This window comes from Balearica regulorum, chromosome 2 (assembly GCF_011004875.1).
Source record: "Balearica regulorum gibbericeps isolate bBalReg1 chromosome 2, bBalReg1.pri, whole genome shotgun sequence".
Lineage (NCBI taxonomy): Eukaryota > Metazoa > Chordata > Aves > Gruiformes > Gruidae > Balearica > Balearica regulorum.
The window spans coordinates 161,993,836-162,116,678 of NC_046185.1; the positions used below are offsets into that span (position 1 = coordinate 161,993,836).

Sequence of the window (122,843 nt, forward strand, 5' to 3'; positions counted from 1 at the left end):
CATGCACACATAGTTTCATGAGAAGTAGAGTTTATGATTACATCTTTAGTCTTACGTTATCCTCAGACCCAAATGCTTCAACCCAGATTTCCTTACTGTCCACATTATTCGTACTTTGGTTTCTTCTACTCTTTGCAGGATAGAGAAAATTGGTCCTCCCATCAAAGAAGCACAGGCAGAAGGGGGAAAGACTCCTACCATGGAGGGGACACATCTACCTTTGGTCAAGGCCTAGTTCTATGGCCATGGATGATGCTCACAACCATGATCAAGGGCATCTCAAATGGGGCCCATGTGGTGCTCCCCAGCCTGGGTTTGTGATGTCTAAGGGAATGGTTGAAGTGATGCTGCCAGTTTCACCCCAGTGGCGATGCTTATTTGTGTCTCTCTACCACAGTGGCAAGAGTGAACTTGAGCCTGAAACTGAACCATTCTGTGACGTTTGAGGAAAGCATGTAATAAACACAATTTGTTATGGAGTGACTGATAGGCACACAGCACGGCTGCCTCCACTGCCAGAGGAAAGCAGGTTTAAAAAAAAAAAAATCCTCGCAGACAAAATATGAAGCAAGGCTTTACTCAGCTCAGTATGAGTTCTGTAATATTAAGAGTTGTATTTATTATTTCCTTAAGCTGCAGTAACACAACTACAATAGCATACATGCCATGACTTATTCTGTAAATTGATCATATTGGAAGAAGTCCACTACACTGTGGCATATCTGTGGATCATGCAGTGGCTATGTATGTTTGTGGTATATCAGTCCCCAAATATAAAAATAAATAAATAAATAAAAAATCAGCAGCCATTTGTTTAACAGATTTATAATAAGAGTATCAATTAGGAGTAGACTAAGGGTAAATTTTAGCTCCTTTCCCTTTGGCAATTTATCTTAACACTGACATTCTTTTCCTGTTTTCCAGCAGGTCTGTTGGTGCTGGGGCTTTTCTTTGCTTCTTGCATGAGGGACAATGGCAGCAGATGTTATCTATCACTGCTGTGAATGTGTCCTCAGGTACTGTGGGACCTACTTTGCAGTAGGGTGGTCCTTGATCAAACAGATCCAAAACCTTTCACAGCTTTTGTCTCTGCACATGTAAATATTAAACAAAACTGAACATAGCAGAGCCAAAGGCTACGATTTAGCAGCTACCAATAAAGTGATCACGCCTAACTATGGTTAACTGATTGTGGTCAACAAACTTTTTTTAATAGGGAGGCTGCCTCAGCTGACATGTATTTACAATATCAGCTTCTTTGAACATTTTAAAATACTCTTAATAATGTTGTCACTGATGAACTATTTAATGTCTGGAGACTGCTGATTACCTGTAATTTCTCCAATCTCAACCATGAGATTGCCACTACTGGCTCTTGTGACACTGTCATATGATGGAGGAAAGGATGCTGAGGACAAAGTTTCAGACTTGTCAGGACTCCTACCATAGTTTTCACCCATCATAGATGCAATAAGTCCTTCCTTTTCTGGAGCAGCATCTCCAAGGGTGTCAATACTGCAAGTTCTGCGATGGTACAGGTAAGAAGCCTGCTTTACGGAGCGCATGAGCAAATGACTCCTGTAGGCACGCTGGATGACAGTGGCAGAAGCTTCCTCTTGTCTGTGTCTGAGTGTAGTAGAGATTGGCTCGTAGGATTTTTTTGATGGATTGGCAGCCATGAATTTCTCCTCCATTTGTACTTTTAGAGCATCCAGCTCCCCAGAATCTCCTAACACTCGTTTGGTAAAAGCAAACAAGATATCCAAGCAGTGGATCCTGTCTCCACTGACCATAGGCAGGTCCATTGCTATGAGTTCAACTTTGTTTGGTTTTGGTACACGTAAAGGTTCAGCCAGAGCATCTGCAAAGTCTGAAAGTGCAGAGAAAGTTATAAACTGAGTTGCCTCAGGATCAAACTTTTCCCAGATTTCATAAAAGATGTCAAAGTCATCTTCCCCTAAAGGCTCAGTACTTTCTTCAGTAGCAACATTGAAGTTCTCCAGAATAACAGCTATATACATATTCACAACAATAAGAAATGATATAATGATGTAACTTACAAAATAAATAATACCTATGGCAGGTTTACCACATTCACCTATAGTGCCATTTATGTTTGGATCACAGTATGGTGGCCCAGTGTTTAAAATAGGACTGAGAAGACCATCCCAGCCAGCTGATGTGGTGATTTGGAAGAGACAGAGCATGCTGTTGGCAAAGGTTTGGAAGTTGAACATATCGTCAATGCCATCTTCCATCTTCACATAGGCAAAGTTAGCCATGCCAAAAATAGCATAAATGAACATAACCAGAAAAAGCAAGAGGCCAATGTTGAACAGAGCGGGTAGGGACATCATTAATGCAAAAAGCAGAGTTCGAATTCCTTTGGCAGCCCGGATCAGTCTCAGTATTCGTCCAATTCGAGCCAAACGAATGACCCTGAAGAGAGTAGGTGGTAAGAAATTTTCAAATGCTTTACCGATGCCAGAAAGCAGTAAGGCTAAAATGGAAAAGATAAAAACTGATTAGACTGTCACATTTCTGCTTAACTAGTAAGTTGGATGAAATGATAGTATCTGTACAGTTGAAAAATATCTGAAGCGTGTGTGCTAAGACCCTAGCAGAACAACCTTTAAAGAAGTTAGAGTTCAAAAAAATAGCTGTAGAAATCAGCAATTATGAACTACATTCTTCAGCCACCAGAAGATAATACCTATTGCACTAAGGATGGCAAGCACCTTTCTATGCACAACTTCAAATATCCCTACCAGTTAACACTCATTGACTGCTGGTTGTCTTTGACACTGGTTGCACGAATACATCAGCAGGTGCAGCTTACCTTCTAAATTGGACTTCAAATACTGACACTAAAAAGCTAAACTAAGAAAACAAGAAATTATATCAATGTCATGGTCATCATGTAGATAACATAGTCAAGATATGTATAAGCAAACCCAGTGATGAACATAGAAGTTGTGTATGCCACTCTACAATGGCTTTTAGTTATTCAGGGACGTAGGTACATATGGATGTTATTTTATCTTTAGTTTGCATGAAAAAATGACAGATCTAGTAGCACTAGAAGAGGTTTGGCTTTTCTAGCTTCAGATGTTTTCGATACATTTTTCTGGATTGCTGCTCCAGGAACTTGATTTCTCAAGGAAGAGCCATATTACTGGAATCTAAATTGCCCAAAACATAAGTTATGCGAAAGAAATAAAATATTTTTCATCCCCTAAATGTCTTCTGCTATTTTGGCAGTACTGGCCTTTGGAATACTTAAATTGGCAGAAAGAGCTCTTTACCCCATTCTTCCATTGCAATCCCTTCAAATAAAAGCCAATACATTTGTGGTGTTCTTTTCTATCCTGTTACACAGTGTGAACTCTTATTTTCAATCATCAGCTATGCCTGAGTTTCCAGCAACTGAATTCTATATTCTATAATCTAATTCCAGTCTTCATATTCTCTTTATATTTTAAAACCCAGTAATTTTTATCTGATTGAAGATTTCTTAGTAGCACTAAATCTGTAACAATGGAAATTATCACATAATGTGGTACTAGTAGGATGGGTTATTCATTCTGTCTTTCAGACTAGGAAAAAACAACATAAAGAACTATTATGAAAGATTTTACATAACACAGCTGGTTTTGATTTTTAACACTTTTAAAAAATACTTTTATTCAAAGAAAATAGATTTTTTTAAAAAAATCTTATTTCATATTATGTTAATATGATCATGATGGGTTTTTTAGTTCTTTTTCCTCAAGACTTTACAGTATTATGATTTCCATTTCAACATCCATTTACAGTTGATAAGTTTTAACTATTTTTTTCTGAAAAGAATAATAATTGGTTTAATAAAGAATGTGCCAAACCAATTTTACTTACCCATGAGTGACATGATCACAACGACTAAATCAAATATGTTCCAGGCATTTGAGAAATAGTACTGCCTCAGAGCCACCAATTTCAGTACACATTCTGCAGTAAAGATGGCAACGAAGAGTATATTGAATTTGTTAAGGATGTTAGTCTTTGTTTCACTTTGCTCATAGGTTTCCACCATCATGGTGACCATGTTAAGGCAGATGGCAATCATGATGACAACATCAAAAGCTTGGCGTGTTACAATGTCAAAAAGGAACCCTTGGTATCTGTTCTAGAGGAAAAAAAAGTACATCTGGCATGAGTTACGAAAGAAGGGAGTACTCATCTGTACATGTTTCCAACAGGTCCAATTTTTATGTTGCAAAGTCACTCAACTAGAGTGAAGTCAGAGAAATTTGAGAAAGGCAGAATATAAAAATGACATTAAAGATCCCTTCCCATCCTGAAGTTTAATCAGTTCCAGGGTGAATGTAAAACCCAACAATACTTAGGCAGAGAACTTAAAAAAATATTTAACCTGTAAAATCTTCCAGTGCAACTTTTTGGTAAGTTATTGACTTTAGAGCACTGTCTGAGTATCAATATAAAGACAGTATAAATAATTTATATATAATATTTAAACATAAGCATTTTTCAGTGAATTAAATCACATTTTTGCAATGCATTTTCTCTTTGAAAAATTCAGAGTCTTACCAGTGGTCTTGGAATGGGTTTTTGAGGTTTCTTGGATCCCAACTTTTTCATTGCATTGTAATATTTTTTCTGTTCTTCTGTCATAAAGATATCTTCCCCACCTAAGTATATAAAGAAATGTCACTGTTATTTGGTGAGGAAGCAGCATTATTGTAGTTACAAAGTCTAAAATGCTGGAAACTAAAATTCCTTCCCTTTCACATCTAGCCCTTTTCATAATTTGTAACTGTCAAAAAAAACCAGAGTGGCATAAACCATCCATTCACAGACCAGAAGTTCTCAAGTGAAACCCTGCTAGCTCAGAAAGCATGAAAATAAAGGACTTACTCAAAACCTTGATAGGAACAACTCTTTCCCTGGTTTCCCACATCCTGTTCTGGTTAAATATCCAAAAATACTCATCAGAGCATCTCTCCCAGACCATTTTCTAAGTAATGTCTCACGCTGTGCTCAGTGCCAAAAAAAGGGGCAAAATTTTAAGAGGCTGCAGAGAAGATGTCTCTGCCCTTGAAATGCTGGGAATGAGTTAGGTGTTCAGGTGACAGGGGAAAACAAAGGAGGAAGAACCTCACCCTAGGTGTTACTTTCGCTAACTTAATTACTAATCCTCTTGTAAATGCCAATAAAAGTTTTAGATTCTATGTATAGCAAGGTCCATCTGGATTATTGGCTGTTTGTTAAGGGATGAGGCCCCTACTCAAGGGAAAGTAGGAGACCTTAACGGATACCGATTATACGTTCTCTAAAGTCAGCATCGCTCAAGACATATTTGGGAGGACAACCAATATACTTATCTTTTTCTTTTGTTGGTTGAAGTTGTCAATAATAACACCAACAAAGAGATTCAGGGTAAAGAAAGATCCGAAGATGATGAAGTTCACGAAGTAGAGATACATAAACAGACTGTGCTCCATTTGCGGCTGCTCGTTTTTCTGAAGGAATGAGAAGCAATGTGAAAAATGACCAATAATAACATGGGTTTAATCCAGGATAATCTTCATATTACAGATCCTCTCACAAATTGATTCCAGGAGGAACTAAGATTTACAGCCTTACTGCTAATTCTGACAAAATTGATATAGTTTAACACTACTAATAGTGCATAACACAAAATATTATATGTATACAATACTTTTGGAAGAGGCATGAAATGATGGAAGAAAATAACATTCATATGGCGACTACTAGATGCTTCAAAATTCTATGACCTCATAGGGGCATTATTGCTCAGAAGCTGACTACTATCTCTTCTGAAATTAAACACAAACCTTACAAAATGATACACCACGCACACCACCTGAGAGATAACTAACCAGAAAACACAGCTCAAAATAATAGCACTACAAAGTGTTTATACTACGACAACTTGTTAACTTGATTTCTTTTACAATGTTTATTTAGGTAGTTTCTGACTAGATCATTGCAGAACAGGGTAATTTAATTCATACTGATATTGAATATATTTGTACTGAAAAACTTGTAGAGCACAACTTAGTCTTTGACTAATGGTGAATGAGTTTTATTTTAAATTTCTTTTTTGCACACAAGCTGATTATTGTGGCTTAGGTTTTTGTTTTTGCTGGTTTTTTTTTTTTTTCTTTTCAAGCCTGACTATAAAATCCTACCATTTGCAATTGATTGAGGCCCTACTAAAGTCAATAGAAACAGTTACTGAATTGGACATTCTTGACATGATTTCTTGACATGATCTTCACAAAATCAAGCAAACTATTTAGAAGTCTAATTCCAAGGTCTTGCCACTAGAATCTTGGCCTAGAAATGTTTTTTAATTCTTAGGAAAAAAAAAAAATCTTCTATGGCTATTATGGATAAAAATAAAACCAGAACAAAAAATTTTGTAAATTAAAACACACACACCACCCCCCATTTTTATATATGGTTACTTTTAAAATGATTTGATTCCTTTGAAGTCATGATGAAATTAAGATAGCCTCTTAATTTGAAATTCTTTGCCTCCAAAGACATAAAACTTTGTTCTATAAAACATTGGATGATACTTCTGATAAGACAGCAAATGCTACTGTCAATAAAAACAGCCCGTAAAATAGTACTAGTGATGGCTGACAGCATATTTTATATGGTTGCTCATCCACAATAGCTCTATTCTTGATAAGTTTGGTTTTATGTTTTAATTAGGACTTTAAACTATGTCACTGTAAAACATTCAGGTTTACCCAAAGTTTGAGTTTCATAAAAGATGCATGAGGGTAGGTGTATCCATGTGAGTGGGAACTCTGAACTCCCCTGGTGGACATCTAGTTATTAGTAGAGTCAGTGTAGTATAAAGAGGTGCTCAGCTGAATAATATAGATACCCAGGGTGAGCTGAAACACTCCCTAGATCCCTCTGAGCATATTGACTAGATCTCCATTAATGATACAAGGCACTTGGGGGTGACCTCCTGTGAAGACCTTACAGTATAGGTAACTGCATTTAGGTGAGTGGATATGGAGTTGAATCCCACTCCCCATTCCAACAGATTATGATACCACAAGTTATTCACAGATGAAATGTTTACATCAGCTGATAAAAATAATTACTGGAAAGATTTAGCACAAACAGCAGATATAAAAGTGCAAAAATCATAATGCTTTTGTAGAAAGCAGCAGCACTAACAATATAGTTTGAATATAGTGACTGACCTCTCGTGAATCTACTGCTGCATACATGATGTCCATCCAACCTTTAAACGTTGCCTAGAATGCGAGATTACAGAAAACGTGTTGAACTTTCAGGGGAAGTGTCTTCACACCATTTGCAAAATCCAGATGACACTGACTGGAGTGAGAGCCTGTGGTCACGCACATAGCACCAAGTTCTGACTTTAGGGAAACTTGCCCCTGCTGTATGTGTGGCATTCTCAGCCCTATCAGGATGTGAAAGTTTTGCTAGGGTGGGACAGAACACGTTGTTCTGGGGTGCTGACAGGGCAAACCTTCACCAGCATGGTCTACTGAAGGCCTTACAACTCCCATGGCTGGAAAAAATCTGTATTACAGAAGATTACTTCAGTATTTGCTCCAGTTTTCCTTGAGATTGACTTCAGCTCTCAGAGTCATGAATCTGCTGGAGGCTGAAACAGCACTTGTCCAGCAGATGCTTACTTTTTCACCTGGAAAAGCACACTTGGATCTCATTTGTCCCCCTATTTCCCTTTTTTGTGTACCAACAGCATTGGTGTTTGAACAGCCAGCTACAAGGGAAGAGCAGGCTGTGTGATACCACTCTTTTCCATCACCCACAGAGATGAGTTTGGAGTTGACAGGAAGTCAAGTCCATTTAACATGGTGCTGGCTAGTGAAGGCAAGCAGCACTTACCACCTGAAGAAGAGCCAGGTAGCCAGAACCAACGTTATCAAAGTTGACTTTAACATTGACCCAGAATATTTTTCCTGTGGTATTATACATTCTACAGTCTGTTATGTCATCAATCGAATCATCTAATTCTGAATCTTCTTCTGTCAGATTGACACACTTTGCAAACTTCCCAGCAAAGAGGTTCACTCCCATAATGCTAAAGATGAGCCAGAAGATGAGGCAGACGAGCAAAACATTCATGATGGAAGGGATGGCTCCCACGAGGGCGTTGACCACCACCTTGGGTGAAATGGGAAGGAAAAATTACACTTAAACAAAGATGCGTTTAAGTATCTGCTCAGTGCAATAAGCAGTCACTTAGTCATCTCAGCAAACAGAAACCTAATGTTTTCTGTGTCAATACTAGTCACAGCTGGCATGGGTACCTTGAACAAAGATTCAAAGGTCCGTATTATCTCTTAGGCTTTCAAAGGAATAGTTGACACTTTTGGTCTGCTGTAAGCCACTAGCACGTAATTATACTACAGCATGACTCCATCCTCTTTTGATGACTATCCCTTGGTATTGGAGTGGGGGATGTTTTGCTTGTCTGTTTTTTTTAAACTTTTATAACATAATTTCTGAAATATTCATCCATAAGCAACTAGTGCAGAGGACTGTAGTACTAAGACTGTAGAAAGTAGTTTTTAAAAGGATCAGTCTTAACTCTCTACTAGTATTTTGCTAGCTCTATTATTTTTAGTGGACTATGATTGTATTTGGGGTCTATAACCATGATCTAGGTACTTTTTCTGTGCTAGGTGTTGTACAATCACAGAAAATGTCTGTGCAGGCTTTAAGTGCATGTTGAGACATAACAGATCACTTCATAAAATGGGGCAGTGTAAGGAAATGATGAGAATATATCTTTGAGTTCCACAGTGAAGGCAGTGAACTCAGCAGTCAGGTAGCAAAGAACTTGATGGACTAGAAGAAAAATCAAAAAAGTTTGTGAAGGTTATTGGAGACCATGTCACACACATTCTGTATAGCAAGGCAGAAAGTATGATGGTACCTGTTTCAAAATTGACTCTAGACATGGAAATTTTGCATTATATTAATTAACAGAATGCATCAATTTCTCTCTGCCTTCACAGTGACAAGATTGCAACCAGAGAGCTTTCATCCTCACTTCCAGAAGATATCTAAAGCAACCTGTATCTCAGCTGCACTGAGACTGCGTTCCCATGTAAACGTGTGACAGTGATGCCATATGTCTTTCTGTCATCCATTTTCACGTGCCAGAGTATATTGCACAGACCAGACTTTTGCCCAAATACCACTGTGGTTATCGTACCGTTTCACACTGCAGTGTACGGGCATGTTTTGCGTATAGCTGAGGGAGCCTTTCTCTGCATTTGCACAATGGTAGATTTGTAATTATTCACATCCAGAAGTGTCACATTGTTCCAGGTGCTTCTTTGATAGAAAAAGGCAGCAAATATTCTGCAGACAAACACTCCTGCTTTTTGAAAGAATAAGTCTATTTGGAACAATCATTTGAGCTAAGTACCTCTTGACAGTCTAAAGTTTTTGTAAATCAATCCAGTAAAAACTGGCAGAACAGAGGTGACTCTTTCCTCTGAATTAGCTTGCCATTAGACTGAGAATTGTACTCACAGTTTTCATTCTCTGTTTTGTTTTTGCCTAGCTCAGTAAGACAGGAACACAAAAAAGACTGAGCAGCGATGGAACAAAGTTCTGCCTAGTGTAGTTTTAGCTTCAACAGTACTTAAGATCGATCACTTGAGCAAGGTCTATAAGGAGCAACAAAGTACAGAGGAGCACCACAAAGATGCCTTTTAAAAATTCACTTTCCAGGTCCTAAACTAAACTTGGTGTAGACATGTAAACTTCATAAAGACACAGTCATGAGTTATGAACCTGTTACGTGCTTATTAGTACTGACAGGCTTTAATGTGTATTCAGTCTTACCCTCATCCCCTCAAAACGTGACAATGCTCTTAAGGGTCTCAGAGCTCGGAGAGTCCTAAGAGATTTCATGGGGCCAAATGAACTGCCGAAGAGATTTATTAAAGAGACCTGAATGGGAAGACAGAAGAAAATATTAGCAGTGTCCTGATGTCTAGTTCCTTTATTCCTATTAAAAAAAAAAATTAAAAAAAAAAAAATCTCCCCATATTTTCCGTGCCCAGAGTGCAATATTCTGATATCCTGAAACCATCATTAATGGAGGTAAGAGTACTCTCTTAACTTTGCATCCAGAAAATTATTGGTGATTCTGCTACTACATCCTGTGTCAGGAGCTGCGTAGAAACACCAAAGGCAGAACTTACATCTACAATAAAGAAGTCCAGCCAGCACCAGGCATTGGTGAAATACTTCTTGAAGCCATAAGCCACCCATTTCAGGAGCATCTCCAGAACAAAGATGAAAGTGAACATTTTGTCAAGAAACGCCAACATAATTTTAATGCTTCTTCTCTCATTTATATGGATGTCTTCAAATGCCTGAAATTATAATATATAGACAAATGGCAAAAGTCAGAGATAAGCTTTATAAAATGAAAGTCTAGCATCATTAAGATCCCTTTGTCATTCAGTATGTGTTTTATACAGATCTAAACCCCATCTTTTATTTAAATCTATGTTATCTGATAAAATTGTGATTTTCCCAGTCCCTTAATTTTCTTTTTCTCTATCTAGTACACTCCCATGGACACATGCATCATGCACACTGGGAACCTAGGAGGAAAGTATAAACTTCTTAAAATGAATTTCTAAAAATATACTTTCAAGAGAACCAAGCATTATTTTCTTCCAGTATTAAGAGTAACTTATTTGTTGTAATGACATAAAAAATATTCAAAACTGTGAAATAACTTCCAGAGAAAGACAGAAAAATCCAGTATACATCCAGAATAGAAACAGCTTCTGAGAATATATTTTTAGTATTGTTCACTTTCTCTCATAATTTGTAACAATATGAATAATAAATTTGCAGTAATTGCAATAGAGAATAAATGACTGCTATGTGAAGCCTCTTCTTTTTTTCTCCTGATGAGTTCAAATATATTCTCTGTGTTTTCTGCTAAAAAATTCCCAAAACTTGCACCCAGAGAAATTAAAGCTAAAAATGGTTCTAAATGAATATATGAAATTGCGCTGCACTAACCAGAGCTCCACTGCTCAGAAGGATCATGAATATAATAAATGATTCAAACCAGGAGTGTTCAACAATCTGGTAGCAGGTTTTTCTCAGATTCCACCATGTTTCTCCTCCAAACTTTATGGCACTACCCACATAACAGTGAAGGTATCGAACACAACCTGAAAGCGAGAGACAGCAATGAATGCATGGAATGAATGTACATGCACGTGAAGCCTTCCTCAAGAAACTTCTTGCAGCAGGGGAAGGTCCACAGTCACATTAACTGCCTCATTGTTGGGTGGGCTTTTTTCATGTTTTGCCATGAGGAAAAAAAAAAAAAGGAATATCTAATATTGTTTGCCTCATAACTCCTATGTAAGTACACATAAAGTAGGTGGAGTCCCTTAGGACAACTTTCCATTGTCTCAAGATATTTCTGAGACACTGGACATGCTCTCACCAACCTGCTGTTTGGGCACACAAAAACTGCAGGGCCATGGGAAGAGCCTTGCTGTTACAAAAGCCTTTCTCAGTTTCTGTGAATGGTTTGGAAAGCAGAGACGAGATTCCCCGGAACAAAAAGGTTTGGAGACAGAGAAGGTAAACAGTTGTCTTCAATATTGCAGCATTGTATCCTGCCTTGCAAGGTCTATTCATTTATTTATTTGCTTCTGAATGTATGGAGTAACTGATTTTATATCATATAACCTGCAAGAATATGTCATATTCTAGCTGACAAACAGGCTCCATAAAAGGAGACATCTCCTTTCAAGCTCATCAAATTCCTTCTTTTAACAGGCAATGACACCAGGGTCACCTAACGTTTCCTAACCACTCCATTACAAAATCCTGGGTTTGATTACGTATTAATTTTGCCAAGAATTAACTCTCTTTGGCTAACATTTTCCTCGCTGCGTGCTCTAGGCTAATTCGTGTTTTCATTATGGTGAAAAATGTCAGTCAGAAGGCTTCTGTCATTTCCAAGCAGGAAAAAAAAATATATATGTGAGACACATATATATGGTATCTTATACACATATGACATAGTATTGTACATATAACTCATTATATATCATAGAATATAATGTATTGAAAAAATTCTGATCATCTTTCTTTCAATAATCCCAGTTTCCCCAGTAACATACATTTGGGATTTGAGATGGGGCAGGGAATGGCACTTGCAGAAGATACGGACTTTTTTTTTTTGTGGAGAAATCTGTGCTAGGTACAGATTTGCTGCACCTTCAGTTGAGTTCCCTACTGGTTTGGCCACAGCAGACACTCTTCAGCCTGGGACTGCAGAGCACAAAACAAGACATTTCATGTTTCTTCCCTGGAGCAGGGCAAAAGAAAAAAAATTTAAAAATCTCTTTATTTCTTTTGTTGTAACAGCTGTACAGGCAAAAAATTCCATTGATATAGTAGGGTTTAAAAAAAAAAAAAAACAAAAAAACAAAAAAAACAAACCAAAACACCACAAATGCTGTAGCTCAGAAGCTCAGAAAGAAATCTGACATCTGTATTATTAATGCAATACTTGTGGTTTTTTTCTGGAGAAAGCAAATTGCAGTGTAGGTACATTGGATCTCTCTCAGGATTTATGATGTTTAACATAATAGTAAATATATGTATTATCACTGTACTGAGAATACTTTGCATTCAGGTACAACACCCCTCTAGCAGCGAATAATTTCTGCATACTTCACTGTTATTTATTCAATCCTACACTATGCATTAGATGTTTCATTGACCCAAAAAGGGCACAGGAGAAAAAAAAAGAGGCCAGCTCTACAGAAGAGGGCAATGAGGGGATGGGAGTAATTACAGCCAGATTTGATTTATCCGTGCTCTCATCAGATGAAACATCCAGGAAGTGGTGCTGGGAAGGTGGTAACGAGAGCAAGGCTTTGCCTTTGGGAGCGGAGGAGAAAAGCAAACTCAGAGAGCTGTGGGACCTACTGCTGGGCTCCATGTATTTGCAAGGCTGGAGAAGTCCCTCCTGATCATTTTATGGTACAGGAAAGCCTGAATGGGCAAAAAACAACTGAATCAAAGAAAACTTGGGGAATGGGTGGAAATGGTGGTGGTCAGCCAGGCTAACTGGGTGAGCAAAGAGCAAGTTGGAGCACCAGGAAGAATTTTGCCACAGTTATTTGCTTAGTATAACACACTTGAAAGAAATGAGCCTATAAACTGACTTGATGTAGTTTGTTCTCTCACAATTAATACTGCAAGTGCAGTGATTAACCCTGGCTGTCAGTAGGGACACTTGTTTGAGAAACATCTCAAGAGCTATTTCTTTGCATCGTATGAAAACCACATGCTGTTACACATGTTAGGGTAGCAAGAATTCATAGAAGTACTCAACATATCCCATAACAACTTGTAAAACTAGATGTTGCATGATGATTTGAGAAGGGATTCCCAGATTATCACTCTATAGAAATTCAACTTCATCCTAGCAGCTTCTCTCTACTAATTTCTGTTGCCGAGTATTAACAAATCTGATGTGTCAAGTGCCTTGTTCCAGTGACCGTTGTCAGGTGAGATCCGATCACATACGCTTCTTTTATGCTAATACCCAAAAGTGACTTTGGTGCTCTCCAATACAGTGAAATTCATCTCACTTCACTATAGTAGTCTCATCTTTTGGGGTTGGGTCAATGCCATTGCCCAGGTCCCAGTTAGAAGCAATTGGCTTCAAAGGAAAGGGGGTTTGTTTTTCAGGTACCACAATCTCTCTGTTGACTAGAGGGGGACAATGATTTGGACTATTTATCCAATTTCCAGATAACTAAAATTACCTTAGAATAATCTCACCCTTTTGGCTCAGCATCACTAGACAAACAAGTCTGGTTTTGAAGACTGGTCTTCTCACTTCCTGGTAACAAAACCATGAGAGCCTTACCTTCTGGAAAACATTTTTCTGGAGTCTTGAAGTCTTCAGCAAACTCTGGAATCTGCCTCAAAAGATCTTCAGGGTTTGTCAAATCCACTGTGCTGCCTTCAGAAGAGCTGACGCTGTCAAACTACAGAGCAAAATAAGATCAGGTATTGATTCTTTCTACATTCAGCTCCAAATGAGTAAGTTCATCCATCAACAAATAATATTCAAAATTAAAACTTGGCTATGTACTAATGTTTCGTGTAGTGTTGGTAATGGAACAAACTTTGTGATTTTAAAAGTGTATGAGCTCATAAGTACCAACAGGTACATTCAAATAGGGGTCAAATCTATCTAATTACAGTATCTATCTACAGAAACCAGATTTCACTGCCCTGGTAAGCTGGTAAATTGAAGAGCTCTTAACTTGCTTATCAGTACATGTAGTCCTCAAAGTGGGATAAACTGCTTGGGTTAAAAGCATGAAACCACAGGAAAATGCATTCAAAGAGGAGAACCAGGTAAATATATCTGGTATAGTATCAGGAACTGAAACATCCATTACAGTATTTATGAAGTAGAAATTGGAATCGTTTCATACATCCTTCAGTAACTAAGCTTTTACCTATCCCATCACACCCTATATAATGGATGATGAGTTAGCAGTTTATTACAAGTTGCTTAATCTATGTTTTTTTCTTTTATGTTTGTGTAGTGCTGTGTTACTTTTTTAATTTCTTCTTTATTCAAAATTATTCTAAAAATATTTTTAGTTAATAACTACTATCTTAATGTCATAGTGCGAAACTCATTTAAAGTATTATATTGCTTGAAACTGAGATACTTAGGACACAGGCAGACTTGCTGGATTTTCCTACTTTTACTTGGAAGCATATCTTTTTTTTAATGCCTTTTTTCCCCTCCTCTCCTTTTTTGGTGGACTCGTACCTCAATAAATGGAAAGTAGCAGAGAAAAGTTTATAAACTATTTATTTAAATCAAATTATTGTGTAGTTTTTCCACTTCTAAACACTCCTTTTCCTATACGTAAATTTTTCTTAAAAATCAGTACCTAGAAACCCAGCCCAGCTTCAGTTTCATTCACACAACTCTGGCTCCATCATTAACCAGCCAGACCGGCCACCCCAAGCTCAGAGCTGCTGCTGCCACTAAACTCCACCCCAGCAAGTCTTTGAACAGAAACTTACCTGAGCTTGACCAGTATTGGAAAGTCAATACAGCCATAGAAAAAACCTTTGTTACCTCTTTTTGGTCTGGTGTTGATGGTTCAACCTTCCTATCCTTTCCTAGGTAAAGCACACTGAATTCTTCAGAGGACAATCCGGATCCTTTACTCCAGCTTCCTGAGTTTCTCCCTCTTTCTCCCCTTTGCCTCAGGTGATTTTCATCCTGAAAATAATCTGTGGATTAGAGGGGGGTTTCTTTTCCCTTTTTGTGGGGTGGACAAGTTGGAAGAGAAAGAAAGATAAGATATACATTTCATTTAAAGTAGGGCTCTCCAGGCAAAAGTCGTAAGACCATTTTGAGTCTCTGATTTTACTTAAGGGTAAAGAAAATTTTTCCCAGTGGACTTGCAGCAAACGAAAGAATTAGTACTGTAGTGAACTAGCCAAAAGTTAAGTGAGAATTTTTGTATGGGGATTAAAACAGAAACGTAAAGTGAGAAATCTTGAAATAGGAACGGCAGCTTTTATGGTTAAAATAGAACTGAAAAATTCAGAGGACACAAAGAAATATGATAATATATGCTATCATATAAGAAATATGCCCTTACTAGAGCCATTCTGTACTTAATCCTTCTAACTTCTAATAATTACTACATACGACATATAGCAAGGACAAATACAAAAAATGGCTCCGAGCTATAAATTCATATTATGTTGATAATGTTCTTAATGCAGAACACACTTTCTCCTCTGTCATGTAAATAATGCCAAAATAGTTGGCATTATTTGCATAAATTTTTACGTAAACATTCCAAGTTCACCAAGGACTTCCACAATTACCTATGGGCTATGTAATTACCTGTGCGTAACACAATGTGTCAGCTAGGAATTCCTGCAGCAAATCCAACAATTTATGGTCAGTCTTTTAAGACCGTGAAAGACTCTTGATTTCTAAAAGGCTCCAAGTGATAATTTACCCTCACTCTAAACATTCATATTTTTGTTTCTAGTTCAAAATTTAGTAAATCTCTGGAAATGGAGCAACATACGCCACTATGTTCTGCTAGAGACAGTCTTCTACCATAAATGCATCCATCTAAATATATATATATCTATACATGGACACTCTAGTGTTCCAACACAAATAAAGAAATGTATTACCTGTTTGCTGTATTCTGTGTCTGTAAATGTGCTCAGCTTATCATCATCTTCAAAACCCTCACTTGTATTCTCTGCCTCAGCAATAGGGACACAAACAAACACATTGGGATTGGTAATAAAATCGTCAAGACCTGAGCATTTGTCCCCATACTTTTCAGCCCATTCATTACTGCAATTCTCTTTACAATTCCTTATTTCTTCACGCTTGAACCCAAGCGGGTTCTGTGCAGTCAATTTGATTTTCTTCTTCTGTGCTTTCTTTATATGCTTGAGCTTCCCACAACAGGTATCCCATGTAACGCTCTTCACAAAGTGAAATCCCTTGTGAATCCGAGCAAAGGCAATCCGAAGGTTGTTCATCTCTCCATCATCCTCTGCTGTCTGGAGACAGTCGGTACTGAAGGAATTCAGCAGTAGTGCAATGAAAAGGTTGAGAACCTGAAAGTCATTGAAACAATAAGAAAATTAAAAGTCAGAAGAGTAGCATTCAGAAATCTAAATTGTAACTTTGAAGAGCACAGATATTGTCAAAGTTCAGACTTACTGAGCAAACCAAAACAAGGTAATAATGAAATTAACATGACTGATGAATTAAACTTCTCTCTCTCTCTAAAATTCCAAAGTTCCCATGACTCTCTTCCCCAAAAAAAGTTATTTTAAAACATAGCTAAAACAGATCTGTGCATGCCAAATACATTATTTGGCAAAAACATCTTTTCAAAGTTTATAGTAATAGCAAAGGCTATGGTCATGGCTTGTCGGCTTAATAATATCTCTTCCTTCTTCAAACTAGAATTAAAGCAAGCCTCTGTGGACCTGCTTCCAAAATCCAGTGTGAGATCAGATTCAGGCCCAGCAATTCCATCAAATCTGAAACACTGTCACAAAAAAAAAAATCAAAACAAAAAGAAGCTTGAAGTGAGGTTTTCTCCCCTCTTTTGAGTACATTTAAATAGAAGAACTTATAAACCCCACGTTTGGGGTTTTTTGGGTTTGTTTTTTTTTTTTTTTAGGGAAAGGAAAAACTAATTTTTTTCCCTAATGTTTCAGTTTGGGATGCGAACTATGTTCTTAATTTTTATAGTGTCAGAAATAGACAGATAGTACCCCTGAGTCATCCAGAGAACAGTCAGTGGAGAACACTAGCCCTCCAGAGACCAGTTCATCCCATCTGTCTTGGTTATTGACCTCAGGCTGGAATAAGTCTCACTCTCAGATCCATCTCTGTTTCCTTTGATAATAAGAAAGCCTAAACAAGGAGCGTAGGCTAAGCACTTATTGTTTGACAGTTAACATCATGTGACGTGAAAACTACTCTCAGCATTTCATCACCTAAGTCAATCATTGTGGTGTAGAACAGGCAGGACTTCAAACCAGGGTATTTGGGAGTGAGCCACAGAACAGATATTTCCCATAAAGGACTGACGAAATTTAGTTCTTTCCAGTGATTTCTTAAATTAAGGGAAGATTGGTATGTAAATGGTAGGAATGACATGAGAAACAAAGCTATTAAGAAGTTTTTTATGAATTGGGCAGAAATGATCGAACAGAACTGGGAAGTCAGGTGCGCAAGGTTGTGTAGGATATGCCATAGCAGGATCCAGCTCTTGGATGTAAACTTAGAGATGATTAAAGAAAATCCTGATTTTAGTGATAAGAGTGTAGATTCTGCCATTTGCTGATAAAGAATTAAATACATGAGATCTTAAAAAACCCACAGATTCTGATTTACAGAGGGATTTAAGCACTTAGCTCCATTAATTCAAGCAGGTAAGCCATTAGCCTTACTGATTATTTACATCCAAATCCCAAGATGTGCAGAAACATGGTCACCTGTCTTACATTGACTGCAAAGATATTCCTCATCACGCTGCCACATGAGAAGGTCAAGTGATGCTATGTGCATAGCACACAAAATGGGAAAATATGGACAGCGGCTCAAAGGTAAGAGGAAAAGAAGTTTTTGCAGACTATAACACACAGAGGTTGCTTTCACTTGCATTTTGGGAAACTACCTTTTTTGGCAAAATGGCAATTCAGTAGATTCTACCATTCACAGGATAAAGAGAAGAAAATATTGGAAAACTCACCACTAAATTTCCTATCACCATGACTAGCAGAAAGACAAGAAGGCACAGTGGTCGTTCAGCGACCACCATGCAGTCCCACATGGTCTCGATCCATTCTCCACACAGAATTCGGAAAATGACGAGGAATGAGTGGAAAAAGTCCATCATATGCCAGCGTGGCTTGCCGTTTTTGTTTATTTTATGGCTGTTCTCCCCATAGCTTCTCCCAAAAAGTTGCACCCCTACTATAGCAAAAATGAAAACGATGATTGCCAGGACGAGGGTCAGATTACTCAGTGCACCCAGGGAGTTACCAATGATTTTAATTAGAGTGTTTAAAGTTGGCCAGGACTTTGCCAGTTTGAAGACCCTCAGCTGTGTAGAAACATAAACCATAGTGTTAGACATCGATAGCGATAAATCATCTTTGCACCATTCAAATTCTGCAAAAACTATTTTACAGATATTCTGAACTATGTAATATTTGTGGCACTGTGACACTAATACTTTTTAAAAAGTATTTATACATTTCTTTTTTTTTTTTTCCCCCCTCCCTTTATCTAGGCAATACTGCAAATCTAAAATAAATGCCTCATAAAGGACCAGGCTGACACGAGTCCCTGGGAAGTGTTTTTGGCCCACACAGGCAGGTATCCATACAATGCACCTGATGCAGACTGTGGTGCTTAACCTACGCATAACACAAAGGACCAAAGTTGGAAGACGAGCTGATGTATTACTACAAAAGGAGTTTATCTTTTGGTAAAGCAATATAAATTGGTCCACAGTATATGATATGAATACCTTAACATCATTTCACATCTATTTTTAAGCATTGGGTTTTTTCTTGTATTTGTATTTCTGTGCTAGTTTTTAATTTTTGACACCAGTTTTATAATATATCTAGTCTGGAATATTTTTTCTTCTGAACATTTCTTAGTATATTCGAAAGAAATATGTATGTCATTAAACTCTGACTCTAACATCACAAGAAGTTTAAGAGTGTATTTCTTATCCCCAATGCCAAGAGGAGGGGGAAAAAATTTAAAACAAAAACGAAAAAAACCCAAACCAATCATTTCTTGCATCCTAATTGCAGACAATTGAGGTGTTCTCTAGTATATGTTGAACATAATATTTTATACAAGTGAGTAAGCGTGAGGCATTACCAGTCTGAAGGATCGTAAAACTGACAGAGTTCCTCCTTTTCGCCTTTCTTTCTTGGTTTTGTGTTTGGGTAAACTCAGTTCAATTAAACTCAATGTCACAATTATACTGTCAAAAATATTCCAGTGCTGCTGAAAGTAATAATAGGGATCTAGAGCGATGATTTTTAAGATCATTTCTGCAGTGAAGATTCCTGTAAAAACCTGTAACAAAGACACAGTAGCATCAGCCTAAAAGGAGCCATGATTTTTTCTTGTCTTTAGATCAAATTTCGACAAATAACATTCATGGACAGATCAACAAAACCCATTTTTTATGAACTTCTAATGCACTTTCAGTTAAAATGGAAGGATTGTTTTCTGCCTTCTCAGGAGTGTGTTAGAAGCGTATCAGTAAAATCTGGGAATTGTCTATACTAGAAATTTAGAGTTTATGAACACCGAGTTTGCTAATATTTAATTTTTACAGTTAATCTTTATGTCTCAGGTGAAAACACCCATCAATCACTCCTTGGAACAAAATGTCACATAGTTGAGAATTTTCTTACCAAGTTGCCTACATTAAGCATCGATTTAAAATTATCTGACATATTATTGTGCTCCAGTGCCATGAACAAAGTGTTCATCACAATGCAAAGAGTGATGGTGAGATCAATAAAAGGATCCTTTATGAAAGCAGCCACTTTTTTCTTGATTCTCAACCAAAGCGGAGAACAGTCCCAAATTAGATACTTTAAAGCAAAATCATTCAGGCATGGCGGGCATCTCCGCTGGGATTCTTCAAGTTCTAAATGCAAAAGAAAACCCCATTATAATTAGTTATCACTGAGCAAGATGGTGAAATAATAACTTCAATTACTCAAAAGACCAGAGAAGAAAAAAAGAACCCTCACATCTCACACAGAGCACCAAAGCTTCACTGCACTTTCTACCATTCATGCAGTCCCTACACCAACTAAAGAAGGTGAAGATAAAATTCAGAGAAAATTGGATTCAAAATTTATTCTTGTGAACTTACTTCAAAAGCTTTTGGATCAGGTTTTATTTGTCTTAGACTCGGACTTGTACTAAATACAGATGTTTATGATGCAGAGGCGGCACCGCAGCCTCTCACACTAGAAGCTCTTTATAGTCAATACAGCAGCTGAGACACTTCTCACCTTATCCTTAGGTAGATGTCTAGGACACTGGCTATATCACACCCAATATTTCTTTGTCTCCTGTGACTCTTAAGGAAGTCTAGAGAGTTGAGGGAGTCAAGTCTAGAGAATCAAGGGCAGCCACAGGCACTTTGATTGTAATAAAGGCAAATCCAAACCACAGCGCCTGAAATTTGGCCTCAGGCCACTTCTACTGGAGAGGTCATGCCTACCATTTCCCAGCTGATGCAAGTTGCCACACCTCTCCATTTTCTATAAGTAAACACAGGATAGAAGGTTTTCTGGCTTTGCCATTTTCATCCTGTTGGTCAAATATAAATCTCATAGCCTTTTGTTGTGGTTTAATGCCAGCTGGTATCTAAGCACCACGCAGCTGCTCACTCACTCACCCCAAGTGGGATGGGGAGGAGAATGGGAAAAAAACCACCTCATGGGTTGAGATAAAGACAGTCTAAATGGGGTAACAAAGGAAGATAATAATAATATATATAACAAGTGATGCACAAATGCAATTGCTCACAACCTGCAGAACCACCCTCACCCTCCTCCCCGCAATGCCCAGTCTGTTTCCGAGCAGCGATCCCCCCTCCTGGCTCGCTTCCCCAGTTCTATCTGGAGCACGACGTTCTATGGCCGGGAATATCCCTCTGGCCAGCCTGGGTCAGCTGTCCTGGCTGTGCTCTCCAGCTCCTTGTGCCCCTGGCAGGGCGTGGGAAGCTGAAAAGTTCTTGGCTTAGTGTAGACACTACAACTGCCTGGCAACAACTACAAACATCAGTGTGTTATCAACATTATTCTTATACTAATTCCAAAACACAGCACTGTACTGGCTACTAGAAAAAAACTAACTCTATCTTCACTGAAACCAGGACACCTTTCTTTCTTCATCATCAATATTAACGTGTCCTCCAAAATACTTCTGACTCTGCTGAAGTCCTATGCAAATTCATCAACAAACCAGAGCTTACTTCAAGCTAAATAAAAGCACAGTAGGAATTAGTAGTAATCTGGTTTTCAGGGACCTGAAATTTTTTCAAATATGAGATAAACTGAGCTGATGGGGGCAGGGGGGAAGTCTTCCTCATTCTGTTCTCCTGGTCCAGAAAACAACTAAACAATTTGGGCTGCAGTTTTTCAGAAATTGCAACAAAACTATTAGTCAGTATTATAGCAATCAGTGATAAAATCCCCCAAAATTCACATCGAAAGGGAAGTTAAAGGAATAAAATAGTGAGGTTAAGTATTCAAAACCCAAAAATTGCTACAAGTGATTTTGCTTGCATAAACTTATTGAGATTCTGCATGCCTATATCTCTGCCAGTGACACATCACCAGTCACAGGGTCAGGAGGAGAAGACAGTATCCCAGTCCTGCACCTCAAATGGTAGAGAAACCCCTTCCACCCACTCTCACTCCAGTCCCCTTCACTGTCTTTCCTACAAAACAAGATCTTATGACAGGCAAAGGATGCATTCTAGTACGTAAAGACTGCGTGATAATGCTTTTTTTTTTTTTTTTTTTTTTTAACAGAGTCAAGTTAATGAAGAAATTCCTAACTACACAGCTACAAATCTCTGTTAACATTAAAGAAATATATTGACATTTTGGTCTTGCATGCTAGCATTACGCTAGGATTGAAATAACCATAATGAGGAACCACTTACCCTCCAAGACACTGGTAATTATGCTGACTGCACTTGCTGCCCTTTGTCTCTGAAGGGCCTCGTTAAAGTACTCCACTGACAGATGAGGAGGCAAATGCATCATGCCGCTCTCATCATTTACAGCTGGCTGCTTAAAGAAGTAAACATGATTAGGGAGATACACAGGAACAAAATGAAGTAGGATGCAATGATGGGTAACTATGAAAGTTAATAGGAACAATGACACGCAGCCAAATAAATGGACCTTTTTACAAGATGTAATAGGTGTTGAGAACGAAGGTCCTACTCTTCAGTAATAACGCTGCAGTAAATGGATCCTGCGAGCGTGTAATAGCAACAGGGCAAGCACAAGCCTTGGAAATAAGTGTATGAGGGGAAATAGGCCTAGGAAATATTCCAGACACTAGTGGACAAGGAAAGAGACGAGAGATAAACTGGTAGAAAAGCATCCCTACCCCCTTGGGGAACTTACAGACAAAGCTTCTGCATGGTGCTAAAGGGGCTGTGAAGGAGAAAGAAATTACAGTTACTACTCAAAATGATCCCCCCCGGATAGGGCATGGGATAAAAAGACTCTTTGGTGACTTGTAATTCCAGCATTAGGAGCTTTCAAAAGTATGTTAGTACAAGTTGTGCAGAGCAGAAAAATAGAGTTTGTAACAGGAATGCTGTAGCAATGAACTCTAGTTTTCTGGAACTCATCAGAGTATTAAAAATCACTTTCTGCTGACAACTTAGAAACTCCCCACATCGGTATACCTCATTTCACATCACTGTTTGCCATTTCACTGAAACTCTTAAGACCATAAGTACCTGCCACTTATGGAGAAACCATCATAGGAAGTACATACTTAAAATAATATCTTTTACTTACCACGTCACCTTTTCCTGGGTCTTCCATCACCGGTGGAAGCATGACTCCTTCAGAGGACACTGGATCTAGACTGTGCACCCTGCTGCTTCCTCCTCCCATCACCGAAATCACCCCATTGCAGTCATCCGCGTTAGCCCACTTGCTGCTCTGCACGCAGTTTGGGGTAGCGGGGTGAGAGCTGTGGCTTATTTGACTTTGCATGCTGGAGCGTCTTCCCATCTGCATGACCGACAGTGACTGACACTGAATTTCGTGTTCCCTGGCACTGTGTGTCTCCTCATCGCCAAAATCCATTCTGGAATCAAGTTCCAAAGCAGGTATTTGGAAATTGAACACACTCCCGTGGCTAAGTCTGCGTTTTGCCTGATTTGCGTTGGGACCATACACCAGGCCAAGGAAAGACTGAAAGCCCAGGAAAAGGAATAAAGAGAGAATGGCATAATAACATAGAGAAAATGTTGGGAATCAATAAATTTAAAGTTTCATAACATTTCCTACAAATGACTGCAAGTCTGAATTTGATTTAGATTTTTCAGGAAGGATTGTGCTTAGATTTTAAAAGGCAGATAATAAAATCCTATCAGCCGTAGCAGCTATTTTTGTGATAAGCTTTATATTTTAAGTAAGAAATTTTTAACAGAGAATGATGGCACAAAAATTAAATTCTGATAGTCATTCACTTTTTTCTACTTCTCAATGTTATAGAAAATGTATTTTAACTGTTCTTGTAACTTTCCTTCCATCCTTCATTTATTTCCTTTTCAAATTAATTTTTACATAGATTTCTTCCTTATCCCAAAAGGCTTTTTATTTTAAAGACTTAAGAGTGATCAGTGTTTGTGATTTGGTTTGTGCTTTCAAGCAATTTCTTTTAGTATTAGAATTAGAAAAGCTGTAAGGATCTCAGATTCAGACAATAGATTACCAACTTTCGTTGACTGTCTGTGGACTGTGACTTGGGGAAATGTTCTTCTTCATTATCTTCTATCCCCAAGGACTTATTTCTCTTTTTCCTATTGCTTCTTTCTTTGATTTCTTTGGTAGACAGAGAAGAGGCTTCAAAGGAGCTAATTGACAGGATATCAATTCCTTTAATAGCCAACGACTGAAATTAAAACAAAGACACCGATGAAATTTTTGCTGGGTACTTTGAATATAAGCAGAAAGAAAAAACTTCTGTGCTCTGTATTATTTCCTCTCAACAATTTGTGTTTCACAAAACTCGTTAAAATCTTCCAAGATGTGATAACTCTAAAAGAAAGAGAATTTCCCCAACATATGGAGCACTGAACAATTTGCTATTTGCAGTATGTTACGTGATCGCATATATTGGGCCTGCCAGGGGCAAAATAATCACATTGTAGCTCCTATTCCTCCACATGGCAGATTTGCTTACAATAAAAATACTCAGTTTGAAAATAATGCTGTAGAATATAACCTTTTCCCCAAATAAATGCTCAAAGAATATTCAAATTTTGTCTTTTTGTTGGGGATCCACACCGCGGCTGACCTCCCTTCCCATATTGAATTTAGGACAATATTTTCAAAAAACAGGAGTGTTTTCTTCCAGAATCCTCTAAGCTATTTAAGTTACCAAGACTTTTCATTCAACTACTACAGGTTTTAGTTTAGATGTTGATGCAGTTGATCAACAGAATTACTGTATATTTCTCTGCTCACCAGTCCACAAGGATAAAATAGGAGAAAAAAATAAAAAATGCCTACATTTTCTTTTGGAAACTGCTAGCTGATTGAATTTTACATTTCCCAGATTTTCAAATACTGTTCTTCTTACAGTAACAGCAGCCTTTAATGCTCATTCTCCACAGCAAAAGTCATTGTTTCATGGGAAAAAATACACAGCTGAACAAGGACTGACTCCTGTATCTCTAGGAATCACTACTTTCAATAAGTTATCACTTGCTCCTCTTCCCATGAGTGACTACTACATACAGATGTCTACAGGGAATGATGCATTTTCCTATGTGACTGACAACAGAGCACTGCGACTAGTGCTTGCAAGGAAATAATTTACGTACCTCCTGCTCCTTCTGTAATAATTCCATGGCTTCCCGAAATTTCCTTTCCTTTGCCTCTGTTTCAGCAATGGTGGCCTTGTTCTGGTCTTCATATGCCATTGTTACTACAGCCAGAATCAAGTTGACTAGATAAAATGAGCCCAGAAAGATGACCAGCATGAAGAAGAGTATATACACCTTCCCAGAAGCCCTGAGGGTCTGTAAGTAACACACCCCAGAGATAAAAATTACCATATAAAATACCAAATAGGCTTTCAATGTGTGTCTGAAATTCTTTAGAAGCATTCAGCTTCCTAGACACAATGTTTTAGGAAGCTTAAATGGAAATATACCTTCCTTGGCCCCTCTTCCCCTTCCTTCTCCCTCTTCCTATACCGTCACCTATGAATCACTGATTGTATACCTCATGAGGACGACTGAGGAGTCATTGTTATATTTTTGAAGGACAATACAGGACCCTTTTAGTACTTTTTTTTAAGTCCCTAAACCAGCAGGGTGATAGGACTATTGCTGGGAAGCACTTCAGCATCCCCTTTCAAGGGGTCACAGCTTGCTGGAAGGGAGAAAGGAGGATGTAGGCTTGATGGCTTGTGGCTATTGCTTTTATTTGCGGTTTCTTGTTCACTCTACACATTTTCTGCTTCACCTATTGCTCTCCCTGGAAGACCAGTTCTGAATTATGCACAAAGATGGTACCTGCTGGTACAGACGCTCCCACAAGTCCTGGGTCATCAGGCGGAATAAGGAAAGAAAAGCCCAGCCAAACGTATCAAAACTAGTGAAACCATAATCAGGATTTGGCCCAATTCTCAAGCACACATAGTCTGGAGGACAGATCCTAGAAGTAATAATAAAAAGTAGAGCTCTTTTAACCATGCAGATTTCAAGGAAAACTTCAGTGTATGTGAGATTGTTATTGCTCAGTCACGCTGATGTCATGCTCAACATATTGAGAGTTCTGATTATAATTCAGCTCTGCATTTCATTAGATTGCAAACCAATTTTCTACTCCAGGTAGCATTGGCTGGAAAGTGGGATGGAAAGAGCAGCATTCCAACAACAAAGGAAGTAGAGAGACTGGAATAGACCCCCAGCCCAGGAAAACTCCCTCATCAGCAGTCCTCATCCCCTGAGCCTCACTGCAAAGCAGCCACATCTCCCTCCTTGCCCAAACCTGCACTCCAAAATCCATGTTTTGTTTCCCCGGTTTAACACTCACAAGCCTTTACAGAGAGGGCAGTGTCTGTCCTGCGCTATATCTGAGATCCTTCATGTTTTCAGTTCTCTTGTACATCCGTGGGGAAGAGAAAGACAGCACTTGAAGGAACTGAGACCTGACCAAGTAAGCCAATTGCAGGTTCATGCTTCATTCTCTAAAGGTATTAAATTGTCTGGCTGTTTACTGTATGTTTGTTTTCTATGTTCCTGTCTCTGCATTCCAGGAAAGCCTGGAATTTCTGCTTTCATCCCTATGACTGAACAGATACAGAAGCAGTGAGGCAGGGAAAACTTCCAAACAAGAAATATTGATAAGTGCACTTACCCAGCACCAGGACCACAGAGCAAAATATCTGAGGTGCCCCCTTTCTTAGCAAAGTGTGCTATAAAAAAGGGGAAAAAATATTAAAAACAAACCACTTTCTAGCCTGAATCCTCTATCCTTCAACATGAGTAGTGATGAGTAATCAGTGACCTGTGAGTGTATATGCACACACATACAAGTTGCTGTGTAGCAAATATGAAACGAGCACTAAAGTGAGAGAGACGGGTTTCCCACGCTCACAGTGACTGCACCAGATTGCAAGATGCCCTGTCCTCATTTATAAACATGCATGTGTGTACGCAGAAATTTCAGTCTTTAAAACAGAAATTTTTAAACATGCTATCACTTTGGCCACATCTGCATAAAGCAAAGAATTGGAGGGCACAAGCTCAAGCACAGTCCCTGGTTTTGTAATTGTTAGCACAAACTCTGGCACAGTTTTGGCTCATAGCAATTAGCCCTTTCCAGGACAGCGTACAAACAGCATTTGGGGTTTTGAGGAGGAAAAAAAGAGTATTTGGCGGTGTGGATATAGACCATGCCATATTGTTGCTCTGCTGAGCCAGATAGTAGGTCCTAACCCTGCTTAGTTGAGAAATGCAGATTTCTCCATTAGGGTGCTGGAGCTGTGCCCTTTTTCACCTCTTCCCTTATTTCTCTTACCATGAGTTACTCTGATGCCTGAGCTAGCAGCAGACTGAAAGTAATAGCTTTAGTGCTAATAGCTATTAGCTCCATTAAGATGTGGGTTTATTATCACAGATGCAAAGGAGGTCTCATGTCTTCCTGGTGCTTCTCAAACTTCAGCTGTGCTCATCAGGTAAGTCAGCATGATTCGGAGCCAGCAGGAATCTTTAGTATCTGCTGTACTGTACCATGTAAATACACCATAAAGGAATGAGTCACTATCTGGGCTACTTTCCACCCAAATTTTGTTTAGCTCCGCTCCTGCCAACTGACAAAATGTTTTTTTAAGATGATTCAGTGACTGAGCTTCAGAGAATCATAATAACATGTAGTTAAGTTGTGGTCAACAGCTTGATGTCCAAGCGAAGAAGGGTGATGAGTGGTGTTCCTCAGGGGCCGGTACTGGGACTGGTGTTGTTTAACATCTTTGTCGCTGACATGGACAAGTGGGATCGAGTGCACCCTCAGCAAGTTTGCCGACAGCACCAAGCTGTGTGGTGTGGTCAACGTGCTGGAGGGAAGGGATGCCATCCAGAGGGACCTTGACAGGCTGGAGAGGTGGGCCCATGCAAACTGCATTAAAAGTTCAACAAGGCCAAGTGCAAGGTCCTGCATGTGAGTCGGTGTAACTACAAGCACAACTACAGGCTGGGTGGAGAATGGATGGATAGCAGCCCTGAGAGAAGAACTTGGGGGTGTTGGTGGACAAGAAGCTCAACATGAGCCAGCAGTGTGCACTTGCCCAGAAAGCCAACTGTGTCCTGGGCTGCATCAAAAGAAGCATCAAGGGACGTGAAGTCTTCCCCTCTACTCTGCTCTGGTGAGACCCCACCTGCAGTACTGCATCCAGCTCTGGGGTCCCCAGTACAAGACAGACATGGAGCTGTTGGAGCAAATCCAGAGGAGGCCATGAAGATGATCTGAGGGCTGGAGCACCTCTGCTATGAGGACAGGCTGAGAGAGTTGGGGGTTGTTCAGCCTGGAGAAGAGAAGGCTCTGGGGAGACCTTATAGCACCTTCCAGTACCTAAAGGGGCCTACAGGAAAGCTGGAGAGGGGCTGTTTACAAGGGCATGGAGTGACAGGACAAGGGGGAATGGCTTTAAACTAAAAGGCAGGAGATTTACATTAGATATAAGGAAAAAATTCTTCCCTGTGAGGGTGGTGAGGCACTGGAAGAGGTTGCCCAGAGAGGTTGTGGCTGCCCCATCCCTGGAAGTATTCAAGGCCAGGCTGGATGGGGCTTTGGGCAACATGGTCTAGTGGAGGGTGCCCCTGCCCATGGCAGGGGGTTGGAACTAGATGATCTTTGAGGTCCCTTCCAACACAAACTAGTCTGTGATTCTGTGATTCTACAGTTCTCCATGTTGGAGATGGGAACTTCCCACAAAATCAGGACCAAAGCAGCCCATAAAAAAAATACAAAAAAATAATTTAATAAAAAACTGGGTATATAGTGCTACAAGTCCTAAATCCTGTAGGAAAGTAATCTATTTTTCGTTAAAGCTGTCTAGGCCCTCCTATTCCTTTTGCCATCATCGCAAATCACCCTGCACACAAGATACATGGCATAGGATGTGAACAAGATAAAGCTTATGAAGCAACACAGATTTTTAATTTCTTGAGCCCTACTTTCTCTAGGCCATTGCCTTTATCCAGCTGCAATGTTCTGCATTTAAAAAAAAAACCAACAAACAAACAAACAAAAAAACCAAAACCCCAAAACCCCCCAAAACCAATAAATCCCAAACCATAGATATTTTTCTTTCCTGTTTCTTCAGCACAGAAAATTAGGATTTTTTAGCCAAAGTTTGTCACATCCATGGTCTCTCGTGTACTACTCTAGTCACTGCCTGGTTTCTTTTGAAGTTTGCTTTCAGTTATGATTTTTACAACATTCCGTATATGTAAATGACTTTGTTCTTATGTGTGGTTTTTTGGTAGGTGCAGGAGTTTCTTGCAAAAAGTTTTTCCTCAAAAATCTTTTATACAAAGACTTTCTCCCTCTGGACTGTGAAGCTATTAAAGAAATCCTGTCTGAACAAATCTTCCACACGGAGTGGATACGAGCAGCAATCCTGTGTGGCTTTTTCATGTATTTCAACATTTCCCCTGGGAGAATGCTTTTCTCCTGTATAACTGCTGCTATGTCTGAACTCACTGGTGGAGGATTTCTTCAGCGATGAAGCTTTCTTCGTGTTTCTGGCATAGACATTGTTCACTTTCAGTGTATTTTTTTCATGTATATTGAGGCTTTTCCTTTGGCACAAGGCTTTTCCTTTCTGAATCGCATCTTGCATTTGCTGTTGCTATAAGAATGCTTTGGTGCATTTTCAGATCTCTGCTCTATGCTTCCATCATGAGCTTCAGTCAAGACATATATATGAAAGATATATATTTTATGTATCTTTTATAAGACATAAAATAAGATACATATCATGTGAAGAAGAAACCAACTTCGACTTTTAAACAAATTCTTCTATTTCAAGCTGAAGCGTAATTCACTGGGCAGCAAAATGAAGATGTACAGACTCTTCAGCATGTACTAAAAAGTAAACTTTGGGGAATTACAGCAGAGAATGAGCTAATGCGTATTTCAGTTATTGTCGTATCATTCTGGGAAACAGAGCTGGACGTTACTGGAAAATTTGGGAGTGCTGTTTCTTATAATGAAGGGAAAGGGTGCATTCCTGGATGCCTGCAAGCTGCTCTGGCAATCTGAAAGCCATTACCCGGTAGTTACTCATCAAAATATGTCATCAAAACATCAATATCATTTACAGTAGTGGTTACACATGCATGCCTAGGTGTCTATACTATCATCTAAAAAAGAATTAAGGAGGAAAGTTACCTGTATCATTAGCAAACATTTCATAGGATTCCCATGTTTTGTTAAGGAAATAAGGTATTCTGTTGAACACTGTAGAGTTCCTGATACACTTTTGTCTTAGATTGCCCTTAAAAAGCTGGAGGCCTATGAGGGCAAAGACACTCAGGCAGAAAACGGTCAGGATCATCACATTGGCAAGTTTCTTAACAGATTGGATAAGTGCCCCTACAATGATCTTGAGTCCTAGGAAGACAATATACAAAGAAAAAAAAGAATGAAAAACTGATACTTTAACTGAGCCAAAACAATCTATAGCAACCAAAGTACCAAAATTACTGGACAATATGTAGCAAATATGTTTGCAATGCAAATATAGTTTGGATGAGAGAGTAATTAATATGAGAACAATATTTTTTTTTTTTCCTCATTTGATTGACCCTGCAATTTGCAGATGTTCCTTTAATCCCTGTAAGATATTTAGGCAAGGATGAGGAACCAGAGATAATCTGGTTTTTCTTATCCGGAAAGAGTAATATGCGTAATTCAAATGAAATTTCCAACACTGACAATCTGTGATGAATCTGGAAACACTGGAAACAATAATGAATATGATGAAAAAGACCAGAAAGAGAAGATGGGGGCAACGTACTGGTTCTTAATTTGTATTTAGTCATGAGAAAAAAAAATTGGCTGACTTTATAACTAAGGGAAAAGTGAAAAAGAAAGGGTTTTCCCAGGGATGATGTAAGATCATTAACAATAAAGTCCATTCAGTCACCGGAGGTGTTTCTGTTGAACCGTAACACATAGACCAGCTAGAAGAACATTTGTAAACCTGGCATAATAAAGTGTTAACAAAATCTTTAAAAGCATAATGAAACTAAATTAAATACACAATTTTTTCTAACACTTGATTTATTCTGGTTGGGCCAGGTGGACTGAAACACTATTTGTGTCCACAAATTCAGCTATGTCTGCAACCAATGAAAGATATAGAGGGGAAAAAAGGAAAAAAAGAAAAGGAAAAGAAAAAGCAAAGGCAAAAGCCAACATTTTGATTGGAGTAAAGAATCAGTTTTAAGTAGCAGAAAATATTCAGCAAATAGAGTTTCTTACCTGGGACTACTGAAATGGTTTTTAAAGCTCTCAGAACCCTGAAAGTCCGAAGGACTGACACGCTGCCCAAGTTACTAAATGCTCCCACATACCTGTAAAGTCAGGATGTGATGTCAAGTGGTTGAATGGAGTAAACAGGGCAATTATTTTACTGTGGTCATTCTTAACTGTCAACTTCCGAGCATATTTTAAGTCTTAATAAATGACATATCAAGGATTTGTTGGCAGACTTATAAAATAGAAACCCATTTCTTGATTATTAGAGTTTCCTTATGAGGTAGTTCTTGGCTTGTGCACAGCTGCTTTTGTGTCAACATCTTAAAATATCACTTATTTAAAATATAAACAAAGATAACACTCAAAATTATTAATTTCAGGCTGGAACACTGATACTGAACCCGTTTGATTCTATCTATCTCCCTTCTGTGACTGCATCTGACCAGTATAAAGTCTTTCTAATTACTGCAAACTGAAGCTCAAATTATGATTTTTGGAGATAAAGAGCCCAAATTTAATCCAGTATCCTGGCGTGTATACACATCACTCTCTTTTTTCAAACTTACACTACCATTCACAGGATGAATATGTCTGTATTTGCCAGCCCTGCTATTACATTTCACTGATAGAAATGCATCCGTTTACGTACACTCCCCACAGACTATATCTTCCCCTGCTCAGCTCTATTCCCTCCTTGAAAGACTCATACATGGTTGTCATACAGTGAGTGACAAAACAAGGGGAAGAGTCAATGTCCTAGGTAGTTTCAGATGCAATTAGGACCCAGAGGGGTTTTTTGTACTGCAGACAGCCTTTTGCAGCACAGCGACAAGAACTTCAAATACAGCGCTCGAGCACAGGTAATCCGTATTTTATATGTTCCCGCTTACGCCATAACGATAACGCTGAAATCCAACCAGTTCCAGGGATCTCGAAGGAAAGTGAATTCGTTTAGACAGAATCCTCTTGCCAATATTTTTATCAATGATTCAAAAGTGTAAATGCCAGTGAAAGTAAATCTAAGGAAGGGAGAAAAGTGCCAAAGGAATACAGCAATATTAGCAATTAACGGAAGAGACAGAATCTCTCTATTTACTGCCTAGGCCAACAAACCAAGCCAACGCTGCAGAGAAGCAATGCAAAGATTGCCATTCATTTCAGTGTATTCTGTCAGTATCTGACTCATATGGAGTCTGAAATAGTATTTAACTGCAATCTGAGCATGGGTATTAACGTGGACGCCTGTGACATGGGTTTTTGGCATTCAACAATTTTTTTCAAGCTCTTTCACGTGAGTCCTCATAATTTAAGAAACACAAAACTCCCAGCTACTTGCTAAAATAAAGATCAAAATTTGTTTCTGCCGCTGGTTTCAAGTGGCCAAGTGAATGTGTGATATCCTGTGTATTATTTACTTTGAGTATGCAGCATCCATTTCTGTGCAAAATGTTTAAAACACTTAAAGAATTACAAGAGTACAGGATTTTCAATTTAAGATGGCAATTATTCTTATTAATGGAAAATTATCAGTAAAAGCTCTTCTGACATATTGAGTGCACTTATCATTTCAGCAAGAGAGCGATCTCCCTGCAGAATTCAAAAGGCATTCATTTGGTAGTCAGCAAATGCACTAAGAAATTATATGGCTGTATCGCTTCCCTTTTCATTTGGAAAGCAGTATTCTGCAATTATTATTGAAATGCATTTGAACAGTAGTTTTGATGCCAACAGCAGATACAACTCTTATCTAACCTTTATGCCCTCATAATTAGGGAAGTATCCCAGCATCTTCTGGAGATATATGTATATTAATACCATGCAGAGTCTTGTTCCTGCTTGCATGAGGATTTGTCATACCCAACTGTTTCAGTGTCATGTAACATGAGATAGTCAGAAACAATTTTAGAGCTATTTTTAAAGCCAAGTATTTTGGAATCTTTTCCTCTGCATTAAGCGTTAGAATTATCAGGGTTCGTATTCTAACATTTTTATGCCAAACTGAAAAGTGAGAGCTGAAAAATTCTTTAAAATAAAAACCCCACAAAACATGGGATTATCCAGCTTAAATGTGACTACAAAGGCATGGATTTATTGTGATTTAACATTGCAAGTGTTGGCAGCACTAAAGATAAGAGCTTTACTTTCTAGCAGCGTCCTGCAGGCCAGGAGCTTCTGACAGAACATTTTATTACAGCAAAACTCAGCATTTCAATATCATTAAAAAGAATTTTAAAAGACAGCAGCTCTTGATGTGCTTCATCAACATCAGCAGCAATGGGAAATGCATCTGGATAAAGAGCAAATAATTACTGAGTAACTTCAGAAAGTGGGATAACACACTAGAGCAGTAGGACAGACATGAAACTAGTTCAACAGCGGAATTTAATCTACACTTATTGTCTCCTATAACACCACAATTATTGTAGATATTGAGTTTAAAGACAAAAATACTCCCTCAAAGCAAAAAAAAAAAGTTACAAAGTCCTAGCACAAGCAACTTTCTTTCTAAATGCCCCATAAACTGTCTTGAGTGAAGGCTGCAAGACAAGTCTCAATAATTCAATATAACTACAGAATTAAAAAACCATACGTACCCACAGATACTTACTCAATATACCTGTTCCACAAAGGAGATGAAGAATTCTTAGAGGACTCAGTCAGAGCCATGAATACACAATTAGTTATAATAGTGCACATGATAAACAAAGTGAATAACGTAAGTCATGGGAGTGAAGGCAAAGAATATGATATTGATTCAGAAATACAACTAGATTTTCTATCAGTCATAGTTGTAGTATCTGGGTTTGCATTTAAAGCACATGTAAGAACAGCATGCACATCTATTTGGTGATATTGAGTCATATTAGATGACAACACACTAATGTTGTAATTCATGCCATCTGGACTTCTATACGGGCTAGAGATCTGCTGCTCCCAGAATTGCAAACTTGATAAAAAGATCCTCAACCACTCAAAGCATGGGAGGAAGGATGGATTTTTAGTTTCATTTTATAGCATAAAAGTTAAAAACTTGCCCATGGTCATATAGATGAAGCCCAAACCTGACTCTGAATTGGCAGAGCTGCGCTCTTCTGAAGGGACAGTGTGAAGTCTCCCAGGATACTTGCGGGTGTCTCAAAGGACTCTAGATGCCCATGTTTAGCCACCTCTTGGGGCTGCCCAGCTGCTCTCTGGGACCTACTGACTACAGGGTATGAAGGAAAACTTGGGCATCTAGCTCGTGTGTAGACACCTAAGCTCAAGCACCTGGCCCTGGAGCTGAATCTCATGCCTTGTGTCATACCACATGTTTTAGCAATCCAGTAGGTAGATGTGCATGGGAAAGACATCTAACCTTTCCATCATTCACCCTCTCCATCCCCACAAAAACTCTGGCTTTAGCTCTAGGCATGGTCAAACTGTCACAAACCCAGGAGCTGGACCAGTAGTGTTGAAATGCCAATATCAGCCAAATTGTTGCCCAGGGAAAGCCTCAGATGAGAAGCATCCCTCCTCCCGGGATGTCTGCTACGACAACATCTTCAGACCCATTGCAGCTAACTCAGCACCACGCACCCAGGAGATGGCTGGAAACCTAAAATCCGCCCAGGGATACCGCAGACTCTGCACTTGGCCTGATTCAGCCGCAAGTGACAGTCTTATTGCTCTGGTTTCATTCCTCAGTGCCAAACCGGAGCAATAGACTAGTGATTCCTGTTCCCTAAATTTGATGTATGAGGTGGGATCGATATTACCTTTATATTCCAAAAGCATTGCCTGCAATGGCATCCCTGAAAATTTTCACTTTCATATCCCAAACATATTTTTTTTGATCTGATTTCCTAAAAAAACTAAGTTTGCATAATTTTTCTTTCTGTGTGTTTTCATATGCGTGCTTGTCTGTCTCAGCCTTTTTTTTTTTTTTTTTTTTTTGTTAAAATTGGCCAATGGTTGATCAGCTTTGGCACATGAGTTCAATTTAATTCCTACAGTTTGGGTAAACAGAAGATGAGAAAGAAGATAGAGACCTTATTAGTCTTCTCACTGAGAAAGTCTTCAGCATTAGATGCTTGTTTATGAGACACCAGATAATTGATCATTCGCAAAATAAATCTGTAGAAAATCAGGCTTCAATACCCCCAGTAGTCACAAAACTATTTATTTCTAACTAGCACGAGAGCACCAAGACAATAATAATTTCTAAGTTGATTCATAATTAGAAGTCATCTGGAGTGAGGAAAAGATTGGATTCATTCAACAGTCTAAAATATAAAAGCACAGGATTACATAGGTTTTTGTTATAAAAGAGAGCAAATGGAGTCAACGAAAGGATATGAATGTACTAAAACTTTAATTGCTGTTCTTCGGATTGGATGGAAAGGACTGAAGATCCATAAGGCACGTGTAGCAGTAAATCTGAAGATTGTTTTCTGTTTGTTTAGCACTATGAAAATCTTTAAAAAAAATAAAGAAACATGAAGTAAAGTTTTCAGAAAGTTGAACAGAGAACATGTTTTTGTACTGTATCCTCTTGTATCACTGATGAGCAAGAACTTGATTTTAACTTTAGTCTGTTTGTTTAAATGGGAAGACTCTTTGTAATACTTTACTATCCTTTCATCATAAATTGATGAAAGAGTTAATACCCATTAATTGTCAAGCTGCAAATAATCCTCAGTATGAACTTCTTTTTTAAACCTCAGGACTTGCAAAGAGTTGTGCACAGAACTGATCTTGCTTATGACTATTATCTCCAAACAAATTTAACCTCTCATTGAGTCATGATATACAGACGTGGAGGGAAGAATTGCAGCCTTCTTCACTACTTTCTATTGTTGATAGTGATCCTCTAGCTCTAAGACTGTAGAAATTAGCTCAAAGTATTAACCATTTCTCAAGCAATAAGCATAATTTCCAATGGATTAGTTCCCATTTCTCTGTTCTTTATTGAAAATCATATTCTTCAATACTTCTGACTAAAAGATAGAGCTTGAATAAGTAGGTTTTAAGCATTCATTAGTAAATGTTTTAAAATAATTTTTACACTTAGATGATAATTTATTATACATGTAAGCGAAGCATAAGCATTGAGACAGAGAGGTACACAGTGTTTCGTGGAATTTAGGAAAATTTATAAAATTATTATTTCTTGTAGATCTGACTCAAAACCCCCTTTTCTTCCTTTAACCATTTTATTTCTTCTGCTTCCATTCTGATTCAAATGTTAATCAAATTCATATTATTTAATTCCTATAATTCAAAATTAAGCTCTTGTTAAGAAGATTACAGCATTTCATTCAGCTGTGCCAACCGCCTGCATTATTATAACCTAGAAAGGGATGGTAGTTTTTCCAAAGGGATGTAAGCAAAATTGTTAGATAGATCATTCACATAAACACTTCTTAGCAACACAATAAAACAAATTAAAATCCCAGCATCTTGGTTGGCTCTAACCTTACGATCTTTGTAGTACGGATCGAGATCCTCCAGTGGTTCCCCAATGAGCTCTGGAGGGGGATTTCCATAGAGAGCTGGTAACTTCTGGAAAGCCTTTAGGTCAAGCTGAGGACGTGGTTTCTCCTCAGGTTTCTGGTCTATAGTATTTCTTCGGCAATTCCTCTTGGCAGCAATTCTCTTTTCGATAGCAGCCAAGGATTCATAAGTGAACTTACGGAAGTTGTTGGTACCAAGTAGTAAGAACTCAGCCATTGTTCATTCTTCTTTTCCTGTCACTAATTCTGTCCAAATAATAGAAACAAGTAGAGAGGAAGTCAAGTAACTCCAAAACGGGTAAGTTATGAAAATTAAACAATTCATTAACTCATTGCCCATGCATGGCTAATAACATAACATTTCTGAGCCATCACCTTCTAAAAAAAAAAAAAAAAAAAAGATCAATATCTTTGCCTGTTCCGTATTTTTTTTAAAGTATGTGTATCTGATAGGATGTGGATAGACCTTTATAAACTTAAGAGTGTATTTAGAGCACCTCATTTAAGACACTTGTTATCTTAAATGCCCTTGCGCTATTGTTCAGAAAAAAACTAAGCTACTGGGTTAACCCCGTATTTGGAAATGGGACAGTAAAAACCATCCCACTGCAACAACATCAAATATGTGGTAGCTGTGTCTGCAACAGAAGGACCAAGTATTAAATTAACTAGTGCAGATGTAACTACTCAGACAGATAACGCATCCTGGTGGTGTCAGCACAGGAACAAGCAGTGTCCAAGCATCAGAAGATTGAACTCATGACCCATACAGTCAGTTCCGACTGACATGGTGGACAAAAATGCATGATCTGACAAGTATCAAGCAGAAAGGTTATATTTTATGCCTGTTTGTCAGAATTAGAAAAGTGAGATTATACTAGAAAAATACTTTACATTATTTAGTGGAGAATCATTGTCAGGTATTGGATAGGATCCATTCAGCTAAATGCTACCTGAGTCCATACTTCGGCAGTACAGTGAATCCAACCTTCTACCTTAACACTGTGAAAAGTTTCAAAGCGAGTCCATGAAATGCACATATATTGACAGTGAAAAAAATGAAAATGGTACACAGAGTTAGATGATCCAGACCTGCATCCTTGTTCTAAACTCACTCAAAAGCTCTATAAGGAAATTTCTCTATAGTATTTTCTTTGATTATGACCTCTAGGAAGACACTGTTGATTCAGTACCAAGTCACAGAGTTACTGAGCCACTGCAGACTGTGAAACGATCCCATCTGGTCAAGGGCTTTACCCAGGATGGATCACTGCTGAGTCTGCATGGAAGAAGATCACATTAGAGGCACGCAGACACATCTTTCCATCCAGAAGCTGCCACCACCAGTTCATGTGTCCTTCAAAACTGATTCCATAACCAGCAGTCAGAGCTTAATCTTGGAAAGTTTAAGCTGTTCTTGCTGAACAACTGTCAGATGACTAGCTTTTGCACCTTTCCTTTCCAGACACTATATGCAACATCCCATGAAAACACAAAGTCTGAATCAAGAGGCTTTGTTTGACTGAAAATAATTTTACCACCTGTGTGCTGACTCCCTGTATCTTTCCCCGCCATGTAACGCCATTTCATTTCTCCCCAGATACAACAGGAATTCAGTTGTCCTCACATTGCTGAACTGTAGGAAACCATTGCTGTGAGAACAACAGCTGGAGGCCAGTGACAAACTAACTGCAGTGAAATTTTTTCATTCTTGCAGTCTGCCTGCCTCTCCCATTAAATAAGTACACAAAATTATAAATATGAAAAGTAACCCTCGCTTCTGGCACAAAATAGCAACATTTCTGGAGGAGAAATAGGAAATTCAGGCAAGAATACTCATTATTTTATGTTTTTTCAAGATCAAGCTAACAATGTGGGAGCTGTGTGTAGCTGTGCGTAGGGGGCCTACGGGAAAGCTGGAGAGGGACTGTTTGTCAGGGAGTGCAGTGACGGGACAAGGGGTAATGGGTTTAAGCTGAAAGAGGGTCGATTTAGATTAGATGTTAGAAGGAAATTCTTTACTGTTAGATTGGTGAGGCACTGGAACAGATTGCCCAGAGAAGCTGTGGCTGCCCCATCTCTGGAAGTGTTCAAGGCCAGGTTGGATGGGGCTTTGGGCAACCTGGTCTAGTGGAGGGTGTCCCTGGCCATGGCAGGGGGTTGGAACTGGATGGTCTTTAAGGTCACTTCCAACCCAAACCATTCTATAATTCTATGATTCTATGATTATAGCAAAAATGTGAACGATAACATCCACTCCCAAGTTTTCAAGTTTTCAGCTAGCCGAAGTGGCATTTGTTTTGTTGATGCTCAGAGTAATTTAGATGTTGTGGTATCAGTAATGAGAGATGTGAATGATGCATGAAATGACACAATTTCTGTGCAATGCACGGAGGGAATACAATAATTACTTTATTCTGCTTTGTGCCAAATCATCCAAACATACCCATCCCTTCACACAGCACTTCCATAAAAGTCTACCTGATCTCAAAAATTCACCATTAAAATTCTGGGTTTGTTGCAAATTTCTTTGTGGTTTTCTCTTCTGTCTTCCCTGAAAACATCTTTAAAATCCAAGAGAAGAAACTTTGATTGTCACACCATTCTCCCTCAAGACTATTAGAAGGCAGAGCAAAATCTAGGAAGACAAGATGTTGCTGGCTAAAGCCAAGGATAGGGAAATAGAAGGAAGCATGAGGGCACGTAGAGTCTACAGTTCCTTCGCCAAAGCTGGACACCAGGCAGAGGAGTATTTCCTGGTGGTTTTATAAATTGCTCCTCAGGTGAACAAGCATTAAGGAAAGGAAATAAAGTCTTTTGCTTGCTGCCTCACACGTCAGTAGCAAAATTTCCATTGATAGCCGCTGTGAGCCATGGAGAAGAAGGCTAAACTACACTTTTCATTCATGGGCAATTCTGAACTACTCAGCCTAGTCCTGAATAAAATCTGATGATTAGTAAAAATGGAGTAATCCAGAAAAAACGGTCCTGATTCATTCAAGCATCTTTAAATATATCCCCAAAATAACTTCTGTTACTCATTACCTCAGGGAGGATAGCATACAAAGTACAGCTGAGATGTACTTAGTTTTTTATATGACCAGGGCTAGATTTAGCAATTTGACCAAAAGAAGTAATAAGTGTTAATGCAAAACCATTTTTGCCCTTGATGTCACAGAAGCTACAAAGTACCCTTTTGGCCTTTTCTCAAGAATTGAAATACCTACAGAATAGGTACATTTAATACCTACATTTACTATCTCTCTAAAATGAAAAGTTTTCTTATCCTTTGATTGACTGAAAACCAGAGAATGCTGAATGAAATCAATACGATTGAAGACTAATAATAAGAAAACTAAAAAAGGCATTTATGATTTGTCCTTTTAGCTGTCAAACATATTTTCTATGAATTATTTCTCAAATACCAAAATGTGTAGCTAGATACCTGCTGAAGTAAGGCTGCTTTCTTCAAAATGTGTTTTCCTCTTTAGGAATATTCATTGTGACAGACTAGGAAACAAGGTTATTGTCAAAGAGGTTTTCTCTGCTTTTCTTGCTATTAAATCCTCGTTTAATGAATAAAAGTTGTTCTCAATTATTTGATTTTCTGGCTTCATGATCTATTAGGGAAAGAGGTGAAAACATGTTGACAGTTACTGTGATCAGCATGACCAAGGTAATTAGTGTGATCAGAGTAGCCAAGATTACCTTATTACTTTTTTTTATTATTATTGTAGCTTGGATTATTGCAATTCTTGTGTGTTAAAACTGTCCCTTTGGTTTAAAAAGGCTTCATAACATGCACAGAAATTATCTCTTAAGTAACTAGAATAACAGTTGTTTGAAGACTGCAGGTGAAAAGCCTTGTCCTATTGGAACAACTGAAATGTTATTATTGTCTTCAGTGTAGCTGATTTTTGTACACTTTTGCATCTTATTCGGTGATACCATCCAATGCCTGAAGGTGCAAATTTAGGGAGTGTAGGCTGATCCAGCTGTTTGTATCTCCAGTAATAATTTCAGGAGCTAAGAACATCAATATGGACCTCGGAAAGACATGCCAACTGCACCACCCAAAGTTACTGTGGTAGAGTTGGGCTGTGCTGCATCTTTCTACATCTGAATTTCCAGCAGATAAGACAAATCTTTCTAGAAATGAATAAGGAAAGATTTGATTAACAGCAGTTCAAAGTTTCTGTAGAACTTTTCCATTCTATCCTCAAAAACTTTTCTGTATTTTGAGGCAGGTGATTTAATCAAACAAACTGAAAATATCTTAATGATCTTTAAAACATGTATGAAAATAAATTTTGTATATTAACAGATGTAATTTTTTTTTTTATCATAGAATAATTCAGGTTGGAAGGGAACTCAGGAGGTCTCTAGTTTAACCTACTCCTCAAAATGGGTCTGTCATGAGCTAAGGCCTTTATCCAGGCAAATCTCCAAGGACAGAGACTGCACAACCTCTTTGAGCAACTTTTTTCCAATAGTTGACTGTCTCAATCTGTTTGGATCCCTTATTTCAATTTATGCCCCTTGCCTCTTGTCTTCCCACCATGCACCACTGTCGTATTAAAAAATAAATAAAATACTGCACTAATTTGAAGGGTAAAAGGCAACCCCTCCCAAAATGCCTCTATATAAGGAAAACAAAGATTATACCTACTTTAGCCTATTTAGTCTACCTATTTATAGCAGCCTACAAGAAACATCTCACAGATCTGGATAACACAATCCAGTGTAGCTTCATTCAGAATGCCAAGGGAGACAATGATCAACATATTTCCTCATTAGTTTCTCACCTTTAAAACATCACTCACCATCCTTTAAATATTCCAAGTTCTACCCCAAAATTTGTTTACCTTCCCTAGACAACCTGGCCAAGAGCTCCAGTCCTCTGAGTCTCCCAGCACGGCATCTGAATGAAAGGAGATGCAACAGGTGATCTAGCTCCCCTATACCTTCTTTGCAATCAACAAAACTGAGAACACAGACCAGCTAATAAGTAAATATATATATTAAGGCACATGAAGAGTGCCGTAAAATGCAACTGATTTTTTTCTTTGCCTATAAAAGAAAACTTAGCGTGAGATAAATCCCACTCTTTCAATCTGAGATTTACAGTTTACAGTTCCCAGCACTGGGGAATGGAGGTAGCAAACAGTGTGGAGATTCACAAAACGATTTACAAAGAACTGATAAAGCCTGTTAGCCTTCATCCAGAAAGCCTCTTTGAGTGGCATTGACCTCACTTCACTGCAGACATCTCAGAGTCAGACAGCTACATCTCCACCAGCTCTCCATCTGACTGCTGAGACACCTTTTCACATTCCTTTCAGGATGAAATGAATCGCATCTCAGTGCCAGTTGACTACAATTGATGACCTGAGATGTCTCAAGCAAGATGAGATAAATTCAACACTTTGCAGCCATTAGGCCTACTCTGCTTGCTGACTCAACTAATGGAAAACTGCTAAACTTCCAAAGATTAGTAATTCTACAGTTGGTGGTATGAGTGGGCAAACATCAGTAGTCACCAGCAGACTATGAACACATAAAAATTCTAGGATTGCCTTATACTACATTGCTTCCTTAATGACTACTTACAGGACCAGCCTTCTTGGCAATTAGTGAAGCGTTAAGTCACATTTTGTTTTGCATAGTAAGAGCGGACTAATTTCCAGCTACTTTGCTATCATAAATAATTTAAATCTGTGCAGAGATCACTTTTTGAAAGTGCTTGAGCAGTCAATTGACAAGATGTCAAACGGCCAGTTGCAAGCACTGAGGAAGTTAAGAAACTCTGTGGCAGCACAGGAATCTGAGAGAAAAGAGCTGAAAAACTTTTAATGACCACAAACTAGTCCAATGCTGTAGGAGGTAGGACAAGTTAGATACAATCAGCATAGTTATTAGCATAAGCCCATGAACTTTAACTGGTAGCTTTGGTGTGTCAAAGGAGATAGCCAAACCATGGAAACAACCTGTTGGTCATCGAGAAGTGCAAAAGTGTTCAGAAGCGGCCAGAAGTGCCAACAGCAAATCCAACAATGACAGTGCAGTCTGAACTGAGTAATCATCAAGAGATTCCCCATCTATCCCTGTAACTAAGGAAAGTGGGAATAACCTGAGGACAGAGGCTGATGGGAAACTCCATGGCCCTATACCAGGACTCAGGACCATCTCTCCAACCTCTGAGGAACCCAGGGAGTGGAGAAGACCTCAGGGGACCCCACAGCCCAGGACATGGCATGGCTGGAGCTGTGGTACAGGAAAGTCATGTAACTCATAAAATTGCATATATCTGTGATGAAAGTGTGTTGGTATCCAAGTCCGTTTACACTTCACACTGTGGTCTTATATGGTGACAATTACATAGAGACCTGAGATAAAAAATCTCCTTCCTATGCTGCTACCAAGAAGATTGACCAGTTGCTGGACACAGATGACAGGGCAATACAGCTCAGGTGTGGAGTTTAAAAAAAAAAAAGAGAAGAGACAGTATCTCTAACTTGAATACTACGTGTACTTAGAAACCCTGAGTGAAAAGGAATATGTCTTGATTCAGAAGTCCCATACCAAGAAATACCAGCCAGTCTGGGGGCAGATTTAAGAAGCATGGCAACAGAGTGTGAGCTTCTCATTTTTCAGCCCTGTGAAGTGAGGAAGAGGAGGAGGAATAGGAGAAAGAGGAAGGGAAATGGAGATTTTATGGATATTCAACCTTTGCAGCAAGCAGGAGGAATCTGAATTCTCTTCACCCTTAAGGAATGGCAACTAAGATCTCACTACCCCAGTTTGCAAGAGGCTGAGGACACGTATGTAACAGATGCTGCAATTGTAGTCAGATGGCATTAGTAATGGTAACTTGGTTTTTTGCATTTGAGATTTAGGGCTCTAAAGACCAGACCACCAATATGTCAGATTTTTTTTTCTTGCCATGTGTAAGCAGTGTTTCAAATGCACTTAATGTGATTAATGGTTCTATAAACTTTTATGTCATATTAATATGACTTGATTACAACAAACGAAAGCTATAGAAACTCAGTGAAACACATGGATTGGATTTTGGACTGTTACTGTTAACAGAAAGTACTAAATGCACTAACAGTATCACAGATTTGGTATTTTGTAGTTCTGAAGATTGGTTTCATCATGTACATTTTGATACAGAAAGGTCTCAGCAGCTGAATACATGTTTTGGAGGACAAAACTTTACATACAATGTAAGAGAAATATTTTCCCCAAGATCATAACAAAAGTCAAATGGTCCATGAAATAAAACCTGGGAAAAAAAACAACACCAAAACAACAACAAAAAACTCCCCCAACCAACCAAACAACCCAAACCCCTCCTGTTAATAAAATACAGTGAGAAAACTTTTAACATGTACATTAAACAAAAAAACAAACGAGCAAACAAACAAAAAAACAAAAACCAAACTTATCTTGAGTATACAACCTAAATTTTAACTTTGATTGCCAGAAGTTTGGTGATTCCACAAGTTGTATGAAATTTTCAAATTATGTGGTCTTTTGTCTGCCACAGCTTCCTACTTAGAAACATTTTTCTAAATAAATTAAAATGTGTCTCATCAGAATTCAGTTCTGAACAACCCATTTGCTTTAGGTATGTCATTTAATAATGTAATTTAATAACGAAGTACCAAATGTCATTATTAGGTTCCTCACTTTTCATGATTAACTTCACCATTTGCCCTTTTCATCCTACAGAAAGAAAACCAAATTTCGAACAACTTTTCTCCATTGATATGGAAAATAGTCTCAGATTGAGTCACATAATTACAAAGAAAATCAAAATGTAGTACAACAAACAATCAAAACCTATGAAACATAGTAAAGGAACAGTGCCAGTACCATGCGAAGAACCTCCAGAGCACCTAGTTCTGTTAGGTCTCTGTACTGGTTACCTCCACAGTTTACCATCCTTATCCTAATAAAACACATTTGTATAACATACACCTCTATTCCACTTCAAATCATTTCTCTAGAGGTTTACCTGCTGTCTCTGTGGTGAATCGAGTGCAGATATGCCAATCCTAGCAGGTAAAGCTATTGCAGCTGCTTCGACTGCAAACCTGAAATATTTACTCTCTTTTGCTTCACCAAAGCAGAAACCTGTTTCTGTGAGTTTTAAAAGACTGTCTTCTTTTCTATTGCCAGTTCACCCCCAAACAGCCAGTTTTGTGTTCTCCTCTTGATTGCATCATTTGTTAATTTACTTTCCCACCAATATTTGCTTATTAGTGTTTCTGCCCCACAGTTTATCTTGATAAAAGCATTCACCAAACACAGTTCAACATATTCCACAAATAAAACAGATTTAATTAAGCTTATGTTTACAAAAAAAAAAAAAATCCATTTAAAAGAAGAGCTATTCTTCTTAAGTCTCAAAAAATAAATGTTATTCTGTATCAGAACAATATTATTGAGCATAAACCTATGTAAGAGAGAGTAATGTTATAAAATTTAAGGTTATTGAATTTTTTATGTTTTTGAAATAAAAATTATAGCTAAAGAATCTGAATTTTGTATATAAAATATACATCTCTGCCATTCTTGTGCATGGAAGAAAAATATCCTTGTATACCTCTTCACTCTTCTATGTGTTATTTTTCACCCTGGTGAGCTTATTTTAGAAAAATAACAAGTCAAAAACATAGAGGAAACTCCTGTGCAAGCATATTACACTGGAGAGAATAAATATTCACTCACTCTCCCCACTTTCATTTTTTTTATATACCACTCACCTACAAAAAAAAGTTTCTGCTCAAGTTCTTTAATGTCTTTTAGGCAAATAAAAGGTCACTGAATCCTATAGAAGACGTTCCCACAAACCACTTCTTTCCTAAGAAGAGAAAGTGCAGTAAACCACAGGACTTACATTCTTTTCCATCCCCTCTAAGTGAAGGTTCGAGGAGTCACGTCTTTCTATGCAAGAGAAATGTATCTCAGCCCAGTTACCTCCCAAGAAATAGTTGGAAAAACCTCCTCACTGCCTTTATCATCTCTATTTCCCCTTTCAGCAATCCCTCACCACTCTGGCAACACTCTTCCTTCAGGGACTGTGTTATTTGTACATGGGGGGTGTTGAGGGAGGCGTCTCTTTAGCCATCAAAGTAGATGATGTGATTATACCAGGTCTCGTGGGGAAGGCTGTAACCTCAGTAAGCAAAGCTGGGGAGGCTCCAAGCTGAGCATTTCTTTAAGATATTGTTCCATCCCTGCCTTTCTGAGTGTCTTTCACAGAAAATCAGGAGCGAAGCAAAACAAAGTGGATGGGAAACGTGGGGGCAAATGTGTTTGTCAGCCTCACAGTGAGAGCTCGGTACTATGACAGTTTGGGGTTTTTTTTTTTAATAGAAGGCATTGGCCTTTATATTTCATTAGGATATTTCAGTTTCAGTTCTTTCCTTTAGTAAATTCAGAAAATGTATAATGCAGAATCTATAAATTCTATTGAAAGACTATGATTGAAGCTGGTTAGAAGGCAGAAAACTGATGATTGTTACCTCTGTGCATCTGTGTGGTTATGCATACGTATGTATGCCAGTGCTTATATATGGCTCAGATTAATTATATATACATGATGATATATACAAGGAGTAGGTGAGGAACATGGAAGAGTTCACTCACTCCTGAAACCTGGAACTCCTCCAAGGCTGAAGCCACTGTTGGACAGGACAGGAGAGAGACCTCATCTTAGCAGCCATGTCTTCACTACTAGAAAAATGGCACAGCTGATCTTCTCTGGCCCTGAAATTAAATGGCACAGTAAACTTCTGTCCTTAAAACTAAATTTTCTGATGCTCCAAAACCAGGGAGGGATAACAGGAGTCCTCATCTTCAAGGAGAGACTTGCAGTTTTAGTGGATCCTGTCTTTCCTGCGGGAGAATCAAATTTTCTCTTACTGAGAGTACTCATTTCTCCATCCAAAGGAGCCTGAGTGTGGTGTTTCTGAATTAGGCAAGCTGCTGAACTTTTTAAGGCAGAAGGAAGATGTCTTCTTTGCATTAAGCATTGGCTATACGAGAAAAAATTTAAATCATCAGACACTAAAGAGAGAGCTTAAGGCTGATGCATTCAATCCAGATTATACTTTTAGGATATAGAATCATAGAATCACAGAATGGTTTGGGTTGGAAGGGACCTTAAAGATCATCTAGTCCCAACCCCCCTGCTGCGGGCAGGGACACCCTCCACTAGACCACGTGTCACATCTGAGATTCCATCTAGTTAAAATGGGATGAATCAAGGGAAGGAAAGCCAACTGATCCCTGGATGGAATACGAGATGGTACCTCTGCAGAATGTGAATGCGTTCAAAATGTGAGCCCTGTTTTGGTTACGATGATCTGGGTGAGGGATCCCTCCCTATACTAAATAAAATCAGGATCAATAAAACAATCTTTTTTACCCCATCTGTATTTTGTTTCTGGCAGCTTTGGTTGAAGGAAATTTGAGGAAATTAGTCCTGCAATATACTGAGACAAACGCTGTTTTATTACCTGTTGGATTTGGGCTGGTTCCCAATCTCCTTCTGTCTTTAAAGTTACCTGCTTTCAAAGTATGTAGGTCTCTGAGAAATTGCATAAACAAGTCATGATGGTACACCAGGTCCCTAACTTTGATGTGTTGGTGGAACATTGCCATCTTTGGGCAAAAGCTTTGGTTCATTAGGCTCTAAATTTAATGAGAGTTTTGCTGTAGGAAGTTAAACTATGTCTTGGATGCTTTGGAAAGGTCTCTTCACAGTAGGTTTAACTTCATGTGAAAGAAAACATTTGTAATGATCAGGAAGACTATTCACAAATGAAATTAGGAAATCTCCTGTCAGGTTAAAACAGATAAAAGATTTATTAACCCATCTGACTTCACAATTGTCACCACTATCACACTTCAAAGTAACGTGACTTACAGAAAATACCATGTTCAGATCAGGCACATGAATCTCAGACTTCACGACAAAAAATCAATTCATATTATCTCTTGTTCCCTGTAAGCTATCTGTTTGGTTTTTTGTGTCTTATACAGCTTTAAAACCATCTTACATTAATGTTATGAAATTTGAGCTCTTTGAAGCTTAACTTAGGTATCTGTGAAGATGGGTAAAGTTCATCTCCTTGTGTAAATATCCGCACCTTCTATTCATATGGAAGGAATAGGCAAGTAATAAAGGTAGATTTTAAAAGATATTTATGCCCTCAAAGAAACATGGATGCCCAACAGGTTTGCCAGTATCTGAATGTCATTGCAATCAATGTGACTTAAGCTTCAAAACATTTTAAAGATTACCACTATAAAGTGTCGCTAACATCAGTTACGTAGATAGCTTTCATATCCACCTCCAGTGCTATTTTACTTGCATTTCACCCAAAGTTATAGATGAAAAGCAGATTTGAAACACCAGCTAGTCTTGGCTTCCTACCTGTTAGCTATTCTCCTTGGCTTTGGGGAAGATAACCTGCAGTTTCTAGATGCAAGAAGGAATTATTGTCATCTATGGGTGAAGAAAGCAGGAATGCCATCCCACGTTTCTCTCAGACTTTCCTGGGTCCTTGCACTGACCTTGGGATGGGTAAGATACTTGTCAGCTCTGGCCCAGACTGACTCAGAGATAAATTCAGCTCGCAGTAATTAAAAATATCCCAGGGTATTTTCAAAGGGCACTTTCTTTGGCAGGTTGCATTCAAGGTATATTCCTCGTGTGTACTGAGATATCCAAGCCCATTGAGTTGGCAAAGAGGTAACCAAATCACTTCTAGCACTCAACCAGTTTTACCCCAATGATTGCTTAAGGGGAGCAGGTGTCTCACATCTTCTGTGCTGTGAAGTGGCTTTGGGTCACAACTCCCTGTGTAGCCTGCAAAGGGCAGCAAATGCATGAAATGTGCAGGAATGTTGAATTGCAGTAGCCAAACAAAACACATGTTTGGTTAAAGGTGAGAGAAGCTGCTGTCTAGGCTCCGTTGACTGTGCTGATGAAATCTCCCCTGAGTATAAACAGCATTTTAGTTGTCTTCCACCTCCTTTTGAATGCGTGGGGAGAAAACAGAGATTTTTCTGCCGGATAGGGAAGGGTGAGGCACCTTTGGCAGTGACTTTCCTGCCCTGTGCAAACTAAAATCGTCATTTTGCACATTGTACTCACAGCAAGGCTCTTTGAGTCCCCTCTCCTCCATCAGTAGGAAAAGTGAAGAACCTCCAACCTCAGCAAATTTAAGTCAATGAGAGCTGCTGGGGGGAAGTCCTGGGAGCACTGGGCTGCATCACAAGAAGTGTGACCAGCAGGTCGAGGGAGGTGATCCTGCCCCTCTACTCGGCTCTTGTGAGACCCCACCTGCAGTACTGCGTCCAGCTCTGGGGGGCCCAGTACAGGAGAGACATCGAGCTGTTGGAGAGAGTCCAGAGGAGGCCACGAAGCTGATCAGAGGGATGGAGCACCTCTGCTATGAGGACAGGCTGAGAGAGTTGGGATTGTTCAGCCTGGAGAAAAGGCGGCTCTGGGGAGATCTAATTGTGGCCTTCCAGTACCTGAAGGGGCCTACAGGAAAGCTGGAGAGGGACTGTTTATCAGGGAGTGTAGTGACAGGACAAGGGGTAATGGGTTTAAGCTGAAGGAGGGTCGATTTAGATTAGATATTGGGAAGAAATTCTTCCCTGTTAGAGTGGTGAGGCACTGGAAGAGGTTGCCCAGAGAGGCTGTGGATGCCCCATCCCTGGCAGTGTTCAAGGCCAGGCTGGATGGGGCTTTGGGCAACCTGGTCTAGTGGAGGGTGTCCCTGCCCATGGCAGGGGGGTTGGAACCAGACGGTCTTTGAGGTCCCTTCCAACCCAAACCATTCTGCAATTCTACGATTCTATGAAACCTCAAGCTAAAAGAAATTTGAAAAAGTAAAAATGTAAATGCTGCTGTGACAAAATCTCAACCTTGTTAAATGAAGAAGAGCCAAAAAGCATCCCCCATTTGTAAAGAAAACATATGGAAATAGTCTATAAAAACCCCAAGGTGTTTAGAGGGAAAATGTGTAGAGGTGTTTAAAAAGCTGAGCAATATCTACATTTCCAAATGATACAGAAATGGCTTAATGCAAGTGGGCAAATATTTGATGTTAATGGATATTTGAACTCAAGAAAAATTAATACTTAAGGACAAGTGAAACATATTCATGTGATCTATGTTTGCTATTAGAAAAAAAGAATATTCATTAAATGTAAAGTAGTTTAATCTACAATAAAGCTGAACAGTCAGCTTAAAGTGAGATTCAAATTGCCCTTCAGTTTTACCCTCCACAGCACAGCAATAACTTTAGGGTATGGAACAGTTACTTAAAAATAGTACAAAATAATTTAATTTCTCAGTTCTTTCAAAAATAAAAAACACCAAGTTATTTCTGTATGTTTCCTGACAATGTTGTAATTGGTATGTGTGTACATACCTATCTGTTGTGATAAATTATGCTATTTTATAGCAATTTAAGAAATAATGAATAGAAGGTAGATTGTCAAATATTATATATTATGTGCAGCTATCAGTCAGTATCTGTCCAGGATTTTACATAGATTTCATTGCTCTAATAACAGGGACACAGCAAATGCAATGGAAGCTTTAATTGGGAGTAAGCAGATGAGTTGCACTAGTGCAAATGTTTTTGCATATATTTCTGGAATCTCACAACATCACCAGATTTAGTAAAGCTTAATTTCTGGTCCTTTCTGAGAAGTTAGATATGATTTGGAAATCTTAACCGTAAATTCCTTTCGCATTTCACTATCATCTTCTTTTAAGGATGCAGTGTGGATTTTCCTTTTGTAACTGATCCTAGTTTTTCATTCCAGAAAGATGCATCAATCAGAACCATTTCAACTGCACAATGGGAGAGAAAGGAGATGAAAACCAAATAGAACGTGTTAATACCTAATGTGTAAAGCTGACCTGAATTGTTCATCTGGGAAAGGAAAAATATCAGTGTTGTGATAGCCTTTCTTCACGGTTGCTAACAATATTTTCATGTTAAAATTCTTTGACAGATTTCAGATATGCACTGCAGAATTGTATAGTCATTAATCAAAAGAAACTTTACATACTCTGAGCAGCATACCTATAGCTAAAATAATAAATTATAGCTTTTTGGTTGCAAATATTGTGATTTCTATTGCCAACACAGACTGGAAAAAAATTGATTTTGCAACTTCTGTGTATGCACTATCTCAGTATTACAATTTCAGTTAATTTAGAATTGCTTAACTGATATGATTTTAAACAGATAAATTAAGGACCGTATCACCCATTGTGTGCTTTCTCTTTCCCAGAAAGAATTCACCATGATGAGATTTACGTCATAAAATTTCCATTTTTTGAGGATGTATTGTTGATTTCATTCTGTCAGTGAAATTATGGTATGGAAACTAACCTCCAAAATGCACTACTGTCAGTCAGCTCAGGAGCTATGTTCATCTGTACAATGTTCCTGTGACTACAAAACTAGAACTTCTTCAGTGTTGGAGTTTTTTTGAGGGTTTGGGGGTTTTTTAATAGCACTTTTATAGTACAATGGAGACTGAGATCTTCTGGTCCAGAGGGGAAGCCCTCATAAATTGCTGTTTATGGGATGAATATTAACATATGTGGGATTCGCAGCCCAGTCTGAAACCAAGGAAATGATGCTGCAGAGAGCTGTTAGTGATTTATGCTGGCCTTTCACTGCACAGAGATTAGAATAGCTTTTATAATATATTACATTGCTGCTTTATTTTAAAAGAATAGCCGAAGCCATTTTCTGATTCACATAATAGTGAAGCCTAAATGGTATAAAGTAGTTAATTGGCATCTTTGTCAAAATAAAGACCTAGTATAAAGGAATCTCATTTCCTTTTATCAGAGAATGAAATTATATATATAAAAAAAAAAATCATAGCGATGTAAAATTCAGACTCTTTTGAATGGATAATTGGTATTACAGAGTAACAGGAAATTGCTTTCTTTGTATGTATTAAAATCATTCTGTTACATACAGTAATCTTCAGCTTTCTAAATGGTCCAATGCACATTTCAATCAGGAAAATTTGCTTATCATCTACTCAAATGGAAAAATATGGATTGCTCTTTTCTTTCTCCTCAGTGGTCTATCAAAATAATACTAAGAGAATTAGGGTAGTGAAGTAAATCAAGTTAGAAAATTAATAATCTTAATACTATTTCATCCAGCAGCATTAAGCATATCTAGAGATTTCCCTAGCTGTATCAACCACTGGATATTTACTCTTTGAGAAACTTTTTTTATCTATTATATTTCTATTTTTTACGAAGAAACAAACCACAAAAACCTGGTTATCTGATGTAAATCAGAGGAAACTTTAGTTAGTTGAAGATAGTAGGCCCTGGAATGAAGGTCCAGGCTGGTAAGAATAAACTGTAGCCTTCAGGAGCAGCCAATTTTAAGAACTTACACACAGAGTACAAGTGGATTAGCTTTTTAATATGTAATAAGATGATTGACTAAAGCATCTGTTTGGCAGAGGATGATGATTTAGAGACTGTATTATTCATCAGACTGCAATAGCTGAAAAAAATGAGTGTCAAATACTGTTTAGAAAATGAGGTCCTCCTCTGTGTGCAAAATGGTTGTACGAGAAGATCTAAGCTGAGCAATCCCCAACAGCTCGTTATGCCAGCTCTGCACTTGGAACTACATCTGTCACTCTCTTCTCCTTATCTGGACCGGAGGAGGTGGTCACTGCCAGCTGTCTTCAACAGTTTTCTGCAGGAAATTTCACCGTTTCCTTTGTAATCATGATAACTTAATTCTACATGTCTCTATGAAGTCTTTCTTTAGCATCCCTGCCTTTTATTTTGTGGTTCCCCTTCTGATGACAGACAAGAGCCTTGCTGGCTCTTGTGGTCTGTGGTAGAAGAGAACTAAGCATAAAGATTTTTTCCAATTTTTTAACTTTTTCAGTTGATTTTTAAACAACTTATGTAACAGAAGGAGTGTGAGAAGAGGCAAATGTCATGGTCAAGGCATCGGGTCATTACCACAAGGCTTTCCAACCTGGTATCTTAAGACAGAGGAAGGGGCCAGACTCTTCTCAATGGTGCCCAGTGACAGGACAAGAGGCAACGTGCACCAGCTGGAACACAGGAGAAGTTCCAGCTGAACATGAGGAAAAAATTATTCACCTTGAGGGTGACCGAGCACTGGGACAGGCTGCCCAGAGAGGTTGTGGAGTCTCCTTCTCCGAAGATATTCAAAACCCAGCTGGATGCAATCCTGTGCAACCTGCTGTAGGTGATCCTGCTTTAGCAGGGGGGTTGGACTAGATGATCTCCAGAGGTCCCTTCAAACCCATATCATTCTGTGATTCTGTGATTCTGTGATTCTGTGATTCTGTGACAGCTGAAGAGCCCTAATCCTTCTGATTTGAATGGAGCATGTTCATTCCAGGTGCGATGTCTAAATCCTCAGATTGCCAGCCAAATACCTGCTCTTCTGCATGATCTACCTTTAAATCTGGGAACAGCAGCAGAAATTATTTGGGGAAGGAAGAGAAGTTTTGTATACAAGGAGCCACACTAATCATAGGATAAATATATGGGTATTTGCAAATTGAGAAATTGTGGTGTTCTTTGAGCCAAAAAGTAACTTAATTCAATGATAATAAAAATAATTAATTACCTTCTTAAATATATGGGAAAGTTCTCTTTCATTAAATTACTTTTTAAAATTATGCTCATGTGGAAATTAATATCTTTTAAATATCAGGTATCAAGAACTTTCTTTAAAGAACAACAGGAAATGACTAGTACAAATATACAGTGAAACCGTTTGGTCATTTACACAAAGGAATCTTCCTCCAGCTCTTTAATGGACTAATGCATGCTGAATTGTAATGGGGCTAATTTGCTCAACACCTACTTAAGGAGAAGACGCTAGGGTGCTGATTTTTCCCCTCTCTTGGATCTGAAAAAGCAATATATTGCCTGCATGAAAGCATCTGTGACACTTTGATAGATACAATGAGCTGCAGCCAATGCATAATTGGGTGATGCTAAGAGAAGTGTCTGAAATTGCCTCTCAGAAGACATGCTTTAAAAGTCTATCAAATTCAACAAACAGAATGGAAAAAAATCTAGGATTTGTTTCATCACTCATCTCGCCCTCGTCTCTTAAAGCTAAAACTAGGACTGTGAATTTGTGGAAACAGGAACATGCAATTGGAAGGTCAAAGGGATTGCCTCCTGCTATTGAAATTTATCATGTTCTAAGCATCTGTGCTTTGCCAGCCACAAGTATTTTTGTGTCAAAATAATATAAAGGCCAGAGCCAGTAATAATCTAAAATAAAATCAATGTCTCACCTGTGGTAGTGTTGTGGTTTTACCCCAGCGGGCAACTAAGCCCCACGCAGCCGCTCACTCACTTCCCCCCAGCTGGGATGGGGGAGAGAATCAGAAGGGTAAAAGTGAGAAAACTCGTGGGTTGAGATAAAGACAGTTTAATAAGTAAAGCAAAAGCCGCACACACAAGCAAAGCAAAGCAAGGAATTCATTCGCCACTTCCCATGGCAGGCAGGTGTTCAGCCATCTCCAGGACAGCAGGGCTCCATCACATGTAACAGTGACCTGGGAAGACAAACACCATCACTCCAAATGTGTCCTCCTCCTTCCTCCTCCTTCCCCCAGCTTTATATGCTGAGCATGACATCATATGGTGTGGGATATCCCTTTGGTCACTGGGGTCAGCTGTCCCGGCTGTGTCCCCTCCCAACTCCTTGTGCACCCCCAGCTACTGGCTGGTGGGGTGGGGTGAGAAGCAGAAAAGCCCTTGGCTCTGTGTAAGCACTGCTCAGCAGGAACGAAACCATCCCTGGGTTATCAACACTGGCTGCAGCACAAATCCAAACCACAGCCCCATGCTAGCTACTGGGAAGGAAATTCACTCTATCCCAGCCAAATCCAGCACAGTTAGTCACCCAAATATTTCTTGCAAAATGTGAGCTTCATTGTCCTCCAAAAGAGAAAATTCAAGCAATTTGTCTACTGCAGTTGGCACTTGTTGTAACGTAACATAAACACACAAATGTATTTGCACATATAAATGCATACATTTGGGTTGGGGGGGGGGGTTTCCCAAGTAAATCAAATCTCCTGTATCTGGGGCCACATTTTTATGTTATTTTATAAGCACTTTCATTCATATTTATTTACAAGAATGCAAATGTTTCCTAGGTAGCAGACACAAAACACATATAGCACAAGGTATTTAGAGGCTGGCTTAATTCTCATATCTTAACCATAACTTTTTTATCATGCAGTTTCTTGCAACACACAGAATATAAAGAAATTAAAGTCGGAAAAAAAAATGGTGGGAAGAGAAAAGGCAAGAAGGAAAAAGAAGGAAGTGCTTGCATTCATCTACAAATTTCATACAGCATCTTATTCAGTTACTGAAACTGGATTCAGTTTCTATTTTCAGTGAGGGAGGTTGACTTTTGACATGAAGGATCTTTTCCTTTGCAAACAGAACCATCAGTTCATAATACCAGAATTGGTGCATCAAGCAGGAATTACTTTTTAAGGTAGCAAAACCTAACATTTTCCACACAAAAAAAAAAGGCTTTATAGAAACCATTACTTTGGTACATTAAAAGCTTTTCTTTGTGAGGTGTTTGGCCCATAAACATTCTTTGGCTTAAAATTAAAGAAAAAGCTAAAGGGATAATGGTTTTAGCTGGGTTCGATTACATCCAAAAATCTTAAAATTATTGGGATTCATGGGAAGGTGCATCATGCTTCCACTCTTCACTTACAACAGTGGGCAACCGTAGGACTGTCTTTGTTTATTAATTGGGGCACTTATGCCACACAGCATCCAACTGCTACGTGTTTGGGAAGGGCAGACCTTCTTATAAGATTTCTGGGGATTTATTTCTCTTCCTGGAGTCTGAGGCCTGCCAGAGACTTTTCTCTCTACTGTGGTAAAGGTCTTGGGAATTCAGCTTTGCATTTCGTAGGGAGGGGACCAGCAAAAGGCCAGCAGCGTTATAAAACCAGCTCTTAAACATCATAGAAAGATGGAATAAGACAAAAGCCCTACAAGAAGGATGGAATGACATCTGGTTATGTAGAGAAGCAGGTTTACTAAATCACCTTCAGAAAGCCAGAAAGTATTTCGTGAGGAAATGGCTTATTACTCCACAGACATTTACAGTGATCCTCTTTGCTTAAATCTGTGAAATATGGGCACTGTTTAAGCAGTGGCCACAAAACCAGATTTGAACAATTGCATTTTCCAGTGAGAAATGGCTGGTTGGACAGTGGCACTGTTATAACATGAGTGGGACAATGATGTGGCACTTGGAAATGAAAGCCTCTGCCAATCAAGCCCATTGTTTTCTCCTTTACTACAGCTGGATGTAGTATTCAAATCCACTAATCATCATCATCAAACCAGCAAATATGGAGATAGAGTTCACTTCTTATCTATTATTCATGACATGCTATGAAACATTATGAAGTTAATTTAATTGCGCTGCAATTAAAATACCTGTTTCTGTATACATAGATAAACATACAAAATTTATAACCTTAAATGAAGATGGCTGTTGTCACTGTCTCTATAATCATTAAGATGAGCGAATAGGTTCTAAAATCGTAATTTTTTCATTGCCCCATCTTTAACAAATGGAAAAGCCTTTCGCTAAATGTTTGCTCATTTATATTCTTGAATCTGGATAATTGCAGGAATAACAGCCATGCCTGGTTGGCAGAGTCCAATACTCTCGGACCAGATTCTTTCAGATATTCCACACATGGAAGGTGGGATGTTTAATATCAAATTTACTTATTTGAAGATATTTGATGTTACACGGGATTTTTGATTTAGCAGAGTGATACATAATATGCTGAAATCACAATACAAATGTAAGGTTACACTTAGCAACATGTAGCATTTGCAATATACAGTTCAATCACACCACAATGTGATCTCCATTACCCTCTCTGTAACATGCTCACGGTCATGATGCTGGGCGTCCCCAATCACCAGGAAGAAGTGGGCTGAAGTAGCTCAAGCCCGTGGCGCGCTCTGAAATTCTTTCGTTAGTTGTTCAGTTTTCACACCCTCCGTTGGGCTGGACCACATATACACTCCCCCTCATGCTATTCTCACTAACTTAAAGAGATGTTCCCTTTTAATGAACTCAGGCCGAAATATTTACACCATCAGAGAGATATTTATCTAAAAGAAAGGCCATCCTCCAGTCCCCTCTGCATTGAGATAAGTTGGCTTTCTTGGCAACAGCTTGTGGTCACACTCTATGTTATTCCCTGAGCTTCTTGGGCATATCGCTTCTGCCCTTCTCCTCTGAGCCTTCCTCCATTGTAGGGTTTTATTGGGCAGTCATACTGGAAGAAAATACCTTTGCCCCTGACTGAAAATGAAGTAAATGTAGAAAACTGAGTTGAGCAATATCAGTTTAACAAACAACAAGATTCTCTTTCAGCAGCCACGTATATCTATGCACGTCACCATGGACATAATGAAACGATACAACAACGAAACAAAATAACTCTGAGGTAAACTTTGATTTTGAAAAGCAATTTCTATTTTATTTGAGATGGTATTCAGCTGAAGTAGAATATCAGTTTAAGCATTTTAAGCATTGCCCTCAATCTGTTCAGAACTCCGGCAGCTCTGCATTAAGGTAATGACTATTATCAAAATCAGCTTGGCCTGACTTGCCTCAGCTCTGTGGAACCATGAAGCAGATAACTGCAACAGATTTGCCCAAACAGCTATGTTTTCCTGAGGGGCTGCCAAAACATCTCTATTGCTCTTTCAAAAGTCTCTACAGATCAATAAAACCACTTACTAAGTTGATGCCTTCACATATTTTCTCTGGAATTGGCAGGGCAAAGAGTCGAAACTTGTGCCACCACATTTAGCCCTGAAAACACTCAATACCTTTATCCAACTATTTATAATGGATGGGGGTACTGAAGAAAGTCTCAGAAAGAAATCTGACACGATGTTGTAGAAGTTACAGAGGACTCATCATTTGGTTCCCAGGGTGGACAGATAAGAAATCTCTTGTTAATTTGCACTAATTTGTCACCCTATCATACAGAGAGACTAGAACTGCATATCCAAAATAATACTGATTGGTATAGACTCAGACTGACCGATAATACAAATGGTTGTTGATTAATGTAAGTCCTGTTTAGCTGTAATATTTCAGTTTGAAAAGTGTGTGGCCACAGAGTAATTTAGACCGGAAGGGACCTCTTGAACTTCGACTAACCCAACTCAAGGCAGATCCACCTTCACAGGTAGATTCAAGTTTGGAGCTAGATCAGGCTGGTTGATGTCTTGTCCAGATAAGTTCTGAATTTCTCCAAGAACAGAGATGCCACAACATCTCTTGGTGATTTGTTCCAAGGTTTATCCACCCTCACTGCGGATTTTTTTCCTGACGTCTACTCAGAATTTTCCTTGTTGGAACTTGTGCCTGCTGACTCCTATCTGTATCACTGTGTACATCTCAGTTTGGCTTTCACTTCTCTACACCCACCCATTGGGTAGTTGAATTCAAAAGTAAGATCCACACTTTCACCTTTTCTTCTTAAGACTGAACAAACCAATCTTTCAGCTTTTCCTCATATGTCACGTGCTCCAACATCTTGATGGACCTCCACTGGACTTGCTCCAATATGTACTGTTTTGAGGAGCCCAAAACTGGATAATACTTCAGTTGCATTAATTTGCAACAGACGTGGAATTTGATTCTTAATCATTTATGACTACCATTTAGTAGTAGAGCACTAGAAAGCTGTGGTTGAAGTAGTAAAACCTGAGATAAACTGGGACAGTATATGCCCATTCAAAGCAAAACTTAGACTATTTTGTTGCCAGATTGAGGATGAAGTAGGAATTTTCCTTCAGTTCAAAGTATCAGAAATATTGGACATTTTGCCTTCCCATGTAGATTGAATCAAACAATTTGCTGGGAACTGCTTATGCATTTCTTAGGAATATAGACCTCTAAGATACTGGTGGAGTCTTTTATTTATGATACAGTTTTCACTTCTGGAACCAAAAACCTTCTGTTTGTTATGTGGGTAGGGAAAGCACAGTGGATGCTCTTTTTCACCTTCCTAGATTTAGCAGGCAATATGTGCTTGCCAGCAATTCCTGCAGTGTGTATTCAACATACCAGATAGTCCTCTCTCATCCAAAGTTCATCTCTTCTCCTTATCTATTTCCATCGCCTTTTCCTGAACTACTATTTCATGTTCAAGGTTTCTTTTGTACCAGCTGCTTCCAAACAACCAACCTGACTTTTTAGTTGTACCATTTCTTTTTCTTCTAATCTCTTATTTCAGGCTATCCTCCTCTTTCTAGAAATTGATAACACGTAGGGATACCAAAGAGGAAAGATTGTTACACAGTTATTCGGGTAGTCATCACAATCTGTGGCGTTTTCTTACATTTATCTTGCATCTGTGATGAGATATGGTGGCAAGTGAGCTGGCTAATGGGATTACTGATACTCCATACTTAATTTCCTGTTATTTTTCTGTATCACTCTTAGTGTTGATGAAATGCAAACTGGGCAATGACTTTTTATAATGCCACTAAAAAATATTAATAACTATGAAATTGTGAATTCAGCAACTGTGAATTAAGCTAGTAAAACTGAAAAGAGTTATCCAAACTTAGGGATAACTGAAGAAACCATCCAGTTCATTCAGATATGAGAAGAAAGGAAAAGGGAGAGTTGGCAGAAAGTTGGATAGTTCTTCCTTCCACACCATTATCTACACATAAAGAGCCAAGTTAGTTAGCATGCACATAAGTTTTGGCTGGCACAGGCGGTCTTTGCATGGGCTTCCACCACAGACTTAGCAGTCTGGTAACAGTAAGACTGGTAAACAGTAAGAAGAAAGAAGGCTCACTGGAGTGAAACCTACCCAAAACACGGTGATCCTACCTGCCAGGACAGCAACATGATTGCTGAATTAGATCTCAGTAACTGTATATCTGCTCAGTTCTCCAAGGCATCTCCAAGGCGGGAGGGGACTGATAGCTGGAATGAAAGTTACTGATCAGCAGATGCTCTGGGATGGGATCTGGGGTGTTCATGCTGAAGGCAGTCCACGTTCTGAGGAGCAGAAGAAATGGGCAGCTCCATGTGTGCCAGGCCCATGTGACTGTTCACCTCTCTGAAGCAGCTGGCAGAACCTTTTCTTGGCAGGTGAGACCTCAGAAAATAAGCCTGTAAAGTCTGCTGAAGCAAGCTGAAGTCAGACTTGCTATTAGCTGGAGGTACTTAACAATAGTATTTAAACACAATTCCTCCATCTTTGTAACTTTTTTCATAAATATTGAAAAAATTGTTCTACTCAGTTTCAGCATGACAGACCTCTTATCCATCATTTCTAGTAATAATCCTGACCTCTGCCTAAAGCTGCTGCAGTCATTGAGTGTGCTATTCACTCTAAATAAGAGCTGGAAAAGCATATTTTGGCATGTCTTTTTGCATAACATAAGTTGCAGGGATTTCCTCAACTTGAGACAGAATGTTTACCTCACTGATGGCTGTCCTGGTTTTGGCTGAGATACAGTTAATTTTCTTTCTAGTAGCCGGTATAGCGCTGTGTTTTGGATTTAGGATGAGGATAATGTTGATAACACACTGATGTTTTCAGTTGTTACCAGGCAGTTGTAGTGCCTACACTAAGTCTTTTCAGCTTCCCACGCCCTGCCAGGGGCACAAGGAGCTGGAGAGCACAGCCAGGACAGCTGACCCAGGCTGGCCAGAGGGATATTCCCGGCCATAGAACGTCATGCTCCAGATAGAACTGGGGAAGCGAGCCAGGAGGGGGAATCGCTGCTCGGAAACAGACTGGGCATTGGGGTATTTTTTCTTCTGTGTGTGGTGAGCAATTACATTTGTGCATCTCTTGTATTATTATTATTATGATTATTCCTCTGTTAGCCTATTAAACTGTCTTTATTCCAACCCATGAGTTCTTTTTTCCACAATCCTCTCCATCGCACTGCGGGGGAGCGAACGAGCAGCTGCATGGTGCTTAGTTACCCGCTGGGGTTAAACCACGGCATTGACTTTGGAAAGTGACATCACAGAGGACACACTTGTCAAGCACAACAACCTTTGGTAGGTTCAGGGAAAAGATGTCTTGATGAGATGCTCTTTCTGGTACATTTCAAATGACTTAATTCTTTGAGTCCTGAAGTAACACTAGGGATACCACAAACATTGCAAGGTTAGCAGCAACTGACAGCTCCAAGAGTTTCCACAAAACCTTTATGGAGCCTGTTCTCATGGATACAGGGCTATCACAAAAGTAGGAGAAAATTCTTAATCATCGGTGGTCAGTTGCTAACTATTTCTGCACAGGAAAATGATAAATGGAAATGTAAAATGGAGTTCTGCACCATCACTAAGGAGGCAATGTTGCTACGTATTCTAGAGCTGGCCCTCAGGAATTCACTGGTAGCTTTACATGCATGGTGTTTCCTAACCAAGGGATCCAATAATCCTTTGGTTTTGCTGTTCTCTGATTTAAGTGTCAGACTTCATAAACAGAACGGAATGTTCTTTCACTGTGTTCCAAGGATGCCTGACCACCTCTTAGGAACTTCACGTATGTTCAGGCAGTTTTAGTGAAACTCTACGTTGCCTCAGCAGCTGAATTGGCTTTTGTGCAATTCTAGCATGAAGAAGCTGCCACAGCTGGATATCACCATTCTCTTTTCATCCCTACAATAGTGTGCTAAGGCCACTTTAATGCTTAAGCAACACTAAAAATTTGTTCAGACTTTTAAATTTGCACTGTGGTGAATTCAGGTGCTTTTGTATGTTTCTGAGGTAAAATAATCACTAAGGATGCATTTATGTCAGGTGTGATTCTGTCCAAAATTGCTGCCCATACAATGGAAATAAAGTGTTCAACTTTGAAGTTTTTCTAATTCTGGAGCAGGGCACAGCACCTGCTGTTGCACTCAAACAAAATAATTTTAAATTGTAAAGATCAGACTAATTAAAAAAAAAAAAAAAAGGCATTTTGTTATATATTACTAGTATTTAAAATTCTCTCATATGGCTTTTGCAGTCCTTCCTTTTTTTCCAAAACATAAGAACAAAGTACTCTTACTTTTTTCCTAACAAACTTTTCTTGCTACAGTGCTATAGAGTTATTCTTAAAACTACCCTCCTGGAAGCACACAGGAGAATGTTGGTGGGGTTTTTTTTTCAGGAGGCAGTACTTCACAATCCCTAAGGTCTGTCTGTCATATGGAGAAACCAGAACAGTCAGCGAGAAAGCACCTACTGAGAACTGTGGCTAGCTTGAGAGCCCAGGACAGAAAAAAAAGTTGTGACATTATTTTCTATAGTTATTTACAATTAAATACCCCCACGTTGAAGTGTAGGAGTTCGACATCTGTCTTACTTAAGACTGGCTATATTCTAAAATGTAGTAAATGCTGCCATCTAATGGTACCTGATCGTTGAACCAAAGCTCACACCAAATAGAATCAATAGTTTCACCTCAAAAGCATCACTACGCACACAAGCAATCCAAGCTGGACAGGAGGTCGTCTCAAGCAGATCCATCAAGTCGCTCTGAATCCCGCTGCCCAGCGCTGCTGACACCAAGTGCAAATTTCTGAGTTATCCTGACATTATTCTTCTTGGTCAACTGTTTTCTGAACAGAAGCTGGTTCTGGAAGTAATAAAGCCAGTTCTAATCTGAACTCTAACTCTCCGCTTTCATGTGCCTTTATTTGTCCTACAAATTACTTAGACTGGACTATATCTGTCATATTTTAATAGTATTTAAAAAGGGAAATGACAATAAAAATTAAGTCATTACCTTATTGTTCCTGCTATTCTTGGCCTGAAAATGCTAAATCTTTTCTGATTCCCTGTAAAAAGTAAAACATTTTCAGTTTTCTTGAGCCAATAGGTAGCTATTTTGGGAAAACTGTATTACTGTGGTTCTGATTATGTCTTGTAATAAACTGAAACTGAAGATAGCACAAAACAGACAAAAATGCATTGAGCATCTGAATTCTTTATTGAAGAATCTAAAATAGTCCTATTTCATTAGCATTTCTGAGGCCACCATGACACTTCACTTGGCCAGCCTAAACTGCAAAAAAGCAGTAAAAGTAATATTAATACACATTGTCGATACATGGATTTTTTTTCAGAACCAATTAAATAAATACTTCCTCTAACCTTAATAAATGTTGTCTCATAAGATATACCATGAACTCCTTTTCAGATTACTAAGTAATACTTTCTATTACATTTGGAAGAAGTATAATGATTAAATTTTATGTACAATAATTCTTAAGATTTTCTGGAAACAGTAACTTGCATAACATCCTTTGATTTTGGTAACTATTATCGCATTTTTCATACACTGAATGATACAAAGAACAAATTATATACAACTTTCAAGCACAGACATCTGAGCATGATATATTAAATACATTTAGGCGCACTTGTAAAGACACCTCAAAAATTCTTAAGCATAAACAAATCCATCCAAAGGCACTAGGAGAAAGATGGTCCCAAACAACATAGAAAGTAGTGGCCCATTATACTCAAGTGTCTTGAGTGAGCTTTTTTACAGAAAATGCAGTAATTATTTAATTTTGCTACAATAACCAATTTTTCAAACCAAGATTTATCTCCAAAGAGATACACATTGTTCTACAGCCTTGTGTGCTTATAAATCATATTACAGTTACAACTGATCTTTACAAATTTCTTTTGTAAACACAGAAATATGAAGTAATAAAAAAAAAAAAAAAGACAGGTGTAAAAATTAACTCACTCCAGTACCTGAGGAAAAAGATTTCATGGTTTGATTTTCCTCTAATATTTGTGACATAGTTGTTCAAATCTTAATTGTTTTAAGGAACATTTGTAAAATTGAACAATCACAATACTTACAGGCTGCCATCATTATTCTAAATTTAGAGTATTATGCTCTGGGATCAAAATACTTTCTCCATCTGAAAATAACTGATATTGGTTTAATCAAAAATGCTGAAGTCCAGGGCATCCTTATGTGTCCACATTATCACTATCTGTTTCAGTAATACCATCATAAAATAAAGGAAGAGATATGGAAGATGTAGTCCGTGATTTATCTAGCTTCCTACCATGATTATTATTAAACATTGATGCAATAAGACTTTCCCTCTCATGTGTTTCTTCTTCAAAGACAGCACTGTTATAATGTTTACGACGGTATAAGAAAGATTTATTTTTAAAAGAACGCTCCATCAAATGCCTCCTGAAGGCCCTTTGAATAATGAGAGCAGATACCTCCTCTTGTTTTCTTTTAAGGGTAGTAGTAATTGGCTTGTAAGAAACTTTAGATGGATTGGCAGCCATAAATTTTTCTTCCATGTGTAGTTCAAGACCATCCAAATCTCCAGATTCTCCCAAGACCCTTTTAGTGAAAGCAAGTAAGATATCTAAGCAGTGGATCTTATCTCCACTAACTATAGGGAGGTCCATGGATATGAGCTGAATTTTATTGGGCTTTGGAATGCGTAAGGGTTCTGCCAGAGCATCTGCAAAGTCTGAAAGAGCAGAATATTCAATAAACTGTGTTGCCTGAGGATCGAATTTTCCCCAGGTCTCATAAAACATATCAAAGTCATCCTCGCAAAGAGGATCTGTGCTTTCTTCAGTGGCAACACTGAAGTTCTCTAAAATAACAGCTATGTACATATTTACAACAATGAGAAATGATATAATGACATAGCTTACAAAAAATAAAATACCAACCCCCTTATTTGTGCAATTTTTTTTCTGTTCATCTGTCAAATTTAAGTTGGGAGCACATGAATTAGATTCTTTTAACAGAGGGACCAAAAGACCATCCCAGCCAGCTGATGTTGTAATTTGGAAGAGACAGAGGATGCTACTATCAAAGGTTTGAAAGTTGAAAAGATTATCAATCCCACCTTCCCAGCCAAGACAGGCAAAGTTTGTCATGCCCACAATGGCATAAATGAACATAACAAGAAAAAGCAAAAGACCAATGTTGAACAGTGCAGGAAGAGACATCAGTAATGCAAAAAGAAGAGTGCGAATTCCTCTAGCTTTTCGAATTAATCTCAGGATTCGTCCAATTCGTGCCAAACGAAAAATTCTCAAAAGTGTAGGAGAGAACGAACTTCGAAAGCCTTCAGAAAGTCCAATACCTTTGAAATGAAAAATAAAAGAAAATGTCGTCAAGCCATATCAGTGAAATTCCCTATTTATGTCCATTTTGTTATATTCTATGCTTCAGGTGTTGAAAGTAACATTGATCATGTTACATCACTTTCAACAAAAACATTATCATCAGTACTGCAACTGCTTACGAAAGAGCTTAGGAAGAGAAAGACAAATTGTAATACCTTTAAATATTAAAGAGGTACCAAGATTATGTATAGTTTGGAAACTGTGTTATCTCAGCTTTCTCTAAGTCACAGGATGAAATTACGCATTGCTTGAGTACTTAAAAAATCCTTTAAAATCCATTCAGCTCCTGTGCTGGAAGCTATGGGGCTTGTCTCCTAGCTGCTGTCTGATTGCTGTTTCTTCAACAGGCCCAAGCCACATGCTAAACGTGAGACTTGCATTAATGCTTGGCACTTGAATGAGCAAGAAGAAAAGAAAGGAGAACTGTCTTTCAGGATTCGTCCTCCCTCATACTTCATCCTATGATCCTACTACTAGATTAATGAGTACCTTCAGCAATACCGTAGTAATGTAAATGATTACAAACAGAAGACTTAAGAAGTTAGCATTTTTCTGGGTTGCATGGGATAGCAAAGGGGCACTGTGCTGAGGGACGAAGCAGAGAACTCAGGTCAGTTTTTCTGTCCTGTCCTTTATTCTATGATATAACCTGAGCCTGAGTAGGAAGCACAGACCAAATAAACTGTACAAGAAACATCAGCTATATACGACCCTCTGCAGAGGAAATTATAAACATCTAGTCTTATTTGAAAAGCAAAACAAAACCAATCCAATTTTAATAAGACTTTTCACAGTCACAAATAGTAGCCCTGATTTAAAATGGTGCTGAGCAATTAAATTTTTCTGAGCTTTCTAAATCAGCCCTCAGAATCCACCTTCTTAAAAGAAAGTCCTGGAAAATTCATAGAATCACAGAATGGTTTGGGTTGGAAGGGACCTCAAATATCATCTAGTTCCGATGCTCCTGCCACGGGCAGGGACACCCTCCACTAGACCAGGTTGCCCAAAGCCCCATCCAACCTGGCCTTGAACACTTCCAGGGATGGGGCAGCCACAGCTTCTCTGGGCAACCTGTTCCAGTGCCTCACCACCCTCACAGGGAAGAATTTCTTCCCAATATCTAATTAAATCAATCTTTCCCATTTTTCATACAAATGTATTTTTCACCTCAATTTACTTCTACTATGAAAACAATAGTTAATGTGATTACATGTAAATCAAAAGCATAAAAACATTAAGACAACAGTTTAAGTACAATAACTTAGAAAAGATGTTTCTGCATTAAATTACTATTCTGTTAATTACCCAATAAAACTCACACTTTAAAAAAAAATTGAAAAATATCTATTTACCTTTCAGCACTCTGCAAAAATATAAGGGAAAACAAAAATATATCCTTTTAGAAGGAATCACTTTGCATATGGTTTGACAAAGTGCAATGGATCTGGAATTTGTTTATCAGATATATGTGTTTACTTCATACTGAAATTTGGCTTAGTACTGGTAAGACACATTATCTGATCTAATAATACTTACTGATTGATACTTACTAACTAGTGAAAGGACCACAACAGCAAAATCAAATATGTTCCAGCCACTGGTGAAGAAGTAATGTCTTAGCGCTAGTATTTTTATGACACATTCCCCAGTAAATACCGCCACAAAAAAATAGTTGATTTTATTAAGAATATCCTTGATGCCGTTTTGGCTATTTTCTGCCATCATAATGACCATATTTAGACAGATGAAAGTCACAACAGTAATGTCAAATGCTTTGTGTGATACTATATCAAACAGTAATCCTTGGAACATGTTCTGTGGAGAGAACAAGAACAACTACTTAATGGTACTTCTAAGATCCAGGCTACATTCAAATACTCATCAGTAATTTGTGCTGCCGAGAAAGAGAATTTAAGTGAATATAAATTTAAGAATAAGCTACTAGAAGTATTTTTAGGTGATTTCTTTAGACCTTCAAAGAAAACACTCAGTACTTGGGTCTTTTCAGGTATCATGCAACTATATTTCCTTAGGAAAAAACTATACAGCAGGAAAACATTCAGAGTACATTGTGATTGCTCTTTTAATACAAATACTTACTGAAGCAGACTTAGTAGGACAAACAATTCTAATTAAAATGTCACAAGCAAGAAAAACTCTGAATAGTTACTATGTGAAGCCAGGCCTGGAATTAAATTTAAGAAACTGTAAGAAATAAAGCATAACATTATTTAAAAGTAAATAACAGCTGTGGGGCATGTACTACTCACTATTCATTCTCACCTGCAATAATCCAATCTAGTTGCAGAAACAATATTGTGTGACTTATGTAACCAATATCTTGAATAGCAAATACTTAATATGAACCATTATAAATAGGTTGTACATTTGAATAGGTGATAAATAGGCTGTAAATTTCCTTAAATTAATGCAGTCTTTCTTTGTGGGTATTAGATGGAATTAAGAAAAAGAGAGTAAAATGTAAGTATTATATTGAATGAGGAAGATGATGGGCTCTAACACAAAGTGTCTTTCCAGATGTCTGGCTACTGAGTTTAAATACTATCATAGTTTAAATTTCTATCATATTCTACTTAAGATGGTCTCACCAATGGTCTTGGGATGGGTTTTTGAGGTTTCTTGGATCCAAGTTTTTTTAGGGCATTATAGTACTTTTTCTGTTCCTCAGTCAAAAACAGATCTTTTCCACCTAAGTAAAGGGAAAGAATACTGTTGTTCAGCTGAAGTTTTAGCAGTCAACTAAATAAACACCAGCAAGTTTATGTAAAAAAAAGTCAGTTACAGCTGTTGTGAGTAGAATCTAAGAAAACACAGAGACAAAATATGTCTTCACCATTTCTCCTTTCCCCCTTGTTCTTTGACAAGATGTACTGCAAAAAGCTGATCAGGGTTTGATCATGAAAGTCTAGCCTAGACAGTGTTCCTGAGTCAGTTTCCTCAACTGTGAGAGCCTTTCAGAAGTTTTACAAATGTTTTTCGTATTTTTAAAGTTACATAAGACTCATCAACAAGTAAAACACTTTCCATTTTTATTTTTGGGAAAGGCAGGAACAGAAGTATATTGCTGGGTTAGCAAATAAATGGAGGATTATGAATAAGCACTTTGGGACCGCGTTCTATGGTGGTTTCGTGATAATGAACTTGTGGTGCTCATCTTATTACCATCTAAACCACCTGTATTACTTAGCAGTCACTTTGAACTGAGTATTCAGGAGAAGCCACTCATCATGAAAGCGTAGAATGATTAGCATTTTGTAGAACAAACATGTAACAATGTTCAGTAAGGTATCTGCACTTTGGATCACTCTTCAATCCCTACATATCCTTTCTCTGTTAAAATGCAGAGGGCAGAAGAATTTCTTGTGGGCCTTATTGCTATGTATCTCTACCAAGGGCAGTAATTCTTTGACACTTGGTGTATAAGTCAGCCTGTGGAAGTAATAAATGGCTTCTGAAGAGATCTTGTCTTCCAAATGTGAACTTTGAAACTGTAAACCTCTTCTTGGACTCTGCTTTTGTGGTATTTTTTTTTAATGAGCAAGATGCTTATTTGTTTTAAGACTTCCAAGTGAATTAATTAACTCAATTTCCCTTGATATTCTGGAAACTTTAAGCCCCTAAAAGAATGAAGGAGAGGACTCAATTGATAAATAAGCTTGGCACAAAGAAGCTGAAGTATTCCAGGGAAGGTTGACTGTTGCTTTTCTTTGGTTGTTGCATTTTCCATTCTAAGACTTTCCTTTCCATTTCTTACTGAATAAAAAGAACAGGGAATCTAACAGCTATGAGGAGAAGAGTGGAAGCAGTCAGGGCTTCATGGGCTTTAAGAAGCCTTTCAATTTCTAGATGGCCTCTTCCTGGGGCCACAGCTTGGATCTCAATGCAGAAATTTTTAAAAACCCCAGTAAATTACTCTATACAGTTACTTTATTGATGACAGGATTTTTTAAATGTAGCTCGTTCTAGAAGAAGTTCTGATTAACAAGAGCTTTTCAAATTTCTTTACCAGGAAAGCAGTGGTTGATTCTCCTACGAGCAGTAGTGTTTCTTGATTATCCTTATCACATTTGTTAGGTATTTACTCTCAGCAAAAAGGATTATTCTGTTCTCCAAAGTAAATCTTCAAAGCAGAATAAAAGAATTCCACTCTCCTGTAGCAAAGTCTACATAACTTTTTTGGGCTTGTTTTTTCTAAAACTACCCAATCCTCCTTGTCCTCCCACTTAGAACAAATTAAGGACTTGGTATGAAAATAAAATTTACAGGTAAATTACTCAAAGCTTTGAGGAAAAGGGGACTCCTATTTTCAAAACTTGGTATCTTATTTCAAATTTCTCCAGTCAAATAGTTATCTGAAAATGTTACACATCTAGCTGTCAAACTAGCATTCAGTTGATCAAATTGGGATTACAAGAGACCCTGAATTAGCTAATGCAGTACTTATCTTTTTCCTTTGTTGGTTAAAATTGCTGATAACCACTCCAATGAAAAGGTTCAGCATGAAGAAAGATCCAAAAATAATGAAAATCACAAAATACATATACATGGCTAAGAATGCTTCAAACTGTGGCTGTTCATCTATCTGTTAAAAAAAAAATCAAACCAGAAAAATAAAAATCAGATAATCACAGCTGTATCATTTCCAATATATAATGACAAATCTTTTTATTGTCAGGAGAGATAAATTATTTCTACTCATTTAAACCTTTATTTAGATGTACAAGTAGAACAACTGTCTTTTTCTATTCTGTTACTGTTTTTAAAGTTAATTACAAAGCTATGTAGTCAAATCCATCTCTAGCAAATTCTTAAGTAATATGTAAACAGTTCCAATTAGAAGTGATACTGTGAATGCCTAGATTAGAAAAACAGCTCAGGCTAAACGTAATGGTCAACTGCCATCCCCTGGAATGCTATCCCAGACAAGAAGCAGTTTTAAAAAGCCAGCTCACTACAATCAATCAGCCCTACAAGGAATGATCTTTTTAATTCACAGCTATTTCACTACATTCAAGAGTACAGCACTTGAATAAGGAAAATGCAAATTAAATTAAACATAGAAAAGTTGAAACACACTGTACTAGTGAGAGAATGAGAAACAGCACATGGAAATGGGGAAGAAATAGTAAGTGTGTCAAATAGAGGGAAGAAAACCTCCAGAAATAACTGTTAAGGATGCATATCATTTTAATGCTATTGCACACATTTAAAAAAGAAGGAAATTTGCTTCAAAGACACAGTCCCTCCAAGACCTTCTGAACTCTGTTCCCAAACCAGACTTGTCCAAAACTTGCAATATCCTTCCTTCTGAATTCTAGATATAGTAGCTTTTTGTTTGGTGTCAGTCTATTTTGAACAGTTTTCTGTTGTCTAAATTCCAGACATTTGGTACTCCAAAGATTATTGTTTCATTGTGTAGTTTGAAGCATTCATATGCTTGTATTTCTGACTTGATATTGCAAACAAAGCTGAAAAATTAATTGTATGAATAGAAAAGGATAGGAAGAAAGACAAAAGAACTAAAATTTCATTTTAGTGATGTACCTTACGTGAATCCACTGCTGCGTACATAATATCCATCCAACCTTTAAAAGTTGCCTGAAAAAAAGCATTATTAAGGTTATTCTCACTGAAACTGAAAAAAAAAAAAAAAAAAAAGTAGTTAAAGCTAATATAAATATATTAAGACTTGTAGAAAAGTGAGCTAAAAAATGTGCATAACTTCCAAAGATCTGTTTGAAAGTATAATTCACTGGAGTCTAGTAAAGAGAAAAAAAAATATATTTCCTGAAAAGAAAAAAAAAATGACATGAATCCTATGAAAAGTGTTTTAATGTTAAATTGAATCTTTTGTAAATTCTTTGCTTTTTGAAAAAGCAGTAAAAGTTTCAGCTTAACTAGCAAATATACCCTGAAAGAATAAAAACCATTTCTAAGAAGATAGCAGATGATTCCCTCCCGCACTTTTTAGCAACTCTACGGAATCACAGAACACTCTGGAGGATACAGGGCAAAAAACAACATCTAGAAAAGACACAGGGATAACAGCCACTTTTAAAAACGCCTTTCTCTCCTTTGTTGTGGCATTAGGAAGATCAATAAAGTAGCATCCCAATACTTCATGACTTATACAATAAAAGAAAATATATCATCCATTCTGAACTAACTTTTACTAAAGAAAATGAGAATAACTTTAAATCCAGTAACATGCAGACTATTTCAGGCTTAGTATGCTAAGCAAAATTAAAATAAAATTGAAAAGCCGTGAAACAGAGTGCTTGATTTTAACACAAGGTTGCATATGCTAAAGTGTTCTTTAGGAGGAACTGAGCAGCTTATAGATAAGAAAAATATGGAAGCTAAAAAAATCCCCAATTTCAGTGAGATAAACAGAAGCGTAGTGGTGACCCATGGCTGAGCTGCTCAATACACTTCTTGAAGAAAACAAAACTGAGCATGTTTTTATAGAACTTACCACTTGGAGAAGAGCCAAGTATCCCATCGCAACATTATCAAAGTTTACATCATTATTTGTCCATGTTCCACCAGAGGAAGTGCAATTATATTTGTTATCAATTTGACTGATATTTCCTTTCTTGAGTACACATTTTGAAAATTTTTTTCCAAGTAATTTTACTCCTGCAATGTTAAATAGGAGCCAGAAGACAACACAGACGAGCAAAACGTTCAAGATTGAGGGGATAGCTCCCAAGAGTGCATTCACTACAACCTTAAAAAAATAACATTAATTAATTAAAAAAATAAAATTAAAGAATTATTCACATTCAGTAGAACACCCTCCCAGAAAAGCACTTGTTTTATCTTCTTCTGTACCTATTGCAGATTCTCACCTATATAAAAAACTAGTAGATGACAAATTTAAAGCCAGTCTTCAGCCCAACTTCAAACTTGTCTTAACATGTAATTCTGTGGTATCTATCCTGCCTTTTCGAGGAAGGAAGTAAAACAGATGGCAACCAGAATTATCCTTGGGTAAAAAAAATACATAAAATAAGATTATGAGTCTATAGTAGCTATGGGATCTAAAAATCAGGTAAAGGGGAATGGGTTGTATGATCTGCCTTTACTACAATATCATCAATAACCCTCTCTTTTATCTTGGAGGGGTTTTGTGAGAGAACAGCAGCTTGCTCTCCGTTACAAAATGAACCTCACCCAATAACCACTGGCAACTGACTGCACACAGTACATAAAGTAGAGAAGTTTGGCTTCCAGAAGACCAAGTTGTTTTGGTCAGCACTCTTCCTTCATTTAGGCTTGCTTGAGGACAAGGTGAATGCAAACCCATGATGAGCAGTAAGCCTCTTCCTGAAATGGTACCCGTGAAAAAGGGATTCCAGCTTTTGGTGTCTGTGCTGGTGACATCAAGGGACCCGACACAAGCAGTGATAAGGACTCGTATTCACAAATCCAGTGCATTGATGCTGACAGGCAGGACCACTCTTGTTGCCGGGGGAATTTGAGGATTATAATCTATTTCTTTTCACCATTTTTCACCACTCCATCATGGGCCATAGTGAAAATCTCTCTGGGAATGTTTCATTGCTATCATTATGAGAAAATTCTGAGCCTTTTATCCAGGCCTTGGATAATATCTGTATACTAGAAACACACAAAATAAAGCACGTTGGAAGGGACCTCTGAAGATCAGCTGTTCCAACATAGACCAAGTTTCTCAGTGTTTTGTCCAGTCAAGTTGTGAAGTTTTCCAAGAGTGGAGATTAAACAACCACTCTGGACAATCTATTGCAATGCTATATACCCACACCGTCATCTTTTTTCCAGGGTATTTAATTGGAACATCCCTCACAGCTGACTCATTCTCTCTCGTTTTGCCACTGTGGGCCTACTAGAAAACATTAGTTCCATTTCTTGCATAAGCAGGTCAGCCAATTTTCTGCCTAGCTTACAGTTCACCTATCCAAACCAGATATAATGAATATCTGAGACCACAGATGGCTCTTCCCTCCCTTAGCTATCCCACCATATGAGACAATTAGGTTTGAGAGAGAAAAATTGCCCTTTGTAAATTCACACTAGCTATTTCTAACTGATTCCTTCTTGTCCTTCATGGCTTCCAGCAGGATTTACTCCATCCCGGGGCCTGCAGTTAGTGTCTCATCACGTTCTATGATCTAACACAGGTCAGATGATTTGCATTATACAATTTTTTACTTCTCCCCACTGACTTTAAAGATTCCAGATACTTCGCTCAGAGCAGCTTTTAAAATTGAGTTAGAAGAATCCCCTCTCCGATTAAGAAAATCTCACCCTATTTAAGTTTGAAAGGACTGTTATATTTCAGATCCACCCTGGAGAATCTGAAATGTGGGACATGAGCCTGTCTAGATAAACTGTCAAGATGAGTTGATATAAGCACAGCAGTCTAAATAAGGGGAAATATGAAAAGGAGTTACAAAAAGGGAATACTTTCCACTGAAGCAATATTTTTCCAGGTCTCAATTTCTTGCTTCAGGCAATGAGAATAAATTAAGGATGGACTGTGGTCACTACATTGCTTATGCCATGAAGATTGAGAAGCTACAACTTGTACAGTACAGGTTTCTTCCTCATATTACTGTAATAACTATATATAGCTTCTTTTCTATTGACAAGTAATCAAAAATAGTTGATTTTTTTTTCAAGAATATTCTTTTTTGTTTTTCCCAGAAGAATTTGCCAGACACATTGGATGAAATTTTTCCATTTCAAAGATAAACCAAAGAAAGGGTTTCAGAAAAGTGTAAGTAAGTCTAAAAGAATTCTTGTTTAGTTTGTTCTGCAAATTGCACTGAAACTGGAAACATGGAAAAATGTTCCAGTGTTCACGTTAATATATGTAATCATTCCTTGTGGTAGCACATTATAATTCAATTTCCTTATTTCATCTGTATTTATAAATTTCTATGAAATTGTTAGGTATTATTTCAAAATAACAAGCATAGGATGTAAGTAGGCAATCTGAACCATCTTAATGCCATCAAGTCCCAAAATAGAGATTCAAGTTGTAATTTTCACAAAACCTTCAAATTACAAAATAAGCACACAACCCCCAGTATACTTACCTTTATCCCTTCAAATCTTGACAAAGCTCGTAGAGGCCTCAATGCCCTAAGAGTTCTGAGAGATTTCAGGGCACTCCCAGAGGAACAAGGTGATGTGTCTTTAGAAACAGTATCTATTCCCCAGGAAACGAATGACAGCTGTGTTCATTGAATTGAAATGGAGATTATTAAATAGTATAGAAAAATCTATTTTATTTGTGTCACTAGACAATCATAGGCTGAATGTTACAGTATCTTTGACCAGCAAGTCAAATGCAGAAAACACATATTCAAAGTTATTGTAATATAATTTTACTTCACTCTTTCCTAATATTTTTCAAATAATAGGATTCTTTCATTCTAATTTTAAACACGTTTTTTTTTTTAAAAAAAGCAGTTCATATATTTTAGAGTGCTAATGTAACAACCAAATTGGTAATTATGATAATTTCATACACTACAAGACCAGAAAGGATTATTTAAATAAATTATTTCCATTTTATGCATAGCTATTCTCAGAAGTGTATACAGTAATTCCTTTTCATAACTTAAGATGTTGATGGGAAACAAAAATTATTTTTAAAAATGTATCCAGTCTTCATTTTAGATTTTTCTAAGATAGAAAATGAACTGAAAACAGTAGAAAATTGTTTCAATAATTAAAGTGGTTTTTTCACTCTTCATGATTTACCTCTTCCTTCCTATTTGAATTTGTGGTCTCATTGTCTAGCCATTGGATATTTTCATGCTTTTCCTCTGTTTTGGACAGCACTGCTATTAATATTACAGAACTGTAATTGCTAAAGTCATGCTATATATTCTTTGTAAATAGTCATAATATTAGATTTTCCTTTTGAAATTTCCTAGTACTTCACAACTTTCAATGCTCACTATTCAGAGGTTATGAAACAGCTACTTTGATGTTTCTGGAAGTCAGCTGTTCAGATGTTCTTATTTTAAAATATTTAACTTCAGTATCTTCCCAGTGTATTGCTGAAAAGCAAAATGTGTTCATTTTTATATGGCAGGATTATATTCTTTAAATTTGTCTGAATTCAGAATAATTGAACACTGCACCTCCTCCATCTCACTATTGATGATTTGGACAGAGCTCTGAGCAACCTGATCTAGTTGAAGATGTCCCTGCTCATTGCAGGGGGGGCTGGACTAGATGACCTTTAAAGGGCCCTTCCAACTCAAACTCTTCTATGATGCAATGATTTTACTATTTCTCTTTATAGCTATATAAAGAATTGCTAGGATTTCTTTGGTTGTAAAGTAAAAGACATTTTCCCATTTCTTTAACTCTGGTAAATGATTTTTCCAACAATACTTTTAAACTTGCTTTAACTTCTCAATTTCTTCTCCTTTAAGGAAGCAATTTTACTTTTTTCTGTTTCTAAATGGCAGAGCTGTGAACAGCTTCTTATTTTTGTATTGTCTTAATTTATTTATTTTAGTTTTATTTCTGATCGCTAATTGCACTCTTTTGCTATACTCAAAAATGTTTTTTATAACCAACATGGTCCTCCATGACAGCGAAAGTTAATAGAATTTTCTTAAGGAACTTCTGATTATTACCTATAATTTCCATTTAAATTTCTCCTACAGTCTCTTTTGATTGCAATTTTTTTCAGCTTTTGGAAACTGTCTTTTACACTTGTGTTTATTCACAATCAGATTTTACATGTAGTTCTCTATATAGAAAATATCAAAATTCAAAATATAAGACAAGCTGAATGTAATACTTACACATACAATGATGAAGTCAAGCCAACACCAGGCATTTGTGAAATAACTGTGCAAACCATAAGCTACCCATTTTAGAAGCATCTCCATTAAAAAGATGTAGGTAAATATTTTATCAGCATACTCGAGGAGCATTTTCACATTTTTTCTCTCCTGCAGGTGAATATCTTCAAATGCCTGGAATTTCAGAATTCAGTTTTAAAACAGTTTTATAAAAATTACTTTTAAATTGCACAAGAACACACAGTTTGGCTGTGTATTTCATATTAAATTACAGGCAACAACCACTTAGTTTTATAGTTACAAGTAAAAACCCAAATTGTAACATAAGTACAGTTTCATTTTCAGGTTGGTTGAAAAATCCCATACTTTCAGTTGTTTATGCTCAACGCTTCTTCAAAAAGTATCTGATGAGGGTTAATTGTGGCTACCAAAAATCTTGGCTTCCCAAGTTAGTGGGTGTTGGTCTAAAATTCTTCATAATAAAGTTTGAATGAAACATGTTAATCACTGTCTTTCAGACCTAGACCTTCCTTAGTCAGCTGACAGAGTTGTAACTGAGATATGAAAAACCATGACAAACACCTTAACTGGAACTGTTCGTTTCTGGAGTTTCACATTTTTTTCACCTAAATCCTGACATTACTTTAATGTATGGGCTTTTAATGAGGGCTTAGGAAAATGTTTTATTGATTGCTGTAGTTTACATCATTGCTCACTTGTGTTTAATATATTTGCTGCCTTGCTAATTTATTTTAAGTTTTTGATAAATCTATTCCCAATTCCTTTTAACATCTGCATTATTTCCTCACCAAGCCTCTGGCAACGTCTTTATTCTTCCTTTCATTGATTTCTCCCCTACCTTATAGCTCCATCTCCACTTCATTTCTCTTTTGCTGCCAACATTTCTAATGATCTATCCATCCACTTTCACCACCACTATTTGCCCCTTACAAATCCATGCCTATCATTACTTTTACTCAAATTTTTTCTTATTTATGTAGATATATCAGAAGCCACCCTGTACCACATCCTTTCCCACACCCTACAATTCCTAGATACAAATTACTCAATCTCCTCTTGTCTCCTTCTCTTTCACACTCTGTCTCAAGAGCTCACTATGTCTCTAAGAGTACATCAGAGCATTTTACAACTTCCCTTTCTCTTATCCTCATTCAAATCTATGTCTCCTTCTCTGACATTGCCTCTGCAGCTGCTAACTTTCTGTCTTATTTCTTGCCATGAGACGAGTAAAAAAGCTGAAATGCTAATCCCAGTCTAAAAGATCACTGATAAGGGGGATCAGGAGCATAACCAGCTGTTTAGATCGAGACCTGAAACAATAAACTCATGTAAAATCGTTGCTGTGTTTCCATTTTATATTCCCACTGAAAAAACACAGGGTAGAGATGCTCCTATGTACAGTTACCAACAATCTGGTAAAACTTATGCACTCCTGCTCTGCAGTGTAAGAAAACAGTAATACTGCTTCTGGAGCTAAGTGGTTTTTGAAGCAGTGGTCATTCAACTGTGCTACAATTAGGAGAAATGTGTACAGAGCAGAGCTGTCACTGCACCCACAGGACAAGTAATTTGACTGTGGGTAACTGAGAACTCCCAGCATTCATGTACATACACCTATTTACCATTTCCTACCTTTTTTTTCTGAGCGTTTGATAATTAGCATTGCCTTTTTTACTGTTTAACCTTGGCTACCTTGATTTCCATCCATTAGTCAAATCACCCGTTCATTAGCAGTGACGATGCTCTTTCAAACTTCTAATTACTAACTCTTCCTCTGCCCTGAGCACCCACCATGTACTTTTCTATGATCACCATCTCATTTAATTTACTTTCAAGCCATGGACATGCCTGATGGTATGGTATCCCTTCATTCCGGCTGATTCAGGAAATTCCCTATCAGCAAACAACTTTATGAACAAACAGAAAATGGACAAGTCCCTTTTTGCAAGAGGACAACGGTATCCTGGAAATGTTAAAGTTCTCAACACCACAATACATTTTTGATGAAAAGAAATCATTATTGTTTCCTTATTTTGCATCTGGATAGCAACTAGTTTTGTGTTCAACTTAGCCAGATCCTACAGTACATTAAATAACTGTTTCCTTCCTTCCTTCCTTCCTTCCTTCCTTCCTTCCTTCCTTCCTTCCTTCCTTCCTTCCTTCCTTCCTTCCTTCCTTCCTTCCTTCCTTCCTCCCTCCCTCCCTCCCTCCCTCCCTTCCTCCCTTCCTCCCTTCCTCCCTCCCTTCTTTCCCTTCCTTCTGTTTGGTTCCACCTGAGTGCAGAGGAGCCCTCATGGGAATCCCAGGGAGTACCCTTGGAGATTTTGCCACAGAAATTTTAAAGCAGACAGTTCAAATTTGTGGTTCAGTGTACAACCTAAACTTAACGCACACAGAACAGATTTTATTTGGAAAATTCTGACATCTACCACATCGATCACTTTCACACTAGTTGGTTATGTTCCTTTTGTAGTACATCATAATGTTTTAACAAATTACTTTCAGTAGACTTAGTGAATATGCTTTCAAATCAAATAAAACTTCCCCTATTCTTCAGTAGAAATGGATATAATCAGAGTAGTAATGAAACATTAAGTCACGTACCAGTTTACAGCCATCTTCACTTCTAGATTCTGATTATCTTAATGACTGAATGATTTTCAACCTAAATTTTTACCGAGCAGTTAGTCTGTTTTACAAATTTAGAAGTACTTTTATTTTTTAAGCTTTCCTAAGTAATTTCAGACCCTGGTTTAGTCTCTCAATTAAGCACACAAGTGTGTGAAGAACTATGTTTCATGAAGAACTATGAAGAAGACTATGATTCTATACATTTAAATATCTTATCCAAGTGGAGGGAAAGACTTATAACTTCTAAGGAAAATGTTTAGTATACTCTTGTCTTTCCCTGAGGAAAGAAATGTGAGAGTAGAAGCAGCAAATTGAATATAATATGATTATTTTCCTTTACTGACAACCATCAATCCAAAATTTGAGAAATTAAATTAAATTTACCAGTGCTGCGCTGCTCAATATTATCATAAAAATTATAAAATTTTCAAACCAGCTATGTTTAACAATTCTGTAGCAGGTTTTTCTAAAGTTCCACCAAGTTCTGCCTGGAAACTTAGTGATATCCACTACACAACACGGGAAATACTCAACACAACCTGAAAAGAGAAAAAACAGCATATTGGTTCCATTCAAAATGTAGAGACTTGGAATCTAAAAAGTGTAAGACATCTTAAAATGAGCTTCTACAGACTACAAAGTGCTATTTTACCTATGGGGTAAAATAGCTGCTGTGGCTAAAACGATCTAAAGCTAAAGAAAAGACAGAATTTGTAGGCTGAAATAATCTCTTTTAATAGAACAACTCATACATGGAAAAAAGCAGAGAAGCTTGGGCTCATGGGCACAAAAGAGCCATTTCTTCTATCATCTAAAAAACTTGCTTATTTTATTTTCTGCATTTATTCCTTTTTTTTTAAAAAAAAAAAAAAAAAAAGATATTACCTTACTAGTGGTTTAGTAAATTATTATTTTTACTAATTTTTTCACTTGATTGATTCATACGCCATGCTTGGAGGTCAGAGAAATGTTGAAGTGCTGTTTAAGATACCAGGTACCAACATACATGTCCTAACTGTCTCAGGCCAATTTGGAAACGTTCTAAACAGTTATCTTTGAATGCTGGTTCATTTGGTGTCACTGCAATAAATAAAAGATTCTTACTTTCTGCAAAACAGTCCTTAGGTATGTGTGACTTTTTTTTAGGCTGGGAAAACACCTCCAGAAGAATAACTGGATCCACAGTGCTGGCTTCAGAATAGCTACCAACATCACATTTCTGCATAGGAAAAGAAGAGAATTTATTTGCTTTTCATTAATAAGGTTACCAGATTTAAAATAAATTATACTTATCACCCCCCCCCCCCCAAAAAACAATCTGCAGCATATAAATTACCTTAATGTTGCTGAACTAAAATTACAAATAATAGGACAGAAAAGTCTAATCCCTCCTCTTTTCCATTACTTTAATAAGTTTCTTGGTTTCTTCTAGACATCTACATTGGACTTGCAGGAAGAAAATGTTTAGAAGAGACTATATTATGTTACAACTTTACTTTAGAGAAAACTCTGATTTCTTCATGCCAATACAATTCTCTCTTCATTTTCAGAGCTACAAACTATGTCTCAAAAGTCTTGAAGACAGGAAGGCCTAGCAGGAAAGAAATGTAAGTGTAGTCTATGCATCTCAAAGAACTATAGTTATTGGTAGGTAACCTACACACCTATAAAACTAAAGACAAAGAGGAAAACAAGTATAAAGAAAACAGAACAAAGCAATCTATCGGCCATAAAGTGTAAGTGCCCTGTATGACATGGAAAGGGAAAGCAAGAGGACAGGGATAAGAATGAGAAGCCAGAAGAAGGGAGAACTGCTTCTGTTGACAGCCATGCTGCTCTACAGGAACTTAAGGTCCTAGGGAATCTTCAACATAGACAAAAATGCAATTATTTAAATTCATGGGCATTTAAATACTTTAAAATTTTTTATATAAATTTAATTCAATGATATGTAACAAACAAAACTTCTTGCAACTTTATATAAACCCAGAAAATGCTTAAGTGGTTTGACTTTTGGAGGTAGTAATCCAGAAAGTTGCTAACTTCCATGTAATTTTCTGGGTCCTTGGAGGCAAGCCATGATTCTTCACCTTTTTGATGTGGAACTGCACTGTATTAGAATAAGCTAAGCTTCTACACCAGAAAAAGTATGGTTGTTTTGGGAACCGTTTCTAGAGAATATATTTTTGCATCCAAGGATGACAGCAAACAGAATTATCTATAAAAACGAATAGTATGTATCAGATATGTTTAAAGAAAGTGTGTTTCTTGATTAATTTGTTTGCTTATTTTGTACAAAATAATATATTAGGTTACACTGTTAGCCATGGCTGTATATGAGAGACAAACCTCCGTGCTTTAAACTATTATTACCTCTAGAGAGATGTACCATCTTCACAGGGATTATACTTGCTACTCTTCGGAAAACCCTAGCTTGTCCTATCATTGCTGAATGAGAGAACCACTGTGACAATTTTCATCTCTAGCATATTCCACAAGATGATAAAAGTTATAATTACCTCTTTTTGCTCTTTCTTCTGGAGTGTTTCTGAAAAACCACTTATAGTTTCAGAAGTCCCAGAAATCTGACTGAAGCTGCTTGAACTCTGGCACTGCTCTCTATGTCTTAATCTGTCTCCCTGCATGAAATAATGCAAAACAGTTGATTTTCCACATTTTTCTTCCTGATAATCATTCTTAAAAGTAAAAATTCTTTAACAGAATTTAAAACATCCACAAAATTTAGCATGTTTGTCTTTTTTACAGATAATTAAATGATATCCCTAAAAGGCATGTAAAAGAATGGTTTCTTCCTCAATTTCAAATCCTGTGGTTATACTGTGGAAATGTATCATTCCTCAAGATCAGCATTTAGCCCACTGATGGATTCCTGTATCGAATTCACTAAGTTCTGATGAACTGGCTCAGTAGCAACCTGTGCAGCTGGAACCCAACAGTTTTGTGTTTCTAGTTACAGGCAGAAGAGCTAAGTGATCCCAGTCAGCTCTCAGTCCTTTTGCCAATACAAATTCCAAACAATACCAGATTCCACTGCAGCAGAGAAAGAATTTCTGTCATCAAATGCTTATGGACAACATATTTCAAATAGCCGCAGATGATTCTAGGGTGATTTCTGCTTCTTTGAGAACTTGTCTGAAGATATTCCACTGATGATGCCTCTTCTTAGGCCCAAAACCATAGAAAACGGATCCTACCAGTTCCCCTAGACACTGACCTTATGATAATCACAAATAGCACCTGGTTTTGACATTTCTGCCAGGGCATAATACTAGGTAACTGCACTTTGAGCCCAAAAACCTGTTCTGATAGATTTAAAATATGGTAATATCGCAATCATAACACAACTGGCACTCATAAAATACAATCTGTAACAAGCTGATCTAGGTACAATATAGTCACCAAAGCCTGGTGTTCCACTTGAGCTTGCTGCTCACACATTTGAATGTTTTTTAGATGAGCTAAACCCTGTATTACCACATGCTTACACCATTGCTTTTACCTATCAAGAAAAAAACCCACAGTTGCAACATCACAGGAAAGCTCATTCCTACTTGCATGTGGTAGCTGGAGAAATAAGCAGAAATGAATAAAAATACTTAAAATCACAAGCTACTTTCCGTAAGAGAATTTCTATCTTGCTTTATGTGAAGAACCTGCAAAACGGCTCATTCTTCTGTTCTATAAGCCAGCTTCTATTGGTACTTCCTTTAGTACAGGTCTGAGAAGTTCATATTTTTTTGTTCACCTTCTGACAAAAGATTGCAGGGAAGGTATATTGGAGTCTGCTCTTTCTTATTACTACTGCCTGTGAACAAGGCAGGCTTCTAAAGAAAATTAACTTGAGGTCCTTGAGTGCTGAGCTGAAACTACTACTGGATGTTTCATACATAGCTGCAGTACTGTCAATGGGCTAAAAGATATCACCTTTACCTTCTACAGGCAAAAATATTTAAAAGGGAATAAGAATCTCAGAGGATGACACAATGATTCTGAAATAAAATGTATTCATGCAGACAGATCATCATATTCATATCCTTTCTAAGCAATCACATCACATGTAATAAAAGTAATGTTGTCACAAACAGAATTTCATTAAAACACATCACCCTCCTTAAAGGAAAGTAATTAGATAGAATTCCGTTTCACTAAAAAGTATAACATGTCATTAGAGAGGAGAAAAGAAAGCAAAAATAAGGAAAAAAAAAATCAAGACAGCAAAACGGAAGAAAATACGAAGTGCAAAAGTGGGCAACATACAAATAGTGTGAACACGCAGCAAGGGACGCTACTGAATGCAGTGAGGACACAAAGGGTTTAATTCAGTTGCTTGCCCTAAACTGCTTAGTGTCTTTTAAGATACCTAGGGGTACCTAAGACATACACATGGCGTAGTTAAATACACATGGCATAGTTAAAAACAGCACAGCATCTACAGGAACTGACAGATACCTTTTTGGAGGTGCATTTAGAAGCTGTATGAGATAATCTAGTACCTCAAATGGCACCTGACATCTATGAGGTGAGTAGTATGTGGAACCTTGAGGCTCAGGTATCTAAACAGAGTGATCTAGTTGTGGCTGATATCTAGTGTCATCTGAGGTGTTTCTACATACCCCTGGCCTCCAGATGCCAAAAAGAGTTCCTACAGCTTCTGTGTCTTACTTGTCAGTCCCATGTGGATGTGAAAGACAGCTGAAGTATCTCATATATCCCTAAATGCCTGTCTACAGGCAAATGAATTGCACTATTATTGACTATCATGGCAGCATAAATGCCATGCACATGCAGAAATCTGTATTTAGTTGTCTGTATTTAAGTGCCTAAGACTTGATCTTAATCCTGCCCAACACAACAAAATCAAGAGATATAACGGCGAGTTCAAAGTATCATAGAGGATTAAAAAAACATTAAGAAATTATTTTTTTCAGCTGAAGCCTTTATGTGCATTCCATTTGGATTCCATGCAACAGAGAAGCAACATATAAGCAACACAAGAGGCCTGCCTTCCAAAAATTCCAGGTGTCATCTGTAAGGCAAAGGAGGCAAAACAAAAGAATGTCTGTCTTGATCAAACTTCATTTAGCAGTTGACAGCAATAAATGGAAACAAAACAGAGAGAAGCAGAATTATGGTTATCAATGAGGAGAATGATGAAAAAGTGGATATTTAACATCTCTTATTGAATAACAAAGACTGTTAGGAGCTCTTGCATTTTGAAGGCACTGGCAGAACAAAGAAAGTAAAATGGCAGAAATGCCAGAAGGGATAACATTTACTGTTGACTCTCCAAGACTATATTTACAGATGCAAGTTACAATAATTTTTCAAATATTAACATTCCTTACCCGTTTTCTGTATTCTGTTTCTGTGCATACACTGTGCTCATCATCACCTTCATCAGTGTAAGTCTCTGCTAATGCAATGGGAACACTGGTGCTACGACTAGTTAAATATTCTTCATATTTCCTTGTTATTGAGGAACTCTCTTCAGTATTGTAATAATTGTCAAAGCAATTGTGGTCTATGTCCTTTCTGACATCAGTCATGGCATAGTGATTTTCCTCTTTGTCTTTGGTAGAAATTTTCACCAAAGTCTTCTTTTTGGCTGTTGTTTTGAGGTTTCGTTTCATTATTTTGCCACAGCGTTCCCAAATTCTGCCCTTCACAGACTGCAGGCCCTTGTGAATCCGTGCAATGGCAACCTGACATTTAGTCATTTGTCCGGCTTCCTCTTGTCCCATTGAGGAGTCAGTACTGAACGAACTCAGCAACAAGGCAATGAATAGGTTGAGCACCTTAAAATAGTTAACGTAAGTTGGAGACACTACTACTAACAGAAAAGACATTTCAGAAAACTCTCCTCAGATTAAAAAATCTCAATCTTGCTTTCCTCAACCACTGCAATGAAATTATTTACTATTACTCTGGAATATTAATAGAGTATGATATGGCTCCTTCTGGAAGGAAAGGCAGGAGAAAAAGGAAGGAAGTGAGGGTTTGGGTATATCAAATATATTTTCACATGCTCTGATGTCCATAATGTACAAGGAGGTAGATATTTTGAAAAACAGCATGCAAAGATAGCTTTTAATAACACCACCATCAAAAAAGATCTGGTATTGACCAACAAACCAAGTAGATGAAAAAGATTTAGACATTAGATCTAGTATATGTCACAGAAACCAGAAAATCTAGGTACTGTAAACTTTTGATAATATAAGGATAAATTGGTAAGCATTAAAAGCACTGAACAGTTTGGTTATTTTATCCTAGCAACACAAAAGATGAAGAAATCAGACACCAAATTATCAAAAGTACTGTTCTTCTATACTCTGGGTAGAAGGAATGATTTTGTGTATTTTGCTTAGCAGTTACCTTGAGTGTGAGAAAGAGCAAGACAGGGGAAAAGAAAAAAAAAGACAGAATGAAAACATATATTAAGGAACATCCAGAAAAGAGAATAGTGTGAATACCCTTCAAATGACAAAGTTTGCCTCAGAAAAAAAGTTGCCAGGGTAACTGGATGCATTCCGTAAGGACTGAAAAATAGCTTGAAACTCACCACCAGGTTTCCTATCACCAGGACTAGCAAGAAAATGGGAAGACACAGTCCTTTTCCAGCCACTTCCATACATTCCCACATGGTTTCAATCCATTCTCCACATAATATTCGGAATATAATCAGGAATGAATGACAAAAATCCTTCATATGCCAGCGTAAATTCTCATTGGTGTTTATTTTATAGTAATAATTCTCATAATAATTGCCCAAAACCTGCTTTCCTACTACAGCAAAAATAAATACAGTGATAATCAAAACCAGAGTGAGGTTACCCAGAGCACCAACTGAATTTAGAATTATTTTCATAAGAGTATTTAAGGCTGGCCAGGACTTTGCCAATTTGAAGATCCTGAGCTGTAAGTAAAACACAAGAGAGCAATGTGAGTGGCAAATACTGCATGAACAGCACAACACACTTAAAAACCAGACCCTGCATTTATCATACTGTCTTTACTTCAGTAACAGGTTCATAATTTTTCTCCCAAAGAAGGGTTTCTAACTGTTCAAATCCAAAAGCACTGTGCTTAAACTCAGATGGTTAATGTTACTGAGAACAGAGAACTGCCAAAGCTTTCAAATTGTGCTAAGTTAGATATGAGCATGTGTAAGTGTATTAGTAATAACAGCAATAACAATAATTGTAATAATAATCAAGTGGCTCATAGATACTCAGACAAGGCTTATGAAATGACTGCATTTTGGACTAAATCAAATGTAATCAGACAAAAATTGAAAAAAGAATTTTTTCTACCGTTACCCAACTGACTTAAAATAGGATCTGAAAAGCCAGATGGGATCTATTCTATGCACTCTCATGAGTAAAAAGGACATTTTTAGTCAAATTAGCATTCAGGGCCATTAAAATCTCTCAGTCATGACACACAAGATGAAAGAGAATTCAACTGAATTTCTAGGTGTGATGACTCTGAAAAGCTATGAAGAATCTTAGAATTAGTAAATTTAGCATTCTAAATACATAATAAGGATGTAAACAAAAAAATAACATTATACATAGACATCTCAGACCTATTCCTCCTCTCCGCTCACATGGAGGAAAGTCTAAGCCTTGAGGACAGCTACGTTATTTTACAAATCTCAACTCAAAAGGAAAAGCTGTGAAGGAACCTTTGCTATCCTTAAGCTCATGAAAACATTCAGATAATATCTTTTCCTAACTGAATATCTGAAACATAGTTGAGGAGTGCCACTGTACAGACCTAACAGGGAACCAGTGAACTCTCAGCTAGGTCAAATCTCCAAGAGGGTGCACTGCACCAGAGGATTTGTACTATCCAATATATCCAGTATAATAAACATATTGAACATATTCCTTAATATTCATTTAATATTCACTCTAATTAAACATTCATGTTGGCTTACTATGTACTAACAAGAACTGATTTAATGATTCATCAGTAAAATAATTTGAGGGTATTTCACTGTAATCTTTTATGAATCTATACAACACACGTACTTTTAAAAAAGAGTAAAGAAATAATTACCAGCCTGAAAGATGACAGATTTTCTTTAAAGCTTATTAGGCCAATCATAACAACAATGCTATCAAAAATATTCCATTTTTGCTGAAAATAGTTGTAAGGATCTAGAGCGATGATTTTCAAGACCATTTCTGCTGTAAAAATGAGGGTGAAGACCTGGAAAGAGGAAAAAGAAATTCAGCAAAAAGTCACTGAAAAAGTATGTCTCCATCTGGGACTGTCCCAGCATAAATATGGGGTTATAACTCCATATTCACTCTAACATAAACCTAACTTACCTTGTCACTTATAAAAATCATTTGTTGGTAATTGCATGGCATGTCAGGATACTCCAGAGCCATGAATAAGGTATTGACGATAATGCAAACCATGATTAAGAGATCAACAAATGGATCCAAAATTACCAATTTCACCTTCTCTTTGACTACTCTCCAGAATGGACAACAATTCCAAATTAGATACTTCCGAGCAAAACGTTTGCATAAGGAAGGGCATTTCAGTTTTGACTCTTGCAGTTCTAAATGACAAAGAGGGAAAATGGCATACGAATAATCTTATGTGGAATTTCGTAGGATGAAGAAAAAGACAATCAGCCATAGAAAAGATGGAAAACAAAAATCAATCTCATGTGAACAGAATGGCATCATTGAAAATCATTGTTTCACTCATTCTATGCAAAATAGTCACAGACTATTTAAAGGTCACCATCATCAAATCTCATAATTACAGAAACAGGTGATATTACCTACCTCTTCATATGTTTATTATACTATTGAAGGATGATAAAAGATTTGTATTAAGGAGAAATAACTTAACTGTCTGTGTTACATCTGCAGAGTCACAGATGCAGCATGGGTAGAAAAAAAGTCCAGGATAAAATGAAGAAGGGCGTGCCCCATATCTTGGTGTCCATAGTTGAGGATAGGGTTATAAGTCAAGTCAAGTTGGAAGGGATCCCAGGAGATCTCTAGTGCAATCCTCCTCTCAAAGCAGGGTCAGTCATGAGGTCAGAAACTGCACAACCTATTCCTCTGCCTGACTGTTCTCATGGTGAAAGCTTTTCCTTACACACAGTTTCAAGCTCTCTTCTTTCAATTTATGTTTGTTGTCCCATCTTCCCACTGTGCACCACTGTGAAGAGCCTGGCTCCATCTTTTTGATAATGTCTTCCTATGCACTGCAAGGCTGATATTAAGGTCCCCTCAAAACCATCTCTCCAGGCTGAACCAAGTGCTCCAGCCCCTGACTTGATGGCTCTCCACTGAACTTAATGTATTTCTTCTACTGGGCGAGCTGGGGGGCAAACCGGGCATAGTATGTGGTCTAGCAAGTGCTTAACAAAGGGTGATAATCACTTTTCTCCTGGCTATGCTCTTTTAACATAGTCCAGGACACTGTAAGCCATTGCTACTGCAAGGGCATGTTGCTGGCTTATGCTCAGCTTGCTGCCCACACAGACCCCCCCAGGGCCTTTCCTGCAGACCTGCTTCCCAGCCAGCCACCTCCCAGCCTGTATTGTTGCAAGAGGTTCTTGCAGATATGCAAAAGTTTACATTTGTTCTGGTTGAATTTTCATAAGTTTCCTGTTGGCCCATTCCTCCAGCTGGTCTAAGTCCCTCTAGATGGCAGCTCTTACCTCCAGTGTAGCAAGTGGTTCCCCCCAAATTTGGTGTCATCTGCAAAATTTAAGAGTAAGCTTTCTGTTGCCTCCTCCAGGTCACTTAGGACAAGACACGTCCTAGGAGACAGCCCTGCAGTACTCCAGTCATTACCTGCCTGTAACAGGTACAATAAGACCTGTTCACCAGACGCTGGAAGCCCAAACATCCAAACATTTTTTTGTCCAGCTGGTTGTCCACCCTAATACCCTAACATAGATAAAAAAATACTGTGAGAGACAGCATTGAAAGCCTTGCTAAAGTCAAGGTAAATGAAAACATTGCTCTCCCCTCATCCACAAACCCCAGTCATTTTATTGTACAGGGCAATCAGGTTGGTCAGGCATGATTTACCCTTGGTAATTTCAATTGCAGTTACGTGAGTTACGGGAATATTTATTTTACTGAAATTTACATTTGATTGTAGCATAATTTCCCCTAGTGACTTTTAAAATAATGCTGATTGTTTGTGACATTTTGATCTCTTAGGTCAAGTTACACAATCACCACAGGAAAAACACTAAAGAATGACTTACGCAAATTATCTGTAATAACAGTGGCTGCACTCATTAACCTCTGTCTTCGATAAGGATCTTTAATAGACTCCACTGACAATTCATAGGACAGCAGTATCTGCCTCTTTGGTTAGAAAGACAACAGAAGATAATATAACAAGAGAATATGAATAAATGGCAATATAAAAATTATGTCCAGTGTAAGATAAATATCCCTTTTTAAATGCACATTGTAATGAAGTTTTACTTTGCTGAAAGAATGTAAAACAAAACAATAAAACAATATCATGTGTTTGCCTTTGAAGGCAAAGGACGTTTCATCAAAGCCAGTAATATTTTTCAAGAAGTTGTTTCCTTCTGAAAATATATAACAACAGTAATAATGCCATTGTATAAGAAGTATAGAATCATTAACAGTGGAGCAAAGGAAAAAAAATAATTCGATCTTTCCCATGACTGATAAGAAGGAAATACAAAAGAACACTGATGATCAGTTTGAATAAATTATTGGCTATTGAACTATGAATTATGGATTATTAATAAACAATAAATATTTATTCATATTAAGAATAGTTATTTAGTGAATCAAAATTATCACTCTTCCCAGACCTATTAAGACTATCAAGATCTATACTAATATTGAACTGCCTAAAACTAGGAATGGGACTACTTTTGTTTTCATTAGAAGTTACAGAATGCTAAACTCAGTGTTCCTGATGTGCACTGAAGAACAGACAGGCCAATTCCTGTATCTTATGGGACACACTGAATTATCATAAAAAATTCAGTTCATGACACATTAACACACACTTCAAAGACTAAGAGACAATTGTAAAACATGGGCTGCAAAGAACAGGTGAGACACTGAGGTAGAGAAGAACAGAAAGAATGAAGATTCCAGTATCAGTGAGGACAAAATTAGAACTACTAGCTGACTGGGAGCCACTGATTGACCACATCATAATGCACAGTACCTTGGTATCCCCTTTCAGTCCAACTTGATTTGTTTGATTTTCTTTTTGTGAAGGTATATAAGTAAAGATATCATAGAATCACAGAATCACAGAATGGTTTGGGTTGGAAGGGACCTTTAAAGGTCATCTAGTCCAACTCCCCTGCAATGAGCAGGGATATCTCCAACTAGATCAGGTTGCTCAGAGCCCCGTTCAACCTGACCTTGATTGTTCCCAGGGATGGGGCATCTACCACCTCCCTGGGCAACCTGCTCCAGTGTTTCACCAGTAAAATATTACTGGCTTTGATGAAATAAAAATTTTCTGATTCTGTGAAACAGTGATTTAAAATAGGGATACGCAGCAGCGAAATAGTCCATTCAAGTTTTTATAGAACTGATTATGTACTACCAAAATGTTTGTATCTGATATGCTTTTTTTCTCTTTGACTGCCATGTTTGTGGCAGATTATATTTATTTGACTAATGGTAGAACTCTACATTGGAGCAGCTCACAGTGCTTGGATAACACTCCAGGTCTTCCTTTTTTTCTTTTTCTTTTTTTTTTTTCTATTTGTAGGACAAAGTGAGAACCGTGATGTAGGGGACTGAGCAGAAGTGAGTGTACAGGCGGACTATGCATCTTGAAGAACCCTCATGACTGAAAAATAGTTTCTTCTGCTGTCAAATGATCATCTGTAAGTATGCATAAGACAGCATAAGACTACAACCAGGATCTCACACAGTCACAATGACCTGGAGCTGGGCCTCGGAATTCTTCATGCAGATAGAGTAGACCACCTGTTAGCAAGCACAGCAATGTAGTCTAAACTCTGCAGAATATACTCCTGAAAAGTGGGTTCCATTTAACATTTGTGGTACCAGGTTCTAATGCAACCTATTATCTGTTTCCAAAAGTTCCTATATAGAAATATTCATAACTTTGCCATTCTCTGCACATAGAGAGGGGAAGGGACCTTTGGATGGATCTGCAAATGTTATTTCTGAAAAGTAAAAATACAGATTGCTTTTGGCATCCAACCTGTGCAGATTTTGCAGCCTTGGAGAAGTAAGGTATAGGAACTAAACCAAATTTATCTCCTGGCTCAGTAATCTCCTGAAACACAGTCACAGTCTTAGAAGAAAAAAATGAAATAGGGATAATCAGCCATAAAAGCTGATTTTTATGCTTACAGAAGATACTTACACCTGCTACGGAAAGACTTTTTTTCCTCAGTAGGTGTAATAATACACTACCATGGACTGTGACAGAGTGTTCCCTTTAAGTACAGCAGAACCAAATTAGGTTGCAAAGTGGCATAATATTCTTAACACAGCAAGGGCACTGTTAATGACACTCTATAAGAAGCAAATTCTATACAAAAGGAGATGACAGATGGCAGTTGCTGCCAAGTGGATGATTTTGATTCCTTCAGCTCAGACACATAATTTAATATAGCTAGGATCAGGGAATTTAGAAGAAATTCTGAACATGCTGACTGCCAGAATGAAAAGCTAATCCATTTTAGCTAGGATAACATGTCTGATAAAACATTCCTCTACAAGGACACTTTTCAAAAGGAAGGAAGTTGGGCCATCACTCCTTTAGCTCTGCTACTGGAAAGTTTCCATTTTCTATGAGATAGGTAGGAATAATTCTGATGTTCTCCCAGAAGCAAGAGAAAATGTGCCAAGAGATGGAACAGACTATCAGGGGTAGGGAGGTCATAGAAAATATGCTGGGAGGCAGAGGGGTGAGGGATAATTTCAAAATGAACAGTGGATGTTTTGGTGATGAATTCCAGCTCTCCACATCTAGAGATCCTGCTCAGTCATGGTAAAGGATCACCAGAGAAATAGAAGGAAGAAACGCATCTGAGAGTGTGAATGAAGACTGGTTTGAAATTCCTGCCTGCATTATCAAAGGTGTGGCCGGGAAGCAAGGTTTCAGTCAAGGTGTCATTTGGACACAAACATCTACTTTTACACCATCTGTTTTTCCAGTGGATCCTATTTGGTCTAAGTCACAAGCCTGTACCGGAGAATGGCTGTTGCTGAACCAGTATAAGGGCATTAAAAGCTTTCTTTTCAGATATTGTTGAAAATAACTCAGTAATATGGATAATTGCCTGAGAATTATTTCAGAAGATTCAGCTCAAGATTAAAATATCTAAATATAGGCATCTAAATGTAAATGTTTACATAGAGCAAGAGAAAAACTAAAGTTGGGAAGGTCCCCTGGAGTCCTCCCACTCCATCACTCAAAGCAGGGCAAACTTCAGCTGTAGGGCCTTTTCCAGCTACATTCTGAGTATCTCCAAAAATGAAGATCCAAAAATTTCTCTGGAAAACCTGTTCTAACATTTATCCTCTGTCACAGTGATTTTTTTTTTCCTCCTTAATAACTAATCAGAATTTCCCTTGTTGCAACTTGTTCCCCTTGACTTTTCATTGTGCACATGTAAGAAGATCTTGGCTCCTTCCTCTTTATATACTCCCCTTGGACATTAATAGATAGCAATAATCAGATTCTTCCCTTTCCCTTTTTTCCTTCAGGCTGAACAAATCCAACCTGTCCACCCCTCCTCACATATTATGTACTATAGCCCCTTAATCATCTTGGTGGGCTCCACTGGCTTTGCACAATATCTCAATGTAATCCTTTCACTGGAGAGCTCAAAACTCAACACAATACCCCAGGTGCAGTCACACACGCACTGGCCATGCCAAGGAAAGATACACACACGGACTGAGCATTGAAAAGGTAACAAATCTATACTCGGATGCTGGACCATTGGTAACATGATAGCAAGGACTGTCCATGAGATATATGGTATTTTGCCAGTGTTCAAAGGCACTGTGAAAAAAACCCCAAGACTAAGCAAAGTAAGAATTACAAGTCTTAATAGCAATTTCTTAATGGACTTAGAAAGGAGTGATGAGCAGAGGGATCTTTTCTAAAGCCAGAAGTCACTGCTGTAATCAAGATGGGAAATAGCGTGTGTGGGATTCAGCCTAATACTCAGACATCCGCATTTAATTTGTCCATGTGCACAATGCATCTAAAATGCCATTATAACTGATGCATATTTTTTTTATAAGTTTGGTTCACTTAAATATAAGTGTCTGAAGCCATTTGAGATGGTCTATTGAGACATTTGGTATCTGAGATGACCATAGTCTCAGACTAAGCAGACACGACACATCATGTCTGTACCCCTCTGCAGAGTAGATGGAGGCCAGGTAAGACACTCTAATGTCACTAGGTGTCAATTTGTGACCCAAAAAATTAAATCTCCATTTGAATCTGGGAGTTTAGAACCTAAATCACATGTAGACACCTGCAAACAAAAACCTGAAACACAATCCAGTTGCCTAAATCTAGGAATTTAGTAACATTTGAGATGTCATAATGTATTTGAGATATACACACAGTGCTAGAAGAAGTGCCACAGACACCAAAGATATTCGGGATATCCAACCTGTCCAAGAACATCTAAAGTGGCACTAGACGCTTATAGTTAGACATCTGAATCACGCCCATAACATTAGAAATATTCATACTGAACTGAATCCAACCCCAAAAATTTAGGCCAGAGAATTAGCTGTGTGTACAAAAAAAAGAAAGGTTAGGTCATTAGGGAAATTCTAAACCCTACAGGATTTTACGTGTTTGTTGATGCAGCACAGTAGAGATGCCAGCAGATCATACCACAGGTGTAAGCGCATAATGTGTCATAAGTATGCTACCGATGGCTACTTTGAACTTTTCTTTCAAGTCCATATAGTGCTGTCTCCCTTTGGTCCCAAAATCTAACTTTCAGACTACTTTAAAAAAACCAAGTTAATTCAATGCATGCATGAAGGAAAAGGGGGTGGGGGAGGGAGGGGGAAGAGGGAAAAATTGCAAATAAAGAAAGCTTTTCTGCTCATCAAATTCTCATATCACATGCATGTCTAATGAACATATCTTCTATTTCGAATACTTACAAGCTTCTTGTGGCAGTGACCAGGCTGCGAACTAAAAATAAGTTCCTCTTTGCCACGATCACCTAAAATTAAGTTTTGTCTTAAAAAAGGTTTTTCCTTCTTCATCTCTTTTTCTTTTAAATCTTTCAAGTCAGCAACTGACATTTCAGATCTGACAGGCAAAGCATCATTAGCCTCTCCAGCGGCCAACATCTGTAAAAGAAACAGCAAAAACTCGGTCTATTAATACAAGGCAAATGGTCTAGGATGATATACAGTTTAATTATTATGCTATCTGAATGCCTTGCACTAATAATTCTTATCTTTCACATATTAAACTACTATAAAAGACAGGAGTACAGAATGCTATTCATAATACTGAAAGATAAAGCAGGTTTACTTATCAGCTACTATAATTAAAGTTTTTCCTTGCCACTTTAGACACTGTGTTTTGTATCTGAATTACAGAATATTAAGGTGTATCCTTTTACTTTCCTTTTCTTGCCTTGGAAAGGATGGTTGAGCCCAAAGACAACAGAAGACTAAGGGCTCAAATTAAATACTAAAATGTTAAAACTTTCTTAACTACTAATCCTGTTGAAAGAAACACAGAAGGAAGAAAAACCTTAGTAAATCTTGGCCAGCCAGAATTTTGGACAGAGAATATTACAGGCCTGTCAACAGCTGTAGAGGAGGAATTTGGTAAACCAGTGATGCCTTTCATTTAACGATCAGATTGGATAGTTGTTAGAGAATATTTGTATGTCCTCTTACAAGTCTGACTTTTCTGATTGTTAGCAGTAAATCAGAGGTATCTTTTATAAAAATAAGATAAAATATATCCTATAATAATTTTCAATCTATCTTGTTGCCTCAGCTCAGAGCTTCACTTCTCAGGAATAAAAGAAAAACAACAAGGTGATCCCCAGTCCCCTACAGACCAAGGAATGAATTAATCTAGGCAATACTGTGCCAAGAGAAAACACTGGAGAAATCCAATGTGTGTCTACTAGCTCTCCAAACCAGCAACAAAGAAACCAACGAAGTGTCTGGATGTCCTTCTGCATTAATATGGAACTAATGGCATTAGCCTGGCCAAAGACTATTCCTGCTCTTGTCAACTGGTAGACCTTCGGCGTGCAATCCACTTAAAAAAGAGGCATGACATCCCTTAAATAGCTGAGCACAGTGACTCTCAGAAAGTTTGTAGTTTTAATCAATTCTGAAATCTATCAGCATCAGAACTTCCAATCTCAGGGAACTATTGAAATGACAACTTTTCTTATGGATGCAAATTTCTCCACTCATACTTCCTTCATCAGACTACACGGTAACAGCAAGAAGGAATATCCAAAGAAAGGAATTTTTGTACACAGCAATAGTGGCAGTATACAGAGCGCAGGCACCTATGCAATACCATAAAAGCTATATATTTGCCAGCAAGCCATTCCTATACAATGTCAGGTCTGCAAATACTAAAACTTAATATGATTTAACTTGGACTCATGCTAGTTGTTTGTATCACAGAAAAGTTTATATATATATATATATTTAAATATATATATACATACACATGTGTATTTATAAAGAGACAAAGAGAAATGAAGTGTGAGAAAGTATCGTAAGAAGCACACGTTTAATTACAAACCTTATTTCCTTAATTCACAAACAGAAGAAAACAAAAGGAACCACATTATGTATTATATATAATAATTTACAAACCTGTTCTTTCTCTAGAATTTGTTTGGCATCCTGAAGTAATTTTTCTTTTGCCTCTGTTTCAGCAAGAGTAGCTCTATTTTGCTCTTCATATGCCATAGTTACTACAGCCAAGATCAGATTGAAGAGATAAAATGAGCATAAAAAGATGACCCCCAGAAAAAATAAAATGTAGTTCTTTCCAGATGTACGGATGGTCTGTAAGGAAAAGGTAAAAGTTGTAATAAACACTTAACAAACTAAAATTTACAATAGCATTTCAAACTAACTTTAAACAATTTCTTTTCCTATACAATACAAAAGGTCAATATACTGCTCTATTTTCTTTAAACAACAGTAGAATCTAACCTCTGGTCTAAGTTATACAGAAGATCTAGAAATACATCCAGTCAGAAGTTCCCCTGGCCTTCAGATAAATACATTTCAGCTCTTAAAAAACTTCTCTGTGATCATACAATGTTTTCTCTTTATGTAACAGCCCATCAAACATTCATACTGATGCCATGTACTGCAGAGAAGAATTAACAAAATCCATTCTTAAAATTAAACATCTCCCAGCAAACTGGGCAAATGATCATCAGAGTTCAAGCGATGAGAAGACAACTTCAGCTGTAAAGAGATATACAGGTGACTACAGAAGAAATTCATAAAACTCAGTAACAAAGTTGAAAGCTAGGATTATCTAAACAAGCAAAGATGTTACAATTAGTGAAACAGAGGCAGTATTTAGACTGGTTGCTTATTCTTACATTTTTTTAAATGGCAGCAGAGAAGATGGCTCAAAATTAAGCTCTGAGACATTAAAAACTAAAAACCACGTGATCTCGAAATGGTAAAAAGTTGTATCCATTTTTTAAAAAATTCAGTTAATAAAGGTTGCTGGTAAAAAGTTAAAGTGGGCTATATGAAAGTTATAGAAAAAGGCAGAGGATAATTCCCTTCTAGCAAAGGCACTGCATAAATGTAAGGGATCCAGAGATTTCTCTACATGCAATTTTTGTATTGTTTTTGTCAAAAGTCACATTGAACTCTCTGAATCAAAACATAAAGGCGCCATTTTTTTTAGTACCAGTTGTCAAAAATGATCTGAAATTAAACTGTGTATGTTGAGCCAAAAAGGTTGGTGAGGAATCAGGACTTAAAGGGAAGAGAAACAGAGTGTGTAACAAATTCTCATCCCCCTGTGGCAGCAGTGAGTGCCAGATCTACTATATACCCCAATCCTTTGGTAGTTACATATTAATATTTAACTGTTAATCACTGACCCAAGTGTGTTCTCCAACAAAACTACGAGCATTCACAGCAGGATTGCTCCCATCCAATGTCACTTGCAGATGGTGTTAAAACTTGATTACTTGAAGCTACTTCCTTAATATCTACTTTGATTTTAAAAGAAATTTGGTATCAGTAATGTTAAAACTGGTGCAGATTTTTCTAGTGGATGTAAAGTTATAAACTGCATGCCTTAAGTCATTCTAGCAGGTAATAAAAGCACCTACTTGTCTGTAGAGACGTTCCCAGTAATCCTGTGTCATCAGACGGAATAAAGAAAGGAAGGCCCAGCCAAAATGATCAAAACTTGTATAACCAAAATCAGGATTCTTCCCAACCTTCTTGCAGGTATAGTTTTCCGGGCACTCTTTTCTAACCACAAAAGAAATGTTAAACAATACTTAATTGCAGTATTAGATTGTACCTGAAAGTATCCAGTACACATCAAATATAGATCCTAGAAAGCCATTTGTCTACTTTCTGACTAGACAGAAACTCTCCATTGATGTAGGATGCACTCAAATACATAGAGAGGGGAAAAAATGGAAATAAGTTTACTTTTAAATAACTCACCAAAATAGAGAGTTTATAAATATCTCACAACTCTTTACTGATCTGTTCCCTCCTCTTTTATATCATTCTACACTACCATTATATTACCAGGGGTTAGCAACAAAGCACATACATAATTGCTTACATCCTAGTACTTTATTCCTTGTCTGATGTGAAATATCTGGTTTTTAATTTAATAAAACACACAAGCACATTCCACCCTTCTGGAAAATCATCACCATTTCTTTAGGCCAAAAATAAACCCACCGTACATCTGGAGGAAAAAATAAGAAAGTATTAAAACTGTTTTGTTCACTTACTCAGGATATGAACTGAACCCACAGAGCAATATTTCAGAAGATTTATTCATTCTGTAGCAGATATCTAATAAAAGAACACATCAAGGAATCATAAAATCAGAAGTTGTCGGTTCCTATATCACTCTGACAGTAAACCATACATTACTGCACTTTAAAAAACAGCCTGATGGACCAAATCTCCGGGAAAGACTCTTTTCACAGTAAGGGGCATATAGGGCTGTTTCTCAGCAGATCTGTCCCGATGGCAATTTTAAAAAGATAAAAATTATTAACTGCATAACTCACAGTGTAAGATTTTTATTTGATCTCTGGTAAAAATAAGAATCTCTGCAAGAAGCAGGCAAAATCCCTGAACAATCTAGCTTAAGTGATGAAAAAAATCATTGCCTCTGCAGTACCCCTAAAATTAGGATGCCTGTGCAACATGCATAGGTAAAGAAGCAAATGCTTATAGAAAACTCAATCCCTTCTATCCCACAGATTGCTAATCTTTCTACAAATCCCACATTCACTAACCTCACATTCAGTTGTCCCAGAGACTTTGTATTACGACTTGTACAAATGGAAGGACATACCTTCTGGTGATAAATATGTGCAACTATACTTTAACATCTCTGTGAAAAAACAAGACATACATAGGAAGATACACAGATTATGTAAAGGGAGAAAAGAATAAAATTTACCTGGATCATTTGGTACATATATCTTGGCATCTTTACATAATGAGTCATTGTATGTAGTATTACTGAGGACACATTTGGATGTTAAATTGCCCATAAAAAGCTGGAGGCCTATCAGAGCAAATATACTCAAGCAAAAAACAGTCAAGATCAACACATCAGTAAGTTTCTTAACAGATTCAATAAGTGAATTTACGATGACTTTCAGACCTAGAAAAATAAGATTCAATAATATGCAAAATGAGAAGAGGAATGCAGTAGTGTTCCCATATGACAACACACAACAGTTGCAAGTATGTTAAAAACAATCAGTGTAAATGAATTTTTAACTTCAGAGTATTAAATGAGGTAAAATAAAGCATAGGAATGAGTAAAGTATTTTTACTTAAATTTCCTAATCATAACTTATTTGGCTTTTACTTCCCTCTAATACTAATTTTGCGAACTTGAAAATTCTAAATTAAGATGCCATCTAAGCAAACTCTTAGGAGCTTTAATGAATGTGGACAGATTTCTGGGCTTGATTAGCATTAACCAAGTACTTCACATTGTGCCAAATACACATTACAATAAAGGATAGCTTCTGCTGACCTCAGGGAAATCTGTCTTAGAAGATAATGCCTTACAGATGTCACCAGTTTAAAAGCAAAAGAACATTTATGACACTGGGAAGGGAACAAATATATGTCGGGGACCACCCAGCTGGAAAGTAGCTTGGCTAAAAAGGACCTGGGGGTTCTGGTGGACACCAAGTTGATTACGAGCAGCAATGTGCCCTTGGAACAAAGAAGGTGACTTGTATCCTGGGCTGCATAAGGCAAAGCATTGTCAGCAGGTTGAGGGAGGTGATCCTTCCTCTGCTCAGCAGTGGTGGGGTCACACCTGGAGTCCTGTGTCCAGTTCTGGGCTCCCCAGCACAAGAGACACATGGACGTACTGGAGGGAATCCAGCAAAGGGCCACAAAGATGATGAAGGGACTGGAGCACCTCTTCCATGAGGAAAGGCTGAGAGAGCGGGGACTGTGCGTAAATACCTGAAGGGAGAGTGCAAAAAGGCAGAGCCAGGCTCTTTTCAGAGGTGGCCAGTAGCAGGACCAGAGGCCATGGGCACAAACTCAATCACAGGAGGTTCCCTCTGAACATCTGGAAACACTTTGCTACTGTGAGAGTGACTGAGCACTGGCACAGGTTGCCCAGGGAGGTTGTGGAGTCTCCATCCTTGGAGATATTCAAAAGCTGTCTGGACACGGTCCTGGGTAACTGGCTCTAGGTGTCCCTGCTTGAGCAGGGGGGCTGGACCAGAAGAGCTCCAGAGGTCCCAGCCAACCTCAACCATTCTGTGATTCTGTGACAATGGGTTATATATAAACTGAAGACCAATATTCTTGCAGAATAACTGAATTTGAAATATAACATAGGCAGAGAGTGATATCCAGGATTTTTCTAGAAGTCTTTCATAAGAAAAAAGTAAAGTTACAGTTAATCTCTGTTCTCCATGGTGAATAGGGAAGGAAAAGTATTGGGGGGTGGTGGTGTTGACACTAAAAATTAAACACATCCTATGTTTAATTCCTGTTATAATTTAATAGCAAAATCAAAAATATATTTGTAATTACATAGAAATGGTGAAGTTAATATATATTATGACAATGGGATATATAGTCATTTATAGATTTTCAAATGAGTTTTTGCAGTTAGATTTTGAAATCCATATTTGGTATCCTAATTAGTAGTACCATGTACAAAAATATCAAATATCTGGACAGTTTAAGCAAAAATACTGTTGATGAAAGTTTTATGCTCAAGCCAGATAGTGGCTGTGGTCAGTAAACAAACAAAAGAAACTCTGAAATACCATGAAGTCAGCATTCTGGGAAATAAACCATAGAAGATTAAGCTAATGAAGTACAATGTGAAACCAGGATTATTGTGGTACAGCCATCATTATGTTCAGATGACATATTGAATAGAGTGTGCTGCTCAGGAAAGACAAAAGTAAAAAGACAAAGGCACTGGACTAAGTAAAATTGAACATTAGTGATGGGATAGAAAAAGCATAAAGTAAAAAAAATTGCCCACATCAAAATAATTTTGAGGAGAGATGATAAAAAATAGTCTGTAAGGATGCTGGTGAGAGTTACTACAGGCTGAAAAACAATCACAACTTGGGATCCCATTAACTGTCACAAAAAGTGACCTGATACTAAAGACAGGAACATGAGAGGAATTAGAAATAACATACTGCTGAAGCGGAGAGAAAATTAGTAAGATATGTTGTTCCTTACCTGGTATTACAGAAATAGCTTTCAAAGTCCTCAGTACTCTGAAAGTTCGAAGAGCTGAAACCTTGCCTGCACTTTTACACATAGTAACATACCTATAAAATTAAACCACCATATAGCTGAATGACAAAGATCTAGCTTTTCAGAACATATGCATATTGAGCACACAGTAATGAATAAGTTACAAAAAATAAGTAGGTCAAATATGTCCTAAGGTAGATGTCTAAAGTTAGGAATCTAAGTTTATTTCTAGGTATTGATATAAAATAATGAGACTTTAGAATAGTGCCTCTGAAAAGAAACACAGCAAGCTTTTACTTAGTGTGGATGCTTAACTTTTGAAGTGATTATCCATCAAAATGTCAAATAAATATAAAACCTTCAATGTCATAACCACACCCTCTCATACTAGGTTATGTATGCCATTCCAATTAGATATTTGGGAGAAAAAAGTCCCATAATGTGGTTGGAATGGGTTGCTCAGAGAGGCTGTTCAATCTCCATCCTTAGAGAAACTCAGAACTCGACTGGCCAAAGTTCTGAGCAACCTAATCTAAATTAGCCCTGCTTGTAGCATGGAGCTGGACCACATGATCTCCAGAGGTCCCTTCCAATCTAAATTGCTTTACACCTCTAATAAATTAGAACAAGATAACTGAAAACTATTCAGAAATGCTAAATGACAGAGATTTGCTTTGAAAGCTCAGACTGAGTACAAGTGAATCTGTTCACTGCTGCAAGTAAGACTATTTTGCTTTCAAGATTAAGATTCTGCATTTGAAATGCAAAATCTGACTTGGTTTCTTCCTCATTTCTCATCCACCTAGCTAGTTGGTTTTGACAGGAATTTAAAATTGACCACAGCGGTGATCTATCTGGTCTATTACCCTGTCTTCCAGAATGACCCATAACAGATGTTTACAGGGGAGTTTAGAATCAAGACAGTGATTCCCAGATTTAATTCTTCCAGCAATTAGATAGCTCAGGGACTTCCTGAACAAAACATAGTATCTTTGTATTAAAAATAACTCGTAACATATTTTCATCCAGGATTTTGTCCAGAAGCCTTCTGAATGCAATGAAGTTTTTTTGCATCCACAACCTCCTATGGGAATATGCCTACATGTAGCGTGAAAAGCTACTCCCTTCTTTTTTATTCTGCCATCTGACAACTTCATTTGGTGCCTTCAGCTCTTGTCGTAGGAGAAATAAATAAATTATTTATTCTCTTTTTGGCTCTGTGCCACAGACTTCAACCATGTTCCTGCTCTGTATTTTTTTCCATGAAAGTTCTGCTTTATTTAGTTTCTTATTGTGTAGAATACAAAATATACATCTTCTCTGTATCTTTTTTAATTCAGTTATCTTTTGAGATGTCAGGATCAAAACCATGTATCATCCTGAAGAAAAACACAGGCCAGACAGTGATATAACTACGTGTTCTGTTCCTTTCTTACCTATAATGACCTAATTCTCTATTTTCTTCTCTGACCATGATTGCACACTGGAGGGGTGTTTTCACAAGATTGTCTGTTTAACTCCAACATCATCTTTCCAACAAGTGAAAGCTATTTCAGAGCCCATAAGTGTGTATCTAAAGCTAGGTCTGTTTTCCCTTGAGCATCACTTTACATTCTTGGGATTTCATCTGCTTTATTACCATGTCATTCAACACCTTGTGACCCACTTTGGATCCTTCTCAAATGAGCTTCATCTGATCCAGAGTACAACTAAGACTTACAAAGAGGCATGCTTGGTTTTGGCTGTTTATGTAATCTCCTCTTAACAAAAATTTAAATACGTACTAAATTGAGAACAATCAAACAATTCTAAGATGAGCTTTGCATTTAGGTCTTGCTTTAAGGTATGACTATTCTTCTCTTTGCAGATAGGCAAAGGGCGATTGATTCAACCACGGTAACTCTTAATCAGGTAGGATGCCAACCACTCTAAAGAACTCCAGCAGTACCAAATAGCGTTTTACGTGTGTTTGTCCCTTGAGTGTAAAAGAACAACTGAGCTTTACTTACGTTATGACAATAACAAGAAGATCCAAGCAGTTCCATGGATCTCGAAGAAAAGTAAATTCGTTCCAAACAAATCCTCTTGCTAATATTTTTATCAGTATTTCAGCAGTATATATGCCAGTAAAAAGGTATCTGAAAAGGAACGTGTATATTAAAATTATAGAAATAAAACTAGCAATGAGATTGAGGCATATTTCTACTTTTTCTATGTTTTAGCCACTGGATGGAGATGAAGGTAGAAAATGTGAAGTAAAATGGGACAGGTGACATTACTTTCAGAAACATCATGGGTGTAAGAAGATGCCTTCCTGAATTTTAATATGATTTCCATGTAAATCTATAATCACAAATGTTCATATAAGCACACCATACTATTTCTGGATGAAGGATAGCTCATATTTCCATATGAAAAATTTTAAGACTGTGTTTATGTTCTAAAGCAGGCTGGAAAATTTCAAAGCCTCAACATTTTGGCAGAACAATAATAGCAAAGACTTATTTTAGCCTGTAAAGGTTGTACATTTTATACATTTGTTCTCACAAATACTCTATAACTGAAAGAAATTCTACATAAAATTAAGCTATCATTATCACCATGCGTACTCTAAAAATAAGAGGAATTAAAATTATAGAACATCTGAGGCCCCAGGCACATTTTCAAGATTAATTCCAGAACATAACTCAAGTTATACCGGTACAAATGGTACTGGTTACAAATGGTAACAAGTCATTAGGAATAGATGGCTTCCTAATGTGAACAACTGGACTAGGGGAGTCTCCAGGAAACAGCAAGAATGGAATGAATATTTATCCCTTTATACTTTTTGCATGAGCTGGCCATAACACATTCAGGTTATTGCCTTAGAATGAGAGATATTAAGTTAGAATCCTGCTGCACAGTCTCTCTAAAAGGCTTAATCCTTAACATTAAAAATGGGGCAACCTTCGATGTTTCACCAGATGGCAAAATTAGCCAACGTAGAGAAAAGGGCATATGGTGTAAGCCTCTAAGAAAAGGCACTGAAGTTCCACAGAAGACTCTGTAATACAATAATAATCTGAAATCTTCCTCAGAGGTCAGTCTGAAAATTTTCAAGCTCCAGAATCAGATCACCACATTATTTAATTTTTTTCAGTCCAGCATGTTAGTATCCTTAGAAAAAGTGAACAAATGGCAACTGAGATACTTACTCAGTCCAGCTGAGTGCTTCTGGAAGCCTATTTACAGCCATGGAAGCACAATTGAGTATCACAGTACATGTAATAAAGCCAACAAATAATGTGAATAATAAGTTAAGGAAAAAGTGCTGTATTATAAAATAATGAAGTTCAGAAGAGTTGCTGATTTGCACGCAAAAAACCATACAGATATTCAAATAATTACTTTGGTTGAATATGCTCAGGACCTTTCATGTGTTTTCCAAAGAAACCAATGTCAGATCAAACTTCTGCTCAGCTGGGTAAACTTCATGATTTAAAAATAACAAAGAATTATCTACATGTGGAGATAGTTTTGGAAGTTAGAATATAAGTGGGATATAATATGTTTGACAAAAGAGATGAGGAACATTATAAATGAAAAAAAACCCTGAGTGCTCTGCTGTCTATTGTTACTTGAAACTTTAGAAACTTCCATTTCTTCCCAAGAGGAGCATAGAATAAAGAGAAATGGGCCACCGCCCCATAATAACTAGGGGATTTGAGCCTAGGATAAAACAGATGACAATACTTAATCATCAATAACCAGTGTTCTTTGAAAATAGGAATCCATATATACATTCTTAAAGAGAAGCCTGCATTCTGCCACGAGTTCAGAAAACTTCCTCATTTTATGTGGCAGGTGATGAAAACATACATGAAAAACTGCCGTGGTTTCACGAAAGTTCACTTGTCACTTAATAAAAGTGGTTTGGGGGTTTTTTTTTAAAGAAACATTGGCCTTAAATTTAGGGTTTATTTGAAACTGAATAGCAAATTTAGTAATTTCTAAACATGAATACGCATTCAAAGTCAGCCAAAAGTTCCCATAAAAGGACCAATTTCTACAAATCAATAATTCCAAATGAAAACAGATGTTTGGTAGAAAGAACAGAAACTATTCAGCCTCTGGTTTTGCACCTGCGACCCTTCACATTTTTACATTCTTCAAACCACATTTATATTCTTGCAAAAATATAAAAAATGGGAGCTCTTCAGAACGTTCCAAACTTGAGTCTGAAATACATTTCTTAGGATAATATCAGACTCTTTCAGCAAAGCGTTGGCATAAATCTCATCCTTCATGTTTTAATAACTAGGGAGTCACTGGGTTTTTTATGTTTGTTTGTTTGTTTGTTTTTAATTTAAGCTTGTCACCACAGTAGAGATCTAGAAAAAGATCTGGAAAAGGACTAAAATATCATACATTAGCCTCTAAATGTTGTTTCATAACAACATGTGCAAACTTGACTTGAAACCTGAGCTTTTTGACATTTTTTACTTGTATCAACATTGTGTAAATATCTTAGCTGCAGTAAAACAAAATTCAATATAACTTTTTAAAAATGTCTATCATCACAGCCATATGAGCTTACATTAATACGAACAGACGAACGGAATGACATAAAATGGTACAGTATTTTTTAAAACTGAAATAAAGGAAACCAATAAAAGGATATGAATGGATCAGAATTTTAATTGCTGCTTTTCTGATTGGATTAAAAGGACCAACTATACACAAGGCAGGCGTGGCAGTAAACCGGAAGATAATCCTCCTTTTATTTATCACCATAAAAGTCTATAAAAAAAAAATATTCATAGTATGTGAAATATTTTAATGAAACAAAATTTTCCCCCAAAGCTTAAATGTTTAGGTTTTCAAATCTGCATCTAGAACTATATCTAAATGCAATTACGAGTAAAGCTTTCCTGTATTCTTAGTTGGAGCTGTGATCTGATGATACCAGACTTTGAAAGAAAGCCATCAGCTATGTAAAAGTTCATTATTACCTGTGAGGAAGAAGTAGTAATGGCAATGAACTTGAAGAGCAAGTGATCGTATTCACTTGCTCAAAGTAATTAAAGGATACTAGTCTGGGACTGCAACAAGGGTGTTAATCATACTCAAAAGTACCTTACTCTCGGATAGTTTTATAAGTTACACAAGATTATTTACAAATATATATTGCGTAGGACTGCCAGAATCCAGTCCAGTCAAAGCAAAAAATTTAATTTTGAAATACCTCTACATTATCAAGTAACACTGTAAGTTCCCTCTAAGCTACCTTAAGGTCCATGCAGTGCTTTTGCCACGTGAAGTAAAAATGAAATCTCTGAAATCAAAATCACAGTTCACTAACTTTTATGTAAATTTCTTCTATTGAATCAGCCTTAGTTTCTCTTCATCAAGAATATGGCTTTGATTACTTTGAGGAAAAAACCTCTCTGGAAGAACAAAGCTTTCTGCATGTTTCTGATTAAATTATTATATTCCAGTGATTTGCTGGTATACATAAAAGACAGCAACATAGAACTGGATGAAACCTTCTGCTCTCTGGGTCAAGCCCCCCTCAATACTAAGCAGTCATACAACAGAGATTTCATTTAGAAGGGATTCCTAGAGCATCTACTTTACACACTCCTACAGGCAACAACACAAACCACTTTAAATGCAATATAAATATGGTACAATAAACAAAGCTGATGAGACATAAAATATCAGAAAATGTATTTACTATTACGAAAATCTGGTTTTGCTACACAGAGTACTGGAAATATCTCAAATATGTCTCCTCTAATTTGTCTAATATTTGTAATTCAGCAAAAACATCTGCAGTAAGTCAGCAATTCCAGCGTGACCTGTTTGACAGACACTGTTTAGAGGACAGTGAGTTCAGGCCCACAGACATCACAGAAACTATTCTGGAAAACAAAACATCAATTATCCCATAATATATTTCCTATCAAAGTGTATCTATCAAGTGTATCATGTTTTCATAATTTATTCTGATTGCTGACTGGAACTTAATATATGTTTTAATTACATAATATGAAGCATACCTTAGCACTCTTGCCCCAAAAAACACCAGTAATGTTCAAAGATCTATCTATAGAACAATCAAAAATTAACATCTCCTGAAGAGAGCTTTTACTACCTCTTAAGAGTTCAGCAGACAAAATCAAATTAAAAAATGCTTTTGAAAGTTTTAACCTTGTGATCACTGTAATATGGATCAAAATCTTCCAGGGGTTCCCCAATGAGCTCCACAGGAAGATCCCCATACAGAGATGGCAGTTTTTTGCAGGTTTTCAGATCAAGCTGAGGAGTAAGTTTATCTTCTTCAACTCCTTGGCCTTTATTCTCCCGGCTAACTTTGGCTTGTTGCTTTTTTTTCTTAGCAATTCTTTCCTCAATTGCTGCCAAGGACTCAGGTGTGAAACGTCGAAAGCTGTTAGCTTCTGATGGCCAAAACAAGCTATCCATTTTTCTTTGTATATGTTTGTTTCCAGTGCTAGAAGTAACTTAAAAGAGAAAGCTATTGAGAATTAGAAAATAACAGAAATAATACACAACTTAAAACTAATACTCATTAGATAAATTATTTCTTCCTTCTGTGAAACTCTGTATGAAAATAGGATAGGATAGGATAGGATAGGATAGGATAGGATAGGATAGGATAGGATAGGATAGGATAGGGTGGGGTAGATTATTTCAGTTGGAAGGGACCCACAATGATCATCTAGTCCAACTGCCTGACCAAGTTCAAGCATGTTACTAAGGGCATTGTCCAAATGCCTGTTAAACCCTGACAGGCTTGGGGCACCGACCACCTCTCTAGGAAGCCTGTTCCAGTGCTCGACCACCCGCTCAGTAAAGAAAGGCTTCCTAATGTCCAGTCTAAACCTCCCCTGGCGCAGCTTTGAACCATTCCCACGTGTCCTATCACTGGGTGCCAGGGAGAAGAGCTCAGCACCTTCCTCTTCGCATCCCCTCCTCAGGAAGCTGTAGAGAGCCATGAGGTCACCCCTCAGCCTTCTCTTCTCCAAATGAGACAAGCCCAAAGTCCCCAGCCACTCCTCACAGGACATTCCTGCCAGCCCTTTCACCAGCTTTGTTGCCCTCCTCTGGATGCATTCAAGGACCTTCACATCCTTCTTAAATTGTGGGGCCCAGAACTGCACGCAGTACTCCAGGTGAGCCCGCACCAACGCTGAATACAGTGGGATAATCACCTCCAAACCCACTGACTGTTATGCAGAATTTAAACAATCTAAAGATGCCATAAAGGACTACTACAAACCAAATAATCAAGTAAAGTTGGTATCGTCCTCCTCACAACTGCACGTCAATCAGAAGATTATTAATTCTCTCCTAGAATTTAGCAGGTTCCTTAACGCTTCGTGACTCCACACCAGAGTGTCTGCTGTTTCTAGAGATCTTGGTTATGTCTATTTGTTTAATAACTTTTCCACACATCAGAGGAAACAAATTTAACTACTATTAACTACTTGGATTTTGATCCGAGTCATTGGCTTGTTTATTCCTGCTGACAGGTATGGGTCAATTCTGCCTCCCATACGAGCCTAGGAAAAGGTAAATATGACAAAGCAACTTCACCTTCTCACATATTCACAAATCCTGCATCCTTCTGGGGGTTAGCAGAGTACCTTCAAGAATTTATTTTCAATTATTCTGCTTGAATTTAAATTACGGAAAAAAAAGGAAGGGTGGCAAGGTAATGAGAAGCACTGAGATGACTTAAGGCAAATCACCATAAGTATTCAGTTACTAATGACTTCTGACTTGAATTTACCACATTACTTGTTGATGACAGCAATTTACGTGACTGCAGTTCTCATCCAGAAAAGATGAAGAAAATTTTGACCCATTACGGGATGATTTGTCCTTTGTGACTCACGTCAAAACCATTTGCTCCCATCTAATAAACACAACACACAATAAAGACAGCAAGTCTTTAAAACACACTGCATTTTTGATTGCCTGAAGTCCAGCTGTGCTGCTTCAGTTTTGTGAGCTCACCTGTGGACCATGATAGAGAATCAATACTCCCTTGTAATTATAGATCTCTTCTTTAAATGCATAGATATATTTCTTTAAAAAAAATTATGCAACTGTCTGGAGCCAGAATAATTGTGCAATGATTTTGTTTTGGTTTAGAGGATTTTGGGGTTTTTTTTCCCTCCTCTGGGACTTTACAAGTAAGTTAAGATATGATCAGGGACCACAACTCAGAGATCAAAATTTACCATAGTAACAAATTGAAAGTATATAACCAAAAAACTGGTACTTTGTAAAACCACACAGACCCATTTCCAATTGAAAGCTGAAAAGACAAAGTGAAAATCAACATGGTCTTTTTTTCCAATTTTTAATAATTTTAAGAAGATTAATTTTATCTTCAAAGCAGTTTTAAGGACAACAGAGAGACTGAGCTTTTAGGTAACTGCATTGACTGTAATAAATGAAGCAAAGAAAATGGTTTTAGTAAATACAAATATTATTTTAGTATTAAGGATTTGGGAGCTGAATTAAAAAAAAAAATGAAAGCTGAATCTGTCAAAAGCAGTGATCAAGAGCAAAAAATCTCTACATATCCTCTTCAGTGACTAGAAGTCATAATTGGACAAGCATTCAAGAATAACGTGAGAGCATTTCTCAGAAGCCCTGTACCAGCAATGTACTTCTGCTCACATGGAACAACAGATATTCTGGCCTTTCATCAACAGCCAAGCATTTATAGATTCTGACTTAGGTTAGGAAAAAGGAAGCTAAGAAGATGTGACTGAAAAAAATCCTTGTGATACAGATGACTAAAACATTTTGAAAAGACAGAGTGACTACTCGAAATTCCTAAAGCTCAGCTAAACTCAGCCACCTCATCCTATGCTGCTGAACGAGCTGAATTTTTAAGTCAAAACACTGAGGTAAAGTGTTACCCTTAGAAATAATTTTTTGAGGAGGAGTTTCCCACGTATAAAATAGGAAAACTAGTAGGAAGATAAATAGAAAAATGACCTTATTTGTGTTTCAATCTAGTTCTAGCATGTATTATAACCAATTCTGTTTCAAATTATTTCTATCATCTCCCTTGTCAATAGCCATCCACTCAATATTTCCTGTGAGCACCTGGATCTGAAAAAATAAAGGGTAAACTATCTGTTTAGTTTGGGTTTAGTATGCAGTTAGTAGATTCTTTCACATGGGAATAAAGAATAAAAATGTGTCCCTGTGGTAGAATTTTGTTTGAAAGCACAAAATGAAATAACTATCTGCTTAACATAGGTCATGAAGTATCTTTAAATGAATAAATAAAATAAAAAAGCACAAAACACGTAGCAATACTTACCATGAGATTCACCACCACAGGACTGGAATTATTAAAATCTATGCTCTAGTCAGAGCCCTGTTTCTTTTTCATTACTTATACACAATATTTCGAAAAAGCTTGTTTTGACCATCTGTATATTTGTCAAAACTAATTTTAAGCTTGTATATGTAAAATCAAACTTTAATAAATCTTATATGTATTTCAGACAATGATAATAAACAAAACATCCAGAACCAGATATTTTCAAGTAGTTCAGGACGAAGTAATTAATCACACTGAAGTGCATATATCACATACAATTTTGGTTCAAGGAACAAGATGGCCTTTTCAGCTACATCAACAAAATCAGTAGCCTTTTTAGTACCTTAAAAATATACACATTTATATTAACACATAGGCTAGATACACAGAAACACAAAGATGTTATGGATGGATACAGTCTGTATATAAAGACATCTTCATTGAGGTCCTGAAGGTGAACAAGGCACCCTCATTCCCATTACAGCCCGTAGTTATCTAGTGGTATGTATCATTAATCATGGCAGTAGAGATATGCAAATAACCAAAGAGAGACAGCTACTAAAATCATCTAAAACTCCAGTGACAACATTGACTAAATCTCCACTGACTGTAATGGGAGATTAAACACCTAGATCACAACCAGCTGCATTTAGAAACTAAAATATAGGTATCAGTCTTGCATTGAATCATTCCATAGCTGCCAAAACTTTCTTTGCTGTCAGACAGAGAACTCTAACACTCTGGAGTCACTTTCCTATGTGATCCACAAGAGTAGAACTGGATGTCAGCAAACCCAGTGGTCTGAATTAGCTACTTCAGATTTCGAACTTTACATTTAATCAGTTCACCATATACAATAGGAAACACTGATCTGAAAATTCGGAATATTATAAGTATCTCCAAGTTCATCGTCACCATGCAGGCACTAGATATGTATACTGTAATGAATGCCAATTATTAAAAATAGTAACTTATATTCCACAAAAAAGATTATTAAAAAAAGAATCAAAACACTATTTTATATGTAGCTCAAATATTTTTCTATCAGATGAACCACTGCTCATCTGTTTACCTGGAATAAGAAAAAATGAGAAAGTAGCTCACAGTAACACCTTATGAAACAGGCTAGGAATTCTCTTTCCTGTGTTGTACAAGACCTTGCAAAAATCTACTGCTATCACCTACTCAGTTTCAATAAAGAGAAAATACTTCTGCTCTCCGATCACCATTTTCTTCTATTTAACTACCAATAATTATCAAAAGATTTAACAGATTTTAGTCCTTTGTAAACCCAAACTTGGACACTTTATTGAACTACTGCGTTTCTAAAATACACAGCCATTTCTTCCACCTAGCACATTGTCCCCCACTCTATGTTTCCCACTCCCCTCCCAATAAAAACTTTGTATTTGGAAAAATATCTATGAGTGGGGTTTTTTTGTTGTTTGGGTTTTTTTAACAGATTTAATATAAAAAGTTAGTCACAATATAAATATAACAAAATCTATCCACTCATTACCTCCAAAATCAGAAAAGTATGCAACAGGCTAGAATGTGCATTACTTAAACATTTTGAAAAAAAATCACTCACCAGCATTTTTATGAGAAAAACATTCCAGATTTGTGTAGATAAAGAAATTCCACTATCTCAAGATAAGTACAGCTCAGATTACATAGCACTAAAACCAAATTGAGGACTACTGTGCGTAAGCAATATAACAAACCAACAAGACAAAAAGTAGTCAGTAATTAATATGAGAAATATATTAATGTTTAGTAATATGTTGTACTGCCACATGTAAACTAAAGGAAGAGCTGCATGTTTTCTATTCTATAAAATTTTTCCCTGTGAAGGTGGTGAGGCACTGGAAGAGGTTGCCCAGAGAAGCTCTGGATGCCCCATCCCTGGCAGTGTTCAAGGCCAGGTTGGATGGGGCTTTGGGCAACGTGGTCTAGTGGAGGGTCTCCCTGCCCATGGCAGGGGCATGGGAACTAGATGATCTCCGAGGTCTCTTCCAACCCAAACCATTCTGTGATTCTATGTTTACAGCAATATAACAGTTCTATATTAAAGGCACATTTTCTTATGCACATGCTACCTATTCCTAAAACAGAACCACACCTAAGACTTAAAAACGTGTGCACATATTTTTTTATACATATACACACACTCATATACATACATCCCTGAATATTTTGATCAAATATAGATTTAAATTAAGAAAACTAGCAATTGAGATTTCTCATAGTATACAAATATTTAGCAAACTCAAAATACTTACAACATCCCCTTCAAAATAAAAAATTTTCACGTTGATTTCTCATGCTAATTCCGGCTAGCTTGTATCCTCAAAGAGACAGAAAGTCTTCATTTTCTCACCTTCATCATTCTGTTCAAAAGAACACCCTATCTACTTAGCTAGCTCCCACGCAGAAACTTTTCTTTTGTACTCGGATGCCTGGGGCAGGGATGGAGGGAGGAGCTTGACTGCTCTTCTGACAGCAGTAAAAGAGATTTTGTGATCTCACTGGGAACACTTTAAAAAAGGAAAAAGTGCGTCGGTGACACTTTTGAAGAATAATCATCTATATAGTAATCAATTATTTTCTTTCTGCTGAAATCATAGTTATGTTTATTAAAAGCAAAGAGGTTTTTATGTTCAATTGGAAATATATATGTAAAAACCTATGACAGCAAAAGCTGTCCTGCTTCACATTTCATTCTGAGGATTTAATCAGATTAACTTTCCAGCATACATTAAATATTGGCACAAATTTTGCCCTTCATTAAAAGCTTTTCATTAGCAATTCAAGTTACATCTTACTATTTTTCATTCTTTATATTCTATTTTTTATTATTGCCAGGCTATGATGTATGTTCATTGCACCTTATAAAGACAAAATCTCAAAAAGTCAAACATGCTACCTAATATATACAGGTACTGGGTAGTAAGAGGTATAAATTATTGGTAAGTCCTATTCTTAAGAACAGTTATTTCTCTTACAGTTACATCAACAGTACCTGTTACTGTCCAAAAATTGTTTTACTCTTTATTGGGTAGATTCTAAATCTTTCCTATTGTCTTTCCTGTCGATAAGAGTTACTATGGGCTTTGCTGGAAGAATTCTACTGGAGAAACTACTCTGTACTTAAAAGCCAGGCAGCCCTAATGCACGCAAACAGAAAAACAATTGTGATCAAACACTTTGCTTGATAGGTATGATTAGCAAAGGAAACAGCTAAAGATGGTTTTAAAGAAATGAAGATGCTAAGTGTTCTGTTGCAAACAACAATAAGCCATTTTAAGTTCCAGTGTTATTTTTCCAGAAAACAATAGCATGTTCTTGAGACAAGTTCAATTAAGAGAGCAGAATTTTAAACATCAGTAAAGCATATAATGGCACTATATCTGCTACGATCAAAAGCAGCCACGTTTATAATGCTGTACTAGCTAGTATCACTAAAACAAAAAAGATCCTTACCTGGATGTATTTTTTTCTGCTGTATCTTCTTCATCAATCTGTCCCTGTGTAAAATGGGGCACAGGGAGTAAAGACAGAACTCAAAGGAGTGAGCAGAGTTGCACTCCTTCTGCCCTTTTTGCACACTGTAATATCTACAATCAGGAAAGAGGAAGGCATGGACAAAACCCAAGATTTTTATCTGTAGCTGTTAAAAGAACGCCTTAGGACTTGCAGCTGAGAGCAAAACATTTAGACCAGTAACTTGTGTTACTATGTAAAACTTACTTTCTTCTATTAGGAAGGCAGTTTCTTAAAGCGGGGAAGAGGGCAGAAAACTAGCTTCATAGTAAGAACTTTTCTTCCCAGTTTCATTCATTATTCCTCAGCATAATGAAAAAAAAAAAAAAGCCAAAGTTTAACAACAAAAAGGTAATGTTCATTATAGAAATTACTTAAATTAGTCACCATGTTCTTGACATGGATCTGTTTCTTCCATTAACTGCAAAGTATAGCACTCTTCTTTTTCCTTTTTATTGCCAGAGCACAAGAAAAATATTTTTTCTTGGTAGCATAAGTACACCACCATTAGTCTAATGACTAAGAGTGTGCAGATGTCAAGACCTGAAAAAACAGATTTTTGCATAATTAAGTGTATCTTGCGACTGTGCCATAACTCTAAACACTAGATGCTGCTTTAAATTACTGATCAGATAAATATGGGCATTAAAGATATCAAGGCATTTGACAGTTCATGCACATTGCATGACCCTCTTATCCTCAAATTCTATCCAGCTGCCTTGCCTGCTAGCTTTCATCTACTGAGAAATACGCTGTGGCGTAATCCTAGAAATCCGTGCCTCCTTTATTCAGTGGAATAACAGACACTCAATACGTGCCTCTGTCTTAGAGGGAGAAGGGTTCATACAAGGTTTCTCTTCCTATTTTTCCCATTTATAGGAATGAGACTGCTATTCAAGTTTCTAACAAATTCAGCACAATTTCCCCCCTCTTCCTATCTGACTAGGACCTTCCCTCAATAGCTCACTGACCAGGGACCCCCTACTATACAGGAAAAGTCTGAAATTCAAATCATTGAAAATCTAATCCTTCTCACTACATCCCCCTTGAAGATACATCTGTATCTTAAAGATACTGTGTCTATAATTGGCTAAAATTACAAGATGGACACAGGATATCAGATACAAGAGGGAATGGAACTTAAATCGGAAACAAATAAGTCACTGTCATCAACGGATGGGTCTATAAATCTAATTCTGAAATCTGTACACTGATCTATTCAATAGCCTCTCTATGAATTATTCACACAACAGCCATGCACAGAAAGTTCAAGTAAAAAAGTGTTTTATGGAGAAAAAACAAACACATTCATCAAAAATTCAATGAAAAAATCAACATCACTTTACTTACACACTGATAACTTCAACTATAATAGTTGGATGGAAAACTACTTGAGCCTGAGAAATAAATTCCATATTTTCAAGAAATGGATCCTGCAAAACAAAGTCATACAATACATAACCACATCGTGGCATCCACTGATGAAGAACTCTATTGAATTTGATACAAAGTATCTTTTGATTGTTTTAATTTAGGGTAAGATTCTCACAGAGACAAATCATGACTGCTAATTATGGAGCTTATTGCACCTTCTGGCTATAGTTCACTGCCCATTAGTTGACACTGACCACAAGCGAGTCTGAGACAAATACGGTGATGCCAATGATCCTTCATTAGAATCGCCAAACACAAACCATTGTTTCACACAGAAAACCCCACGAAACACAGAAAATTTAGCTGTGCACGTAACAGCAAAAAGGTATGAACACAGACATCAAAATACTCTCCTGAAGGCAAAATCTCAGTCTCTGGAGAGCAGGGAATGGAAATCATGTCAGATGGAGCACAGCTACAGCATATTTTTAGTTTCTTTAAAGATAGCAAGACCACAGGAATGAAGTATGTCTCTTGGGCATAATAAACACAAATCATAATCACAGAAAAAAAGCAGATATTATCAGAAATCAGCTGTTATTTTTGCCTCCCTACCACATGCAATGAAAAAAGAGGTACTCCCAGTAACTTCAGAGCTAAAAATAAGCAGTTCCTTCTCATTAATGCAACTTTGTGAAATTGGGTAAACCTACATAAGTGATATCATGACAGATGGAATTTCTCAATAGAAAATCCTCGTTTTGCTATGTTAAGAATCTGATTTTCTCTTAATCCCTCATCTCCCTGATGACTGCATTTGTCAAGGCACAAACAGAACAAAACCCAAAGTACACGTCCCATTCTGTGTAGAGATCTTTAGAGTCTTTTGGGGAAAAGCTTGTGTGTTTAAAAAGAAAACAAGCTAAGCAAAACCATCTTGGTTATGTCTTTCAGGTAAATATCTTTGAAAAATGTGGTACAGGATGAAACAGTCAGCAAACTGAGCAATGGTTTCTATCTTACTCAATCATTCAAGTAAGAAACGGAGACCTGACTTGATCACATCATAAGGACTTACAGATGAATGACAGCTTTAATAGTAGATGGCTCTTCAATCCAACAAACAAAAGCTGACGTTGAAACTAGTCACATGTGGACCAAAAAAGGGCACACGTATTTAATGGGATAGACAATTAAGTACTGAAACAACTTCAGAGCACTCGTGGCCTTCTCAAATACTCAAAATCATTAGTGTTTGATTACATTAGACCTTCATTTTCTAATCCCCATCTAGCTCAATATATACACACACACACAATTTGAGAATAGATAGCAGATTTTCATAGGACAATATTTCCTTTTAACACCTATTTGGAGCAGTATAACAGTTATTAACCCTGATGCTTACAGCTCATAAATGATAGTTCTTAAAAGTTTATGCAATGGAGGCAGTTCATTGCTCAGCAATAAAATTTCATACTCCTTGGTAATTCAAGCATTTCACTTGCAATGAAAATTGTTTGCAGAGATTTCTGTTTACTACAGCTGCAACTTCAGAGAATTTGTGATCCTCCCTTCTGTCTGTAACATAAACTGGCAGAGAGTGAGAGAGGCATGCCCACAGTTTGGGAAATACTACAATCTCTGACATACCACATTAAGAGCTATCTCTAAATAATGCACACACACTTAGTACAATGCAAACTCAAATGCATCCATCATGGGCTGAGTTAATTCAGCTGCTGACTAGAAGCTTCAGGATTCTCCTTAATTTTAAAGACCTAGCTGAGATTCCAGGAATGTCTGTTACAAAATATCATATCCCCGGAAGAAAAGTAATATGGGACAGCAGGCAAAAAGACAAGCAGTGGGGAAATACATCTTCTTTGTTATACTCGAATGCAGAATAACTAAATATTATGTATACAATAAAAGCAAAACTAACACACAGAGACAAACTATTATACAAAATATCTAAAGGCACGAGTCTGTCACTGAGAAAAATGTAAGGTCTCTGGCTAATAAGCATCTCTGAGAGAAATTAAATGTGTGCCCCAATTCCTTGTAGAAAAGAATCTAATAGTGTAAAGTACATGATGTATTTATCAAGACAATAATTTATATAATTGTCATTTCCCTTTTTTCATGCTGCACGATGAAATAAGAAATCACACGGACATGAAATTTGGTATTTGGTCAATAGCTAATTGGCTTTACAGAATAACAGGAAATAGCTTTTATGGTAAGTACACATTAAACGCATTGTTACACAAAGTAGCTTTCTGCCTAATGCCCTAGTGTACACTGAATAAGTCTGAAAATTAGCTCAGTGCCTGAAGTTCAAGTTATTCTATCTGTTTCTTAGTATTCTGAAAAACAGTATTAGTAGTTTTGAAGCATTTTCTATTTCTCAAAAGTAAGATGCTGAGAGTATGCAAAATATTGCTACTACAATCTCTGAAAGATTTCCAGCTTTTCTGATGCAATCTTGCTAACGTGGTTTATTCTTGAAGTCTCACCTTTTATTGCATGGCTCCAAACAGAACCACGAAATGACAAAGGCAAGAGCACTAGCAAAGATTGAGCCATTTGTTTCCAAACCTATTTCTTACTGTAGCTCCCTGTAAGATTAAAGTCTGAACTTCAACATGTCAAGAATGCAACTGGTAACAATTATGTAATACCAAACAGCTTTACAAATTAAAAACAAACGAACAAAACATATATGCTAGTGAACTAGCATACAGTATTTACTAGCTAGATTAATGCAAGAAAGCAAATTTAAAACAAAGTTAATGTTGAAATAATAATTTATCTCCTTTCCCCAAAGCCTCCTGGATTTCAGCTCTGGCTGTCTGGGGTATGTGATTTATCAAAATGGCTTGAAAAGGTAGTTTCTTCCTTTGCTTCCAGTTGCCATCACACCAGTTCCGTATCTCCTACTTACATTAAAATCACAACTTTATTCCAGATGATATTCTGCAGTTTTTCAGGGCTTAATGCAGCAGCAGGAGGTGCAGTTACAGACACACCACTTCCAGAGAACCACAGCAAAGACTGTGCTCATTGTACATTGTTCTGTGAATGTATTTTGGTGGCTTTTACAGCAGATTTTGGACATGAAGGAGTCTAAAACAATGGGTTGCATTACATGAATGTCTTGCTTATGCATACATGGAGAATGTGATATCCCAGGACAATTTAGTCACACAATAAAATTAAATAGGATTTAAGATCACCAAGTTTCCCATCCCATAAAATACAGACTAAATACAGTAATTTCAAACAGTTCATCTGAGTAATGCCCATACATTATATATATAGGCTACAATACTTTTGGTTTCAAGCTATGTAGAATCTACCATGTCCTTTGGGGATTTTTTTTTAGTGATTAGCTGGTCTTAAAATGTACGTCTTCTTCATATCTTGAATTTAGGTAGCCCAACTACAGAACCTATTACAGCTTTTCCTGGAGGATTACAGAGGCCTCTGTTTATGAAAAACATTTTCTACTTGTAGTTGTATAATTATATTTTAAAAAACAAGGTTGGAAGTGATGTCCTAAAGCCAACTAGTTCATGCTTTAGCCCAAACCAGAATCAACTCTACTGATGCAATTCCTGGAGATATTTGTTACAACAGATGGTGATTCCAAAACCTTCATATGCAACGTATGCTAGTGCTTCTAACTGCCAAAAAAGGTTTTTCTGGTGCTTCATCTGAATTGCCTGAACTGCAATCTCAGCCTGTTACTTCTTCTTTCACTCATCACGGACATAAAGATGAGTTTATTCCACATTTCTTCTTAATTATTTGAAAACTGCTATCATGTTTCCTTTCATCTTCTCTTCTGTAGAAAAAAATCCATCTGAACTTTACATGGTAAATCACACTTTTCAGGTTCCAAATCATTCTTACAGCATACTTCCAAATCCTTTCAGCATTTTCTTTGAATGCTGTGACTATTAAATTTCACAAAGAGGGAATGGAGCAGCAGACAGAAGTTGGGAAATTCTATAGCATTCCTACTATTATTAAGGAAATATCATCTTTATATTCTTACTTGTCACAATGATTATTCACCCAACAAACACTTACATTCCAGGCATCTCCATCCTTACTTCTCATCTCAACATCCTGTCTTCACTCCTGAGACCTGTTCTGTTCTCTACCACTTCCTTTTTGGCTCAACAGCTCTTTGCTCATTCTAGTGTTCTCAGAAATTCACAATTTAGCCAAAGATGATCAGATATTCATGGAAATTGAAAAATAATCCCTGGACTTATATATACATTGTGTTCCTTCTCTTCCAAAACTAAAAGCAAACAGCTAACATTATAAACCAGAAAATCTTACCGCTTTCCTAAAACAACAAAAACATGATGAAAGGCTGAAAGGTTTACTGCATAACAAAGAAAATCTTACCTACAATATTTTTTTGCGTAATATTGTCTTTAGTTCAGGCTTGATAACCACACACACAGGAACCAGAAAATTATCACTATTATAATACTCATATTTTTAGCAGCCCTCAGTAAATATGATCTTTGCTGGACTAGACAATCTCCAGAGATCCCTTCCAACCACAATAATTCTGTGATACAAAGGGATCACTGTCCATTTTTTTCTCATTCAAGTAATGAATTGTTCATCTGAAAGGTTGAAAACAGACTCCATTATGTAGATTAATAGCAGTGACTATCCACAAAAAGTTCTTTGATGCACAAAAAAGAGGAAAAGCAATTTTTGACTTGCATAATAATGTAAAAAACAAGTTCTCTGTCCATAATCAAATTCAATTTTAAATCAAAGCTACAAAAGATGACAACTGCCCTTGAAGACACACTATTAACTTTACTAAATGAATTATCCATCAGTGATTAAGGATAATGAAATGATTATTAGGGTTTATGAATGAAATTATTTCATTTTATCAAAGAATAACACAAAAATAATATAAGAATTTCAATACCTTTAAAAGAAAACAAGAAATTACTTTGAAGTATGCATGAAAATTATTGTGTTATGAAATCATCAGCCTCTTAATGGACTAATGCATACTGAAATGTAGTAAGGCACTTTGCTCAGTATTTACTTACAGAGAAAATTTCACGCTACCTCATCCTTTGCCAGTCCAGAATCCAATAAAATTGCACACTTTATGCATGACAGCATCTGAAACACTTTGACAATTACCATTAGCCTGAAGCCAGTACACAACTAAATGCTGAACAAAAAAGCCCTTAATTTTATCTTGGAAAAAAAAAAAATTATTAAACAATAAACACATTTCACATTTGTCTTAGGAGATGCCTTAAATCATATGCTTCCTACTGCTGTAACAAGATAAAATAGTAGAAATACTACAGTTAAGGAAGGACTCCAGTCAAGGCAGATCTCATTTGAGAATCATACCCTCCACTTGGATTTGTGATGAGGACACTGTGCTTTCAGCAATGCTAGAAAACGTGATCTGTATCAAAATAAGCAAAGTTTAAATCAGAAGTAAATGGCCACTATGTCTTCTGCTTATGGTTGCAACCAGCAGCGAACAAGAATGTGAATACCATGTTCTACCATAATGAAGTAACCCATGTAACAAAAAGGTGCACTAAGGAGACAGTCCTGTACACAACTGCATACAGATCCTCACCCAGAACGTGCTCACTGCTGCAGCTGAATGTGTTTTACATTAACAGTTCAAGTGCTGAATAGATATTTGAGATTTTTTGGGGGAAAGCATCTCTGGAAAACAGTATTAGATTTCATACCATCATACAATCATTTTCAGGAATCCTTTTTTGTTAAACAAAACAATCTTTGCCTCAGTCTTCACTGGCAAATGCTCGAGCCACACTGCCCAGGTCGCAGAAAGCAGGGATTGGGAGAATGCAGAACTGCCCATTGTAGGAGAAGATCAGGTTCGAGAATATCTAAGGAACCTGAAGGTGCACAAGTCCATGGGACCTGATGAGTTGCATCCGTGGGTCTTGAGGGAACTGGCGGATGAAGTGGCCAGGCCACTCGCCATCATATTTGAGAAGTCCTGGCAGTCTGGCGAAGTTCCTGCCAACTGGAAGAGGGGGAACATAACCCCCATTTTTAAGAAGGGAAAAAAGGAAGACCCAGGGAACTACAGGCCGGTCAGTCTCACCTCCATGCCTGGCAAGATTATGGAACAGACCCTCCTGGAGACTATGCTCAGGCACATGGAAAACAAGGAGGTGATTGGTGACAGCCAACACAGCTTCACTAGGGGCAAATCGTGCCTGACAAATTTGGTGACCTTCTATGATGGGGTTACAGCATTGGTGGATAAGGGAAGGGCAACTGACGTCATCTACCTGGACTTGTGCAAGGCATTGGACACTGTCCCGCATGACATCCTTGTCTCTAAATTGGAGACACATGGATTTGATGGATGGACCACTCGGTGGATAAGGAATTGGCTGGATGGTCGCACTCAAAGAGTTGTGGTCAGCGGCTCAATGTCCAAGTGGAGAACGGTGACGAGTGGCGTTCCTCAGGGGTCGGTACTGGGACCGGCACTGTTCAACATCTTTGTCGGCGACATGGACAGTGGGATCGAGTGCACCCTCAGCAAGTTTGCTGACAACACCAAGCTGTGTGGTGTGGTCAACACGCTGGAGGGAAGGGATGCCATCCAGAGGGACCTTGACAGGCTGGAGAAGTGGGCCTGTGCGAACCGCATGAAGTTCAACAAGGCCAAGTGCAAGGTCCTGCACGTGGGTCAGTGCAATCCCAAGCACGACTATAGGCTGGGCGAGGAATGGATTGAGAGTAGCCCTGAGGAGAAGGACTTGGGGACATTGATTGATGAAAACCTCAACATGAGCTGGCAGGGTGCGCTTGCAGCCCAGAAAGCCAACCGTGTCCTGGGTTGCATCAAGAGAGGCGTGACCAGCAGGTCGAGGGAGGTGATCCTGCCCCTCTACTCTGCTCTTGTGAGACCCCACCTGCATCCAGCTCTGGGGGCCCCAGTACAGGAGAGACATTGAGCTATTGGAGAGAGTCCAGAGGAGGCCATGAAGATGATCAGAGGGCTGGAGCACCTCTCCTGTGAGGACAGGCTGAGAGAGTTGGGATTGTTCAGCCTGGAGAAAAGGCGGCTCCAGGGAGATCTAATTGCAGCTTACCAGTACCTGAAGGGGCCTACAGGAAAGATGGTGAGGGACTGTTTATCAGGGAGTATAGTGACAGGACAAGGGGGAATGGGTTTAAGCTGAAGGAGGGTCGATTCAGATTAGATGTTAGAAAGAATTTCTTTACTGTTAGAGTGGTGAGGCACTGGAACAGGTTGCCCAGAGAAGCTGTGGATGCCCCATCCCTGGAAGTGTTCAAGGCCAGGTTGGATGGGGCTTTGGGCAACCTGGTCTAGTGGAGGGTGCCCCTGCCCATGGCAGGGGGGTTGGAACTAGATGATCTTTGAGGTCCCTTCCAACCCAAACCATTCTATGATTCCCTGGTCCTCCGGGGAAGGCAGTGAGTCTTTGCTAACTGCTCAGTGGAGCTGCCCCAAACAAGGGGTAAGGCACGATCTCCCTTTTAAGCATGACCCCACTGCAGACCCTAAAAACAAAGGTGGTGGACCTGGGCACCCTGAAGGCTGCATGTAAAAGCCCCAGCACCTCAGAAGCACTGCCTACAACACGGTGCCTCAGGCTGCGAGCTGGAGCACCTCCGGGCTGGCACCAGCCCTGGCCAAACTCCTCAGCCCTGAGCAGAGCCCTCCAACAGGACAAGTGACCTCACCCTGCAGGCCTAGCCCGGCT

The 122,843-nt window shown here is 37.6% G+C and overlaps 2 protein-coding genes across 2 annotated transcripts; both read right to left on the reverse strand.

The window, feature by feature from the left end:
• Nucleotides 1-1,301: 1,301 nt before the first annotated feature.
• LOC104632752 (sodium channel protein type 5 subunit alpha-like) lies at nucleotides 1,302-37,161 on the reverse strand. The gene is made up of 27 exons (XM_075747046.1): nucleotides 36,907-37,161; nucleotides 35,788-35,906; nucleotides 34,061-34,168; nucleotides 32,343-32,471; nucleotides 31,456-31,547; nucleotides 30,361-30,582; nucleotides 26,824-26,881; nucleotides 25,977-26,118; nucleotides 25,281-25,478; nucleotides 24,167-24,346; nucleotides 23,238-23,643; nucleotides 22,368-22,490; nucleotides 20,092-20,330; nucleotides 19,547-19,747; nucleotides 18,399-18,752; nucleotides 16,309-16,746; nucleotides 15,224-15,370; nucleotides 13,985-14,105; nucleotides 11,101-11,255; nucleotides 10,263-10,436; nucleotides 9,901-10,008; nucleotides 7,927-8,205; nucleotides 7,251-7,304; nucleotides 5,378-5,519; nucleotides 4,588-4,688; nucleotides 3,895-4,165; nucleotides 1,302-2,500 (listed from the first exon to the last, which is right to left on the reverse strand). The coding sequence occupies exons 1-27, from the start codon at nucleotides 37,159-37,161 to the stop codon at nucleotides 1,302-1,304; spliced, it is 6,015 nt and encodes a 2,004-aa protein (XP_075603161.1).
• Nucleotides 37,162-64,020: 26,859 nt separating this feature from the next.
• On the reverse strand, nucleotides 64,021-107,278 carry LOC104632753 (sodium channel protein type 5 subunit alpha-like). Its single transcript, XM_075746740.1, has 25 exons — nucleotides 106,974-107,278; nucleotides 105,442-105,560; nucleotides 103,976-104,065; nucleotides 102,788-102,916; nucleotides 100,761-100,852; nucleotides 98,443-98,685; nucleotides 97,796-97,859; nucleotides 97,151-97,295; nucleotides 95,655-95,849; nucleotides 93,954-94,145; nucleotides 89,033-89,135; nucleotides 87,117-87,355; nucleotides 86,842-86,994; nucleotides 85,340-85,693; nucleotides 84,123-84,572; nucleotides 79,861-79,975; nucleotides 79,141-79,295; nucleotides 76,040-76,278; nucleotides 74,374-74,446; nucleotides 71,763-72,017; nucleotides 70,832-70,885; nucleotides 69,728-69,869; nucleotides 67,876-67,976; nucleotides 66,817-67,081; nucleotides 64,021-65,223 (listed from the first exon to the last, which is right to left on the reverse strand). The coding sequence occupies exons 1-25, from the start codon at nucleotides 107,244-107,246 to the stop codon at nucleotides 64,073-64,075; spliced, it is 5,391 nt and encodes a 1,796-aa protein (XP_075602855.1). The 5' UTR covers nucleotides 107,247-107,278; the 3' UTR covers nucleotides 64,021-64,072.
• Nucleotides 107,279-122,843: the final 15,565 nt, after the last annotated feature.

Bases quoted from the DNA above. Each gene is read 5' to 3' on its own strand.
- LOC104632752 (XM_075747046.1), bottom strand. From the start codon at position 37,161: ATGGCTGAGTTCTTACTACTTGGTACCAACAACTTCCGTAAGTTCACT. The intron at 32,472-34,060 runs GTAAGTATCTGT...TCCCTTCCTTAG, and splicing joins TTGTGGAACAGGTATATTGA to ATTTACTTTCACTGGCATTT. The intron at 10,009-10,262 runs GTAAGTTCTGCC...CTTCCCATTCAG, and splicing joins TGGACTTCTTTATTGTAGAT to GTCTCTTTAATAAATCTCTT.
- LOC104632753 (XM_075746740.1), bottom strand. From the start codon at position 107,246: ATGGATAGCTTGTTTTGGCCATCAGAAGCTAACAGCTTTCGACGTTTC. The intron at 104,066-105,441 runs ATATCCTTTTAT...CTTATTATTCAC, and splicing joins ATTAAAATTCTGATCCATTC to ATTATTTGTTGGCTTTATTA. The intron at 69,870-70,831 runs GTACATCACTAA...TTTTTTTAACAG, and splicing joins CAGCAGTGGATTCACGTAAG to ATAGATGAACAGCCACAGTT.